The sequence below is a fragment of the Pogona vitticeps genome, chromosome 1, assembly GCF_051106095.1.
Source record: "Pogona vitticeps strain Pit_001003342236 chromosome 1, PviZW2.1, whole genome shotgun sequence".
Taxonomy (NCBI): domain Eukaryota; kingdom Metazoa; phylum Chordata; class Lepidosauria; order Squamata; family Agamidae; genus Pogona; species Pogona vitticeps.
Genome location: NC_135783.1, coordinates 288,564,143 through 288,691,835, shown reverse-complemented (window position 1 = coordinate 288,691,835; position 127,693 = coordinate 288,564,143). Strand labels below are relative to the sequence as shown.

The following is a 127,693-nucleotide window of genomic DNA, read 5'->3' as shown; positions in this document are numbered from 1 at the left end:
TAAGCTTTATCAGTCGTAAAACAGGCCACTGTACTGGTTCCCAGTCATTGCCCAGCCTAGAGATATCAGCTCCCCAATTGCATTTAAGGCCTAGCTGCTATACAGTATATACACTTCCATCATTCCTGTTCTAGCAAAGCGGTGCAGAGGTCAGGGCTTTGGGGTGTTCTGATAAAATGCACATTCTCAAACAGTCATACTGCCCTGTAATAGAATAAAGCCCATCATATCTGGCAGGTGAGAATGATGAGGGTGAGCTAAATGAATCCCACTTCCTGCTCAATATGTTGTTCATGCCACCATTGGTGACCATGCTGGCAGACTCATGGTTGGTAGCTGGGCCTTCAGTGCCCTAAGTGCATGCTAGCCATTCCTCCGCCAGTTACACTGTCAACCAGCATGCCTGTGGTAATCCGCCTTGTGAGCAAGCCTCCTGATCCAAACAAGTTTTCTGTGTAGTTTGTGAGCCCAGAGCCTCTCTTCTTTTGTAATTTCTTTTGGGGGGGGCTTCTGGGGTCCCCCAGGGACTGTGCAGACCACCAAAAATGCCTAGATCCAAAGGAAACTAAAGCAGAAGGCTACTTACAGTTTTTGAAAAATTTGTATTTTTTAATATTAGGTCAGGCAGTGGGCCCTAAAATCTACTGTATTTGAAAAGTAAATCACCACTCCTGGGGAATTCCAGGAGAGGAAACTCGCTTAGTTTTTTTAATTGGGGATTTTACTTTTGTTGGGAGTGTGGAGATGATGAGGGGTAACAAGGCCACAAAAATGGCCTCAGGGCATTTTGCATTGCCCATCACTGGCATGGAGGATCCTTTCTGTATAAATAAATCCCTTCTCAAGTATGCTGAACAGACATAGCTACAGGTAGGACTTGCCTACATGCTCCCCTCTTGTATTGACGGTCTATATATGGAGAGAGGTCAGTCACCTGAACTCTATGACTACCAAAGAAGACAAGGAAGGACAAAGGGAGGACCTGCAAGGGCAAAGAGAAGTACAAAATAAAAGCAATCCCCAGGGACCTTCGTGTTTGTTCTCTTACTTTCTTCAGCAGTTGGCCAAACTGGGATGCAAACAGTCCATGCACAGATGTTTAATTTTTCTACACCAAAGATTGAGAGTTATTTAATGCCCTGAGCCCATTAAGGTATGAAATTTCATAATGGAAGAACCATGTTTTATATGCTACTAACTTCTTTCTTTTTTGGTGGTAGTGGTTGTGGTGTTCTGTTAAAAAGAACATGTTTTCCTTTTCAAAGATGAGTGAACTAATCTTTCTTTTAATAACAGAGACCAATCATAGCTGCTGCACATATGAGAAAGTGGAACAGGCATCTCTTTTATGGCCATATGGAGACCATGTGTCAAGGTGTTGCATTTAATCCAAGACAAATAAGAGTTTGTTGGTTGTATCCTCTGGTCTCCACTTAAAGCTGGACCTATATCTTTAGACTGAAAGTTACTGATGAGACAGACACATGGTATATATCTCTGGCCTTTTTGCCCTCCCTCCCATGTTCTGCATCTCTAAGGCTTTTCTTTAGCTGAAGTGTGTGCATTTTTAAAGGAAAAATATAAGTTTCTACACATCTGGACCTTTCTGAACACAGTACATAAAAACAGAAGATTTAGTATTACGTACAAAAAATTGCCTAGAATTTAGATGTGTCCAGTGTGCCGTGCTTAGGTCAAATATTATTGGATGAGTTTCAATTGTTGAGACCCGGGGATGTGGACAGGGTGCTTGGATCTGTCTGTTCTACCACCACTCTGCTCAACCCTTGCCCACTCCAATTAACCCTTGGCTAATTGGAAGATCTGCCAGGGGGGTTCGCACTTGGGTCCAGGAGGCCGTGAATGCCTCTTTGAGAGAGGGAGTGGTCCCTACTGCCTTGAAAGAGGCAGTAATCCAACCACTCCTTAAAAAGCCTAACCTGGACCCAAGGCTGGTGGTTAACTACTGACCAGTGGCGAACCTCCCTTATTTGGGCAAAGTGTTGGAGCGGGTTGTGACTGGGCAACTCCAGGCGCTGCTGGATGAAACGGATTTTCTGGATCCATTTCAATCGGGTTTCAGGCTGGGTTTAGGTACAGAGACTGCCTTGGTCACCCTGTACGATGACCTTTGCCGGGAGAGAGACAGGGGGAGTGTGACCCTGTTGATACTCCTGGACCTCTCAGCGGCTTTCGACACCATCGACCATGGTGTCCTTCTGGATAGGCTGGCTGGATTGGGAATTGGGGGCACTGTTTTACAGTGGTTCTTCTCCTTCCTAGCTGACCGTGTCAAGAGGGTGCTGCTCGGGGACAGTTGCTCTGCCCCATGGCATTTATGTCATGGGGTTGCTCAGGGCTCAGTACTGTCCCCCATGCTGTTTAACATCTACATGAGACTGCTGGGAGAGGTCATCAGGAGGTTTGGGTTGAGGAGTCAGCAATATGCTGATGACACTTAGCTCTACCTCTCGTTTTCCACCAATCCAGGTGAGTCAGTTTCTGTGCTGAACTCGTGTCTGGACCTGATAATAGACTGGATGAGGGTTAATAAATTGAAACTCAATCCAGACAAGACGGAAGTGCTGTTAGTGGGTGTTTCGCCGGACAGGTTGGAGGGCCATTTCCCTGCCCTGAATGGGGTTACACTCCCCCTAAGGGACAGGGTCCGCAGCCTGGGGGTGCTCCTGGACCCCAGTCTAACTCTGGAAGCTCAGGTGGATTCAGTGGCCAGAGGCACCTTCCTTCAGCTGCGAAAATTATACCAGCTACGGCCCTACCTGTACCCTTTCCCATCTCAATATCCACATAAATAAACATGCATGCTCTCTAAGAAGGATTTGTAAGATATATTCTTTTTACAAGTTATGTTAAGATATTGGAGCTTTTTATTCAAGATCAAGTCACAGCAAGCCCATGCCTATCTCTAATGTATCCCCTACCTTATGAATGTCATTCTGTCTACTGAAAACTACAGAAGTTTCTCAAAGGGGTTAGGCAATGAAAGAGTTAAGCATTTCCTTCTTTCTCTAAGTAAACTGACAATCAAGGCAAATGAGAATAAAGTCAAGGACATTTGGAGAGGATTTATTGGAACCAACTCCGGAAAATGAAGCTGGCAAACTGGGGGCCTCTCTCTTTATTCAGTATCCCTTTCTCAGAAATCCTGCTGGAATTTTCTGCTGGGAATACCTATCAGGGCTGTGCTGTGTTTCCTCCAGTGGATTACACTTCAGCCACTGCCATCACTGCTCCATTTCAACTAATTGTCTCAGATGTTGCCATTCCTTATCCCCTTAATGAGAAACACAACTTTCCTTCACAGCCACCGCCACAAGAACCTGGCAGGCAGGGGAATCCTGAAGATCAGCAGATGCAGGATTGTAAAACAGCGGTTTGTTCTGAACTGAAATTACACAGAAAGGGCAAGTGATTCCAAACAGCTTCGAAACCTGAGGTAGGCTGAGAGGAAACTATACTCACAACAGTAATAAATACTGACAGGCCGGTGGCTTGGTACTGAGTTACCTAGTGCTTCAAGCAAACACTACAATCCATGAATGATAGTCGCCATCTTGGTTCTGATGTTTCCTGTAGTGTTCTCTCAAGACCATCTTCAAGAAGAACATAACTAGCCTACCTTCTGTTTTAAGTGTTATTAAAAACTATGACAAAGCGCTCCACAGCTTGTGTAGAAAGCAATAAATCAACATAGGGAAAAAGTGCACAGCCACATAGGAAATCCACAAATATGCCCATAGCATGTCTCCCCCCCCCCAAAAAAAACCTTTGATGTTATATAGGGGGAACAGACATTGAAGTTATATAGGGGGAACAGACATAATTTCAATATTACTGTGGGATACTCTGTTTTCTAAAAGGTATGATTTGTGGTTTTCTGCATCCATTCATTGCTTAACAACAACAACAATTTGTGGTTTTCTGCATTCGTTTATTGCTTAATTTAATCCTGCACAGTTTCCAACTAGAATATATTTGCATGAACGAAGAGATAAGCCTTCTATCCACTACATGCCATGTTGAAAATAAAAATTACATCCACCCCGCCATGTTCTTTTAATCAATTTATATACCAGAAACCTGAAGACATAGCTACACTGTGCCATAAGTGTAAGGTCCACTTGGCCCTCAATGTGTAGTGTTCTGTGTTAAAGAGATTCAGTGGTGCTGCACTGTCACTGGGTAAATGCAACGACTGTAGATAATTTTTCTTCACAAATATTTTCTTGGGATGCTCCTCTCTACCACCTCCCACATTTTGTGAAAATGTTAGCTGCTGTTGTTCAGAAATGTGTTGCTTTCTTTACCTGCTTGCTAGAGCCATTTAACTAATGCCCCCTAACCTAAATCCTTGGATACATTTGCACAATATTAGCTTCCATTTTCTTTTAATGAATAACATTTAAAGGAACACAAGTGCTATATTTGAAAGAGTTAAGCTATCAAGACCAGTATACACTTGCTTTAAAAAAACTAAGAAACATTTATGTGGTTTCTGTTTCCTCAGTGAACTGGCCAAGCTTTTTTTTTTTTTTTGAACCTTCTGACAAACTTAGATCTTTCAGCCCAATTCAGGTAAGCGGAGTATTCAGGTTCAGACTGATTTTGTCCTCAAAATTTCAGTAACTGTATGTACTGTTTGCTATAGAAGAAATTAAATCTGATTAAATTCAAGTGCTCTGTTTCGAGGTTCCTGCTCTTCTAATATTCATGTGTAATGACATTCCCTTCTGAAGGCAGATGGACAGGAGGTGGGGGCATCACCTTAGCAATACAGATTGAATTTCCATGTTTGGAAGTCCAGAGCTGCATATCTCGTGTGAGTACAGGACAGTGTTAAGACCAGGAACTATAAATCTCAGGTTCAAGTCTCAGCTCAGTCTGTGAACTTATGTGGTGGACATGGCCTCATGACAAGTAATCATCTCTCAAGTCTTGGCTCCCACCCTGCATTATAATGGGTTTTTTACCAGGCTGGTAAAAGGATTGCTGAGAAGGTCTGTGAGGTACCATGAGCTCTCCAAGGAAAAGTATTATTTAAACATCATCATCATTTAGGAGTAGTATTTTTAGAGTGCTGTTTTGTCAGTGTTCTGTTACAACAGCATTAACCTGAACATTATTGCAGCATTGATAACTGACACCAGTCTATTATTACACTTACAAGTTGCAGAGAGCATAATTTGCATAATGAGCAGGAAGAGGTAATTATTACTAGGTATCATTCCTTAGCTTCTCTCCCAGAGACAATATTAGAATTCTAGTATAGTAATGAAAGCAAGCCTACAAAAATAGTGTATGACATTACCTTTAATGTCAATTTAAATTTAAAAAATTATTAAGTAGTTTGCTTCTTGATGGTCAAGTAGAAAAGAAAAACAAAAGTGCCATTCCCTTTAGCCTCATAATAAATAATTAATACTTCCCTAATTCAATGTGGTAACAATGAGGAATATGAACTCATATAATATTCTGTAGTATTTACAAATGAAACATGTAAATATAATGTACTGTCCAAATATAGTATCAGGAAATTATGACACCAGGCCAATTGTACTACAGAGGTGTGGGCTACAGCTGGTCTAGCTGAACCATACCCTAGCAGATTGCTACTCATAGACATCACTTACCCACAGGAAAACTAAAGTATGTTTTTGTTGGACAAAACATCAAAAGGGATTTAAACAGATTTCTAAAATGTTTATGGAACATCTCCCAAAAATGCAGACACCTGTTTTTTTACAAACAGAGGAGGAATCTCTACTTGGAGTGGGGAACAGAAGACACAGACAGATTGAGAGCAGCCAGGAGATAGCCTTGGGGATACAGTAATGTAAAGGTAAAGGTTCCCCTTGACATTCTTAGTCTAGTCGTGTCCAATTCTAGGGGATGGTGCTCATCCCGTTTTCAAGTCATAGAGCCAGCACTGGTCCAAAGACAGTTTCCATTGTCATGTGGCCAGCATGACTAGGGAACGCCGTTTAACCTTCCCACCGTGGTGGCACCTATTTATCTACTCACATTTGCATGCTTTCGAACTGCTAGGTTGGCAAGTTGCTGGGACAAAGCGACGGGAGATCACTCCGTCACATGGATTCAATCTTATGACTACTGGTCTTCTGACCCTGCAGCACAGATGCTTCTGCGGTTTAGCCCACAGCACCACCATAATGTAGCTAAAGGTAAAAAAGGCCTGGCGAGATAACTATTTTTTTCTGTGTTAAGAACATGCTTAGAGCTAAGTAATGCCTTTGATATTGTATATTTTTACTTTTAAAAGTTTTTCATGTCTGTCACTGAAAACTATAAGGCTTTTTTCTTTTTTTATGATTTTATTCTTAAGAACTTTATAGAGATGTATTCTCTACCTTTATAGGTTCTTAGCTTCTGTTTTTTAAAATAATTTTGTCTTTTGATTTATACATGGCTTGAATTATGCCTATAACCTAAGTGCCAATAATTTTTTACAAGTTGCCAGAATATATTTTAAGTAAGCCTACAGTATTTTAAGCTTATTTTTTTACACGTCTACATGATTTTTGAATTTAAGCATATGTCCTTACAGTTTTTTTCCCTCATAACTGTAAGACTGACTTGCATAATTGTTGGATTTGCTACTTTGAAGTATTGAACCTAGAAATAATGTAAATAAATAGAACTTTTTTGGAATTGACAAGTTCTGGAGTGGCCTGGAATTAATGCAACAATGAAGACACTTATGAGATACCCAGAGAGGTTTTACAAACAGCTTGTTACTGATTGTTTGACGAACCATAGAATCTGTTCTCTTTGCCTGGGAGGTCTGTAAATCTTTGTAGGTCTCTTGGGGGAGTCAGTTATCCAAATTAGAATCTGACACCCCACCTTGAAGAGAATACACCCATCCTGCCAGTTTCCCATCAGAATAGAAATGGAAGTTGATTTATGAACCCCTAATCTCTACCAATAAATAGGAGAATAAATGGAAGGCAGAGCAGTGCTGAATTATTCCAATTGCACTTTGTTTCTGAGCCCAAACAATATGAAAATGTCATAGTAGAGTTCTCTCACTCACAAGACATTTTGAATTTTGTAAACATAGAATCATAGAAAAGTGAAGTTGGAAGGGACATATAAGGTCAAGTCCAACCCCTGCTTGATGCAGGAACTCAAATCAATGGATATCTGCCAGGTAGTTGTCCCGGTTTCTCTTGAATGCCTCTAGTGCTGGAGCACCCACCACCTCTCGAGGTAACTGGTTCCACTGTCATACTGCTCTAACATCTATTTAATCTCCTTCAAAGATCCCATTTTGACAAGATACAGACTGAATATTAGTGCCTTAAATTAGACTGGCAATTGGCAAGCCAACTATGCACCACTGTGCACACAAAAGCCTAGTGGGGTAACAAGGAAGGTAGTAACTGCTTCACAATGTCCTAGCCTGAAACATAGTGCCAGAGATCCTGTGTCCTCCTACGCAGACATTACAGAGGATGTCATAGCTAAGCATAAAGGTTCATTCTTGTTCATTCAGAATAAAAACAGATGCTTCTGAAAAGAGAATGTAACATTTAGAGATACTTACTCTGACACTTTTTTTGTTCAGAATAGTTTTCCTATTAAGACATCTTTGAAACACTGAAGATAGTAGTATCATAAATCAATAAAGCATGCTGATGCAACAATACTTTTTTTAAACAAATGTTTTATTTATAATAAAAATGAATTCCTAAACATACACATTGGTAAATGAGGTCCCTAGACAACTTCTATAGTATCCAATGATAAAAACCATTTAAAAACTTGTAGCATAAAAGTAGCTACAAAATGTTTTGGGGCAACTGATAGGGCAAATTTTATCATTTGAAAACATTCATTTTAAAATGGAACATTTATGGAAGGTTCACATCAGCAAAGAATGTGTTCACAATGTTTCTGAAGGTTTGGTTGGTATAAGGGGATATTTCGGATGACTTCTCATTATTTTCACATCACAGTGCAGCAAATTTGGGTTTAAGCAACTGCAATCAATTAAAGTTCCCTGACAAGAGTGAAAACATGGTTTATTGCATCCATATCCTATGCACTTGTTTGATGTACATTTAAAATATCATATATGTGTACTTAAAAAAAATTACATATAAAACAATGGTAAATCACCAGATTCAATTTGCTTACTAGAATTCCAATTACTGTAAATTTGATAGATCATCCACAAGTTCATAAATTACTGGCTGTAGAAACAATTATACACCCAGTCAAGCACACTTTGCCTTTAAGAAAGACAGCAGTGTGGTGAAGTCTAGGTGAATGGCAAACCAGGAGTAATAATTCTTCTGGAAACAAAGCACAAAACACACAAGAAACTTCTTCAGTTCAAGGCACATTATTCTGCACACCAAACACCTCCAAACTGTGTAGGATATCATCAATAACAATGTGCATCCCTGCTAATTCAGATGATAGTATTAATGGGGCAAACATGAAACAAACATAAAAGTGAACTATGGGAAAATTGTATAAAGTGTTATAATCTTGCACCACTGCTTTTCCTACAACTTCTGTTCTGTTCTGCTTTTCCTACAACTTACTCAGCACTTACTGCACAAAAAAGTGCTGAAAGCAGTTGCTTAGGTTAATATTAGAAAACAGAGCAAAACCAACAAGGAAGAACTCTAAAAGAAAAGCAAGAGCGTTTAGGGAAGATAAAGAAGGGATGAAACAACCAGGTATAATCTGTGGCTTAACAAGGATGCAAACTAATGCTGGAGGCAGGTAGCTGATAAAACCAGGATTTAAAGTAAGGGGCATCCCATGTTGAAGACTGTAGAACACTGTTGCATACAAGGGGAGACATGTTGTGGGAATAGGTGAGAAAGGACTGATAATGGAATGCAAAGGTTTATGAAATTATAAGTTAAGCATTGATCATCTACCATGTAAATTACACAAGAGTTGGATTGTTGAGCTAATTAAACAAAATAACATGTTCTACCAGAGTAACTGTGCCTACCCCTCTGAAAATATCCTTCCACTGCTGCTGTAATTCTAAACATTGGGGAAAAATGCAACTCTGAAGAAGCAGCCACAGAAAATGGGCTCAGGAAAAAAGGTCTATAGCAGAAGCAACTTAGCTGAAGAACTCTGAAGCACTGAAAAGAAACCTCTGCCTACTCATTTCTCAGAAGACATTAAGTGCAATATGTGTAAATCAACCGAGCTTCTAGTACAGACCTCTATAAAAGAGTACCTGATGTTATGTAATTAGGGAGCTTTCTGCATCATGCAGTGCCATTTTTCTAATCAAGAATGCAGCTGAGGAAGTAATCTGAGGAGAGTTTAGAAAAACAGTCAATTAAAAGCTTCACTAAAGAATGAGACAATCTACTTTATAAAGCATTTTCTGGGCATTTTAAATTGGAATTTCTCCTTAAAGCTGAGGTTCTATTAGTACGTCCGTAATATGCAGCAAGAACATTTTTGTACCATGATGCTCCAAATGGGAAAGAAGAATTTCTTTCCTCCAGCCTTATGTCAATGTGATCTTACCAGTTTATCTATTTCAAAGGGTAAGAAAGACTCCAGGGATGTACCATTTATAAAATCAGTGGAAAAAATAGTTGGGCAGAATACTGTAGATTGAATAACCTGTTTTTTGTGTGCGTGTGTTTTTTAAATCTGGTAGGGTCTCAGAAAGAAGTGCTAATTTCACATAATTAACCTAAATAAAATAAGATAATGCTGGTACATAGGGGAAACATCTACTCCTACAACTTGCAGCGACTTCCAGTCAGAAGGCACACTGGCCATGCTGGCTAAGGATTCCAGGAGTTGCAACACAAAATACTCTTTCCTAGCACTGAATACCTTTATTTACTACTTAAATGGCAGAGAAGTAACTCTGTATAACAAATGCCTGTTATTTCTGACGTTGGTATTAAACAATGACTGTCCTGGCTCAAGAAAGCAAACTAAATAAAGCTGTGTATTTTATTCCATCACAGTATGTCAGAATCTTGCATGTTCAGTCTTCTCATGCTATTGATCAGTTTAATTATTTTATGTATGCAGTTTTCAATTCATAGAATTTTTTTACAGTGGGAGACGAGGCTGTGAATTTCGAAACCCAAAGACATTAAACGTCCTAGCATATGGTCTTCAAAGTTTTCTGCTAATTCCACCATCATTTACTTCAGAGATTTCAAATATCTTGTGGCACTGAATTAATTATAAATATCAGCCTTCATCAGCTTCTAGAAGATATGGATGTAGACATTTGGTTTCTATTAACACCAATGTATTGTACATGTACACAAGGCAATTATGAAGTGCAACTCATTCCAGAAATGTTTTGGAATCTAAACTCAATGTGCTATTTTCTAAACTGAGGTTCAAAGTACAAAGTGTGCTTTTCAGATGCTTGGCAAGGAGTTTTCAAACAGTGCCAAACAGAAGGTATTATCTGGAAGTAGTTTCCCAAGTTCTACCTTTCTATGCTCTATTTTGTTGTTTCAGTAGCATTGAGAATGATGTCTACTTGCCCTTTGGGTCTTGTTTCTCCTCTTGGGCTTCAGCCTGTGCACCTGCTTCTTTTGCCATTTGGCTCTCGTCTTGAGAGGAGTCCCCCAGAGTCAGTCCCCCAAAATAGACAGCAAGGCTGCAGCTGGATGATGATGGAGAGACCAAGACCAGTCGCTGCTAAGCTGCTGACACACAATTTAGTGATGAGGACAGCAACAGATACTCTTAGGTGCTGATGTTCTAACCATGTACATCTGAACTGGGGGGGATCCATCATAGAAAAGGCAAAATGATCTCAAGATTTAAATATTCACCACATATACACAAAATGTGTATTGGTCTGTGGGTGTTCTGCCATGCAATTTTCTTTTCTGTGAATATGAGGGAAAACAAGTAGTATGTCTAATCACAAATAACCTGCTGATTAAGGTGGATAAGTGATGTCCTTTTCCTGTAAGAACAGGGAAATTCCAGTGAACTTCATGGCAACTTCTCTTTTAATTTTACTTAGCAAAAGTCATTAATTGTGGTGTAGCCAACACTAATCACAAATCTCAAAGGATGCCAATAAACTAGCCTTGTACAGAACAGAAAGGCAAGCTCATGGCAGCATAGGATGGAGTCCACAAGGGGGCTAGCAATGTGTTCCATAAGAGAGTCAAATTAAAATAGCCATAAAATGTTATGTCACAACTATTTTGTATTGTGTATGTTTCTCTGTGTCTGCATGTCATCATTATAGAATATGTGTCTGGCATTTCAGGGAGTCCATGTACATTTTGATAATTGCACGGACACTGTTGGTTCACTCTGCATTAAGAGTCTTGTGCTCTATAGACCCAGCTGCTTGATTTACACCAGGAGTAGAGCATTAATCTCTATAACCTTTCTTTGTAACATACTCTGGCACATTTCTCCAAAGCTGGATGCTTTCCTTAGCATCAATCATGGTTTATATATTTAATATTCAATGTCCCATTTGCTTTCTGGTTGTTCTTTACAGACTTCCAATGTTGGGAAAGCTCTTCAGTTTCTCAGGGAAATCATCTTTGTATAAGACTGGATCTGCCCGGTGTTCAACAACTTTCAGAGGCATAGTCCCAAAGACAGAAGCAAACTTGTTGATGCATTCAGATCTAGGGAAAGAAACAGTGACATTGCTCAGTAACAGAAATATCAGCCTGCATATTTAGGTAACTGTTATCTAATGCATAATAATTTGAACTTTTCTCAAAATGTTTGATCCACAACAAGCTCAGTAAATATGATGCAAATTCCAGAGGAGCAGTCATTTTAAAGAAAATGAAAGGATCTGTGTCACCTTAAAATCTTATGGTTTAAATGTTTGTGAGCTAGAACCTACTTAGTGAGATGTAGGAAACAGGAGGTGGAGTCTCACACTATGCAGGATTTAGCAAAGATGTGAAGCTCTTTGATTGATGAATTTAATCACAGCAAAGAAAAAGAAAAAGAGTTGCTGTCAGCTGGCCTGTGCACACAGAGGTCAACACTTCCCTCCTTCTCTCTCCACCAGAATTCCAGGCATTCTTAAAGCAGTGTACATGCTGTAAACTAGAGTGGATTAGCTGCCAACATATCTCTTAAAAGAGCCACTGTCAGATCAAATTTGGCTCACCACAAGACTTGCAAAAATAAGCATGCAGGAAACTAAAGGCATACAGAAGTAGTCCTTGAGTTTTTTATTCTGAAAAAAAAAATTCTGAAGAAAAGGTTCCCTCCCTCTTCATTAAACAACCAACCATTTCCTTTACATTATCTACAGTAGTGATTGTACTTGAAAGTTTAAAAAATAAAACTGTTCTTAATAACCAAAGCCTGAAACAGAATAGTTATGTTCACTGTCCAAACTGAGTAAAACAAAGTTATTTTTTAAAAAAAATCTACATTTAGCACAATGTACTTCAAAATGAATGTAACATGGGTCCAAAACTCTCAGGTAATTTACTCAACAGAGCCTATGTCATCTCTCTCCTTCTAAATTTTGTGTTTTAATAACTTACTAAAAAAAAAAACAAATATTTATCAAAGAAGCATATCAGCACCCTTTCCTTCATGGACTGATGCTTCAGACAGTTTCAAGATACAAATTTTACTTCACATTTCATGCACTCCTAACTCCCCCTATATGGGTGAAGGAGTCCATGGTTTCTCTAGCAATCAGCGCTAAATAGCTGAGGAAGTTTCATGATGGGGTATATCCAGGGAAAATAAAAACAAAGAAATAGAAAACAAAACACAAATCTTAAAGACTAACTGCCATATTTCAATAAGAGATTTCAGAAATCTGAAAAAAAAGCTCACACTGAAATATAATAGTCTTTAAGGTGCCACAACATCTTTGTCTTGTTTTTGTTTTTATTTCTTGTCTTGATACTTTCACACAAATTAACATGGCTACTTCATTGAAATGTTTTGTGATGGAAGACATCTTATGTGAGGAATGGGGTGCTGAAACAAATACAGTGGTGCCCCGCATAGCGACGTTAATCTGTTCCAGGATTAACGTCGCTATCTGGAAACATCGCTATACGGAACGTAAAACCCCATAGGAACGCATTAAACTCTGTTTAATGCGTTCCTATGGGGGGAAAACTCACCGGTAAGCGAAGATTCCCCATCCAACCGCCATTTTTGCCGCCTTGGTAAGCAAGGGCAGGGCACGAAAACGCTGCGGACGGCCATTTTCTGCACCTGGCGGCCATTTTGGAACCGCCGATCAGCTGTTTTCTAAACATCGCAATGCGAAGATCGGTAAGCGAAATGCTTACCGATCATCGCAATGCTATGTTTTGCCACCTAAAACATCACAATGTGATCACATTAGCGATCGCAAAAAACGTGTCGCTATGCGGATTCATCGTAAAACGGTGTGCTTGTTAAGCAAGGCAACACTGTAATGAATTTATAGTGGCTATGAATAAGTGGACCATGGGTTGAGGGAGAAAAAAAATTACCATGGAGATCACCTGAAGAGCTAAGCAAGACACAAGTGTTACATTGTCTAAGATTCTGGGGGGCATTTTCAGCTCTCATCTAGGTTATAAGAAATCAGTCTCTATATATGTTTGCAAAATTAACTCAGTAAATATAAAAAACTGCACACACACACACACACACACACACACACACACACACACACACACACACACACATACATGCAATTCCACACCTACAAAATTAACACAAAAACATGTACAGTGGTGCCTCGCTAGACAATGATAATCCATTCCACTGAAATAGCTGTCTAGCGAAAAGCATTTCCCCATTGGAATGCATTGAAACCTGTTTAATGCGTTCCAATGGGGAAGAATCGTCATTGTCTAGCAAAGATCGGCCATAGGAAAGCCGCTTTGCGAGCCGCTAATCAGCTGTTTAAATTGCTGTCTTGCGAGGCTTCGGTCCTGAAAACACCTGTTTTGTGAGTGCGGAGGAAGTTGTCAAAATCGTCATCTAGCAAAAATCGGTTGGCAAAGCAGGGACCAAACATTGTCCAGCAGAATTCCCCCCTAGGAATCACTGTTTTGCGAATTGCTATAGCAATCGCAAAAAGTCAATGTTTAGCGAAAAAACTGTCATGCGGGGTAATTGTCTAACAAGGCACCACTGTAGTACAAACACATCATAACATGCAGCAGTTCTTTAATATCCTGTGAGATGAACTTAAGCTTGATCCCTTCCTTAGCAAAGGCTGATATCTGCATAATAAAAGCTAGCTATATAAATGGTAATGTGCCCATCCCATAAACCAAAAGGACATTAAAGACAAATGCACTTCCTATCCCTAAGGCATAGCGCATCTGGATTAAAGATGACATTACTAGCACTACCAAAGACAGAATGTATGCATTCAAAGAAATCTGCCTCCTCCTTAGTACACACCAGATGACTCTAAAACTACTGTTCTTATGCCAACATGCTGGGAAAGTGGGGCTAACAAGGGATCTCAAGTAATAGGACTAGAATTTCGTATATTCCTAAGGATTTGAACATCCAGATATAAGACATAAATGATCAACAACTAAGAGGATTCCACAGAATGTTTGGATCGCTAAGTAACAATTTGTAAATGAAAACCAAGAACGTTCACAAAATAGTCCTTATCCTCATATCCCTGAATTTAAGGAGGTTTCATTTATGGCTGAAAGACAGGAGACTTTTTCGACATGTCCTGTCCCTCATGATTAAAACTAAGTTGCAGCCCCATTAGAATGTAGTTGTTGCTGTGTTAGGAGAGGGCAGCATTTTGTTCCTCTTGGCAGGTTCACAGTGATGGGACAGCTTGTTGTAGAAATAGGATAAGGTTCACTTCACTCTTAAAATCTTCAAATAATCCACCACTTCCCTTTGGAAACTATTCTATAACATAAGATGTCATGGTTAAGCAGTACTTCCTGACAGATTTCCTTAATTTAATACCTATATTTCACATTATATACTGTCATGCCACCCGAAATAGCTTATCACCATGCTTAGTGTTTAGACTCTTAAATACTTGAAGACTTATACCTATTTAGTAACTTCTTACCCAAGCTATATATATACTTTACTTAATCTCATCTCATAAATCAAGCTTTCCTAGAGCCTATGATAGCATCCGTTCCAGCAGTAATACTTAATTTCTCACTGAAACTCAGAGATGGAAAGTACACAAAGGGAACACAAATTTCTCTTTCTGCTGCTGTTAATATATCTGTGAAGAAAAGGAAAGAGCAAATATAGTATGATGTCTGGAATCCTACTTGGGTGCATCTTGGTTGCACAGTCTGGCACATGACTGAGACGCACCTTTACATCTTGTCAATTAGCCATGGCAAGTCACATAAACCTTATGTGAACACTAATAGGATTCTGGCCAATGCCCTTGAAATAGTCACTGATAAATCTTTCCTTTTGACTCAAAAATCCTTCTTCTCAAAGCTACTGGCCTCTGACATACACAGTACATAATTTATGTTTAATAACCTACAACCTTCCATGTATGGTACTGTCCTTTCTATCCATTTCTATTTTAAAATGCTCTTTATATTTTAATTCTTCCAGGATTGTACAGACTTCAAATTCAAGAGCTGCTACTGTTTAAACATAATGGCCTAAGCACCAGTGAATATTATTTTAGAAAGCAGGAAGACAAGCATTAACACCACATCAAAAAACATGAAAAGGAGACATTTAGAGGGATATGCAGAAAAGTGTGCATTATATCAAAATAACTATTGCCAATATTTGATTCCTAGACAGAAACTTGCATAATAAAATATGAATTCAATCTGTACCACTAAACTCAGTCATCAGGGCTTGGATAATTAGCACTCCATTTAATTTCAGAGCTTTCCTTTTAATCCTGAATTTCTTTCACTCCAATAAGATCATCTCTTTAATTTATTTGAACCAATGATTATAGGATCTATTTTCATAACATGCCTTTCTATTAAAAGTAATTTATTCCTAAACATATACAGAATACAGTGGTGCCTCGCATAGCGAGGTTAATCCGTTCCGGATTAACCGTCGCTATGCGAAAACATCGCTAAACGGGAATAAAAAAGCCATAGAAACGCATTGAACTTCGTTCAATGCGTTCCTATGGCTTTAAAACTCACCGTTAAGCGATGTTCTGCCATAGCGCCGCCATTTTCGCGCCCTCGAGGGCAGGGCGCGAAAATGCGGCGCGGACCTTCCGGCAGCCATTTTGGAACCGCCGATCAGCTGTTCTCCTGGCTTCGTTATGCGATATTCGCTAAGCGAAACGCTTAGCGAATATCGCAAAGCGAAAAATCCCCATAGGGGCCATCTCTGAGCGAATGCTCCAGCGATGGCCCAGAGCACCTCGTTAAGCAATTTCATCGCTCAGCGAGGCGCTCGTTAAGCGAGGCACCACTGTATATGTGTAGGTACTCATGTATGCATGAATACCACCACTTAAAAGGGGAAAATCCACTAAGCGTGGGAATGACGTTTCCAGAAGACATGGTTCACTTCACATTGACTATCTTGACAGATTATACTTGTGTAATAATATTTTGTAAGTACAAACAGTGAGCAATTTGGTCTTAATGCAAAGCAAGCTAAAGATTACATATTGGAAATGGCAAGAGGGCAAATGAGACACGCACCTTTCCACCATGTGTGTCTGGTCTAGTGATAGTCCATCAATGGCTGTGCATTCTGGACATTTGAATTTCTTCCTGGGTGTAACCTGTGCAAAGACAGCATGATAACAACACTGTTAATATATCTGTGAAGATTCTTAGTCATCCAGGTGGGCTTATATAGAAGTTGACTCATGGCAACTGGATTTCTTTCTTGTTAGGATGAAACATTTTGCTACTCATCCAAGTAGCTTCTTCAGTCGGAAGAGAACTGGTAGGAGATCCCTGATATATCCTCCACATTAGTTTCACTTTCCCCTCCTCTGAATAGGCTTGTTAGAAGGACAAAGGACTGGAGGTGAAGGATAATCCCACTTCTGCAGTCCTCCCCCACCCATTATCATGGGCCGGTTAAGGTTGTTAACAATGGTCTTTCTAGTGAGTGTGGTCTTAATCTTCCTGGGGACGGATGAAAGGGCAGCATGATACATAGAAAACCAATAGTATCTAAGTCCTCCACCCCTGTTGAGTGAGGGATTTTCTATACGCACATGTATGATCTCCCTGACCCCCCTTGCAAACCACTTATCTTCTCCTCCAAAATAAGTTCATCTTGGTCATCAAATGAGTGGCCTTTGTCCTTCAAAGGAAGGAACACTGCTGATTGTGGTCCTGAGTCATCGCCCCTCCTGTGCTGGGCCATTCTCCCATTTAGCGGCTGTTCGGTTTCTCCAATGTAAAGCTCTGAACACTCTTCTTTGCATATACTATATTGTTCCTGTTGTGTTTTGGTGCCAATTTTTGGGAGTGAATGAGTCTCTGCCTTAGTGTGTTTGTCGCTGTGAAGTACATGGGTATGTGGTATTTACCAAAAATCCTTTTGAGCTTTTCAGACACACCCACCACGTAAGGAATGACCACGTTCTTCCATCAGCTCTGGGTCTCAGACTGTTCCACTGTCCTCCTGGGTCAGGACATTGCCTTGTTAAAGACCCATTTTGGATATCCACAGGCCTTAATGGCTGTCCTCGGATGTTCATCTTCCTTCTTCTTGGCTTCTGCAGAGGTGGGGATGTTCCTTACTCTGTGATTTAGCATCCTAATGACCCCTAGTTTGTGCCGTAATGGGTGATGAGAGTGAAATCACAGGTATTGATCAGTGTGTGCATGCTTTCTGTAGATTTCTATTCCTAAGCTGCTGTTGGCTCCTATGATAACTGCACAGTCCAGGAAAGCCAGTTGGTTGTCTTTGGTGTCTTCCCTGGTGAACTTGATATTTGGGTCCACTGTGTTTATGTGGTCTATGAAGGCCTGTACTTCCTGAATCTTGATCTTCACCCAGGCATCGTCCACATACCTCAACCAATGGGTTGGAGTCATCTTGTTAGCACCGCTAATAGGGCAGTCATTAACCCCTTTATTAAAAAATGTATCACAGTGGCCGTGTGTACATCTGTCATGTGAGTCAACTCCTCATAGAAGAAGACAGAGGCAAAAAATGTGTGCCATTTGGTGTAGCTGACTGCAAAGCTTTCAGTGTCTCAATTAGCAAAAACACAAAAAAAGAGAAAGGTTTGGAGGGGTTTTGCCTTCAGTAAGTGGAAAGTAGTGGTGATGACAAGCTTCTTAATTCCTGTTTAATGACTGTTTTCTCACTGCCAAGGTCTCTGTACAAACGCCATTTGTTCTTCCAGCCATAAGAGTGATGAAATATAGCTTCCCATACTTCAGCGTAACCTTAATCCAACAGACACACTTTGCTCACTTAATAGTTGACTGGCAAACTCTGCAAGGCTCTTCCAACTGCATAGAGGTGCCAAATTACTCTGCATTACCTTTGCACAGTTTAGAAACTCTTACAGCAAACACATATCCTTTATCTTCTAAGGCTTTTCTAGGAAACATGACCACTGGTCTGGTAAATGATGATGGACAGGCAGGAAAGCAGACCTTGCTAATTGAAGTTATGCCTGGAGGCCTCTAAATCTCATTTTGAGTTGACACGCTTTGAAATGAGCAGACAAAGTGAACTTCCATGCCAAAAAAGTAGGCTGAAACATGTCAGGAAATTAATTCAGGGATAAAAGTTCATTTAAAAACTGATCTCACAAATAACATTCTTGCAATTAACATTTCTATAAATCAGCTGTTGCACTTGAGATAGACAGGGATGGACAGGAGTCAGATCTTCCTCTTTTTAGTTTTGTTCAGTAATTTTTTTAAAAAGTGTGTTTGAGGAGGTGGCTTTTGATCCATGAACACTCGACTGAAATATAGTCTTTAAGGTGCCACAACATTTTGCCCTTTGCTTTTGTTTGTTTCCCCACTAAATTTTGTCAATATAAAAAAAATCATACTCTCACACATTTTGTCCAGCCAGAATTATCACAGCCAAGAGAACACACACCCTCTACATGACCAAATTGACATGAATTTCAAGTGGTCAGGGTTTTTTTTACAGGTAAGTAAGATAACCCCAAAAGAGATGCACAGAAATGTAGTAAACTGTATTGGAACTACCAATCTACGGCACAGCAATTTTACGTAGTTCAGAGATATCTGGATCTAATCTTACCTTAATTACTGCTTTCCCAGTAACATTGGCTACTAGAAAATTCATGGCAATGTCTTCACAATTCATGTGAGCATCTACCCAGTTCTTGATGTCCCCAGGCATTTTGTATGTATACAAGTAGTTAAAATACTGCAGAATGGAAGGGAATGTAGAAAGGGAAAAATGAAACTGTATACAGATTAGTAGATAGGCACTTAAGAAAAACAAACCCTAAGCTACTTAGAAGTGGAATGAGAATAAGTAATAGACAAGTTCCACTGGGAGCTTGCACTTCTCCAGTGCGTGACTCTATTATATTGATGGAACTCTACACACAATTTATTTTGAAATATATACACCCAAGTATCAACAATTGTTTGCAGTGTGGTCTTCAAGAATTTAAACAGCAATGCTATTTAAGTCTCACAGAGGATTGGTGGGCTTCTTCCAACATAAATTAATATACAACTGCAGCCTAAAACAATCAATGTAGTAAAACAGCATGGTTATGTAATTTCAGTGTTTGCTACAGCCTGATTTTACTATGATTCTTACTGTGCCAATACATCGTAAGTGTTTGTAGATAATTGCTTGTTCGTAGTGTAACAATTATGCTTTTTTTATATATGCTGTTAGCTGCTCTGAGAATGTCAGTAGAAGTGCAGAATGGATACATACTAATGCTAATAATAAACAACACAGTAAAGGAACAATTAAAACAAAACAAAAATAAAATAAAACCCAAATGCAACTGATAGTTAAAATGCCTTACAGTTTTGTGTTTTTCTCAAGCCTGACACTGAAAAGGCAAAATTAGCACCAGGCAAATGTTTCTACAGAAAGCATCATACTGACGTTCACAATGAAAAAGCTCTCTCTGGTCAACAGTGAGAGATTTTATGTGTTCGTCTTTGGATTACAACTCCAAGAAACAACTGAAAGCAGAGGGTGATGTGCCTGGAAAGAGGCCTGTGAAGTTGAATGTAATACACATGCAGGTATGTGAGAGCAGACTGTTCTTTTGCAGTAAAATTTACAATCTAGGCACTTTATGCTATCCTCACTCTTTTTCACAAGGTCATCACTGGACATGCAACCAGTGTATCATGCTCAGCATTTATTCCCACCTCACTAGAAAACTATCTGCTCTCTTCAGTATCTTCAGACATACATTATCACACATGCTGTTTCAAAATGGGAGAAATAAAAGCTCTTCTTCAAGAAGTCACAATTTGAGGTTCCTGGGAAATAAATGCACTGGTAACACATATCTTCTCCATGCCACATATTACAAATATTACTAGAAAACTCTGAGCATTATAACTGCTCCAGTAGTCTAGAGCCAAGGAAATCACTAGCTGCTACTAGAAGCTACTAGCCTATGGAACGATTAGTCAAACATAGCCACCCTTAAACCATGTGACAACCTGTTTCTGAAACTACTGTGAAAACCATAACATTACTGTATCTTACATTGTTCTTACTTCTTCTCCAGAATATACTGAACACTCAATACCACTATATAAATGCTGCACACTGTAATTAGTTCAGAGGATAGCTTGTGAAGCCAATTTACAGATCAATCTGTAACTAAGATACCAAGATACCATGAAAGCAATGAAAGGAAAGTGGAAACAGCACTCCATGCCTGAGGATGCTCTACGGCCATTATTCTCAGGTATTTTACTGAAAGTGCATCACCAACAGAATTCCGTTTATGTCACAGCACTTGCATTGTCTCCTTCCCCTTCCCCTCAGTGTACAAAACTTTCTTTACTTAACCACATAACATGCAAAGACAAATCTTCCACACGCTGAGATCTTGGTCTTGAGATCATATAGTTTACCTTGTGGTAAAATGCTGCACCTGTAAGTACCATTGAAACTTCATTGGTCCACTCTGATTCATACTTCCACTTATTTGTTTCATGGTCCCACAAGTGCAGGCGACCGGGATAGCCAACTAGTCTATCAGGGAACTCTCTCCATACCTGCAGAATACAAGTGTTACAAATGGTGAGACTGGCTCTAAAATTGGTCAATTCAGTTTAACAGGACTGCGAATGTTAAAAAAAATATGAAAGAACACCACACCTTAGTTAAGAGACAAACATTTTATTACATGGCATAGATCAGTAAGATGGGATAAGAGTTCTGTGCTGCAGACAACAAAGGTACAACTCCAATTTTCCTGAAAATCTGTCTCACTCTGATTTGAAAGACATGTTCCATGATCTCATACAGAGATAAGATTGGTTAAGTGTGACTGAGCATGGCTTTGCGGCAAACCCAAGCTGGTTGCTAGAAAATGAGTGAAACAATTAACTGGTATGCAATATATGATTGTGTATTTATGCCCATGCTGTTTTGGGAGTCCTTAGAAAGACCGCCCTCTGTATGAGATCACTAAGCAACTACCTTCTAAGCACTCCAATTGCTTTCTTGAGTCATGTCAAGGAGCCAAGGGGCGTGTACTCATGCCCTCATCCAAGCAGTGACCTAAGTTCAGTGCCACCCTGGGACTGCGGTACCATTGCAACAGACCTTTCTTGTCCTTTTCCCCTCCTCTCCCACAGTCCTCACTCATAAACATGCTCTGGAAGGATTCCCACCCTGTTTTGGGTTGCAGAAGAGTGTAGTGGAGAGGGGAGATGGCCCTCTTTTGATACCATGGACAGATACACTTCTATCAGTAAATGTTCCCCACTGGATCCTGGCCAAAAAGATTTATTCATAAAATGGTCTTTCCTGACAATCTACTTCATCTTCTTCATTTTCTTTCAGCTACCATATGTTCTCATGAACAGCTTCAGACTTAACGTAACTGTTTTTCATTCATTCCGTGACAGATATCACATCTGCAGTGAGTGAAAAATATTCTAGTAATATAGCTATCTGACACAATAAATCTTCATGAAAAATGCACAGACACAAATACGTACTCATATGATGTTCACTGTCAAGAAAGAAAAAAAAGGTGGTCCATTGTTCTCTAACATGAAAATACATTGCAAACAATTCTGCTTTAATGTTTAGACTTTATGGGGCAATACAGTATTTAATCATAAGATGAACAGTTTCTACTTGATGACATATAATCAAGATACAGTAGTTCTGACATAAAACATGTTGCTGGCAGGTGTGGCATAGACTATAGAGCACATTTGGGTGTAAGTGAGAGTCTATGCAGACTTTCTCTGCCTGTCATTAAATAGGGACATACTTACTAACCAAGTGTTACATTGTATATGTTTTTTACTGGGTGCTTTGTGGAGCGGTTGCTACAGCTTCTTTCCCTTGCCCTGGTTCCTGGCACCTGGATGCAATCAGAATGCCATTCCTATCACTTCATTATTCTGCCAGTGACTACCAGATCAAAACACAGGTTGACAGAAACAGGGACAAATAATCATTAATGCACCCCAAGGTCTGCTGCATTACAGCAGACACATTTCTCAAGAGGCTGAAAATAACTGGGAAAGATTCAAATGTGCAAGAACTCAAATATTCTTGAGCTTGCACTTAAGATGGTTCTTCTTAAAGAATAAAGATCTTTTAGTTGGACAATATTGTTTTAACTGTTGTGTCACCTGTCACTTTACTTAGCATGGGCAGACAAAGGGCAATCCTGCAGTGACATCCTACAGGTGGAACAGTGTGGCATTGAAGAACTGGAGAAGGGCAACACTTCCACCCCACAGCCTCCACCCAGTGCACTTCCAAAATCTGGAGCTAGTTTTCAGAAGGTGTGAAGAACTGAAGCATGGAGGCTGCTGAAAACATCAGCACAATCCTGGCTGTAGCCCACTGACACACAGATACAAACAAAGATTTTTAAAGTACCAAACAGTATTTCAGAAAAGTTTGCCCTGGATCCCAGAAGGAGGTAGTTAATCATTAAAACCGTATATTTATTGCAAAGATTGACTTAACAGAAGTTTTAAAGAAGTGTGAACAACTTGACTACAGTATTCTTTGACTGGCCCCAGATCAGCTAAAGAAGATGTGAGCCAAAACTTTTCCAATATGTAATATTTCTATTATTTCAATCAATATACAGAAATACGTACATCTGATCTTATGTATAGTTTTAATAATCTGAGAAAACGAACTTAAGTACTAATAAAAATAACACTATCTTTATTGTCCAAATAGTATAGGATTGTGAATAGGTCCCTATTCACCCTTACCACTATCAGCCTATACCAATGACACTTTAGGCATGATGTGCCTAAAGTTATGTCAGCTATGTATGTACTACTGTTTATTACACTGAATACTGCAAAGCATGAAGAGAAGTTATGCATGTATAAGCACACAGGGGACATCCAGTTTCAGAGGCAGCATGCCATGGAATACCAGCTGCTGAGGAAGGACCACAGTTCAATCACAGAGCAGGTGCTTTACATGCATTAAGTCTCAGAATTAATCCCTGGCATCTTCAGTTAAAAGAATCAGGTAGCAGTGATAGCAAAGACCTCTGTCCCGATAGAAGAAAAGAAGGCCCTTGCTTTTGGGCCTCCGAGAGGTATCTGGCTGACCACTAAGAGAAACAGGATAATGAATTACAAGGTCTAACACAGCAGTTATTATCATGATGTATGGGTGTATAAATCACAGTAAACACGGTAAACACTAATATATCCACACCAAACATGACTAGTACACAGTGTAAACAAGTTTGACAAATCACAGGAAAAAAGGTTAGAAACAGCAACAAAGTAAATAATACATGGCCACTCTTTATTTGTCTAGTCCAGTGATGGTGAACTTATGGCACATGTGCCACAGCTGGCACACAACGCCCTCTCTGTGGGCACACGAGCCATAAGTCGCCATAGATATTTACTTACCTGTCCTCCAATCCCAGAGTTTGGCACTCCCCTCTGCTGGTGCAGTGGTCCAGCAGAGGGGTACAATGGCAGCCATTACCAGTCTAGCCCAAAGGGGGATTGGAGGACCAGAAAGTATTTCTCTGTTAATGCCGCCTTGGGGGGGGGGAGGAGCATTTAACACTTGTAGTGCAGGAGCAGTTTTGTTTTTTCTTAAGTAAAACCTCAGCATTTGGGTTTTAATTGCAGTACTGGCACTTTAAAATAAATAAGTTGATTCTGTGTTGCAGTTTGGGCACTCGGGCTCAAAAAGGTTCACCATCACTTGTCTAGTCTATCATTATGTATGTATAGTCTTTATTTGTCTAGTCTATCATTAAGCAAGGAGTATAGTGTCTAGATCAAAGGAAGTGATAGTACCACTCTATCCTGCTTTTGGTCAGACCTCACCTGGAGTATTGTGTCCAATTCTGGGCACCTCAATTCAAGAAGGATGTTGACAACCTGGAACGTGTCCAGAGGAGGGCGATCAAAATGGTCAAAGGTCTGGAAGTCATGTCCTATGAGGAGTGGCTTTGGGAGCTGGGAATGTTTAGCCTTACAAAAGGGGACATGATAGCCATGTTTAAATATTTAAAGGGATGTCATGTCAAGGAAGGGACAGGTTTGTTTTCCATGGCTCTAGACACTAGGACAAGGAGCAATGGTTTCAAAGTACAGGAAAAGAGATTCCACCTGAATCTCAGGAAGAACTTTCTGACAGTCAGAGCTGGTCAGCAGTGGAATATACTGCTTCGGAGTGTGGTGGAGTTTCCTTCTTTGAAGGTTTTTAAGCAGAAGCTGGATGGCCATTTGTCGGGAGTGCTTTGATGGAGTTCCTGCATGGCAAGGGATTGGACTTGATGGCCCCTGTGGTCTCTTCTAACTCTGTGATTCTATGATTCTAAGTATCTTCATATTAATACTTAAACCATTAAATCACCCTGGTTCTAAAACTGATGGATGTCTGGGAAATGAAACAAAGAAAGGGAGTATGCATGAGTTAAAAAATATATGTTCTATGATTTTTCATCACGATTAGTTTAGAAAATTTTAATGGCTGATAATAGCTTGATTAGGTTACTGTAATTTAGCTTATGTTAACACACACAAGCCTGTAGCACTGTTAATAAGTTGAGTTAATTATAACTGAACACTATCTGAGGTATTATAGTCCTTTACTTCCACCCCTCTTGAAGCATATACATACTTATATGTACTATATAATGAAGAAGGAATAAGGAGATCTTGAGAGATGTGGTAAATAAACAGCTTTTCTTTTCTAAAGAAGAAACTATATAAACTGTACGCAAATCATTCTGCAGAAACAGAAGCCTTAACTGTTCCTGCTCTGAAACAGAAAAAAAGGGGCTGCATTTAAACATGATATTCCTGGTCATCAAGCCACAATAGAAACAGCATCAGGATTAAGCCACAATGTGTGACGCAAGTAGTTTCAAATCTTTGCAATTTATTCCCACCACATAAACAGGTAAGCACATATTCATATGGAGAGAACTGTTCAATGGAAAGGCTGAAGTAATATGGAAAACAGCTGTGGTTCTTCATACAGGATGTGGTGCTTACTTTAATAATGTTGCAGAAGAATGGCCACCTTTAAATCCAGTGACTGAATGTTGACCATTAGAACTAGGCTGAGAAGATGACAGGAGAGTTAAAACAGTTTCCATACTCAGCTGGCATCGTACCTATGTCAAGCTTACTTTCTATGAATACATAGAAAGTGTGCCAGTCTAAACCTTATCCTGCAAGAAGAAGGGAAATCTTTCAGTCCAGTCTCTATAGGCACAGAGCAGGTATGGCCATTGTACAAGAGTGCTGAAGAATAAAAGAGTTTTTGCATAAGAAAACCCATGTTTCAGGAGAACAATCCTAGCTGGGAATGGTGGCAGGAACTATTGGATGAGCTACCACTTCTTGCGATTTGTGTTGACCAGAAAAGGACATGTATGTAGGGAGTTTCTCTTCATTCTGATCTTTTTTGTTGCTAATCCCACCATTCTAATTGACAAAGGGTCACTACACCAGCTTTAGATCCAGCGGATTCAAGGCTGCCTCTTTCTGACAATAAAAAGACACATTTTAGTGTGGTATTGCAAACAGCAGATCTGTGTCTACAGAGCATTCCACAGGTGGACATACTCATAATGCAGTGGTTAAATTGCTGTACCACAGCCAAAACTGTAACCACTTCTACATAATAAATCCTGGGAATTAAAATTGCTTTCTTATTGCTGCTTTTTTTAGCAACAAACAGTGAAAGTTTGCTTTTCTCTTAGCACAGAACACTAGAATTGTGACTCCAACATCGTGATTAGCAAATAGATACAAACCTGTAAACTAGAACTCTTATCAGAATTTTGACATAAAGGATCAGTATGAATGGCAGGAAAACTTTCAGAGATAGCACTTTCAACCCCAGAGTTTAAACAAGAGCACATAAAGATTAAAGAAAGGTAATGTGAAGCCAGACTGCAAAACCTTTCTTAGTCCACGCTTGGTCTGGCTTTTCTTCATTCTTAAAAAACTGTGATCAGCTCAGTACATGTTATAATTCCTTGCTCTTTTGCTTTTATCCTTCTTGTAAAAGGAACTGAAACAACGTAGGAATGGACAGAAATGTTGTGTAGTCCCATTTAAAAGTGCAGTACAGTATCTGTCAGTACTTCTGTCAACACAATGCTTGAAAAGCTGTTCTCTTACATCTCACAAAGCTACTACTTCAAATCACACAGAGCTGTAGATACACCTATGCCTCCTTAAATTAAACAACACATGGGGCTATAGTACTCTTGCTTCAGTAGTTCTGCACCATGCAATAAATCATTTGGAACCCTAATAGTTCAGTTTTAACAAGTAAAAATGTCTGACACTTTGAGTGTTACTTTAATTTTTATGGCTCAAAGTGTACAAAGATCAAAGCACCCACCTTTTGTCTTTTCTTTAATAACAGAGCCTAATCGATATAACCAGACAAGCCTATGCTGCTACAGAATTCCACCATATGTTTAAAAACAAGGTCTGGAGTATTAGGAGGGGAAGGACATTTCCAACATCACATTTCCAAATATTTCTCCTGACTGAAGCAATACACTGTTAAAACAAAACCCTTCTGGTAATATTATATGCTGCTACCGTTTCCTCAGAATACCCTTGCAAACCACTCAGAAATGCAATAGATACTTTCCTGGTGAAAAACAAACAGATAAATAAATTACCACAGGCTGAGGACAAGTTAAACATCTGGTAGCCAGCTCAGGCCTGTCAAGTGAGTCAAAGACACTCTGGCCCAGGGAAGATTGATCTGCAGCTGCTGATTTGTGGGTTGAAAGTAGGAGCTGCATTTATACACATTTCCTTGATGTTCTCTTACAGATGAAATGTTGCCAAACAAAAAAGAGCTGCCATGCTGTTATTTGAATCAGCTATTCTTTTTTTTTTAAAGGAGAACAAAACCAAAATATTGTTAATCGTCATTCAAATTAGAAGGATCTTGCCTCCATTTAGGAATGTTTTATTAGGTACAGTACATTAAAATCCTAATTGTATGGCACTGCTCTGAAATAATTACGGCAAAGATAATGATGATTTTTAAGAAACAGAGTTTGCACGTCTCAGATGTCTGTCCCAAAACAGAGGAAGCTCTATCCAAGTTGTATCAAAGTCACACGAAGATAATCTAAGCTGCTATTCAGGCAGTTCCATGATCCAAGCATCTGGCCAACACAAGTCAGACAAAATAGGTATCAGGAATGCAGAAGTTCAAGTGTGGGTTGGGAGCTGAAGATCCCTGATTGAGTTGCCGAATCCTTGAGAAAGCTGAGCCATATTAATATATCAACATGTATGAGATACTGTACTTATTTGACAATACTCATTTTAGTTGCAATTCCACTTTAGCTTTAAAATTAGACAATCAGCTAAAGTGATACATAAGCAGTGGTTCACTGACATGATCCTCAATGGTAAGAACAGATTTGTTCTTAAAGGAGCATATGCATATAGAAGCTTTTCATGAATTTTTGTAATTTTTCCCCTCTTGTTTCAAACCAGGCATTCCCCTGTGAACAGTCTGTTAACCAGAGCTACCATGTCCCCCCCCCCCGAAAACAAGACAGGGTGTTATATATTTTTGCTCCAAAAACACATTAGGGCTTATTTTCAGGGGATTTTTTTTATATGTGCTACAATCTACATTTATTCAAATACAGCCATGTCATCATCTTCTGGTAGAGGGTGGGGTTTCACAACTGGAGTTTATTTTTTGGGGTAGGGCTTATATTATGAGCATCCTGAAAAATCCTACTAGGGCTTATTTTCAGGTTAGGTCTTATTTTGGGGGAAACTGGGTAGTAACAGGGATAGTACCAGGGATACAGAATTTTCCTGTAGCAACAGGTCTGCTGATGTTCAATTTATTTCCTGGTGCAATTCAACTACTTTATGAGGAATAAAACCCAATAGATCTTAGGTCTAGGTGACTTGAAATATTCTATGCCCCCCCCCCGCCCCACCTGGGCTCTGAGATCTGAAGGGAGTGCCTTCTCTTGCTCCAGTGCCCTCAGATGAATGTTTGATTGCAACTAAGAAGCCTGCCAAAGGAAGGACAATATGCAAAGGGCCAGCCTAGGTTCTCCTGAAAGTGAGTTCTGCAGTTTGGAAGCAGCCACTGACAGCCTCTTTCCTGTAGTTCTTCAGCAGTGAATAGCTGCTCAGCACAGGGATTTTAATGGGTACGTGCTGTAGTTTTTAATTATTATTTTAATCAGCATGCTTTAAAAACTGTTTTAATTCACCTGTACAGTATAACTTCATAGCATATTTCATAGTGTTTTGAGATGACAATGTGCTTTTTAAATATATATCTTTATTTATACCTTTTCAAAATCAATCTCTGAACCATGTTACTTCCCACTTCTTGCAGAAAGGTAGGATATAGTAAACCTTTTTATTTCTTTATCCGCTGCCTGGAGTGCTTATTTGGAAACACAGAAAGGATAAAAATTACTCAAGTAAATAAACTAGAGAACTATAACTGTTTCCTCAGACTTCATATCATATAAGATGCTACAGGTAAGCTTGTTCAAATGTTTGGACAAGGAGCATAAACAGACTGCTCAGAAGCTGATCCAGAGGATGTCTTGTTGGAAAGTTACTCCTATATGATGATATTTTTGCTCATTCAAAGATTCCTCTCAAAGGAAGCTAATAGTAGCTCTACCCAACCTGGGTCCCTGCATATGCTGGTAATCGGCTTCTGTTAGTTCCTTCAGGCATTGCAAATGGGCTGGGATGATGGTTGTTGTAGTATAAAACATTGATATGGATCATGCTTTGACATGGGTAGCTTATATCCTTTTTTCAGGCATATTTGATTATAAGCAATTGTGTCTGGTGGCTGCCCGAAAATGAGCCTTTTCAATTGTGCATCCCATTGTTGTAATATCCTCTCAAACAGATGCACCTGATCCCACATTAGTCACATTCTGGTACCAAGCTAAACTCCTCCTCTTCCAACAGATATGCAGTTGTTGTTCTGGGTTTTTCGGGCTCTTTGGCCGTGTTCTGAAGGTTTGGCCATGTTCTCCAACCTTCAGAACATGGCCAAAGAGCCCGAAAAACCCAGAACAACCATTAAATCCCGGCCGTGAAAGCCTTCGCGAATAGATGTGCAGTCCTTTATTTTTATGTTCATTTCAAAAAGCTTTTTAAGAATGCTAACAGCATTCTAATATTTCAATTTTTTAACATAATTTTGGCAGATTATATTTTAATTGAGAAACACCCAAGAATAAGTATTGCTTATCCATACAAACACAGAACTTCTTTACATGAATTATAAGGTGATAGAAACCATCAGAACTATGTAGCTTCTCAGAAGAAAAATGTACGAATCACTAGTACAAACTGGGGCATTCCGAGACGTTCACCCTGTCTCATTCCCTTCTACCACCTGCCACACTCCTTTTTCTCTGTTACAATTTGTGACTGGCAGCACTTCAGCTCCCCATCTGGATATTCCCTCAGAAGAAGAAAATATAAGATTGGTTCTCCACATAACTGCTAATTCCCATGAGAGACTTTCCACATCTGGTATTATGAATCTCTTTTCTCCAGATATATTTAATTTTTCTTAAGTCAGCATGTCAATTAAGAAAGTTGCGTCATATAAATACAACTGAATCAAACTAACCTCTGGAAAAAAATGTCTGAAGACAACAGCACTTTTGACCACACAAGTAATAGTATGCTCATTTTGCTTTACTTTTTAAATTACTCATTACCTCTCTAATTTAGAATCCAGACCATCTCTTTTCCATATTTGAATTTCCACTGAAAACCGCCTTCCTAGCCATCTTGTAAATACCAGCCAGGATTGAGATTCTGGACATTTTCTGATCCAAACCTACCAAACATGATATTTCCATGTCCATAACTACAGTGGCACCCCTCAGGCCTGACCCCAGGACTAGGACAGACCACCAGTTTCCAGGAGTTTCACACAGCATGGTACCCAGGAGAAGCTTCTGGACAAACAAACAAGTGCCAATGTGCAAGCTATTTAAAAATCTCTACAGGCTGGGAAGGGAGATGGTCCTGGGAGGAGTTGTCTTGAGCTGGCAAAATGAGAAGTTTCAGGGAAGGTACAAAAAAGCAGTTGTAGTGGTGGTAGTAAAGCTGTGGTGCACCTTCCCCAGAAGGCTAATTTAGCACCTACTTTGCTATCTTTTGAGCAACAAAAGTTTTTCTATTTTCTCATTAATTTTTTTTGTTTAGCAAATGATGCAGATACAAATGTAATCTGTTGCACCATTCTCTGCTCTTGAGTATTACTGAACTTTTATTCTGTATCATATTGCATGCTTTTATTCTTCCTACTGTTGTTATTGAACTTTTGATTTGTCTTTATTTTAAGTTAAGGTCCATTGAGAACTTTCAGTGAAAAGATGTACAACAAAGAGAAAAAACAGTTTGTGGCACCTTTAAGCTTAGCAGCCCACCTTAATACAACTTACAGGAGACAAGCTCCCAGAGAAGACTCTTTGGCATTTTAAATGTTTTATTTATTCCTACCAGCAAATATTCTCGTTCAAATTCTCATCTGCATGTTGATGAGGTATCAAAAAAATATAGAAACATTTTACTCTTTCTTCCTAGGATGCTTCTACTCAAACATTCCATCTTTCAAACTCCAAAACATAAATTTCCATATGCTAACCTTGTTTAGGGAGACTTATGCTTATCAGTCTTCCATTTATGACTGTAGATGATAGTGATACAGCAACATAGAGGAAGGACAGTATTTTCTGAAGATTCACAGCATTTAGAGGCTAGTTCCTACAGTTTAATTCTGTTTCAGGACATTGCTTGGGAGACATGAACATGAACATTTGAACAAAGCATTTGTGCCCAGAAACATTTTGTTCCATCAACTTTTATCATGCATGAATCAGGAGCCATCTTACCTCATAACCAAACTGGAGCTCATCTGAGGTCAGCATAATTATGTCATCATCAATTGCCAACACTGCTTCTGTTTCAATCTCATCATAGGGGAAGAAACGGTTGCTTAATTTGTTTTCTGCAGTCCGTACAACTTTTAATGGAACTCGAACTTTGGGCCAAAGTGTTTCTGTGGAAAATCGTAACATCAGAAATATTTTAATTGTATTTATGCTATGTCCTGACCACAGTTAGTTTTCTGTTATCTCAATTTCCTGCATTTTATGCTTAGAGTAGACAGGGACTTAAAGTGGGGAAATTAAACAACATATTTGAAGTTTCAGTGAGTTCAAAGAAATTTTTGAAACAGATATCGTTTTAACTATTACCAACGTTTATACCAAGAGGTGAACCTCCTGTTCTAAAGAATTCCCATTGTCTAGTTGTAGGTAAGAGCACAGAGCTATCCACCCCCAATTTGGGGTTGCACTCAATGTGCATGCAATTAGACAAGTGGAAGCAATAAAGTATTAAAGTAGAGTCTCTAGTTAGCTACAATCTGCTACTATCAGTGATGTATAATGATTTTTTTAAATAGGACAGGTAGAACAAGTTTTGAAGATAAGGATAAAAACTTCTACAAAGTAGAAAGTAGAAAGATTTCTTAAAACATACAATGTATATTTGAATAATATTAACCAGAAGATTCCTTACATATATCAGCATTATTTAAATCTAACATAAGACAACAAGGATATCTAGTAGGCAAGACTGAGACATTATGTTGTTGTAAATATAGACAATACCTCAATAAAATAATTGAAAAATAGGGTAATAACAGTATTGTGCGCAAAATAATTAAACATTAATGGAACATTTTCACTTTGTTTAGTATAAACAGTAGTGACAGAATGTAGACAGGGAAGAACAGATCCAGGGAAGAACACACCAGCATGAGCCAAAATAACTTCACCTTGGTGGCAGTATCAGTCCAACTCAGTCATTAAATTTGAAAGTGTGTTGGGTCATAATCATGGTGAGGGATGGAAACACACATTCAGCCCTACATATTTCAAGGCTTAATACCTGAATAGACCTATAATTCTACCTGCACTAGCATACGAGTGAATAAGAAAAAATGAGTATGTGAAATCTGCACACATCTATATGTAAATTTGCCACCACTAACAGCTACCTCTCTCTGTGTATGTTTGTGTGTGTGAGAGAGAGGGGGGGGAGAGGGAGGGAGGGGGATATGGGTGGTCATGAAAGACAGATTGACAGAAACAATATGACTGAAGGCCCATATTCATTTCAGGAAGAGTCTGATTTTTATTGTTTACACAGCATATTCCTAAAGAGCATTTAAACTTCTGCATGGTTCAGATGATGCCATCCAAACATAATACCTGAGACAGCTTCCTTAGGAAAACTGGATCCTTTTCCAAACCACACTAAATAACTGTGAAAAGGAAGTTTACTTTGGTGGGATTTTTAAAAAAGCAGATGTGGTCTCTAGATGTCTAAAAGAAATGAGGAATACTAAGCGAGGAGGTCCACTCAACGGCAGGGAACATGTTTTGCCTTATTAAACTAGTAAATGTATCCAGCTTAAACAGGGATAGAAACCCATGAATTACACTGATCCTCAGTGCTCACCTGCCACCCCAATGTTTTATTTCCATGCTGATCTCCCCACCCGCCCCCTCAATACTGTACTTAGCCTAGTGTGACTTCCATTCATGTTGATATGGAGCTCCTACGCCTTACAAAGGCACTTAGAGAGGTACAGGTAACAAAGCCAGGAGTGCCTTTGACCAGCTCTAAACGAAGAAGACAGACTTGTCTCTAATTGTTCACACACTAGTTATTTCCACATAACCAGTACTGTACTGTGCTCTCGAAAATGCTTGTTCTCCCCCCCCCCCAGTAACAGTGTGATTACTGTAAGATTACACTGATTCTGCTTTTAGGATCTTCATTCTGCAGCTGTCTGATGTTTAAGACTGTATTCAGGAACAGGCATAGAGGAATTCATGTCTTGGGGAAATTCAACAACTAACACATTTTCATGTTCTTGACATTGTCTCCTACTGAGAAAAGAATTCAGCTGCCTGGTACCCTATGGCAGCTAACCCATATAATACCAACTCTGTAATGGCTACACTTTTTGCTCATATTTCCAGATTATCATTAAAGCCATAAATTGGTCGGAACCAAGTTATTTGGAGGATTATATACATGTAACATGAATCTTATCTAGCCTTGAGATTGATTGCAAATACACTGCTTATATGTGCATCATTAAAATCTATTAGATTGCTGGATACAAAAGGCAATGTTATTAAAGTTGTTTGCCTATTTGTTTAGTGTCATTTATAGGATATCTACAATTAAAAAGCAATTTAACTACAGTATTATAATAATAAAAAATACATTACATGATTTAAAAACATTAAAATCAAACTTACTTAGCTAAATACAAGCATGCAGAAGTATTAAAAGTCTGTCTGAAAAGGTGGGTTTGTTTACAGCTATTGGCAGAAAGACAGAGGAGAGGAGGTCAACCTAATCTTCCAAGAGAGAGCATTCCACAATCTGGAAGCTGCTGCAGAGAAGGCCCTGTGGCAGCTCCCAGATCCTTGATGTCTCCATCAAGTGTACCTGCAATGGCAACAGGACCCCAAGCTTGAATCCACTCCACATAATTTATTGAAATGTTAAATGTTAACAAAGAATATGGGGGGAAATGGCAGAGTTGCAGCAATATTTCAGCTCCCACAAATATTTATAGAAACTGACATTTAGACCACAACATTTGTTTTACTAAATGCAGACTAAGCGAAAGAGATCAGTTTCTCTTATAGCATTTTCCAAAGCTTATATTTAAACTATTTAAAAATAATAATAAAAGTGTGCTGCTACTACCCATCCATCCATCCATCCATCCATCCATCCATCCATCCATCCATCCATCCATCCATCCATCCATCCATCCATCCATCCATCCATCCATCCATCCATCCATCCATCCATCCATCCATCCATCCATCCATCCATCCATCCATCCATCCATCCATCCATCCATCCATCCATCCATCCATCCATCCATCCATCCATCCATCCATCCATCCATCCATCCCACATCTTTCTCCTTAAAAAGGACCTACAACAATATTTGAAGCTAGAAACAATAAGTATGCAACTATGAAAAAGTAACAAACAAAACCACTCTGAGAAATGGTAAGCAAAAGCAATACTAAAAGCACATTCAAAGCAGTAAGGCACAACAATCCATTTAAAAATCCCACTCGGGCAGCCAGCCACTGAGATTAAGCCTGAGAGAGAAAGGTTTTTTCATGCTTGTGGAAAGACAGAGAAGACAGGTCAGTCTGGTCTCCTATGGGAGGGAGTTCCAAAGTCTGGGAGCAGTAACAGTGACGGCTCCTGTTGTCCCTATCAGACACACCTGTGAAGATGGTGGGACCAAAAGAAAGGCTTCTCCTGATGATCTTAACATCTGAGCAGGCTCATAATGGGAGGAACGGTCTCTGAGATAATTTTATGCACTCATTGGTATTATATCTAACTTGGCAATTCCACTTGCACATGTAATGATATGTGTTACAGCACACTAACTGTATTGTTAACGACTGCAAACCTCTCCTTTACAATGCATGCAAAGTTATAAGGTGTTTGTGAAGGTTAAACTATTGAATATTTCAGAGTGTTTATAAATGTTCATACCAGGAATCAGGAACAGAATATAACACTGAAAATCATTTCCCAACATGCAGATCTAATACTGGATTCCTTTGTGCATTATGTGCCATCAAGTCACATCTGAACTGTGGCAATTTTTATGGGGTTTTCAAGGTATCTCGAATATTTAAGGAGTAGCTTCACCAGTCCATCACATGCCCTTCCCCATGAATTTAAACACAGATCTCCTGAGTCTTAGCCTGTCACTCTGTCCATTGCAACATCACACTAGGTCTCAGGTTGTTGCCAGTCTGCTAAACTAAGTGCAAGTATGCACTCATTTCTTCTCTGCTACATACAGGAATATATTAAGAAATTAAATGGAGCACTCACAAGTAAGTGGGATCTTTGAATGCTTTAAAGCAGGATCAAGATGGACACAGGCTTGCATGCTACCTACTGTGAGCCCACTACGCAAAGCTGTGTTTGCTAGCATCTAATATACTACTACCTCCTGCCTCAGGCTCACCCTTAAGTCACCAACAGGTAAGCCAGGAGAATTGATGGCTTTAGAACCTTTGCTCACTGGTGCAGCATCTTTTACGTTGCAGCATCTCTGGGTACAGGGTTTCCCTAAGGAATAATAAAAAAAAACAACAGAATTCTTTGCTTTTCCACTGTCCAAAAGCAAATTAATGAGAAGTATAAACGAGCACTAATCAAAGGCAAATACACTGAATATTTCTTTTGAATGTGAATAAAGCCCTGGATATTTGGTAGCAAACCTATAAAAGCACACACACCCTAAATTACACATGTAATGCAAACTAAAACTGGTTGTCTTAAAGTTGCCCTGTAAGCTTGGCCAATAATTCACTTCATAACAATCCTTTTTAAAACTAATATAAGTCGTGTCACAGTCAATGAAATATGAAGCCATGGTTAATATCAAAAAGGAAAAGGAAAATCACTCTCGAAAAGGATGGGTAAAGAATATGGTTTCAAAGTGGTTTGTAATATTTTATGGTTTTCAGTTTTAGTGTGAGATGCCTTGAATACATCTGGGTAGAGAAAGCGGAGTGATAAACTTGTTTCAAACAAACACTTTAAAAGGCAGCTTCCAATTTGCAACTTAGTAGTGCCAAAAGGGACGTCTAGGCACTGCGGGTTAAACCGCAGAAGCCTCTGTGCTGCAAGGTCGTAAGACTAGCAGTCGTAAGATCGAATTCACACAATGGAGTGAGCTAGCAGTTCGAAACCTAGCAGTTCAAAAGCACGCAAATGTGAGTAGATAAATAGGTACCACCACATTGGGAAGATAATGGCGTTCCATGTCTAGTCGCGCTGGCCACATACCATGGAAATTGTCTTCGGACAAACACTGGCTCTATGGCTTGGAAACAGGGATGAGCACCACCCCCTAGAGTCAGACACGACCGGACATTTGTCAAGGGGAACCTTTACCTTTACCTATTGCCAAAAGTCATATTAGATGCATGCTAGGCCGGTGGGAATACTCAATATGGTACTGTGGGTAGAATGATGGACTGGTCTCAGAGGACCTAGGTTCAAATATTTATTTGCCCATGGAAACTCACTGGAGGCAGAGGTGGAAGTCCTTAAATATCTCACTTACCTTAAAAGCCATATTAGGTTTCCTATAAGTTGGTTCCAACTTAATGGCACACGATAACAACAACATTGAGGAAAGGGTTGGACTTGATAGCCTTATAGGCCCCTCCCTATTTCACTATTCTATGAACAATAACAATAATAGGCCAGTACCTCATGCCAGCTATAAAAAAATGTCTGTTAAGAGAACATACTGGAATCATACCTATTTGACATTCCTGTATACATGCAAATATGCAGATGAAGAAAAAATAGCAAAAAAGCATTCCAAGAATGGCAATACTGAAGAAGCATCAACTTTTCCAAAACAAATGACATAACTTTAGCATGCCCCCCGCCTTCCTCTCTCCCAGGTAAAAATCTCAGTTTCTTTCTCTTCACTGGTTATACCCTAGTGGGAGATTTTAGTGTCTATCAAATGCATTACCTTTCTAAATACTAGTGGGGGGGGGGGAAAAAGAAACAATGCAAAACAAGAGAAATGTGGCATATTTTTCCTTGCCTGTGTGCAATATTTTTTAGAACTTTAGCCCAAAATATACACAGACACAATGAGATCCCTAGTTTTCTTACTATTAAGCAGTAGTATATACCTTCAAAAACCAGTCCCACAATTTGTTCCTTTAAATGTTAATGGCTACAGTAACAGGAGACTGATTCATACAGTATTTCATGCATGGGACAGTTTCAAATTGTGCCAGCTAGGACTTTTTACTACTTTTAAAAATATATTTTACTATCTTGTTACTGATTTGTAATATTATCTTATTTTAAAATAAACAGCAGGGGCAAACCTCATAAATTGTCAAGAGGGTTTAAAATTTGTCTCGATATGTTTTAGCAAACACTGCTATTAATTCACTTTGTTTTCCTTACGTTTTTTTTAATAAGCCTACATATGTTCATTATACACCTGAGCTACAAATTGAACAGCAATAATACATAAAAACAGAGTCCCAAACAGAGTTATTAGTGAGCCAACAACAGAGAAGCAAGGTATGTATAGATACATTCAGTGCCTTCTAGTTTTCACTGTCATAGCTAAATATCAATAGCCACACTTAAATCTCAAGATAACAGTGAGCTAAAATGAGATCTTTAGGTTCTCTTCCTAGTTCTCATGTGTGCATTTCAAAAATACAACTGGTTCATACAAAAGAAGCTGTACCCAATCTCACTGAAATCGACAAATGTGTTCCTCATGCACCAATGGCCAGGATATCCTGCATTTGATACTCAACCAGGTTAATGGTCACAGCTTTACTATAACCAATTAAAAGAGAATAGCCATAAAAGTGCAGATACTACCGTAGTATAATAAACTAGACCTTATCATTGACAGCAGTGTGCATTACTAACTTCAAACTCATTCCTTGTCCTAATCCATCAGAAACTTCCTGGCTTTAATAGGCTATAAATGGCAGAAGCTTTGAAGTCCAAGGATTAGGAGCTGTAATAGACAGACTGAATGAAAGACTTAGTGAAGTCAAGTTCTGCTGTCCTACCAAAGAGCTAGGTGGAACGAATTGTATGCATCTGAATTAAAACAAATTAAATTAAACCCCTCAACAGCAGACCCGGAGATTCCATAAGCTATCCAAGTGTTAAAAATACATAGATGAAGGGGGTAGCTGGCGGTCACATAAGAAAGTTATTAAAATGCATACCTATTAGAAGGCAAAGCTAGATAACTGTGTCAGTTAGACAACAAACCTATGACCTTCAGGGCCAATTATTTTTCATGTGGAAGATTTAAGATGTTTTCAACAGTATATAAAAAAGGAAAGAGTTACATACTATGAATTATTATAATGAATACAATGTTAAGCTTGAAAACTGCTGTGTTTGACAAGAATTGTACTTAGCAATAGTAATTCTACTGTTTCATCCAAACCTCAGGCTTAAATAAATGGATACGGTAAGGGAAATAGGGTAAAAGACCCTTAAGCTAAAGAAGCATACAGATTGTCTCATATAGTTTTCTCCTTCATTTTTGCAACAATGCTTCAGTTACAGGTTTTCTAAATATTCACATACCTTGCATGTAATAAATTTACAAATAATGTTTTCCTTTTTATCAACCCTTCCTCAACAAGGGTATAACTATATTACATTTCAAGTGCAAGGTGCTAAGGGATAAGTCTATTATTACTTTTGTGATGTAACTTCAACAGATTGTTACTTGTCGTTATTTTTAATAACTTTACTTGTCGTTATTTATAATGACTGTTTTAGGTGTTCTCATTACTGTACTTCACTAAATAGTATAGAAGCAGGAATATCACATGGTTTGTGACAGTGGTCACTGTGCTTTGTGCTCACTGTCTCACACTCTGTTGGCAAAGAGCAAAGCAAGAAGGTGAACTGGAATAGATAATGTGGTGGCACTTTAGAGACTAACTTTTATATATTTTTTAATATGAGCTTTTGTGGACAAGTCCACGTCTGATTAAGTGGACTTGTCCGCAAAAGCTCACATTTCAAAATATAAAAGTTAGTCTTTAAGGTGCCACCATGTTTTTTTGCCTTTTTTACTTTTTATTTTGTTTTCACCTATAATGCTTGCACAGATTAACATGGCTATCCCTTCTACAACTACTACTACGGAAGAGAGAAAACACTAAAAAATAAAGAGAGAGAGAGGGAAAGACTGGAGATCTTCATACCACAGAAATGATGGAAAAAGACTGGGGAAAGGGGAGACTCCTTACTGTATAATAGAAAAGGATTTAAAACATGATCTATATATCCCTCCATTTCAGCCTCTCAATAGGTTTTCCTAACCATGAACTGAACTCAGTTTTGAAAAGATATCAAGGAAAAAATAAGAGGAATGCTTGGTGCGCATATAGAGTAGATATCCAACTAAAAATAATCCTTCCTTGGCTACCAATTTCATCTTTAACAGCTCAATATCTCTGGTACAGATAGCTCAGGAAACAGCGCAAATAGTGTAAAGAATTATAGAAGGCTTTATTTTTACTGAAGGCTTTAAAAATTGTTAAATAAAGTGGACAATTTCTCTTATTCTAAGCAGCGTTACTCCAAAAGATGCGAGTTTGCAGTCTGGGAGTACTCTTGGATTCCCCAGCTTCAGTGCTAGAGTCCCCTTCCAAAATTAAAGCCAGTCCACTTGCTGCACTGATTCCTCATGTCTGTTTGATCTGAATATTTAACAGAAGTCTTAGTTACATCCTGTTTTGATTAATGTAACACACTTTCCTAGTGTTGCTTTTGAGGATTGTTCAGAACCTATAATCGCCACCAACACCATTATCACTATGTGTCACCAAGTTGATTCTGACTTACAGCAACCCTTTCCAGGATTTTTCTAGGTAGAGAATACTCAGAAGTGGTTTGCCATTCCCGTCTTCTGTGGGTGCCCTGGGATCGGGCATCTTGCCTATTCCAGAACAAGCTGGCTCTTATCCCAGGAGGCACAGTGGGGAATTGAACTCCTAACCTCTGGCTTTGCAGCCAGATAGCTAAACCAATGAGCTCTCGGAACCTTTACTTGGTTCTAATTACTGAGGCCAGACTGTGGATTAAGGACTACTTGCAGGGAGTATGTAACTCTGCTATTACTGCAAGTTCACTTGTTATTAATCCAGTTTCAGACACAATTCCCAGTGGTGGTTATGGAAAGTCCTAAATGAATTTTAAATAATGAGCTACCTGAAAAAATAGCCTCCCATATAAGTCTGCCTTGGAGATGATAGCAGCAAACTTCACTTGTATTTCATTTTCCATACAAGTCATCTGGCTGCCCACAGAAATTTGTGACCTAACCAGGATGAAACCAAACTTACATGCATTTATTTACACAGCCCTTCCCTCTTGCTCAGTTTTCATATTGCTGTTCCTATGTGTTTGTCTTTTCCAAAACTATTGATTAGTTTTTTAAAACACTTGAAATTGTTTTGTACTTTTTAACTCTTATGTACTTTTCAATATTTTAGTAAGTGATATGTAAATACAGTACTCACTTTAATTAAGTAAATACATAAAGGATTCATATAATCTGTCCCATTAAAGACTGCCTGGAGCTGTCCAGCACCAAACTTCCACACATCCACTTCCCTCTAAAAGAGGGTTATCATAAATGGTGAATAATCCTTCCAATACTAGGAGCTCAGAGAAGCTAGAAGTAGCTTCACAGATGCTTCTTCTGAGAGAAAGCTAAGTGGGACCACTACAAACATTAACCATATCCTGGACACAGCCAATCATTCTGTTCCACATAATGAGCCAAGAGATAAAATCACACAAGAGGTAGGTCAGACTTTAACATGTACTTTGTCTACAACTTCATGCTATTAAATGAAAGCAGTTCCACAAAATTAACCAGAACGTGACACATAATTTGCATAATCAAGTCTAAAGCACAGTAGATGGCTTTGCCCCTTAAAAGCTTAGCAAACACATCACAGTGAACTTTCTTTGTGTCACTGCTATGGGGACCAAGCTATGGAGGATTTCAGGGGGCATACCTGTGTTTGGCAATCCATCTTTATTTGGTTCCATTAACTACCAATAGAGGTTAATTCTTGTCCCTCCTTATTTATTCATTTAACATATTTTTATGCTGTCCCACTTAGTGAAAATCCACCACTTTGGGCGGTCATATACAAAACCAGAAACAACCAACAGACACACTTCCCACTTAAATTCGGCTGGCACCCTCGCTGGGTGTGTTCAAAACCCAACTAAAAACATGGTTATTCAGACAGGCCTTCCCCCCAGTCACCTAAGTTCTTTTCCCCCTTTTTTCTGGTTCTTAATGTTGCCATCTTGGATAATATTAATTATAATAATTGCATTATGTTAGTTATTGTTCTACATTGTTTTAATGTGTTTTAATTTTTGTAAGCCGCCCCGAGTAGACGTTGTCTAGGGGGGCGGGGTAAAAATTGAATAAATAAATAAAATAAAAAATAAATAAAACAAACAGCAAACCTTCACAATCTGCCACAAATAAAAAGATATGGACATATAACAAACTCAAACAATAACCCAGATAACTAAATAACTGAATAAATAATAAATAGTGGTGACACCGCTTTGTAATACAACTAAAAACCATGTGTCAAACTGCTACCGGTGGAGATAAATTTGATCTCTTTCCCGAAGCAAGGAGGTAAAATTCACTTTGTTCATTGGTAGATCAACAGGCAGTTTGAGATTTTTAAAAACATTATGTGGTATAAGTATTAATTTCATGAACTACATGAAATCTTTTGTTATTTAAATTTCATTAAAAGGTTAGAAGATTTTTGAGAAAACTATAAATAAGTAGAGTCTGCTCTTGTTGCAAGAACAATAGTATAATGAAGTATATACTGAAATTACATGAACAGGTTAGAAAAGCAGTAAGCCCCAGTCCATGAGCTGCTCATGAGATGGAGACTAGCTGCTTAAATAACTAGTCAATATTTCATACCAGCAAGGAAGAAAAACTCCCACTGGCAAATATATATCACTTTTATGCACTTTAATTGTTTGTTTCGATTATTGTTAACTCTTTAGTTTAATATTTTTTGTTACATATGCCTAGTTCAAATTGTATTAATCTGGTGTTTTTTGGAGTTTTTCTTTTTTTTTTCTTTTTCTTCTTTTTTCCTTTCTTTTGCTGCCTGCTATGTAGTGGAAGGCCTGCCTTCCCAGCAAGGGGCCAATGAACATCCAGGTGATTACAGGTAGAGGGAGATATGGTGCTGGCAGGGTCCCTACTCGTGTTAGAAAAACAGTGAACATATGTTTGGAAGCTGTACACCGTTCTGGGACTTTGACCAACTGCCAGCATTGAGGTAGCCAGAACTGTCAACCCTCTACTCTAAAATTGGTGCTGTTGAATGCCAGGTCTGTATCCAATAAATTCCAGATTATTTATGATCTTATTCTGGAAGAGGATGCAAACTTGGCATGCATAACTGAAACATGGATTAGTGGGGAAGGGGGTCCAGCCCTGGCCCTTGTTTGTCCTCCCAGTTATGCTGTCCAGCACCAAGGTAGACTGGAGGGATGGGGGGGAGTAGCTATTGTATATAAAAACACTGCTGAGGTTACTAGGTGCTCTGCAGTGGTGAAGCCAGGTTTGGAGGCCCTCCATGTATTGATAGGAGCCAGGGATGGTATTGGGATTTTGCTGGGTTACTGTGCTCCCCACGACCCAGCCATCTCCTTACCAGATCTGGTGGACTTTGTCTCCGCAGCTCTGTTGGAATCCCCGAGGCTTATTGGGGAATTTCAACGTTCATGCGGAGGCTGAGACCTCTGGTCCAGCTCTAAATAAAATAAATAAATAAATAGAGTTTTTGGAAACCATGGTTTCCTTGAACATGTCCCAACATGTTAACCTGTTTTTTTCCACCAACTGGAGTGAGCATGATCTGATGGTGACAGACCTTTTGTCAGTTCCCTTGTCATGATTGGATCACCACCTAATAAAAGTAACCTCTCAGTGGCCCTCCCACCTCACAGGGAGCATGGATCTATTTTAATGGTCCACCCTCGAAGGCTACTGGATTCTATAGGATTCCAGAACACCATGAGAGGGATTCTGGCAGATCTGGCTGGTGCTCCTGTCAAGGCTCTGGTTGATGGCTGGTTTACAGCCGTCACTAGCACTGTTGACATGATCGCTCCTAAACGCCCTCTCCAATGCAGAACTCGGCCTGCATCCTGGTTTAACCAGGAACTACAAGCGATGAAGCAAACCAGAAGGCTAAAGTGCAAGTGGAGAAGGAAACCGACGGATTATAATAGGGAGGCTGTCAAGGTCGTGACTAACCTTTACCTTGCCAAGGTAAGGGTTGCTAGTCGAGCTCACCTCGCTGACCGGATAAGCGAGGTCTCAAATCAGCAGGCGGAACTCTTCCGTATAGTTTGCGACCTATCCAGAATTGATCTAAGTGATGGGCCTCCTCCTAGTATTTCATCTGACCAATTTGCAGCATTTTTAAAATCAAAAGTGGAGGCCATCCGCCAGGAGCTTTCTGCTTTTTTGGATACAGTGGATCAAGCAGAGATGTCCAGTGCTCCACCTTGCCCAGTGACTCTCAATGTCTTTCAGCCTGTGACGCCTGACATTGTGGACAAAGCACTAGACCACTGTCGGGCCACCACCTCTTCTCTTGACTCTTGCCTGGCCTGACTAATCAAAGCAGCCAGGCCTATAACAACTGAATGGGCCACAGCGATAATTAATGGGTCTTACCTTGAGGGCAGGGTTTCCCCCGCCCTCAAGGAGACACTCATTAGTCCCATTAGAAATAAACCTAATTTGGCAACGGACGATATTGGCAATTATAAGCCCGTTGCCAATGTTCGTTTCATCAGCAAAGCAATCAAGAGGGTGGTGGCCAATCAGCTTCAGGTGCCCTGGATATGTTCCATTCAGGCTTCAGGCCGTGCCATGGTGCAGAAAAGCCATTGGTCGTCCTGTTAGATGACCTATTGAGGGAGGCCGACAGAGGACTTGGCCCCGTGGTGCCTCAATTCTGGAGTTCCACAGCACTCGACCCTCTCCCTAATGCTGTTTAATATCTATATGAGGCAGCTGAGTGGGGTCATCAGGGGGTGTGGACCATCATGCCATCAGTATGCTGATGACACCCAGCTCTGCATCTCCTTTTTTCCAACTGCAGGTGATGCCATCCTGTCCCTTCGGTGCTGCTTGGAGTCTGTACTGTAATGGATGCAGGAAAATGGGCTGAGGCTGAACCTGGACAAGACAGAGGTCCTGAGGGTGGGTGGTCCCTCCATCAGCAGTTTGGGAAACTTCCTCTCTTTGTGTGGGTGACTCTCACTGCGAAGAGTGAGGTTCGCAGCTTGGGGATACACGTGGACCCAGCGCTTACCATGGAAACTCAGGTGATGTCAGTGGTCCATTCTGCATATTTCCATCTTTGGCGGATTGCCCAGCTGCGTCCCTATCTTGATGCTGGGGTGCTCACCACTCTGATCCACGTGCTTGTAATCTCGAGATTAGACCACTGCAATGCGCTCTACGTGGGGCTACCTCTGAGACTGATGTGGAATCTCCAAATGGTACAGAATGCGGCGGCCAGACTCCTTACTGGAGTGAGGAAAAACCAACACATCACTCCCACCCCGGCCGCCTTGCATTGGTTGCCCGTACACTTCCACATTGATTTCAAAGTTTTAATGATTACATATAATGCTCTAAACGGTTTAGGACCTCGACACTTGGCAGAGTGCCTCCTCCTGCCTAGATCTACCACCTGATCTAGCCAGGAGGGGTGATTGAGGAGCCTAATGCCGAGGGAGGCCCGGAAAGAAAAAACGACACCGGGCCTTCTCGGCAGTGGCTCCTTCTCTCTGGAACAAACTCCCCTCCGAGATTGCCTTGGCCCCCTCGCTGGGTATTTTCAGAAACCAACTTAAGACCTGGTTATTCAGACAGTCCTTCCCTCCAGGCACTACTTAACTTCTCTTATCATCCCATCTAGAACTATTGTTGTTCTGTATATTGAAAAACTGTTAATATATATTTTGAATTGTTTTTATCTTGTATGTTGTGAGCCGCCCAGAGTAGACTATGTCTAGATGGGCAGCATATAAGTGCAATCAATCAATCAATCAATCAATCAATCAATCAATCAATCAATCAATCAATCAATCAATCAATCAATCAATCAATCAATCAATCAAATATATGTGGTTATTTTTCAGTTAATGAAAGGAGCAGAACCTTTTAAGGTGCATACTGTACTTTCTTTTTATAGCAATATTTCATGACTTGCCAAATACATGCTCTAGTTCAGGATTACAAAAATTTCATCATAGAAGTTGTATAATGATACTAGGAAATATAAACATGGTTATGTTATAGGACCAAATATATCAATGACCCACAATGTATTCATTCTGTTCTGCTTTTTCCAAGGTGGTTGTATTCAAATTAAGTTAATAAATTTAGAAGTTACTGTTACCCCATTAGAAATTGGCCTACATCTGCTCAAATCCTCACCACAACTGATGGCGAATCACAAAAAAATACATCTCCATGTGTTCTTCCTGCTCAAAACTTGGTTTATCAGCAGTATAACAAAAATTGGTCTCGACAGCATATAGAATCCCAACTTGTAAACACCTTACCTTCTGGTGGAACTTTATTCTGGTTATTCCAGACTACTAACAACTTGGAAAGGCTTGGCACTTTTGAGACTTCAGTGATGACTCGAAAGAGACTCTCAATCCGGTCATATGTCAAGACAATAGCAGTGAAGCCTTGCGACTGAGGTGGGATCAGTGGGAGAAAGAGTGGATTGCTTACACTGCTCCATTTCTGTAAAATGAAAGACGTGGAATCAGACAAATGCCTCTTCAAGCTTTGAAAGAGCAATGCATGAACAGAAGTCATATTCCATATTTATAACCAAATCAGACTGTGGCCAAAAGTCAGTTGCTAATCAAAACCAGAATAGACCCTTTGAATCAGCATAATTTCCAGAAGCACTGACATACAATTCCACAACTGATTCGGTGGGCATCTATTTTAGTTTGAACAACAATTAGGTTTAATAGGGGTAGGGAAGTGCTATCACCGACACAGAACACGTCGAATTGTTTTATTGTATTGCTTAGTCATGAGCAAGTATAGGAGCAAGCGTATTCAGGTACATGGTAAATCATTCAGAAAGGCAAATTTGAAAAAGATGTCAGGCAAAAACAAAACAAAAATTAAAAAAAAAGACAAAAATGTTTTGGCACCTTGAAAACTAACTGCTATGTTTTAATGTGAGCTTTCATGGACAAGTTCCCTTCTTCAGACATGACAGTGGACTTGTCCAGAAAAGCTCATATTAAAATATAGCAGTTAGTCTTTAAAGTGCCACAAAATGTTTGTCTTTTTTGTTGTTTTTGCCTGACATGTGAGCACAGACTAACACAGCTACCTCTTTTAAAACTACAACTTTGAAAAAGATGTTAGTTCAGTGTTTGGTGGTTCAGCTATTCTTTGCTTCTAATATATCTTCTAAAATGGAAACTCCATGTTGCCAAGTCAATTCTCACGTATGCTGATCTTTTCCAGGGTTTCCTTGGCACAGGTTAAGTGGTTTACCCTGCCCTTGTTTTGTGGTGCTCTGAGACTACACAGCTTGCTCAAGGCTACATAGGTTGTCCATTCTCCCACATGGCACACAGAACTCTCAATTTCTGGCTCTGCTTCCAGGTACCCATGTCTAGCTTTCTATTAATTCACAGGGCAACAAAGAGAAAACCAGGCCAGTACCACCGTTTCTGGGGGAAATGAAATGGAGAGACAGATTTATAAACCTAACACAAAGTAGATACAAATAAAAAGGAAAATCATTATTGATTAAATGCAGAAGGACAGAAAAGTATTTTCAACAAAAATTGCCTTGTTCTGTGGTTTTAAACAGTCTGCCATTTAAACATTAAAATAGCAAGAAAAGCAAAGATCAACTTCAAAGTTATTATTTTACTTCAGTTTTGACAAGAATATTTCTTTAACATTTTAAAGGACTTGTTTTTTCTAACTCCACCAACATAAGGAAGTCACATATGTGGCCACAGCTACACACACAGTAAAAAAGGTAAAGGTTCCCCTTGACAATTTTTGTCCAGTCGTGTCCGACTTTAGGGGGCGGTGCTCATCCCGCTCTTCAAGCCATAGAGCCAGCGTTTGTCCGAAGACAATCTTTCCGTGGTCACATGGCCAGTGTGATTTAGACACGGAACACTGTTTACCTTCCCACCGAAGTGGTCCCTATTTATCTACTCGCATTTGCATGCTTTCGAACCACTAGGTTGGCGGGAGCTGGGACAAGCGACGGGTGCTCATTCCGTTGTGTGGATTCGATCTTACGACTGCCGGATCTTCTGACCCTGCAGCACAGGGTCAGAATACACACAATACGCTCTTTATGGAGACAGCCTATGTGAGAATTTCTTCTCCCATGCATCCCTGTGAACTGCAATGGTGCAGCTTGGTGCTTTACACAGGGTGCAAGGAAGCAATCTAGGAATGGCATGTGTAAAAGGCTGCTCTGCTTCCTGCTCTTTGACCATTCCCAGTCCCAGAATTCAGCCTGGGGGGTTCCTGAGAAATCATGAGACTGGGAGTTTATTTTGGGCTGCAGCCTTGCCACAGGAATAGTGTCATGATGTATGGTCAGCCTTCCTTCTGAGTATACTTCCTTCTGAGTGGTATGATATACCAGATGGGCGGGATATAAATAAATAAATAAATAAATAAATAAATAAATAAATAAATAAATAAATAAATAAATAAATACATACATACATACATACATACATACATACATACATACATACATACATACATACATACATACATACATACATACATACATACATACATACATACATACATACATACATACATACATACATACCGGCAGGCTGGATCAGAAAGAGTATCTAAAAGCATTACCTTCTCAGGTTGACAATACATTAGTTGCAAAAACACTTGCAATACAGTTTGTGTGAGCCGACAAAGAAGGAAGACCTACTGAAATCAGTGCAATTTGCTTCTAGGTATGTGTGGTATCGTGGCCTAGATCTCCCATTAATCTTGTATGTGTGTGTGTTCTGTGCTGTCAAGCTGGAACCAATTTGCAGCAACCCTAACAGGGCTTTCAAGGTATGTGAGATATTTAAGGTTTTACCAGTCCTACTCTCCCACTGAGTTTCCATGGCCAAGTGCAGATTCAAACCTTATTCTCCAGAGCCCTAATCCATCACTCTATCCACTACCCCATACGGAGATCTAATAATCTTACCTGTTGTAAATCTGGGTGCGTTATGTATTGTTAAACTTCTGTTTTTAAAAGTCAGTACATTCAATCTTTCAAAAGTCCTCTGATTTATGAAAGTGGGATATTGCTTCTGCATCAATGATACTAAACACAAGGATATGACCTGACACCAAGACGGTCTACATGTTCTCCTCTTGTGTTCACTACCATTCACAAAGAGACATCAAGCAATAAATACTGAGATAATTTGTCAAAAAACTTCCCTGACAATTGCTTTCAGTTTGGGTGAGATGTGGTTAACTGATGAAAAATGGGATCAGGTTCTGGAATTTTTTTCTTGCTTGGTGTCTGTGAATGCTAGAGAGCACAAGACAGATTCCACAGACCATCACTACCATGGACATCAGTGTAATCAACATTCAGCCTGACGTTACTATGTTAAACTTGCCATCCTTTTTTCCTGTTGGCAACATGGGCATGACAATGCAAGGTAATGTCAACCTATTTCCTGGCATTTTATAGCGCTAATAGTAAAAGCATTATCCCACATTCATAAACCTGAGGTACTTATCACCCCAGTTTAGCTTCACTTCACAGCTGTTGAATGTACAGTCAGTTCCCTGGCCCTATTAGTACTAAGGCCAATATATTGACCTCTGAAGTGAACATTATCATGAAGGCCACATTTTATTTCTTGGTGGTATACATGTGGTAGAAGCCCATGTCCGTATATTTAACATTTTCCCTTGATCACATTTCTAAATAATGAACCTTGAATATCTGGATAATAAGATTTAAGGTTTAGAAAGCAATGCCATTTCATCAAATGAAAACTGCTGGGTGAGATATGTTCCACAAAGGAGGAAAGAACATCTATGATGTCTTTTTTTATATCTAGCAGCTATGTTAATGTCTTATTGCTGCTAGTAACAAATGTCCGAGTTGGGTGAAAGAATATGTTCTGCTGCCCTGACATCTGACAGTGAACCTGAAAAAATCAAGTTCCCTCACTTGAGAGTTACATTTCAAAAGGGCATTTAGGAATTGCTGAAGCACCATTAAGAGCCAACCCCCTGCTGCCTGCCTGAAAAGTGTGTCTACAGTCTGGGACCTCTTGACCTCACTTTCGGCAGGAAATTGGGCAAATTCAAACCTCCATGATTTACTTGTCTCTTTCAGACTTCTGTTGGAGAAAGGCAAACAATGCAGATAATTAACTCAACAGAAGCCTAATTAAATCCCTATTATGGAAGCAGGGCATGAAATTGATAGTGACATAAAGAAAGTTCTTCCCAACAATCAAAAATGAAACAACAAATATTTGTTTCAGATTCATCTGGTCCTTGTTGGGAGGCCCAAGTAAATGCTCCTTCTCAACTTCTCACCAAAGAAACTGATATAGAAGGTTATATCATCCATCACTTTCTTTGACAAACTGCTGACATTCAGCCAGAACTAAGACAACTCTACTCAATTCTACTTTCTCTGCCCTCAAACAGCTAATATTCATTACAGGAGCCACAGTAATTAACTCAAGACTGATACGCTAGCTATTGTGAATCAGTTTTATGTACAAACCATATCAAGTTGCAAGTGTCAGCTTTGCAACAGTGATCTCACGTTATTTGGTCTGGCATTCCTGGCTGTTTGACAGTGGTTTCTCTTCTGCACTCAACAGGAGCCAAAGTACTGGAATCTAGAACCCGAGTGAGAGGCTGAGAAACTGCCCTAACTTTGCCTGAGATCTTCATTTTGAAAGAAACATTTCCTCAAGAAGCAGCTTATTTGTGTTAGTGCTGGGCGGGTGGAACTTTAAACAAATTTTCATTTGGTTCCAGATAATTTATTTTCTCTGCTTCAGATTAAATGAAAAATTCTTTTTCTCGTGTGGTCACATTCAACATAAATCTATTTAATAAAGGAACTTGAACAGTGTCAAAGGAACTTGTGGAATTCCTTCCTCCAAAGACATTTAGTATAACTGACCCTAGGGATAGGAGAAACACTACCAGTAGAAAAAAAAAAAAACCCTTATCTGCTGAGAACCAATCTGAAGTATAATGTGGTAGATTTCCCAATAATTATTTATAAATAAACTTTTTTAAAAAGCAAAGCTTCTGAATCATCTCTCCAATACAAATAGCCCACTAGCAAGGTTTGCAGCAATCACAATTAAAAGAGATCTTTTTTAAAAAAAGACGACAACAATTGGACACCCAGGATTCTAGCAGGGACCACAGAAAGAGACAAAGATATGGGAAAAGGAAGAAAAATCAGAAACTAGAAGAGACCTGCAGGAGAGAATACAGAGAATAAGGCAAAGACAGCTAGAAATGCTGAAAGTGGCTCTCTGAACACTAATTTGCCCACTCATTCATCTACAGCCAATGTTTAGGACCCAATTCATATATAGATTTTCACAATCTTGCAGGCATCTCACTAATAATCTATATGTTTTTTCAAGATGTCATGACTATCAGAAGAATGGAATTAAATGATCATAAGAGGTTTCATTATCACATATCTCAATATTACACAGTTATATACAAATCTCACCTATCCAAATTGTAAGTTGAGACATAGCATTGGTTAGTTACTTCATCAACTTCACAATTCTGATAGATTTTAAATCAACTGGATAAAAACTGAACCAGCTACAGAAAGTTACTGGCCATGATGGTTGGGGGGTTATGGGAGTTGCAGTCTAAAAAGTTAACTTCTCCAAGCTCTGGTGAAGACCTTACTGTACACAAATACAAGGGCTTTAAATCATCCCCATCACCACCACAAGGATGCCTAGAGTGCAAGATTTTTAGGCCTCACACAAAAGATATTTTGTGAGGAAATTTTGAACGAGTGTGGAAGAACTGAGAGAGAGAGATCAAGACAAGGAAGAACAAAGGGAGGCTGAAATAATAAAACCACCAAACACTGGACACACAATGTTCACTCGAGAACATCTTTCTTTTAAGACCAGAGAGTGACAGTCTGAGACTTACTTCTACCTAGCCCGGCTGTGGCGTTTTTATGAGCTATGGCTTTAATTTTTAAAAAAGCAACCCACTCGTTCCATAGATTTTTTTTTTAATTCTCTTATCTGTTAATTAAAGAGCTTGAATATAACTGCTCTTTTTCTGGTATTTGTGCAAGGGGATGTTCACTATTCCTTTGTACATACAATAGCCCCATGACTTTCAATGAATCTATCTCTAGCTCAGGCAACTGCCAGAGGCTGTACGGAGCACTATGCTTACATAGTGTCACATTCCACTCTCTTGGCAAGATAATGGCCTTGTGAATGATCTACTTAGAAGGGACCATAAAGAGCTTAGTTTGATCCCTCCCCTTCTCTTCCACACAAATGATCTTTGGGATGCTAAAGTTTGCTTATTTTTTAATATTAAAATATGTATAATCCAAGGAAAAATTAGCATATTTTAATATTTCAGTGTACAAAATACAGGTTAAAGAAAATGTTTGTCCTACTCAGAGCAGATTCACTGAAATTAATTGAACTGAAGTTCATTGTGGATAACAACTCAATGGGCTTTCTCTAAGTAGGATTAACAATTTACCCTGCATCAGTCCAATTTCAATCAACTTGTCAAAATTTAAAACAAGCTTTCCACCCTTGATGTGATAAAAATTAAGTTACAGCATAGTGTTCTTTAATGTATCATTTTAAAAGTCCAGATATTTGAAAACCAGATATTTCTAAATAAGCAATTTGTGCATTTGGTTTCAAACACTCTTGAGACTTGGCTGCAACTGAATAAATTGCCACTATTTGTCCAACAATACTGTAAAAGGCAGTAAATTAGGTCTGGCTAGAATATGGAGGGTGAAAAATATGTGCCCTCCCCACTGTCCAGACATTTTTGGAGGAGTCACTCAGGTTTCATGCAGCCTACCACGGCAGCAAAAACGTGTTTAAATACAAAGTGTTTTGCTGTTCCTGGAGACCTTCAAGAGCGATAGCTTGTTACCCACTCAGACATAACATAACATAACGTAAATTTCCAGGGGGATATCCTTTGATTTGTATTCCTGCATTGAGCAGGGGGTTAGACTTGATGGCTTTATAGACCCCTTTCAACTTGCCATGTTTCCTTGAAAATAAGACAGGGTCTTATATTGATTTTTGCTCAAAAATGCATTAGGGCTTATTTTCAGGGGATGTTTTATTTTTCTCATGTACAGCAGTCTAGATTTATTCACATACAGTCATCTTCTTCTGGTGGCTCCACAATGGTTGAGGGTGGGGTTTCACTTAACTGGGGCTTATTTTGGGGGTAGGACTTATATTACAAGCATCCTGAAAAATCATACTAGGGCTTATTTTCAAGTTAGGTCTTATTTTGGTGGAAACAGGGTAATTTTTCTATGATTCTATGATAACATATACCAAACTCAAAATTCAAAGCCAGAAGTGGATGGTCAAATCCAGTTTTACATTTCTGAGTCCCCACTATTTTTAAAAAGCATTTCTGGGCTCAAGGCAGTATGGAAGGTGGAAAAAATATTGACCCCTAATCCTCTCAAAGTTGCCCATAATTGTGGCAATTTATCAGCTGCTGGCAATAACAAGATTGTTGTTTAGTCGTTAAATCGTGTCCGACTCTTCGTGACCCCATGAATCAGACCATGCCATGCCTTCCTGTCTTCCACTGCCTTCCAGAGTCAAATTCATGTTGGTAGCTTCAATGACACTGTCCAACCATCTCATCCTCTGTCATCCCCTTTTCCTCTAGCCTTCACACTCTCCCAATATCAGGGTCTTTTCCAAGGAGTATTCTCTTCTCATGAGATGGCTAAAGTATTGAAGCCTCAGCTTCAGGATCTGTCCTTCCAGTGAGCACTCAGGGTTGATTTCCTTTAGAATGGATACGTTTGATCTCCTGGTAGTCCATTGGACTCTCAAGAATCTTCTCCAGCACCACAATTCAAAAGCATCCATTCTTCCTCAGTCAGCTTTCTTTATGGTCTAGCTCTCACTTCCATACATCGCTACTCGAAAAACCATAGCTTTGACTATGCAGACCTTTGTTGGCAAGGTGATGTCTCTGCTTTTTAAGATCCTGTCTAGGTTTGTCATCGCTGTCCTCTCAAGAACCAGGCATCTTTTAATTTCGTGGCTGCTTTCTCCATCTGCAATCATCATGGAGCCCAAGAAAGTCAAATCTGTCACTGCCTCCATATATTCCCCTTCTATTTGCCAAGAGGTGACGGGACAAGTGGCCATGATCTTGGTTTTTTTGATGTTGAGCTTCAGACCATTTTTTTGCGCTCTCCTCTTTCACCCTTATTAAGAGGTTTGTTAATTCCTCCTCACTTTCTGCCATCAGAGTGGTATCATCTGCATATCGGAGGTTGTTGATATTTCTTCCGGCAATCTTAATTCTGACTTGAGATTCATCCAGTCCAGCCTTTTGTATGATGTATTCTGCATATAACTTAAGGAGAGAGCAATATACAGCCTTGTCGTCCTCCTTTCCCAATTTTGAACCAATAAGTTGTTCCATATCCAGTTCTAACTGTTGCTTCCTGTCCCACATATAAATTTCTCAGGAAATAGATAAGGTGATCAGGCTCTCCCATTTCCTTAAGAACTTGCCATAGTTTGAGGTGGCCCACATAGTTAAAGGCTTTTGTGTAGTCAATGGAGCGGAAGTAGATGTTTTTCTGGAACTCTCTGGCTTTTTCCATACTCCAGTGCATATTAGCAATTTGGTTTCTAGTTCCTCTGCCCCTTTGAAATCCAGCTTTTCCTTCTGGGAGTTCTCAGCGCATATACTGCTGAAACCTGCCTTGGAGGATTTTGAGCATAACCTTGCTAGCGTGTGGAATGAGTGTAATTGTATGGTAGTTGGAGCATTCTTTGGCACTGCCCTTCTTTGGAATTGGGATGTAGACTGATCTTTTCAATCCTCTGGCCACTGCTGAGTTTTCCAAACATGCTGCCATATTGAGTATAGTACCTTAAGAGCATAATCTTTTAATATTTTAAATAGTTAAACACATGATTGCACCCCACTGTATAACACCAATGCAATTATTAAATTTGCAGATGATACGACAGTGGTGGGGCTCATAAATAAGAACAATGAGTCTGCTTATAGAAAGGAAGTACAAAGGTTGATACTTTGGTGTAAAGAAAATCATCTCACACTTAACATCAAAAAAACTAAAGAACTCATAATTGATTTTAGGAGGAAGAGAAATGTACATTTACCACTGTACATAAACGGTGAGGAAGTGGAGAGAGTTGGTAGTTTTAAATTTCTGGGTACTTACATCTCAGAGGACCTCTCATGGACTATAAATGCCAACATGCTAATGAAGAAGGCACAGAAGAGGCTGTATTTCCTGAGAATGCTCGGCAAGTTAATAATAATGTGTACAGTCCCCTCTTGTGTTGTTGGAAAAGAGTGTTTGTGATGACCAGCTTGTTCTCTTGACAAAACTCTATTAACCTTTGCCCTGCTTCGTTTTGAACTCCAAGGCAAATCTTGCGTGTTGTTCCTTTTATCTCTTGACTCCCTACTTTAGCATTCCCATCCCCTATAATGAGAAGAACATCTTTCTCTGGTGTCAGTTCTAGAAAGTGTTGTAAGCCTTCATTGAGTTGGTCAATTTCAGCCTCTTCAGCATGGGTGGTTGGTGCATAAACTTGGATTACTGTGATGGTGACTGGATTTGTATTGAAATTATTTTCTCATTTTTCAGATTGTATCCCAGTACAGCTTTTCCCACTCTTTTGTTGACTATGAGGGCTACTCCATTCCTTCTATGGGATTCTTGCCCACAGTAGTAGATATGGTGATTGTCTGAATTCAATTTGCCCATTCCCATACATTTTAGTTCACTGACGCCAAGGATATCTATGTTTATTCTTGGCATCTCCTGTTTGACCACATCCAGCTCACCAAGGTTCACAGATCTTACTTCCAGGTTCCTATGCAGTATTTTTCTTCACAGCATCAGACTTCCCTTTCACTTCCAGGCACATCCGCAGCTGAGCGTCCTTTCAGCTTTGGCCCATCCACTTAATTAGCTCTAGAGCACTGGTTCTTAACCTTGGGTTACTCAGGAGTTTTGGACTGCAACTCCCAGAAGCCTTCACCACCAGCTGTCCTGACAAGGGTTTCTGGAAGTTGCAGTTCAAAAGCATCCGAGTAACAAAGGTTAAGAACCACTGCTCTAGAGCTACTTGTACTTGTCCTCCACTGTTCCTCAGTAGCATGTTAGACACCTTCCAACCTGAGGGACTCATCTTCCAGTGTCGTATCTTTTAGCCTTTTGTTTCTGTCCATGGAGTTTTCTTGGCAGGGATACTAGATTGACTTCCCAGTTCCTTCTCCAGGTGGATCACATTTAGTCAGAACTCTCCACTATAACATGTACGTCTTGGGTGTCCCTGTACGGCATAGCCTATAGCTTCACTGAATTACTCATGCCCCTTTTCCACAACAAGGCAGTGATCCATGAAGGGGTAGAAAGGAGATACTTTTAATTAAATACACGTTCTTAGCATTCTTCTGTAAAGAATACACAAATAACGGTGCTAGGAATATATCTATAATTTTTAGAATTACTATGGATGCCATCATTTTTTTAAAAATCAGCCAAATGACTGATCTAATTATATTTAATCACTTCAACTGACACCTTTCAAAAGCTACTGCTTACACTTGCTTCAAAAATGCGCTGGAGTGTATAGGAACAGATGAATGCAATCTCTAGCATAACAGAAGATTTGGAAGATGATGGCTTCTACCTCAGCACCTTTGAAATAATGCTGATATGAATGGATGGATGTACCACTAAGGTTCCACCTACCATACTGCTGGCTAATTTCTTCACTGAGACTACTGACGGTGTTGACAGAAAGTAGCTGAAAATATATTCCTGGATGATCTGCATTTCAGAAGCAAGGCTTTAATGATTTCCAGTTGTTTAACAACAGCATAGCTAAATGGCTACCCAACCCTGCCTAATATTGATGCAATGAAGCAACCTTATATGGGGGAAGGTCTTGCAATCCCTAGATGTTGATAGAAGGTGGAGTTCAACAACAGTTTGAGGGCACTGGTTCTTTACGTCTTGATGAGGGTAATCAAGAATTGATTTTTATGTGGAAGGACACTGTCCTCCATTCAGTTCTGTCACTTGAAACAAATTCCTCAGAATTCTTTCATTTGCAAAGTAGATTGCACCTGGCTACAGTTGGTATATTCACCCCTAGCCTAAGGTGTACTTCTATTTCCAGTCCTCCATTGCCCTCGATTTCTGTTAAATACACTTTTTGGTTTGTTTCAGCTGTGATTTAAATAACCAAGATAGTAATAATCAGGAGGAAAGGGAATCAGAATATGGAATATTATTTCTGTTACTTTATAACAGTTTCAGATGTGATAATCAGAAATGACTGTGTTATGTGTCATCAAGTCATATCCAACTTACAGTGACTATAATATGGTTTTTCCAAGGCAAGTGAGATATTTAAGGAGTAGTTTTACCAGTGCCAACCATCCTGAAAAAGTTTCCATGGCCAAGCAGGGATTTAAACATAGGTCCCTAAAGTCAGAGTCCTTCGTTCTATACAATTTACCACACCAGGAACATAAACTATGCTACAGTGAATATATCACTTTTAGCAGCAGACCCAGTAACTGGCTGCCAGATACAAGGATCATATAATTGCCTTGTCACAACAACCTCACTGGCTATTTCTGGGCATAATTTTAAAGTGCTATTTATGACCTATAAAGCCCTAAATAACATATGTCCAGGTCATCTGAAGGACTGTATCTTTGCATATATTTCCTGGGTTTTCAGATCTTTGGAAAGGCCATTCTCATCCCATCATCTTCACAGGAATGTTTGGGGAGAACGTAAGAGAGGGCATTTTTTTCTGGTTGCTCCCAGGTTATGTAACTCCCTGCAATGGAGGTCAGCTTGGACACTTCTCATTGTCAGGCAAAAAACTTAATTTTTAAACAGGACTTTGGAAATGGAATGCCCTTGGGAGAAAGTTTTTTCAGCAGGGTATGAATGTGGTGAATCATAAATCCACTCATCAGGTGAAAAGCAGCCTACAAATGATGCTAAATAAATAGATTTTACTTTAAACTGTTTTTTTAATGAGTGGTTTTTAATACTGGCGTGTTTAACTGGATTTTAATAGTCCTATATATTGTGATTTTAATTCTTTCTATCTTTCAGTCATTTGTAAGCCATCTTGGGTTCCTTTTTGAGAGAAAAGCAGGATAAAAATAATTGAACAAATAAACCTAGCAATATTTTGCAAATTAAAACAATTCTGAAAGGTGTATTATTATGATTGCTAGTATTTGCAGTAATATACCATTTGATGGAAAAAGATCTCAAAATGTTATACAGCATAAAAACAACAGAAAAACTTTGAAATGACTTTTTATTGGTGTGGGGGGAATAAATCTGCTATGCCCTATGGCTTCATTACATTATTGCAAGATAACGAAAACTGGTTCTCTCTTCTAACCAATTTCATATTATTCAAAGAAAAAACAAAATACAGTGGTGCCTCACTTAGCGACGTTAATCCGTTCTGGAAAAAACGTCACTAAGTGATTTAATCGCTAAGCGATTTTTAAAAGCCCATAGAAGCCCATTTAATGCGTTCATATGGGCTTCAAAACTAACCTTAAGCGAAGATCCTCCATAGGGGCGGCCATTTTCCATGCCTCTTAAGCGAGGCAAAGCAGCAGGTGGCCATTTTGAAACCGCTGATCAGCTGTTCAAGAAAAGTTCCCCGACCCTTTTTAAACTGTTTGCATTGGAAAAGCGGGAAGAAACAATGTTCCCATCTGCTCTCCTTGTCGAGGGAGCCATTTCTCCTTCTCTCTCTTTTTTTCTTTCCCGTCCGCCTGCCTGAGCCCGCCACTGCTCTCCTCAACCGAGTGTGTAGTGTGTATGTTTGAGTGTGTGTGTGTGTGTGTGTGTGTGTGTATGTGTGTGTGAGTGCACGTTCCCCTTCCCCTCACCCCAACGGAGCCCAAGGCCGAACGGCTGGGATTGGCCACCGAGGGCCCCGAGCTCCGCCCGCTTGAGCCTGGCTTGGAAGAGAGCGAGAGAGCGAGAAGGAAGGGAAGGGAAAAAGAGAGAGAAGACAGGGGAGGCGAGGAGAGAAGAGCGGGGCCATGATCCCTGCGCTGCCTAGTCTGGAGTGGGAGCCTGGCAGCGGCGGAGCAGCAGCAGCAGGAGCAGCCGCCACCGGAGCTTGCTGGTCTGAGGAGGAGTCAGCCCTGTAGCCCTCTCTGCTCCTTGGGCGCAAGGCAAGGCAAGCGGGGGGGCTCGCCTCCACCAGTCCATGACCATGGGCGACAAGAAGAGCCTGACCAGGCCAAAAAGGCAAGCAAAGCCTGCAGCTGATGAAGCCGGCCAGCGAGGGAGTGTGTGTGTGTGTGTGGTAGGGGGTGGCGCTTCTTTCCCCGCCGCGGAGCAAAGCTGCCATTTGGAGGGCGGGGGAAGGAGGTGGCTGTATGGGGGGGTTGGGATGGACAGTCTTTGACCCCCCCCAGCTCGGAGGGGCAGGAGGTGTACCTGTGGGTGTCCTGACAGCCCAAGTTGCCGCAGAGGTGCCCCTTGCGAGGAGGGGGGGAGGACGGACTCCGGGCTAGAAGGCGAAAGGGGGAAGCCGGCGGAGGAGAGAGAGGCCGGTGGTGGTGGTGGGTCTCCTGGTGGAGGGTGGGCTTCCACGGGATCTTTTGGCTGGGATGAGAGGCTCCCCCTTAGCCTCCCACTGCTCTGCTCTCCTCCGGGTGGATCCTCCTACCTCCTCCCAGACGTGCAAGGGTCGCTTTGCCATGATCGCAAAGTGATTTATCCCCATAGGGGCCATCACTAACCGATCGCTCTGGCGATGGCCAAAACCCCATCGCTAAGCGATTTCATCGTTAAACAGAGCAATCGGTAAGCGAGGCACCACTGTATAAGTAGCAGCAGAAATAATTTTCTAACTAAGGGGTGGGAAAACCCATTTTGTTTTTGTTTCCTTCCAGAAATGTGCATTTGGATTCAGAAATATTTGGGATTCATTGAATAATGCCATTATTCACATAGGTCTGAATATATCCAAATCAAAATTTGATAGTTTTGTATATCTGCAATAATAATTTCTAATGCTTAAGCGTCTCATTTACTCATATAGATTAGAAAGCACAAGGCGACTTCCGGCTTGACTTCGCGACGAGACAGCAGCAGGAGGGCAGAGCTCTGTCCCCTGGGCTGAATTCTGATTCGTTTTGGGACACCGTAGGGTGTCGGAACCACCCTGGAGGGGTGGTGAACTGGGGGAGAAAGCCTGTTGATCATGGGGGGGCGGTGGCCACCCCGGTTCGATCCAGGAAACTCCCTAATCAGCCAATGGGCAGAAATAAGCAGCTTCCGCGAGCTTCCAAGTCGCTGGCAGCCGGCTGAGAGAAGCAAGGAACAGCACCTGGCATCGCTGTTTTTCCATCGGGTGAGAATCTTTTTACAACTAATTGCCTACGTACCCCTACATATGGAAAAAAAGAATTGCTATCTTATCTCAGTAACTTTTTAAAGCGGCAGAAAATCTGGTGAGAGGGATAGCTGAAGAAAGTAACTTTTTTAAATTATACTTTAAGAATGTTTACAACATGCCGTTATAAGCTTAAGAGACCTTCCTGCAAATTAAGTGCGGACATTGTTTTGACTTTCCAGAGGATTTGGAATGATTCCCAGATGTGACCTTGAATATACTGTTGTTGCTTAAGTCTGAAAAACTGTTTATTTCCTCATGAGGTTCTGGCTGGAATTAATCCTAAAGTGGACTTTTCAAAAACTGTTCCTTGGGTCGAATTTGGTTCAACTTTACATAGCCAAAGTGGAACTCTTGAAATGACTCTGGAAATTTGGAATATCTGTTTATAAGCATCTAGGCAGCAGAAACAGAATGGCACAACAAGGACAATTTTGGAATGAAATAAAATCTATGCTTCAAAAAATATTAACGACCGTGAGATCTCATTATCAAGAGGCAAAATTATCTAATCAACATCAGAAGGACTATAGTCCACAAGCAACAGGAAACAACAAGGAAGGAAATGGGAGTATCACAGATGATGTATGCCAAACCAAGCAGCAGCTTGAGTAAGTTAACCTAACAGAAACATCAGTCTTGGACCAGAGGAGAGTACCAGGGGAAGACAAAGGGGAAAAAACAGCAAAATTAACCAAAAAAAGCCTGGAAGACTCATTGAAGATAGACCAAGTACAAAAGGAGTCAGTGGACATAAATCAGAACTGCAAAATGGTTTCAGAGGACATGAAAGATGACAGAATGTTTAGAGATATAGCAGGGAATGAAAAAAGAGGAATCAGAGAGGGAATTACCTAGAAAGATGAAAAAAGGAAAACAAGGAAGGGCCCCTTAATATTGGAAACATGTTTATATTTATCATCTGGATCTGTAAAAGGGTATATTCTATATATTAAAAGGAGAACTAAATTGAAATAAGGGAGCCCGAATCAGGGTAAAGATATAATATGGTGATTTTTTATTTTAGGCAAACTAAACTAGATATAAAGCTGGGTCGTGGATCTGGAACCACTTTCAATAAGAATGTTATTAGAAGATCCTGAGAACTTTATATAATATGAGAGTAATATTATGACAGTAGTTATATTATATACTAAATCTGTATATGAATGGTTTGAAAGATGGTTGGAATTTGGGGGGATAATCGGGAAGACACTGAGATGTAAAAAAACAAATAATTGCAAGCAAGTATGTAACACGATGTTTGACAAGCACAAACAATGTAGATAGATTGGAAAATTAATAAAAAATGTTTTTTAAAAAAGAAAGCACAAGGCAAGGTTTTTGCTTGCTAGAGGAAGAGGTGAAAGCGCAATTTATTTCTCAGACATCCTTAAGTGATTTCTTAAGTGAAATTTAAGACACTATGTCACCTAGGATAGTGGGGATAGATAACTCAGTGCCTCCTAATTGAGATTGCTATGAATTTCCTAAGGGAGGGGGCTGGAGTGAGATCAAAATCTACAGTTTTAGAAAAGGTAATCATGTTAGCCATAAAGAAAGCAGACCGCCGAAGAATTGATGCCTTTGAATTGTGGTGCTGGAGGAGGCTCTTGAGAATCCCCTGGACTGCAAGGAGAACAAACCTATCAGTTCTAAAGGAAATCAACCCTGAATGCTCACTTGAAGGACAGATCCTGAAGCTGAGGCTCCAGTACTTTGGCCATCTCATGAGAAGAAAAGAGTCCTTGGAAAAAACCTTGATGTTAGGAAGGTGTGATGGCAAGAGGAGAAGGGGACGACCAAGGATGAGATGGCTGGACAGTGTCTGCGAAGCAACCAACATGAACCTGACACAACTCCGGGAGGCAGTAGAAGACAGGAGGGCCTGGCGTGCTCTGGTCCATGGGGTCACGAAGAGTCGGACACGACTAAACGACTAAACACAATCATGTTAGTCTGTGCAAAACCTGTAAATGATGTCTGTCTGCACCAATGAAATATTTTGTGACAGGAGCTGGACTCGATGATCCATAGGATCCTTCCAGTTCTGCTGTTCTGAGATTATTATTACTACAGAAAGAGTAAGAAAATGATCTTGTGGGATTTCTGGATCCAAACTGATAAGACACCTTGAACATAACACACCAGACATAGTAGGGAATGCCAGAGTTGAAAATAAAGAACTGGAAAAAGTAACAAAGAACAGAGACCTGGAAATCAAAACATTTTTCTTGTAGATGAAACACGCTTCAGTGGTCCCCATAGTCATTGGGGCTTTGGGAACAATATCAAGAAATTTCATACGGTATTATAAGCAGTTGCAGATCTCAGAAATAACATCATCGGAGCTACAAAAAACAGCGACATTAGGAACAGCATACATACTGCACCGATATTTGATAAATATTTAGGTTTTTGGTTAAAGCTTGTATCTATTACAGTATATAATACCAGTTAATGTTTTTATAATCTTGATTGAATGTGCTGGTGTTTTTGAAGGAGAAGGAGAAGGAGGAGAAGCAGCTAGGATTTGTCATACCAGAAGCTCAACACACTTATTGAAACACCTGTTTGTAATGGGCTAAAATGGATTTCCACAAATGGTAAAACTCAGGATGTAGTGTGTATATATTTAAAAAATAATTTATATATATAAGCAATAATTTAAAACTTTTAAGAGAAAAACAGAGTTTAAATTTAAGTTGTACTGCAAGCTAATTCATTTATATTTTCTTTTAGGAAAGCAGAACATATATCAAGTTAATTCAACTCAGTTGCTCATACTAAAGAACAAAATGTAAAACAACAACAGCAGCTCATTCTAAGATACTTTATTTTTAAGAGGCCCAGCATTCTAAATTTAAACAAAACACACTACTTACAATTACTGGGGGATCATTCCATTCTTCATAAGACGCAGCAGCATATGGGTAGATTCTATCATTTATAATCTTGAGGGTTGCCAAACCAATTGCTTTCATTGATTGAAAATAAGCTTCCCAGAACCATCTTGCCTGCAAAGAATAATGAATAATATTCTGACACCAAAATTTATGCCAGACTGCAAATATCAAACATCTGTATATGCCTGTTGTCTACATAAAACCCGACTATATTTTCAAAATCTGATACATGCCACCAACACTTAAAAACACACACAAAACAAAACCTTTCAATCCAGACTGGGCCTTTAAAGCTTAAAGTTCTTCAGTGATTCCACAATGATATAAGAAGTACAATAAACTGGCTACAATCAGAAACAAAGTTCAGAAACAGAGATCAGGAGAAAAAAGCACAGCCCATTTCTTTTCTGCCAAGCCCTTTCTCCCTTTCTTTCTAGTACCCTCTCCTCTCTCCCCATTTCTCCTTCCTTCTTACCACTGGCTACTACCAGGAAAAAGAGAAACCCCTTCCATTAGAGGTCTCTGAACTCACTGCTTACAGAAAGTTTTTGAAATTAGGCAAAGGGCCTAGATGGCAAAAGCAAAGGCACAACTGGTATACAACTGTTTAAGAAAGGGATCATTTGGTATTCAACTCCTATGGTAAATATAAGGCATTGCAATATCTAGCTTTGACAAAGTGATTTAACCCCTTCAGAGTGACACTCTGCGCAAACAAAAACTCTTGCATCCTATATTCAATTTCCTCCACCCATATACCACCTTCCTCTAATAACTGTTTTGCTTCTTACATAACCTAATCTATAATTTATTTATTTAACCTATTATATTTAAAATATAAACATACCACCTTTTGTTAGAATTGATTCCAGAGGTTATATCAAAGCAATAAAACTATACTGTACAATGAAACAAGCCATTAGAAATAATTCTGAAAAAAGGGGTATCACGAAGTTAGGCTTTTGCCTGGCAAATGAAAAACAGCAATATTTTCCCCAGGCAAGTCTCCTTGGGAACAGTATTCTATGAATGGCACACTATGACTGAAAAGTCACTGTTTATTGGTTATTATGCTTGCCTTCTGACCAGATGCCTTCTTGTTCTTTAGTGGCCATACATGAAATGGCAGTCAGGTATGATGTAGGCTGCAATCTGAACCACACCTACAGTGGGGTCTTGACTTGAGAACTTAATCCGTATTGGAAGGCGGTTCTCAAGTCAAAAAGTCTGTAAATCAAGTCTCCATTGACCTACAGTGCATTGAAAACCGATTAATCCCGTAACAGGCCGTTTTTGTTCCATTTTGTTTTTTTTTTCTGGTCTGTAAGTCAAATCTTAGTCTGCAAGTCAAACCTAAATTTTGCAGCCAGAGAAGCCTGTAACTCAAAAAGTCTGTAAGTCAAGCCGTTTGTAAGTCAAGGGTCCACTGTATATGGAAGCAAGTCTTGTTGAATTCAGTGGAGCTTACTTCTGAGTAAACACACAGAAAACACATTTAAAGCATAGGTGAAGCAATGCGACCTTCTGCATAACTATAGGATCGTACAGAACTAGCAACTCCCATTCTAGGCCTTAATAACCAATACAGAACTTGCATAGGTGCTCACATGATGAGAGAACCTGATCTGAAATCTGGTAACAGCTGTCAAAAAATGACAGCACCCAAATCCTGTTACAGAATTCAAAGCACAAAGATCTAAGCTGACAGCACATTCTTCCATTATATTTTAAGTCACCATTACCTATTCAAGATTAGTAATAAATATCATATTAAAATCAGTAATTTGTTGCTTGCTATAATATAGAACCAAAAGAGAACTTGGAATAAAACTGATTCGGAAAATTATACAACTCCAAGAAACATACGTGCGAATATACCTCAAGTAGTCTAGACTTACAGAAATTCTTTTTTTAGCTCAATTGTTTCTAAAACATGTAAGTGTCCAAAAGGCACTTAAATTTGAAGATATACCCAAGGTCTAGTATCAGCTGAGACGTAATAGTATGAGAGTTCATGTGTATGCACGTACATGCACATATGCATGTACACAGAACATCAGCAATCAAAGGTTCTTTTCTCTCTAATGCATTGGCTAGACAGGCATTAGTACCTGAAGAGCCAGAAAATGAAGAGGCAAAAGCAGACATACACAGTCATCTGGCAACTGGACTGCAGTCAGTATTTTTCTGTAAATCTTCCATAATTTACCTTTTTCAGTTTCCCTTCTGCATCCATCTCTTCTAAAATCAGCACCAAAAAGTATTATATTTCCACACCTGGACTGGCAAAACCATAGGAGATGAGGAAGAAGGAAATTTACATTCATTGGCTGGAATCCTGTTGCGCAACTTTTACACCATGCAGGTGTCATGATGTCATCATCTGTGGTCATTTTGGGGGGCTTAAACATTTCCTGCCCCCCTCCCCATGAAAGGGGACCCTAGGGGAAGCCTCGTGAGCCAGAATGAGAAGTCTTTAATGTCCAAAAGGGGAACAGGATTGGCAACAATGATGTTCAGGCATTAAAGAGTTTTCTCCCCCAGTCTGTGGCTCAGTACCTCCCCAGAACAAAAGAGATCCACAGGGAAGAGCAAGTAGTAAACTTTTAATTTAATCAGAATGGCTGCACCTGATGATGCCATCACAGCTGCATGGTGTAAAGTAGTACAACAGGATTTCGGCCATTATGTAATTATTTTTCTTCATTTAAGAACACAAGAGTTTTATAAACGGCTATCCTTTTTCCTATGCCATGATTTTTTTAAAGTTAAAATCCAAAGCTTTTCAAAGGCGCAGCAAGTCTCCAAACAGATGTTTTCAGGGTCAATGCTTCCTTCTCACCTTGTTTGCTTTTCCAGAAAATAAACTGATTAACATGACTAGTCAGCCATCCAGTACTACCCAACACAGAACATAACTGAGCACAGCAAGAAATTCTTCTACTTAAAAAGAGATGCACCTTTCCTATTTCATCAAAGGAAGCTTTGATTTCTCTTTTTTCTTTTCTCCAGTGCATGTAATTTAGAAGACCTAGACTAAAAGCAAACATGGGCACTTTCAGATGGCACAGTTTTATCTAGTTCACACAATTTTTTTAAAAGAGATGTTATTGTGACGGCCTTCCTCACGATTCACAAAGGGAGGTTGTCACGTCACTTTAAAACACTTTACTCCACTTTACTGCCACCAACCATTCCTTATAAAATAAATTATACAAAAGGCCAGTATAACTTTCAAAATAAAAACTTAGTTTATTGAGTACAAACATAAAGGAATGGTAAATCACTATTAAAGAAATAATCAATCAATCACTGTTTCTCAGGCACTAGCTATCACAGACTCTTTCTCACTGACTCTAAGAACACTTTAACCCTCAGCTCATTCTCTCATCTTAAGTTCCAGTCAGCAATGTCTCACCTCTGTCTTCTTTCTCTCACAGACCCCTTTATACACCAGCTCCTCCCCTTAAGTTCCACCCTCCGTCACACCATTGGTTGATGACTCACTGCCCCAGCTGTGACGGACAGGTGAGGTCAGGGCTGCCTGTTACAGATGTATTATGGATTCAGGTAGAAAATCTATTGCTGTTTGATAGCTGGGACCAGTTCCTTATTGATGCCAAACCAGAATGCAACACTCAAAGGATACTCTGAATACATTAAAGAAAATAAGTAAAATCTGTTGACCATTGACCTGAAAGCTGACAACTGTCAAAATGGCAGGGTTAAAAATAAACCACAAGAAAACAAAAATTATGACTAAAAACATCCAGAAACAGGAAATTGATGAACTACTACAAATTACAAACTTCCAGGAAGGAAGGAAAGTAAAATGCTTGGGCATATTTTTCACAAAGAAAACAAGTACTCTCCTGAAAGATAATTATTTGAAACTGATAGAGGAAATTAAGAAAGACTTCTCTAGCTGGACAAATCTATAATTGTCAACGATGGGCAGAATTGCTACAACCAAAATGAATATTCTACCAAAACTCATATTTATTTATTTATTCGATTTTTACCCCGCCCCTCTAGACAACGTCTACTCGGCGCGGCTTACATAGGTTAAAACACAACAAGATAAAATATATAAAATACTATTATCACAATTAATTTTAAATTTTTACACAATACATTTCCAAGATGGCAAGACTCAAAAAAGGAAGAAAAAAGAAAACACTTAATTGACTGGAGGGAAGGCCTGTTTAAATAACCAAGTTTTCAACTGTTTTTTGAAAACACCCAGTGAGGGTGCCAGCCGAATTTCAGTAGGGAGAGTGTTCCACAGTCGAGGGGCCACCGCCAAGAAGGCCCAGTTTCTTGTTTTTTCCTTCCGGGCCTCCCTCGGCGTCAGGCTCCTCAGCCGTCCCTGCTGGCTGTGTCGGGTGATTCGGGTAAATCTGGGTGGGAGAAGACAATCTGCCAAATATTGAGGTCCCAAACCGTTTAGGGCTTTATATGTAATCATTAACACTTTGAAGTCAACGCGGAAATGGAGGGGCAACCAGTGCAAAGCAGCCAGAGTGGGGGAGATGTGCTGGTATTTTCTCACCCCAGTAAGAAGCTTGGCTGCTGCATTCTGGACCACCTGAAGTTTCTTCATCAGCCTCAAAGGCAGCCCCACATAGAGTGCATTACAATGGTCTAATCTCAAGATTACGAGGCATGGACTAGAGTAGTGAGGGCCCCCCCCATCAAGATATGGTCGCAGCTGGGCAATCCGCCATAGATGAAAATAGGTGGAGCAGACCACGTATGCCACCTGAGTTTCCATAGTAAGCGCCGGGTCCAGATGTATCCCCAAGCTGCGAACCTCACTCTTTGCAGCAAAGGTCATCCCCCCAAAAGAGAGGGAGTTACCTATGCCGATAATGGAAGGACTGCCCACCCTCAAGATCTCTGTCTTGTCCGGGTTCAGCCTCAATCCATTCGACTGCATCCATTCCAGTACAGTCTTCGGGCAGCGCTGAAGGGTCAGGACGGCATCCACTGAGGTAGGTGAAAAGGAGATATAGAGCTGTGTGTCATCAGCATACTGATGACACAATGCCCCACACCCCCTAATGACCCCACCCAGCGGCCTCATGTAGATGTTAAACAGCACTGGGGAGATGATCGACCCCTGCGGAACCCCGCAATTGAGATTCCACGGGGCCGAGACATTTTCCCCAAGCTGTACTCTCTGGGGACAGTCCTCCAGGAAGGAATGGAGCCAGGTGTAGCGTTCAGCCCTGCCCTCACCTGTCCGTCACAGCTGAGCAGTGGAACAGCAGCCAATGAGGGGACGGAAGATGGTGCTAAAGGGGGAGGAGCTGGGATATAAATAAGGGTGTATGGTGTATGAGAGGCAAGATTTTGGAGTGATTTGAGATTTGTGTGTGATTAGGGAGTCTGTGGGCCTGTGAGCCAAAAAGTCAGTGAGAGAAAAGTCTGTGTGTGTCAGTGAGTGAGAGACCTTGATTAACAACTTGTGATTTACCCATTTTATTTTGTTATTCAAATAAACACGTTTTGGTTTTAAAACAACACTTGTCTTCTTAAATATTTGATACTATTGTGGCAGCAACTGAGTAGAAGAGTGAGCACATCCTGGAGGCCTGAGATATTAGAGGCTTCAGCATGCCCGCTACACCAGGTAAGCGCCAGGCCACCGATTCCCAACTCAGAGAGCCTCCCCAGGAGGATACCGTGGTCGACAGTATCAAAGGCGGCTGAGATATTGAGGAGGACCAACAAGGACATATTGCCCCCATCGGCCTCCCTCAACAGGTCATCCAACAGTGCGACCAGTGCCATCTCTGTACCATAGCGTGGCCTGTAACCAATTGTTTTCCAAACAATTCCTATTGTTGTAAAACAAACAATATTCAAGGAGCTTGAAAAATGCATTTCCAAATTTACCTGGCAGGGGAAAAAACCCAGAATTAAAATAAAGCACCTACAAGATCTAAAAATAAGAGGAGGAATGGTGCTCCCAAATTGGCTTCTCTACAATAGGGCATCTGCATTGGTATGGATTAAGGAGTGAATAACATTGGAAAATACGAGGCTCTTGAAATTAGAAGGATATAATTTGAAATGGGGCTGGCATGCATTCTTATGGTATAACAGGATGGAGGATTTTAAACAGTTTAACAACCATATATTAAGGAAGGCACTCCTATTGATGTGGAATAAAGTGAAAACCCAAATGTATATTAAAATACCACACTGGGTGACGGCAATTGAAGCATTTGCTCTACGATATCTGAGAGAAAATAAGAAAACAGTAAGATACAGTGAGGTTTTAAATATTGATAGTTCTATCAAAACACAACAAGAGTTAGTAGATCAAGGCATCGAAATGGATTGGTGGGTGTGATCACAATTATCATCAAGGTACGCTAAAGATAAGCAACAGGGCTTTTATCTAGAAAATACCCCTTTTGACAGAATTCTTCTAGAATCAGAGATAAAATGTATTATTATATAATTTTCTGTTAGATTTTGAAACACAAGATGAAGTGGTAAAGGCATGTGTGATCAAATGGGCACAGAATGTAGGACATAATATTGAACTGAATCAATGGGAACAAATTTGGAAAACAAATATAAAATTAACTAAATCTGTTGTATTTAAAGAGAATATACACAAAATGTTCTACAGATGGTACATGACCCCCCACAACTCTGGCTAAAATAAGTTCTCAAACGTATGCTGGAAATATAAACAGAAAGAAGGAACATTTTATCACATGTGGTGGATGTGCAAAGATGCTCAAAGATACTGGAGTAAAGTGAACCAGATACTACAAGAGAAATTAGAAACTTTAATATCGATGATACCAGAACTTTTTCTATTAAATATCTTGCCAGATATACTAGACTCTGAAAAATCATATCTAACTATCCACATAGCTAACAGTCAACCGGATACAAATTTATCATAATTTAAATAGACTTTATAGCCTATCTCACCACTGTGGGGAACACAATGACTGCTGGGAGTAGGGCTCATCTCATTATACAGGTGCTAACTGTTCGTAGCAATCTTCCAAGCCTCCTTTCTTCAAGCTCTTTGTCTTTAAACCAGACTCATACTAGATAACCCTTTAAACAAAATATACCTTGAAACAGACAACTACCACCTGTAACATAACACTGATTGCTACCCATGGTATCAGCAGGGTACTAAAAAACAACACTAGTTAGGAAAAATATTTTGTTACCATTAAAAAAGAGAAATCTCACTGAGAGGAATATTTGCAGAACTTGTATGATCATAAAAGAAAGACTTAAAACTAAATGTCACTGAATACAATGTGACCCAAACCAAAGATAGATGTCCAATTTAAAATAAATCAATGCAGAATGATATCCAAAAAAGGCAACATTAATGGAAAGAGATTAATCACACAGATGATACGTTTGATGGGAGAAAGCCTTTCCTTTCATCAATCACTAGGCCAAGCCTCTAGTTGGGAAGGAGAAAAGTCAGCATGAGAAAGGGAGAAGGACTTGGAAGAAAGCAATAAAAGTTAACTGCTTAATCTAGCAGTCAGGCGCCATAGTGTTGTAAGATTTTGCTCCACTGCAAGAGTCAAGTGTTCCCAAAGTGCCATACTTCACACAGTTTATGAGGTCCTGAAGTGCTACCATTTGCATGTTGAAGAACATTACTTTAATAGCTTTCCTTTTGGAAAAGGACTATAGAATATTCATAGATGTTTACTACAACTAGGTTAGCCAGATAGAGATAATTGTTACAACAGTGCTGCGAATCTCCCAAATATTATGTTGCCTTTTGTCTTTTATTCTAATTTAAATATTTGCAAACCAAATCCTTCTATCTAGAAGTCCTGTTTCAATTTATGACCATTAATCTTCATGAGTTTCAATATCCTATCAAAATTCCCCTGTCATTAACAGAATACTAATGCCCAACCTTAAGAACAATTTAAGTGTAAAATACTGGCTGCAAGCTCAGACTCTCTTACAGTAGTGACTGCCACTTTAAGATCAATTCATCTACATAGCATAATCATCCTTGCTCCCTTTTTGTGTCTGAGTTATTTGGGGAATTTCATGTTGGAAGAGGCATTTTAACCTCTCATTGAACACTGCTGATTGATTGATTGATTGATTGACTGACTGACTGACTGACTGACTGATTGATTGATTGATTGATTGATTGAATTATTTATTTATTTATTTATTTATTTATTTATTTATTTATTTCCCACTCATTTAGTGAGCATGCCACTACTCTGGGTGGCTTACAAAATACTATAAAACATACAGCTAAAAATATTTAAACCATATAAACCATATTAAAAGAAAACAAACAAAACCCTACCTCCCCCCACCTAAAATCACCAGTCTGTGACATAAGATGGCCGACAACAGGTCAGCATAGTTTTACAAAAGCATGGTGTTTCGGAAGGCCTGTGTAAAAAGCCAGGTTTTAATTTTCTTGCAGAAGTTCAGGAGGGTGGGGGCCAGTGGCACCCCCACAGGAAGAGAGTTCCAGAGCGAAGCGGCCACTACTGAAAAGGCCCAAAATTCTCAGGAGCATGAGCAAAGTCTACAACAGACGGAATTCTTCTCTTTTAAATGGGCTTTTCAAAGGCACTGATTTAACGCCCTGGTTCTCTTAAAATGCTACATTTTAAAGAACTGGGTGCTTATGAAGAATGTGTAGATATGCTTCTTGGGCACAAATACCCTGAAATATCTGAGAGTCATCTACAGAAATGGATAGGTGGAAAGCAAAAAATAAAATAAAATAAAGGAAGGTGATTTTCACACAACAGGAATAGAACTTTTAAAACATATTTGGCTGGCTTACCTATTTTCCAGAAATAAAATCTTTAGAAGATGCAAGCTTAGGGAGCACCTTCCTCACCCTCATATCAAGGAGAGAAAATGTTACCTACAATATACTATGTTTTCCATCTCACAATTTTCTCCCTAACCATATAAATAAAAATTACAATATTTGCAGGGACAGACTGGGGGGGGGGGGGGGAATGTCAAAATAACAACAATATAGTCCAGATTAAGTAGCCATCTCTAATGGGTGCTGAAAGTGAAAAGACATAGAAAGCAACAAGGGAACAGACCTTCTGCTTTGTGCAAGGGTGAGGAAACTTTAGCTGTTCTGACACTTGTTCCTTACCAAATGATAAGGTACTGGTCTGTTTCAATATAAAGCATCTGGGTGCTAATGCTCCACATCCCTGACTTGTGGGTCAATGTGGTAGCCAGCCACATATATTCCTTTTTTTAAAAATACACCAAAGAGAGAAAAGGAGACTGGTGTTGTCACCACTTTGCCCTCTTGTGGTATCTATTCTTGTCCGTGACAAAGAACATCAAGATCAATGGATGTGACCCTTGTATGACTGTTTTTACAACATTAGGTAAATTTGGCATGTTTTGTTGGTATTTAAAATGATAAATTGTAATCCACAACTTATAAGAATACCAAGTAGGAATGTCTGAGTGTTTTCCTGGGATTTTATATAAACTTGATCTGAAAACCAACTGAATATAGCAAAGAAAATCTACTGCCTTCACTTGTTTTGTAGTTTCAAGTTCACAAGTAACACCAAGGTCACAGGTTAAAATCCTAGTCTGACCCTCCAAGATATTGGTCATCTGGGAGATGCCTTCTATACTTCTCCATTTTACTGCTGCAAACTGCTCATATCATAGGAATGACTCCCAGTGGTAAGTTTGAAAAAAGAAAAGAAAGCGAGCTGTATTATCAAATTCACCTCACCAAAATTACTGATTCTTATTCTGCATTCAAATGTTAATACTTTTGAGAAACAACAGTTCAGAGAAGCCATTTATGCAAATGCACAGACACAAAAATGTTCCGATTCACTTTTTTGAGTGGATCTCATAATGTCACTTTGAAATTTAAAAAGCAATCCTATTGTACTTTTACATCAGCCTTGGCACAATGGAAAGCTTAGCCTCTCTCCCAAAAGTGTGAAAATATCTGCATGCACACTCATCTGTTAGCAAGGATTAGTTCACTAGCCAAATCTAACACTCCTGAAGGATTTAGCTAGGTAGAGGTGAGCATGAACACAGCAATAATTGTTAACATCTGTCTCTGTCTCACTAAACAGTCGTAAAACACATCAGCAATATTCATAAAGCACTTGTGTCAGGTTGGGGGTGGAGAAACCAGACCAGATAGAATGATGGCTAGTCTTTGTAATTCAAGGAACCTCTCTGGATCTTGGACACCCAACAACACAAATTCAGGTAACACAGAGATGTTCCATCACATGAGAAGACACCAGCAAGTGCTAGCTCTCTAAGACTGTCAACTTTACAGAGACAACTTTCAGCTGGATCTGAAAAAGGCACATAAAGAGAAGGGAAAGAATATAGTATAATTTCTCCTTTATCTTATTCTCATTGCAATTGCTCACTTGTCCCTATCTGAATATGCACAATTGGGGGGGGGGTTAGCACCTGCAGTGTTTCTTCAGAACTATACATATCTGCGGAATATAGTAATAGCAGCCTTGTGAGTATGTCTGCCCAACATTACTAGCACCTGAAACCACTAGAAAAAACTTACTCTTTTGGAGACAGGAAGAAGAGCTCTGTCACGTCTACTGTAGCACAAAGCATCTATATGCTGGGCTTAAGAGGATGGATGGGAATGCTAAGCCTCTTCCCTACCAGCCTATTCATTTGCCTGCATGAAAACCCATGCAGGAGCCTCCAATTACTTTCTTCTCACCAGTGGCCTATGAGATGCATTCTAAAATACTGTAAAAGGCTTCATTAAAGATAGTAAAGTTACTTTGAAGAAAGAAAAAAAGACAGATGATCAGAGCTTTCTGGGGGAAACCAAACTTGACACAATGGGAAACAATAGTGTCCAGAGCAATGTGAAAATCAAATCCGCAATACTGAATTTTCAGAGCAGAACAGGAACAGTCACAGATGCAAAGCTGTTTTCACAAGTCACTGAGCAACAATCGCTTTCCAGCCTTTTGTTTATACCCTTTCAGAGAGCGCCAATACAATCAATGGAGAAGGAGTATGGGAGTTGCTGTTCAGCAGCATCTGGAGAACCTCAGCTGCCCACAACTAGAACCATTGTTGTACCAATCCAAAATTCTGCTTGCCACCTTACAAACATAAAGTTATACAGATGTTTACATCTGTCATCTTGCTGCAAATGCAAGATGGGTTTAGTGAGGGATGGGAAGTAGAAAAATCTGTTACACATGACTATGTGGCACATTGTAATGCAACTGAAAAAAAAAAGACTGGAATGGTTCAGCTACATATTTTGACAAGTGACAGACAGCTCCTGAAACAGAAAGCAATAGGTTTCAAATCTCAAGGGTATTGCTTTCAAATATGTCAATGTTCTAAGGGTGGATCAGTTTTCCCTGCTGCAGGCATCCTGCCGAGAGGTGAAGTCCCAAGAAAAACAAAGGAATCCAACAGCAAGCCTTTGAGGTGGCAGGAACTGAAAGAGGTTCAAAGACAAGGCTGGTCAGTGGGTAGCACCTCCAAGCACCACTGAGGTTAGAGGTTAGTAAAGCAGGAGCCACTGTCCAATAAAACAGTGTTTAGAGAACGCACTTGGCAGATAAATTGAGGATCTGTTTACACCTTTCCCAGGTTTTGGAGCTACATACTGATGCTTCCCACTGTGATTTGGTACAATGTCCCCTAGCATCTCTCTTGGTCAGCAGCTGCCCTGGCTCTAGGTTTGACCAGCTTAAAGCATGGTTGGAAACTTTTAATCCATATTCAGCATCATAAATAAATAAATAAAAGCTGATCATTGTCACAAGATCAATCTTGCCAGATCTTGACAAGGACCTCTTATATTAAAGAGTAGCTTTTTATCCAAGGCCACACACAACATGTCTCCCATTTCACAAGGCTCTGAAGTCCACAACATTTCATAAAATAGTTTCAAATATATCCATGACAAATTTCTCAAATCTGACACCCGGCAGATGGGTTGAATTCCGGTCCCCATAATCCCACAGTCTACAATCTCATACCATAATTATTTGGGAGCTCGCCTCTCAACCATCTGGTGTAGACCATGGGGAAAATGTGACATATCAGAAAGAAACTGAAAGCTGTTTTTAACTGATAAAAAAATGAAGACAATAAAACATATGGCAAAGAGATCTGGTCTGTCTAAACGTCACATCCTTTCTTCTATAATAGGATGGCATTTCTCCCACATTCAGAGATGCTGTTTTGCATTTTCTAAAGCTGTTAGATGTCAATGAAATATAACTAAGGTTCAATCAGAAGGCTCCAATTAAGTCTCAGAGATGAGGTGTCTTAGTCGGTTACAGAAAAAAAATAATGGAAGGGATCTGTCACACCTTCACAAATGTTTGCCCATAAACAAACAATTTTGATAGGCCATATGTTGCTCAACCTAGCTTATGTAATTTATTTAATTGCTCAAAGTCATTTGCGGAATTGATTTTGCAGGTTATCCATTTGGGCTGTTAATAGTATGATAAAACAAGTTACTGAAATGATCAAGCACAGAAAAAGAACAGTCCACAGATGTGGAAGGAAATTGGCATATAGTCAATCACTGAAAAGATGAAAATAGGTTATGAATGAACAAATCTAAAACTGAATTGGAATTACTGTAGACTTGAAGTAAGGAGAGAAATATATTCCCTTATACCAATGGATCCCAGCCTTGGATCCCCAGATGTTCTTGGATTAAAACTCCCAGAAGCCTTCACTACTAGATGTGCTGGACAAGATATCTGGGAGTTGTAATCCAAGAACATCTGGGGACCCAAGACTGGACAGCACTGCCTTATACAGAAGCTAGAAAACTACAGTAAAGCAGTTCAAAATGTACATAGTGTTGGATCCATATTTCCTAGAAGCAGAATTGAAGAGGCAATGATTTTTGGCATTTCTTTGTCTGAATATATCTTTTAGAAAATTGGGGACTCTCTAGAACCTCCTAAGAGGTTGCATTAAAGAAGTATAGCGGAACGGAGTATCCACAAAATTCACCTCTCCCACTACTTCCTTCACTGGGAGCCTCCACAAGATTGGAATCTCTTCTACAAATGGAAGAAGCCCTTCCATTTGTAGAAGGGACATCTAGATCCAACATCTAGAGGATACACTCAGACATAACACAAAACCATGTCTTAGTGTGATGCCCACCCTTGTGCCCCTTTGCTTGACCTTCAAGCCTCAGAGCACACAAAGGCAAACACTCTCTTCTTTTACACTTGCTGCCACCAGGTGATCTCTAAATCATCATTACTTCAGAAAGATTCAGGTCCACACTTCAAGTTCTTTTAAATAAAACTTTGGTTTATTGATTACAGAGATTCATAAACATCTTCAATAGATAATCACACCTAAATTTCCCAAACTACAGTGGGGTCTTGACTTGAGAACTTAATCCGTATTGGAAGGCAGTTCTCAAGTCAAAAAGTCTGTAGGTCAAGTCTCCATTGACCTACAGTGCATTGAAAACCGCTTAATCCCGTAACAGGCCGTTTTTGTTCCATTTTGGTTTTTTCCTGGTCTATAAGTCAATTCTCAGGCTGCAAGTCAAACCTAAATTTTGCGGCCAGAAAAGTCTGTAACTCAAAAAGTCTGTAAGCCGTCTGTAAGTCAAGGGTCCACTGTACACACTCTATTACTCTGTCTGGATTTTCTCTCCTGCCTGACTCTTACATTTCTCTAACAGAGTCAATCTACTTAATCTCCCTTCTGACTCTCTGACCCTGCCTCTTATAACATCTCTCTTGACTCCGCCTCTCAGCAACATGAATATTCATAAACCATTACATAATACAACAAGAACCACAGATCTAATAAAAGGAGAGTGCTACACTTAGTAATAAGGAAATTAATCTAGTCTATATCCAAACTCAATTTCTCCTTTTCCACTACTTCAGATGAGAAGCTGTTTTGTATTATTTGAAGTTTATTTATTTATTTATTGGACTTATATACCACCCCATAGCGCTACAAGCACTCTATGTCATCCAAATTTAAATTGCAGTTAACCTTACTGATGATTTGTGAAAATAAGCTAGTTTGATGGACTACAATTTGAAGCTGGCTTATTTCAACTAATCATAGTTACGATTAATCACAGTTTGACTAGAGTTGGACAAGAGGCCAAACAGCGGTTAATCAAAAACAGAAGTGAATGGTTTGTAACTCCTTCTCATGGCCACAATGGGGAAAAAGTGAGGGTGAGTGAGTTAAGCATGTTAATGCTCAAACCAGAGCAGACTGCACCTCTTTTTCCCATTGTAGATACTTACATGTAGAGACTTAACAGCTCTGTTAAGACTTATAGCTGCTGAAAAGTTTACAGTCCAGAAAAGAACAAGAAAGGCAGTTACTATAGTATAGTAGTGAACTCTTTCACCATATAAAGTCTGATCAGCACTTTGGTAAGAGGCTGCCTTTCCTATCTGTTCAAGTTTAATGATCCAACACTAAGAAGGGGATAATTAATTTATGGGATAATATAATTTATATTATATTTTCCCATAAATTAATACAGAGTGCTACTCCTGTCCTCTGAAGATGCCGGCCACAGAGACTGGCGAAACGTTAGGAAGAACAACTTTCAGAACACGGCCAAAGAACCCAAAAAACCCACAACAGGTTTTTCATTCTTTAACATAAGAGTTCTTTGCTGCATAAGAGTTAAGAAGACTGTGCTCTCAAAGCCCAAAGTGTGGGAGAAAGACAGTAGTTTTGAAAAATTTGGTACCCAAATCTGGTACCTGGATTATACTGCAATCACTTTGGAAATGGAAAAAACCTCAGAGATCATCACAAGTTCTGCAGTACAGAATGCACATTCACTTCCTATTTAAATATCTCTAGCAAATAAGATTGCACTAACTATGAAGGCAGTCTGCTCACACTATTAAGTTTTCTCATAATACTCAGCTACAACCTGCTTCCATGCAGTTTCTACTTACAGTTTCTAAATCAGTTGTTTGCAATAATCAAGAGCAAGGCTGCTCCATCTCTTGCACATTTAAAGATGACTATTATGTTTGATATTGACCCATGGGGTCACGATATTGATCCATGGGGTCACGAAGAGTCGGACACGACTAAACGACTAAACACATTATGTTTGATATTGACCCACCCTTCTCCATGCCAAATATACCCAATTATTTCAATCTTTTCTCACTGGAATTGGAATTCAGAGACACCTCACCATATTGGCTGCCCTTCTCAGCATATACTCCCAATTTTCCAAAGTACATCCTAAAATGTAGGACTCCAAACTGGACAGAACTAGATAAGACCTGATTAGAACACTCTCTCTCTCTCTCTCTCTCTCTCTCTGTGTGTGTGTGTTTAGTAACACCATCTGTATTACTCAATTTACTAGTTTTGACAAGTACTCCAAGATATCTCCACACACCTACTACCCCCTTCCTTGCTGTGTGATTTGAAAATCTTTCTCAATGGGAAAGGAGGAGCTTTTTACTTAATATATCTGATAACATGGAAAAGTGTCCAAGCCTAATATTTATGAAGAAGAATTCTAGAGAGGCACTCTAAGAGGATTAAAGTAGACTTAGGCTCTGAAGTCACAAAGTCTACAACATTACAAAAAGCTGATGGAAAAAAGTTCTTTTCCATGTGATAATGATTCTAAAAGCCCTAAGACAGAAGCTGGTTTTCCTCAGGGGGAAGATGAATAGCTGGAAATCAAATATACGAAGTAAAAGCCTTTAAAATGCCTAAGATTTCCCATCCTTTTATAATACTCCTTTAACAGTATTATAAAATCATGTGCATTTACATTTTCGTCTAGTTATTAAAATATAGACTGTATGCTATTTGTTTGCTTAGTAAGGAGCTAGTATGCCACATCCCTAGGCAGCTTTCTCTCCAGCCTCCATCTCAACATTCTTCATAATACATTTAGCACACAGCTCCTCCCTCCTTCTTCCCATTAAAAATGAGAGGTTTCACATGCCTGCACACAATGCCTGGAACCAGTAATAGCTTATATAGCTGTCAGCAAACTGATAAGAGCCAAAATTACTCCACAGAGGACTCTTTAAAGAAGAACCCAGAGTAACACATTAAATTAAAAGGGGGAAGGGTCACAGAAACCAATCACTCACACACTTTTAATGTGGCATTAAAAACAAATAAATTATTTACTCCCATTAATATCTTATTTGACCTGGAGTCTGAAGCCCACTTAGAGGTCAAAGTTGAGGCACTTGAAATGAAAGTAAAACTGAAGGGGTCAAACAGCACAAATCCCACTTTTTTATTTGGCATTAATGGGAGACTGGCATCACAGAAAACTTTGGGACTGCAAACTGACTAAACCTAGAGATTCTCTTCTGGTTTTACAACATACCTTGTCGGGGACTCATGGAAGTTGAAGAGGGTTATGGTGGCAACTGGGAATAATTCACGAGGAAAATCTCCTGCAACAATCCATTAGGATGCAGAGGCCTGACTGCCATTTTCAACAGAGCTTGAACATCATCTCCAATTGCACACATTATTACCTTAGTTCCCAACAGCAAATGTATTAAATCCAACCTTCTGAAACAAAAGAATTTTGACTGCTAGTGCCAATGATATACAAAAGTTTTGTACTTGGTTTTTGCTAAGGCCAGCATCTTCCGGCCTAAAGATGCAACAGAAGGGCAACTGTGCAAGTACCCCTCCCCTCCAGCAGGATCCCTGACACATGCCTGTTCTCACACTGGTTATGCAAGACTAGTCAAACAACTACTGTAGTCATGTTGTGAGAAACCTGTGAGAGACCTCCTGCTCCATGGTTAGGCAAAAGGACAACAGCTTAAGAAACTAGCATAATTTAATATTTACTAGTCTATGAGAAGCAAGTAGCTATACATTAAAAAAAAGAGAAACCATAATTGTGATAGTTGAAAAACAGTATTATGTATTCTAAGCTTAAGTAACCTCAAAACTGTCAAATAAATACACAAAACAGACATTTGAGGGAAAAGATCTGTGAAAAGATTGCCAAGGCAAAACCCATTAAATACTAACTGTATTTCGTGAAACTTCTCTACGCTATAGCCACCAGATGTTTCTGCTTCTTTATCCTTCGCTTTGATAATCTTCATGAACATCTAAAAGTTGAAGGATGGCCAGACTGAGACAAGTTGACTACCCTTTTGCATATGAATTTATTTCTTGATTGACATATGTATTTCCAAACATGGCCAATTTCTGTGAAAAACAGAAAAGCCTACAAGCAAGAAAAGTCAGAGGGTGTGTGGTACTAAAGCCTTGACACTATGTTGCAGGTGACACATATTTGTGAGAATCCCAAACTGAATTCCTCAACCAAACAAAGGCTAGTAGTGATATATAGCCATCTTATCTTGACCATTTTTAATAACTGTGATCTAAATATTTCGGAGTCCCAATATACAACTAGACCAATAACAAACTGCTTCCATATCCATCCCTTTACCTATCATTTCTCCCACGCTGAATTCTAAATTGTGAGATCTGCAAGACACGTGTCTGTCTCCCTACAGCACCACAGGCACATCAACAATGCAACTGTTTTGTCCTAATTTAGAATTTTAGAGTTAAGAAATCTTCCTTAAATCTTTTTGTATAGATTTTATTCTGTGCTTTTATCCTTCATTCTTATGAAGCTCACAGGATAACCTTAAGTCTGAGCATCATCCCTGAACCCAAAATGATTTGTTCAGTTATTATCAGATTTAAAAGAAAGAATAGAGAATAGAGATGGACATGAACCATCAGTCTGATGGTTCATCCCAATTCATTTACCACTGCAGCAGCTGTTTGGCAGCTCAGCACCCATCCATTCCAGCAAGTGCCCCACCAAGAGGTGATGGGACAGGGAAGCCATGATGCTGCTTCCAGTGGGTGCCCAATGGAAGGGCCAGGGCACTAAAGCACAAAATGCCCGTTGTGGCAGTAAACAAATTGGGCCAAACTGCTGAACCAGCAGTAGGTGTCCATTTCTAATGGAGAGTTATGTACACTGCTCTAAGCTGCATGGAAGAAAAGATAAAAATCAAGTAATTGTCTCTGCTACTTAAACTTCTTATACACATTCATTGTCCTTTCCTACGAAATTCAATACTTTTGTAAGAATACTATGGTCTCTTGGGATGCAGAGACTGTGCAAGAAGATTAAGAACAAAGATGGACTGAAACTGACAGTATACTATATACATGGGCAGAGGTCTCTGTGAACGCACTATTCATAATAATTTCTTGCCTTCCATATGGATCTAATGCGAAGGAGGGTGCATTTGAGAATAATGCTTACTAAGTGGCTTTTTAAAAAATCAGGCTGGCAACAGAGCTGCTTAGCAGACATGGGGTGGTCTTGAAATCGATGTGTTCAGCCAGCTTGCTATTACCTTCTAAAATTCAATTGGCTCATGTCTTTTCCAAGTGGCAAGTCTGCTGGGGTTAGATAAAGCCAGAAGAAACCTCTGGTTTCTGTAAAACCAAAGGGAGGGGTTTATGGGGGATAGGGACATACACATTCTCCAAGCACACATGGCGACCATATTTTTATTCTTTTTTAAGGCATAAACTGCATAGGATTAAACATGAACACAAATCAGCTTGCAGGATTAGTAGTCAGCGATGTGTCAAATTTTCAGGTGGGTTTGGGACCTTGTGTAGCAAAATGTTTAGCCTACTTGATTATAAAAAGTCAAGCCTGCTGTACTTGCCCAAGGTCTTACTGTAAGTCAGAGAAAGCAAAGGAAAGAGGGAACAAAAACCAAGTCTCTCAATCCTTAGATTTTGATCAAACCACAAAATACCGCAGCTCCTCATCTCTGGTTTATATATCACATATTCTTCTGGCAGCTCTGCAAAATAAGGTCAGATTGAATAAAGTTTGCCTCCACAGTATCCAACTACTTTTCCTGAGGGCTAAAGTAACACATGCTCATATATTGAACACCCATCTTAACAGAGATAATTTAATTTCAATATAGTATGGAATGCATTCCCCCCACAAACACCAAAAAGTAAATCAAACCCTTTTTCTGTAAGCGTTTTCATACTGCAAATATATGTGTTTTCTTGTTCTAAGGGTTTCTCTTACATGACAAGATACAACAACTTGGGAACAACTTTAGTCAAAATAATCTAAAATGCTGAAAAACAAAATGATTTCAATCAAATTTTGATGCCCAGGAGTCAGAAAACTGTTTTAGACATTTCACTGGTCAGGAACTACGAAGAAAATATCAAAGTTGCAATAGCTTGCAGTGATATTAGCAATTTTTCCTTCTAATTCCAGAGTTTTGTTACTTTGTACAAAATACTGGAATTTAACTTAAGAACTCTACAGCAACGAATAAACAGCTGTTTTAACACTTTAGTACATTACTCTATATGATTATGTGTGCAGCACAGGTATTATAAAGGTGTTTGAACAAATATGTTTCCATATGCTTCCATATGTTTTGATAACCGGTCATGTATCAGCACAGGATACTTATTTATGAACATCAATCTTATTTTAATTGACATGACAAACTCAACTTTCTCAAAGACATATACAGTGGTGCCTTGCATAACTATGTTAATTGGTTCCATTAAAAACATCGTTATGTGAAAACATCGTTAAGCGAAACACCATTTCCCATAGGAATGCATTGAAAACCGGTTAATCTGTTCCAATAGGAGCCTATTCAATACATTTCAATTGTGAAAAAAAAATCACCACAAATTCAAAAAGACTCAGAACGAAGCCAAATTATTTTAACGAAGGTTTTATTAGGTGCACTAACGATTCCAAGCATTTTAAACATTTTAGAATATTTTTAAAATAGCGAAAACAGGGCTGTCAGTGAAGCAAGGTCCCAAACATCATTATGCAAAAAAACCCCATAGGAAACATTGTTAGGTGAGGCGGCAAAATTTCCAGCAAAGGCCATCGTTATGCAAATTCATCGTTGAGCGAGGCACCACTGTATTTAAAAAGGCATATCTCTTATCTTCTTCATTGTATCACTTTCTTAAACTAATTGTGGATCTATAAACTATTCATGAATAAATTATCCGTATTTCTTATACTGCATAGGTGTACTATATAGGGGTATCTTTGAAGCTCATCTGGATTTCGCATGCCCTGTTTGTCCAAGTATATTACACTGAAATTATAGTGTGTGCTGCTTATTACACCCATACAGACAATCTTATACCAACCTAGGATCAAAACTGTATAGATCTCTGACTGCAAAAATATAAAGCACAAAAGAATGATTCATCTTAAAGACCTGAGAAATGAAGCTACTTAAACACATGTTATTTAACAATGCTCTGGAATTTAGGATCCTCAGTCAAGAAGGAAAAGAAATAGGGTATACAGTGGTGCCTTGCAAAACGAATGCCTTGCAGGACGAAAAACCCGCAAGACTATTGGTTTTTGCGATCGCTATGGTGCCTCGCAAGACGGTTTCTTCTATAGACATGCTTCACAAGACTTTCTTTTTCCCGAGCCCGATGCCTCACAAGATGAATAAATTTCATTTGTCTTGTGAGGTTCCCATAGGGAACCTCGCAAGATGATTTTTTCGCAAGACAGCGATTCTTGCAGAACAAATTACATTCATCTTGAGAGGCACCACTGTACATAATAAAAGGCTCAAAAGCTATATTATGAAAACAGTCATGGTAATTCATGAAACCATAACCTGCAAAAGATGCATTGATTTCATGAGATGAATGGGCACAGAAGTAGACACATGACTGTGATACACCGCTAGCCCCTGCTTCTCACTCTGACATAGAACTCTGCTTTCTTGTAACTTAAGCATTCCAATACCTTTTTGAAAAGTTACAATAATTGCTATGTGCTAACAAGTTGATTCCAACTTATGGCAACTTTTCCCAGGGTTTCTTATGTCAGAGGTTCCCAAGGTAACTCAGATGTTCTTGGACAGCAATTCCCAGAAACCCCAGCCAACACAGCTGCTGGTGATGGTTTCTGGGAATTGCAGTTCAAGAACACCTGTCCTAGGTAATAAGCCAAACAGGAATGCTTTATCACTCCCTTCTACAGGAAACTTTAGTTGGTCCAAAATACTATGGCCAGATTTCTGACTGGGAAAAGTGCAAGCAGCATACAATTGCTTTGTTACAACTGCTCCCTGGCTGCTGGCTGGTTTCTGAGCACAATTCAATGTGAGGTTTGTTTCTAGGTCCTATTACTCTCAGTCACATGTTTGCTGAGGACACAGGATAGCACCTTTTCAGTGGCTGCTCTTTAGGAACTTTCTTTCCAAGAGAAAGGAAGGGGGGCCCCTACCAATTTTCCATCTGCCAGGAGCCAAATATTTTTCTATTCAAGAATACTTCACCATTCTTGCTGATAAGAACAGGACTTCTGGTAGTCACGATGCACTTAATTTCTAATTATTAGTATTTTGAGATTTTTAAAAACTGTTTTAACTCAAATATGTTCCATTACTCTAACTTATTTCATGATTTTTCTAATATTGTTACTAAGCTTTTACTTGTATTTTTAAATGATGTTGTACATTGTATTCAGCCCTAGTTTGTTTATTTAAAATATTTTTGCCTTCCCTTTCTCTTTAAAGAGGACCCAAGGTGGCTAAAAATAGTAAATATACAAATATTAAAAAGAATTAAATACTATATTAAAAATGGTAAATAAAATCAATAAAATCAAAAACTATTTTTTAAAAAAAATGCTTTCTGATACCCAGTCACTAAGGGAAAGCCTGCCTAAAGAGAAAGGTCTTTGTCTACTAGTTTTTGAAAAAAGGTGGGATAAAAATTGAAATATACTAAATGCCTATACATTTTGCCTCCAGCTTCTTCATGTATTTCTGAAACAACATATCTCTCTTTGGAATATATGTTATAAGAATGAAGCAATATATCTGTGAAGATTCTCAGTCATTCAGGTGAAGTTATCTGGAAGTCGAGTCATGGCACCTGGACTTCTTTCTTATTAGGAAACGTTTCGCTACTCATCCTAGTAGCTTCGTCAGTCAAATAGACTGAAGTTTACCATGATTCAACTTCCAGATATGAACATGAAGATAAATGATATTAGTCAAGAAACTATAGAAATAACCTTATGAAGCCTAGTATATTCTGATAATATCAGATTAAATTCAGCAAGGTACATGGTGCACCTGGCTGCAGAGCAAGAGGCTGCAAGTCTTGAATCCCCATAATGACTCTTGGGAAAGGCCTGGCTCAAGATTCTCTGAAGCATGCATAGTTCATGGGGTTATGTGCCCTGCTATCTGGGCAGCCCTGGCCCACCTGCATTGTCCCAGAAGACCAGCAGAAGGAAAGACTGCTAAACTTCTTCTGGGGACTTTATATCTAGAATATCCTGGGATGGTTGCCATAAAGTGGAAATGACTTAACAGCACATGCATTATTGTTATTATTGTTATTTTCATTTTTATATCATCCACCTAGCTGAATCACCATTCTGATTTATTTACAATAAGTATAATAAACAAGCTTAAAATACAATTTAGAAAATAAGAAATAAAAATAATAAAATGCAAATAACCAATACTATTAAAATATATCAATACATTTACATAGAACATTCATAACATTCATCAATTAAAACATTCAAAATGGTGGGCTGGATCAAGCTGGCAAACTAAGCTCAGCTGAGTCCTCAGGTATAAGGTTTTGGAATGTCTGCCTAAATAGCCAGATTTGTAGTATTTTTTTATATATCACCAGTGAAAGGGCTAAACAAATTGCAAGGGAGAATTCATTCCACAGCCAAGGAGCAACTGCCAAGAAGACCCAGTTTCTCAACTTCTTCCTCTGGGACTCTCTTGGGGTTAGCATCCTCAGTCGGGCTGCTTGGGATGTTCTTGCAGGACTGGCAAACCATTCAAGGCTTTATAGGTTAGAACCATCACCATGAAGCTAGCATGGAAATGGACAGGTAATCAGAGTAAGGTGGCCAGAATTGGGGTGATATGATATTTATTCATTCCACTCAATAATCTAGCCATTGTGGTTCTGGACCTACTGAAGCTTCTGTAACAGCCCTAAGGTCAGTCACATGTAGAGAGCATGGTAGTAGTCTAATCTTGAAATTGCCAGTGCACAGACCAACATGGTGAGAGACTAATGTCAAGGCAGAGATGCAGCTGGGCAATCTGCCTGAGATGGAAATAGGCAGACCGGACCACCAATGCTATCTGAGTGTCCACAGACAGCATTAGGTCCAGCAGGATACCCAAGTTACAAACCTCATTCTTTGCAGAGAGAGCAGCAGGGTGGGTTGGGAAGGAACAGGAAAAGGAAAAGGAAACTGCACAAACTGCACCTGTACTTAAAAAAAAAACCTCACTCTAAAATAATCCTGAAAGAAGCCAAAGAAAAGTGGATACAAGCATGCATTATAAAAGATCAAGAGTGAATAAATAATCACGAGTTAAAGACCTCCAGAACAACAGTTTTCCTCAATTCAATCCCATCTTCCATCATGGAAAAAAAAGAAACTTGTGCATTATCACTTTGGCTCTATCACTCCCACACTAATGTAATAGACTCAACTTGGAAATCTGTTGAATATTTTACTGAAACAACCCCTGCAGCTTTCATATAATGATGGTTTTATTTAAGCAGAGATACCTGCACATTACAACAGAACTACTTCTCTTTGTCAACTCTGCAAGAATGAAAGAAAATTTGCAAAAATTTGCAAATCGTAGTACTCCTTTCTCACTCTCACTCCAGTCCCTTCATGTTAGAGAGAAAACAAGTATGTTTTTAACCTTTGTGTCAAGGGCCATCTTTAACCCATCACTTCATTGTGGAATAGCTGCATGGCAGAAAGGAAAAGGGAACAGCTGCTGAGCAGGTGGTGGACTTCTTCACCCGAACTAAGAATGTTGATCCATGGACTACATTGCTTTTTAGCATATGTGCTGGAGACCATTTTCTGAATATGTATTTCACACAAATATTACACAACCATGCATTGCTGGAAAGATTCCAGAGATACTTCAAAGTGAAAACTTGCTAATAAAGCTGACAACAGATGAAATGTGTGTATTCATGATATACAGAAGTAACAACAGAATTTAGGAAAACCACTGGCAAAATTTGATGAATATCATATTATGGGGTTTGTTTCTTAATACAAGAACAACAATACTATAGTCAAGCAGAAAAATCCTACGCACCCGCTTCATAAGGCACCCAAAATCTGATGTCAGTTGTGTCAATTAGGAATCTAGAATGGATTCCCAGCTCTGGTTAACTCTCCCATGCTGCTTAGGCTAAAACAGACTTAAAAGAGGCACCAAAACATAAGCTATTTCTTCATGAGTTGGACTAACCCATCTCCTATACAATAAATGACTCAGCAAATAAAATAATAATAGTAGCTTGTTGCTAGGTGGCGTTTCCGTGCCCTCCCTATGTCTAACATTAAAACACTGAATAAGCCCCCAGTTAAAGAGAGAGGGAGAGTAAATGTTACAGATCCTTGTTACTGGAAATTTAAATGATAAGTGAAAACTCAACATGATGTAGCTGTTACAGTAATAAGACACAGAGGTACTCATTAATGAGATTTTTAAATTCCGTTCCTCTAACAGAATATGATCAGATAAAAAGTGTAAAACTGGGAGTTCTTAACAGAGCATGGGTTGCTTTTTTGCATCATTGTTACCAGTAATTTAAACAACACTCAAACCAATTACATATATTTTTCATATGAACACTGAACTTAGTCATATCCATAAATCTTCTAGAAAAAAATAATGATAGCATTAGGTCTAACAACACATATATCTTGCCACAGCATACTTGGCTCCAGAGGGCTCCAAGCACTTTGAGCAGGTTTTCAGAAGGCACAAATTAATGAAAATAAGTAGATGTAGTCCCACTTGCACAAATACGTCTGAAATTATTACAGGTGCAAATACATTTTAAAAATTAAATTGATTAATCCTCTACCCTTTTCCTTAACTAATAAAACAATACATCTTAGTTAAGTTTCCAATGTATCAAAATACAATGGTGCCTCGCTTAACGAGCGCACCGTATAACGACGAAATCACATAGCGATCCGTTTTTTTCGGATCACTAATGCGATCGCTCAATGTTTTTCCAATAGGGGAAAATTCGCTTTGCGAAGACCGGTAAGCGTTTCGCTTACCGATCTTCGCAAAACGGACCCCGACATCAGCTGTTCGGCGGCCAAAATGGCCGCCGGAAGCCTGGAAATGGCCCAAAATGGCCACACGCAGCGTTTTCGCGCCCTCGTTAAGCGAGGCGAGGGCGCAAAAATGGCTGCCGGCCATCCTGAAGCATCGCTGAACGGTGAGTATTTGGCCCATTTGGAACACATTAAACCATGTTTAATGCGTTCCAATGGAAATCCCTGCCCCGTTCAACGATGCTTCAGCAGAGCGAAGGTTAATCCGGAACGGATTAACCTCGCTATGCGAGGCACCACTGTACTATCTTCTAGAAATAGGGAAGAACGCGTAAGAAAACAGAAAAAACACCAAAGCCGCCTCTAATTTTTAGATTTTTTTTTTTTTTTTTAGAATTATAGGAATTTAAAATTCATTTTGGATTTGATCAAGCATTAATACAATGGAATCTCTGGGAGGGGAATAATTTAGAAGGAGTTCCACCTATTAAAGATGCTGTTCTCAATAAAATACAGTTCATTGATAAATGAAAGGCTTGGTGAACGGTCTAAGCATTAGTGCTCACAGCAATAAAATACTGTGGTAAAAGTCATATTGACATAGGGTGCAAGCCTAAGTAGCGGTACAGCAGAGGCGGTGGCAAACATGACACAAAGCTAACTAAGGTTGTGCTCAATCCAAAACTTTCCTAGCCTAGGAGCTGTTGAAAACTACTTAGGAATGCCCTGACCATAGCCTATCTTCGTGCCACCACAGTGGCAATAAATCAAAGATAAGGGGATTGAATCTACTATAACATAGCTCCTCCCATGTTCGTCTCCTTTTCTTCCTTTTTCTACCTGCTCATCCTAGCCAGTACAAGAGTTGTGCTGGCAGATCCAGTTTCATTGGCTGATCTGACAGCTATGCTGGCACAAGATGCTTCTGTCCATTCAAAACCCACTACAGCCTGCATATTTGTGAATTTGGATTGCATTGACTGGCTGATGCAGAAGCAGGTCAAGAACAAAGCAAAAATGTATGTAAAATGTGGAACTGCATTAATTTTTTTAATGGCACTACATGTCTAGGAGAGTCTCCGCTTGATTTTGTAGGAGGAAGGTTGATTAGAAGAGTCAATGGTTCCTTTCTAATTTTATAATTCTGTGATTCCAGAACACTGACAGATATTGTTCTGATTTTACTCCTACATCTTTTGCCAGATGTCCACTACCCCATTAAACTGAAGCGGGAAAAGAAGCAGCACCTATGAACACGATGACAAATATGTATGTGTTGCAGTTCTGTGTACTGCTATGGCATGAATCACATTCTAGTTCAGACAACAGTAGAATCCACAAGCCACAGGGCTAAAATTACCAGGTCTCCTGAGAGGTAGTTTTATAATCTGGAGGACTCTTTAATGAATAGATAACAAACATGCTTATAAACTTCCTTCCAGCAAAGTCATGTTCCAGTTGCTACTCTAAATGTTTAATCAAAAGGTAGCAGTGATCATTGATCCCTTTTGTTTCCAAGCAGAATGTTGAAAGAAAACCCTAAGAAAATCATATCAGGCAAAATCCAAAGAAACAAAACAAAACAAAAAGAGACACCTTAAAGACTAACTATTATTTTAATGTAAGCTTTTGTGGACATGTCCTGCAAGGGAAGAGAGACCTCTTCTGGCTGTTTGTCATATTGGTAATGTCTCTTAGCACAAGAACTTCAGCAGAATCACATGCACTAAAATAAGCAAAAAATCTAATTACCATACATGTGATCCAAGTGCATACTAGAATTTCCATTGATTGGAAAGGAAATTCCCACTCCATAATCTGGTCTTTGTGTTATGAATATTCCCTGATATTTGACCTTGATAATTTCATATACCTCAACATCACCCCTGTGGTCCTAATTATATTCAACAAGTATATGATTTACCAGAATCTCAGAATGGATTAGGTTGGGAGAGATATTTTGCACCAAAAATGTATCTTGCAACCATTTTCATTCTTCATAATTATGAAGAAATGTTGGAAGTTATTATTATTATTATTTATTTAATTTATATCCCGCCTATCTAGTCGTGGTGGACTACTCTAGGCGGCCAACAACAGAGATAAAATACAATAACATAAAACAGCCTAATTACAACAACAATTAAAAATAGGGGAACAATAAAGGAGAGAAGAAAATCAAAAGTAATCTGGAGAGAAGGCCTGCCGAAACATCCAAGTCTTTAATAGGTTCTTAAAGGTGCCCAGCGAGGGAGCTCCGCGAATGCCAGGAGGTAAGTTATTCCAAAAGGTTATTCCAAAAGTTCAACCAATATATGCTCAGAATACAGAGACTTTCAAACTGGTATCTCACTGTTGTTTTCCTCATGTCTAAAAGTTCTCACATTCTTCATGACTAAATTTTTAATGTCAATATTTGTTCATATTTTGTATCTGTTACTCACTTATCTAATGCACCAATTCATTAGTATACTGTATTTACTTAACAGTGTAATTGGAGGGTTAGTGCAAACAACCAATTTTCTTTAAAGCACTTATTATACAAGAATGTGTGTTTGATGATTCACAGCTTCATTAATCAGGAGGACTAAATACTTTGAAAAGAAACACTCCAAAAGCATTGCTTGCTTCTGCTTTTTAAGGGACACTACTGATCAATATTTTCTTCCTTCCTGAATATATTTAGAGTGTACATTAATACTAGTCATGTGATGACCTATTTAGGTCTTAGGTTACCATCCTATTCATACTCCTCAGGAAGTAAGTATTTTTTGATGGAATGGGGTTTACATAAGAGTAGACACATACAGAAATGCTCTGTCGATCAATTATTATTACACTGGCACACTATCAAATTACAGATTTATTTACATGAAATGAAAAGATATATGTATATATTCTCTACTAAAACAAAACTAAAATCTGTGACCTGCATGTCTCCTTACTTTAATTCTGAAAACTAAGTAACATGACATTCACCCACTTATTTGACATAGTTCATCCTGCTTCTGCTGATCATGATTTAGGCTAAGAGCAATCACAGACATTATATTCCCACTCTGCTTCATCCTTAGAAATTTCATGCCAGTACAGATTCTAATATTTCAACAGGCCCTGCACACAGACTCTTTCAAGATCTTTATGACTTTAAAGGCAAAGATGTAAGAGAAAAATCCTCAAAGCCAAGACTTCCAGTAAAGTCTGTACCTGCATGAAGTCAGAAAACATACTATAGAGAAAATCAAAAGTTTTCTAGGCTATGCAGGTCCTCCTCTTTTTCCCCTTCACTTCTTCTTCCTTTTCATCTTCCCCTTCCTCTTTCTGGGTCCTATGATGCAGATTGTTAAGACTGAGGGTAGGGACTGCCTTTTTTAAAATCTATTTTTAACTGATCTAGAATGTTCAGGAATCCATTTTAGCTGAAGCAGGAGACAAAATACTTTAGATGAATAAATAATACATATTCACACAAAGTTCTGCACACTGTTAATTTAATAATTTAATGAAATTTTAGAAAAAGTTGGTTATGAGACATGTTTGCCATTTTCCTGATTGTTTTTGTTTTCGTGTGTATTCTATTTTGTAATGACCCTGTGAAGTCCAAATGATTCCTCTGGATTTCAGAGCTAAATAAGAATGCAGTGACCAAATCCTATCAAATAAATAATGTTTCTTTGCTTCTCCTCTGCTTCCCTGCTTGACATGATTCTGTTTTCCAGCAATTAACAAAGACATCTTGATTGTACAGTTGTTTGGAGAATGCAGTTATTTGGAAGATGCAGATCATAACTTCCTCGTACAAGATAAGCAATGCTGATCCAGTATTTCTGTTGTACCTGCTTTGCACTTTCAGCATCTCCTCAGGACAAATTAAGCCACAAAATATGAAAGTGGGCCGTTCACTACTCTAAACACTCCAGTCATGTGTATTTAGGGCTTTGCTCCCAGAATCTGTCCTACCTGTCTCTGCATCTCTTCAATCTGTCGCTGGGGTATGCTTTGAAGAATGTTGTACATCTCGGACATCTTTTCTTCAGGTATCACCACAGAAGCTCTAATTGCAACATGTGAAAAAGAAAACAAGAATTTTAGATAACATAATAAAACATTGTAGCAATCAAATGACAGATCATTTCCCCCTCCCATCACCACAATACACCCATAACAAAAAACACCCTGATCACTATAATCACCCAATCTCCTGAAAAGGACAAAAAGTTGATCCCATAGATACAAATACTCAACTATCCCACACATTACACCAGAATACAGACAGAGTTCTAAGTCCTGTCCTCTGAAGATGCCAGCCACAGAGACTGGTGAAACATTAGGAAGAAAAATCTTCGGAATATGGCCAAACAGCCCAAAAAACCTACACGAACCAATTTACTCTTATTTAAAAAGCTCTCCTCGCTCCCATCTGACAACAAGGTATTTCAGGGAAGGGGACTTTGCCTCTCATGATAAAGAGTGCTTTTACCTACAGAAATCTTGCAAGATGGGGATGATTTGTGCAGATGCTTTTTGAGGATTCCCACAGCCACAGTTAAAGGAATCACCAGAACAGCATACAAGATGTTATTGAGGGATGCCGGGGGAGGAGGGATCGGCAAAACTGCCCCTCCTATCTCATCAGAGCATTCTGAAAGGTATACCACCCAGGCAGTCCTCACACTAACACAAACTCTGGATCCAGCTTAGCCTTTTTTTAACACAATAGCTGGTTAATTAATTGAAAGTTAAAATACTTTTTTTCTGGAAGTCACAGAGATAAGCCAAAGGAGAAGAGAAACTACAAGTAAACTAACATAAAGGAAATGGTTGGTCAGGAAAAACACCAAATCCCCCTCTTCAAAATATACCATATAAACATACTTTGCACATACCTTGCATGAACACCAATGGGGTTTATAAATCTATTAAATTTACTTTAAACTAATAAATTACTACAGTGGAGTCTTGACTTATGGTCGGCTTCACTTACGTACTTTTCGACCTACCGAATTCTCCGACCGCAAAGTTTTACTTTGACTTGTGGCCGAAGAATCAACCTACGGACCAGAAGGGGGAGGCGGGGAAAGGCTTTCACCGCCTCCCCCTTCCAGTCTGTAGGCTGTAGGTCGTGCCATGGAAAGCATCTCAGAGGCCCCACCACCACCGATAGTGCTTTGGAGCCACTATCGGCGGGGGGGGGGGACCTCCGGATGCCTTCCAGAGAAGCCTTGGAAGGCATCCGGAGGTTCCCTGCTGTCACCGCCGCTGCTGGGAGCCGAACCGCGCCAGAAGATCCCAGCCATGCTCGGACTCCCAGGAGTCCGAGCATGGCTGGGATTGCCCAGCGTGGCGCAGCTCCCAGGAGCAGCAGCAGCGACGGGGAAATTCAAATTTCCCGCCCTTTCTCCCTGCCTTTTTGCTTTCGGAGGTCTCAAACGGCTTCCTCCGAAGGCTCCCAGCAGTGGCGTCGGCGGCGGGGGACCGCCAGATGCCTTCCCTGCTGCCCTGGGAGGCCTCTTGGAAGTCCCCGCTGCTGCCGATCCGGCAGTGAGGGACCTCCAAGAGGCCTCCCATGGTGGCGGGGAAGGCCTCCGGAGGTTCCCCCCCGCCGCCGACGCAGATTTTCCCAGATTGGACGGGCCTACAAGGGGAGGGCTTCCCCCGGTAGGCCCTGTCTACTGCCCGGGAAAGCTTGGTAGACCGGTCTACCAAGCTTTCCCAGGCAGTAGACAGGGCCTACCGGGGGGAAGCCCTCCCCTGGTAGGCCCGTCCACCCTGGGAAAGCCTGTGTTGGCGGGGGGGGGGGAGAGCTCCTAGAGGCTTCCGGCAGCTGCACCAAATCCCTCAGAGTCCTCCAGCAGTGGCGATGGCGGCGACGGGGGACCCCTGGAAGACGTCAGAAAGGTAAGTTTTTATTTTTAAATTTTATTTTAATTTTGTATGTGCGTGGGGGGGGGTGTTTGGGCGGGTTACAGATTAAATGGTTTTCAATGCATTCCTATGGGGAAAGCATTTTCGACCTCCGTACTTTTCGACCTACGGACTCCGTTCTCATACGGATTAATTCCGTAGGTCGAGACCCCACTGTAATTCATTGCTAGATGTAAATGGTTTGAAAGTAAACTGCAACTACTTAGCACACAATCAAACTACAAAAAGTATACCTCTTCCAGTCCAGAACTTCAGAGAAAGGCAGAATGTAAGAATCTGCTACAACAACAGGGATGCAACCAGCCTGAAGTACATCACTCAGTACAGCTTGTCCCAAGCGGGCTCCTCGCAGAACCACACAGAATGTGGCTTCCTTTAGCCAAATTGTATCAAAAATACACATGATGAGACACTATCCTCCTTTTTATCAACACAGAAAAACTTATTTACATTATTCACAACTCAGCTAACTCATATACAGTGGTGCCTCGCATAACGTTTTTAATTGGTTCCAAAAAAAAAACCTTATGCGAAAAAAACTTTATGCGAAACACCATTTCCCATAGAGATGCATTGGAAACCGGTTAATCCGTTCCAATAGGCACGGATTGCCGTCCTTAAGCGAAAAAACCCATAGGAAACATCGTTAAACGATACAATGTATCCTCCATTGGAATGTATTGTAGCTGACTCAATATGTTTCAATGGCTTTGCGAAGTCAATTTTTGCAAAATTAAGTGTGTCATAAAAGGGTCAAAAATGGTTTTAAATGCTTGGATTAGCTTCTGCACCCTCTAAAACGGATGCAAAAGTTAATTTGGCTTTGATCTGACTTTTCGTTAATTAATGGTGAATTTTTTTCCCCCAACTTTTGACAGCTGTCAAAATCTGACAGCTCCATTATTTCCTATGGGGGAAGAAAAAATTCACAAAAAATTAATGAAGACTCAGCAACTGTTCTAAATTCTTGGGTTCGTTAGAGGACCCCCTAAGTTGTGTGCAAACCTGATTTGGCTTTGATCTGAACTTTCGTTAATTTTTTGTAAATTGTTTTCTCCCCCATAGGAAAGCATGGAGCTGTCAGATTTTGACAGGTCCATTGGTTCCTATGGGCCAAAAAACAAAAATTCACAAAAAATTAACGAAAAGTCAGATCAAAGCCAAATCAGGTTTGCACATGTCTTAAGGGGTCCTCTAACGAATCCAAGCATTTAGAACCGTTTTTGACCCTTCTAAGACACTTTTTTAATTGAAAAAAAAATCGTTAAGTGAAGAGGGGACCTAAAACAAAAAACGTTAAGCGAAGCATGGTCCCAAAAACGCTATGCGAAAATCGCCCATAGGGAAAAACGTTATACGAAGCACAATCTGACTCTGAAAAAATAAACGTTAAGCGAAAAAAAGTTAAATGAAGCAAACGTTATGCGAGGCACCACTGTATTAATTTATCTTCAATACAAACTATACTTGTTATACCTCCGATTTACTGTCGCCATCACCACCACTACAATATTATATACCTTGTACAATGTTTTGTCTTGCGTGTTGAGTTTAAGGGTTAAAATTTTTATTATTATTATATTTCTGCCATTCCTCTTCTCCACTGGATGACATCTCACAACTTTATTCTCACAATAACCCTGTAGGTTGGATCAACATCAAGAGAGAGTGACTGGCCTGTGTTTTAGCACAGACCAGAATCTGGATTTCCTAAGACCTAGTCCAATATCCTAACCAATCTCATACTTGAATGTTATTTCCTTTTGGTCTTTATTTCTTTTGTGTTCTTTCTTTTCAGAAAAAAAAATCCATATTCTGTGAGCATGACAAAGACTGTACTTTTGATGAGAAACCTGAAGTGATTCATGAAGTAATATATATGAACTGTACTTGGGGCCATTTTCGCTTTGGCCATGACAAGTACAGGGAAAGTTTGAGACAATGGAGCAGAAAAATGAACTGAATTTGGTTTTGAGGCGATCAATTGGATTAACAGCAAAAAGTCACCCAGAGAGAGAAAAATAAATCAGCTGATAATTATGTGGTCCCAACACAAGGAAGACCAGCAGTAGAAGACCACATGTTATATTTTGTAAAAGAAGCAAGGAAACAGAGCTAGCAATAATTACTGCTAATGATTTGATTAGGGAAGATGGGCATTCTTTATAGAAAATCCAGCCATTTTCTAAAGAATGAACTCCAGTTTTCAGCTTTCAGTTTGGCTTAAGCACTTCGTTTGTTTAAAGGGTCAAAGCACAAAGAAAGCTCAAGAGCATCCTGCACTGACAATACCAAAGCAAATCTAATTCTGACATGTGGAATAAATCACACAACGCAATGCATGTGCCTTAACTGCTAAACATCTGTGGTTAGATTACAACTGGCTTCCAGCATAGTGTACACTATGGTTGTATTTTGTCCAACATAAGTGAATGGGAGACACTCACTCCTGTGAGAGGGTGTTAGGGACAACAGTGCGGAGTACAAGTAAGGCAGAGGGAAATCCACTCCCTCTGACATGCTCACACTCAGTTTCAAAGTACGGGTACAGTTATGGCCTCCAGTTACTTGACTTGTTTTAAAAAAAATCAGTACCAACTACCGTGTTTCCCTGAAAATAAGACAAGGTCTAATATTAATTTTTGCTCCAAAAAACACATTAGGGCTTATTTTCAGGGTTTTTTTATGTACAGCGATCTAAACGACTAGATGGGCGGGATAGAAATGTAATAAATAAATAAATAAATAAATAAATAAATAAATAAATAAATAAATAAATAAAGTCATGTCATCGTCTAGTTGCTGCACAATGGTGGAGGGCGGGGGTTCACTTAACTGTGGCTTATTTCTTTGGAGTAGGGCTTATATTATGAGCATCCTGAAAAATCGTACTAGGTCTTATTTTCAAGTTAGGGCTTATTTTCAAGAAAAGAGAGCATCAGCCACAAAACTGAGTTCCAAACAATAAACAGTGAAATACAATGCAAAAACATTCCATAAATAGAAGGAACCCAACCTTCCTTCAATAAAGCATTTTATTTTTTATTCAAAAAAATTTTGAACAGTGTCCTCAAAATTATATTATTCTACAAGGGCATCAAGTCAATAGTTAGCAGTATGGGTATCTGGTGGCCCAGTTTCTACTACCAAAGATCACACAAGGCTCAACAGGCATAGCACCTCTGCCCACTATGTGTACCATCATCAAAATCACAGTATCATATACCACTACTGTGTTTTCCTGAAAATAAGACAAGGTCTTATATTAATTTTTGCTCCAAAAATGCATTAGGGCTTATTTTCAGTGGATGTTTTGTTTTTTTCATGTACAACAATCTACATTTATTTAAATACAGTTGTGTCATCATCTTCTGGTTGCAGCACAATGGTGGAGGGTGAGGTTTCACTAAACTGGGGCTTCTTTTGGGGATAGGGCTTATATTATGAGCATCCTGAAAAATCATACGAGGGCTTATTTTCAGGTTAGGTCTTATTTTCAGGGAAGCAGGGTAGCATATATTTGTAAGACACTAAGTGTAACATATGTAAGAAGCACAAATTATATTAGAATACCAAGATGAGCAGGGAGAAAAATCTAATTGTTTTAATAGGGGTAAGGGAAGAAAAAGAGATTTAAGAAGAGAAAAAATACCCAAATGTGGATACACATGTTCAGCCACCCAACCGTCATTTTTCCTGTCTAGACAAAAGCTACTATAAATACATCTTCTCACATCATCACTGCTATCAACCAGACAGACATTCCAAAGGAATATGAAGAGTTCTGGTGAGTATTTTAACTATCTGTACAAAACAGCTATAAGGTTTTTCTCTTATTTCTTCTCTCTTTTTTACTACACACAGACAAAATTCTCCTCAGCCACTATTCTAGGATAAGTCAGACTGCCTTTGGTGAAATAAAAAAGACAGGACTTAGGAAAAATCAGTATTTTATTGGTCACTGAGGAATTTCTGATATTCTTCAAAAACAAGTTAAAACATTTGCCTAATGGCAACCTTTGCTTCAGAACACTGGTGGCTTGATCTCTTTTGATTGTTTAACAATATGGAATACCAGATTAGAGCAGATCTTCTTTGTTTTTATACTAAAATACCTCTAAGTCAGGGGTAGGCAACTTTAGCATGTGTAGGATCCAATTTGATTTCCCCATTCACTATCACTACATTACGAAAATTCAGCAAAAAGTCTGTCAAAACAAGCAGGAAATTTGTGTTGAAGGAGCATTCCCAGTTTGCTACAAATTTCAACAGTAAAGTGAAAAAATCCATGATAAGTAATCCTTAAAACTAGGAAACTATGTTGAGTTTCCTAGTTTTACTTTACAATAAAGTACAATATTAAGAAGCAATTAAACAGATAACACATTAAACATAAAACAAATACAACAATTTAAAACCATATAAAGCATATTAAAAATTAATGAAGGGATGTTTTATGAATGAAGCATCCCCTCATCAAATGTTAACTACTGCAAGAGCATTCACACTTATACACAAAATAAAAGCATTTTCCTCCTCAGCAACAGCATTAGAAAGAAAAGCTGGGTTTTGCACAGGAACCTTGTATTTTGTACAAAAATGTGTGTTTTGTGTAAAAAGCTGGTATTTTCTGCACTTCCCTATGCATTATACTCAATACCTCACCCAACTGGGGAAAACTTTATAAAATGTTTCCGTATTTCCTGCAAGAACAAGACAAGAGAAAAACTACTTTCCTACCATTTTCTGTCCAAACTAAAATTGATCAATGTGTAATACATTACCTGAAGCACCTGAGGATAATCAAAGATCTGATTCTTGTGACAACGCTTCTGAATCAAAGGTATTCCTTCTGAAAGGTTGGTACATTTGTCCAGGATAAGCGCAGACTCTGCATTCTCAGCTTGAAGAGCCTCCAGTTCAGAACGGTATTCTGGATGAACAGCCATTTGAGAGGAAAGGAGGAAGTACCTGCGGGGACTAAAGAGCAGAAGAATGGGAATCTATCAAGTATTCTCAATAGACAGTAAGACTACACTTTTTAAATGTTGGTATAGAGTTAGGTTTTAGTCAAGGATTCAGAACAGTGTGAAATTAGGCATGTAGTATTCTGTAAATTAAACTACATGACTGTTATCAGAAATCAAGAGTACCGTACTTTCTACAATCAGGATTTAATTCTTAGTTTTAATGTTCTATTATCAGATTAATGTTTCATTATCAAAACCTTGCTCACATATTTATTACTGGTACTCTGGCTTTATAATTTCATAGATTAGTTACAGCAATTAAAGTGAGCTCCCTGAAGAGTTTCCAAATAAGTAAGTTAAAACCTGTAACAGTACAGCTTCCAGTAAGCCTTAAAAATGCCAGCAGTCAGAACTGAACAGCATATGATTGAGCCCATGAGAATTATAACACACAACTGCAAACAGGACACAATTTTAAATGGTTTTTGTCTCATGCATAATGCAACTTCCAAGATAAAATTCGCATTAAATAACACTGTAGCCCCTGTTGAACCACTGGCATGAAATGAAGTGAATCTAAAACACACAGACATACAATGGCTCATATCCTGATTTACACATGTAGAAGGCAAGCAACCCAACATTCACTTGCTTTTAGCCTGCAATTATCACATGGCCATTGGGATTTTCAAATATGTAAGAAGCTAGTTTACACACGTGCCCTCAAAAATTGAAGCAGCATTTTTAAATTGTTGATTAAAAGTGAGCTAACGTTATTGCATTTGCCATCTGAATGCATAAAAAGGCAACAGTAATTCTTATGTGGACTTTCTCAAACTAACAAGAACAAGCCAAGCCATCAGATGGCAGTCTGCATCTGTAACACCTAACCTACTGCTTGCTCTCTATCAGGCCTGCTTAGTGGGTGATGAAGGCAGTTGAATCTAGAGTCCTATGAGACAGTTCTTCAGAAACAGTCGATGCAAGAATCACTCTGTAATGGAGCACATAAAGTTCTAACTATTAAAGTTTGGATTTTCTATTGCATTTATAAAAGAATCTATTAACAGCTAATATTCAGTGATATTTCATCTTCCCAGCATTGGGTCACTGAAAGAGCAATGACATGGACATATCCAACATGGCATGCTTTTTGTCCTGTGGATGAAATTTCTAAGAAGCTCTTTCTATGTCATTGGCCAGAATGTCGTTGCCTATTTATGCTTGCATAAAGGAAATAATGTAAGCCTTGCTAGCAAATTGCCACCAGCATCCTGTTAGTGAGCTGCAATTTCTCTTATGCAAGTGTGAATTGGCAATAAGATTGTGGACAGTGTTAATAAAAACAGTTATATTGCACCATTCTACTCATATTCATCTTACCCTGGTCCTTTATCTGGCAATTGTACCTCCGTAGACAATGGGCTATAAACAGGAATGCTGACATCATATCCTTGCCGATAGGTCCATGTAGAAAAACCTCCCCCTGCCAACAGAGCTCTGAAGGTACAAAAGATTGGTTACAACCACTTTTTTTTCAAGCCACTTATTCAAAATATCTAGCCAATTGGGGTGGGGGCAGGGTACTGATAATTAGAAATATGTTAGTTCAAAGACAATACACAAAAGAGATTCAAGTCTCTAATCTCTTAACTGCGAATTTCAGGTATTTTTTCATATAAACATATTCTACTCACATTTAAGCACTCTGAGCAATTCTGAAATGGTATAATGGATATACCGTATTTTTCGCACCATAAGACGCACTTTTTCCCCACAAAACAGGGGGGTGGAAAGTCTGTGCGTCTTATGGAGCGAAGAAAACAGATTATATTTTCCTGTTTTCTTCTCCTAAAAAATTGGTGCGTCTTATGGAAAGGTGCGTCTTATGGAGTGAAAAATACGGTAAATATGTATAATTAATAAATGAATACTTACTATAAGAAGCAAAAAATCTTCCACTTTCCATGACTCTCATCCTACCCTTTCTAACTATTCTGAACTCAGTGTATACACTCAAGCATTTGCAGAGAGATCTCAGGCAGTGACAAACTAGGTTAACTGAGTGTGTCATTCTTTTTCCATAATAGAGTAATGTTTGCATGAACAGAACCAAAGAAACAGATTGTAAGGCAAAGACTTCACTTAAGGTAACAACTTCACTTTTTTGTTTTTAAATTGCAATTGGTTTAACTTCATTGCTTTATCTTCATATCCCAGCTTTTGAAAAGAAAGACTTTTTCTCATTATACATAGCTACATCACCTCTTATAATTCTGATAAAGGTTTATGATAAGTTACATCACCTCCTACAACTCTAATAAAGGTCTGTAAGTCTCTGGTATTCTTCTAAAAAGCACTCAACACAGAACTTATACCTTGAGCTACTACTGGCAGCTACATTTGGGAGAAAGGATATTTTGGGGAAGCCCAGTGTCTCAGCAGCTTTTCAGCTGGATTATAAAAATATCCTAGCTCTGTATTGTGTGTGTCATGAAGAAAATGTGTATCTGAGGAGATGGAAGATGTGCACATATTCCACTGCCTTGCTCTAGAAAAAGACTGGACAATATATGCCTCCACTCTCAACAAAATAGGCACTTTCAGTCAAATAAGTAAAGTACCCAGAACATAAATCCTTTGTTCTTAAGGTAGAAATACATTAATCTATTATTTATTTTATTCATTACATTTATACCCTGCCCATCTATTGCTATTAAAAAGTGCATATTCTTTTAAAAGTACTTGCTTCTATGACTGCAGAAACAAATAGGAAAACAAAGGTCCCAGTCCTCATGAGAGGATGGATTCCCTATTAGTTTCTTGTTTCTCTATTAGTTTCTGCGATCATAGAAGCAAGTTTCATTTGCCTGATTTATTTTGAGTCCAGAAATTTAGAAGCAGCTACTAAACTCTGGAATTTGGGAATGATTAATATGTAGACCTCAAAATGCTTTAGGAAAGGTGCTACAGCAATTTAATATTTTAAATCTCTGATGTTAGAAATAGAGAAGCAAAGCCAAATATATCAGCCTAGGATGGACGTAAGGTTTTATGTGCAGCAAGATCAACAATGTAAGTTGCTTGGATATTGGATTATGGAAGTGTTGAATAAACGTTCAGTCCTAACACCAGAAGCGATTATTTTGCACAGTTTTCCATACATTTCTTTGACATACAATGTATCACTGCAGAACGTTTCTGTCACACCTCAAACCTCATATTTCAAATTTTCCAAAAATCCAGACATATGGAACAAGAAAAAAATAATTTGCCTCATTATTATTTCTCCTGCACTTTTAAACTTGTTTCCTGATTTTAAAAAAATAGTAACCAGACTGTTTAAATTTAGGCATCATAAGCAACATAACAACACCTCATAAACCTGGGGGAAACAGGTGTGCATCTACCAAAATAGACCCACAGGGAACCAACACAATGTTCAGGACCCCAGCTTCAATTTTCACTCTTCAAAAATAGAACTAACAAGTTGATTCTTAGATTTCTGTAACCAAACAAATATCTCAATGACAGTTTTTAAAAAAGACTTATTACTAGTTCCTCACTTCCTTTTTAGTCAACCCTAAAGTTTCTCAATTCATGTGCTGTGCTTGTTCTTGAAAGAATGTCATACAATCTCACCTCTCAAGCTAGCCTCCCTCAACCTGGTACCTTCTAAATGTCAGTGCTCACACTTCACGTAACAATAGAAGATGAGTAAGTATCTGTTCAGGAAGTACTTCTAGGAAAGCCAGTACTTCATAGACACCCGACAAAACTCTACCAAGACAGATCAGAGGTAGTCAACATCTTTACATTATTTCATTTCTAATAAATGGTCTGTACACTTGACAAATATAATCATAAGCTTATATGATACAATACCCCTGTTTTCTTAAAGATTGACTTTTCTTTCTTTTCAAAAGCTTGTAACAGGCTAGATAAGCACCCAAGGCTATTGCTTCTCACTCTTTTCTTTCTCTCTCACACATGCAAACCTACACCATTTAAAACAAATGGCAACTGCTTTACACCTGGGTCTCTATTACTCATCTTTATAATCAATCATACATCTATTCAATCAGTGTTAAGACAGAAGTTCACATTAGTAACACTCCACAGAGTAACAGTTTATTTCCTCTGCAATGAAAACTGAAGAACTAATACATTTATTTTAGTTCAGAACAATGCTGTCATCCTTGCTGACTGAGTGAAGACTTAAAATTGTCTCAGGAACTGGTTGACAATTGATTCAATAACTTTTCAAGTTAAATGCTACTAGCACATTTTTAAAAATTATCTAATTGCTGTTATTACTAATTCATCACCAATGCTTCTGTCAAATGTCATTTCAATCAATTTAACAAACATAATTTAATGGAGATTTACAAAACTGCAGAGCCCATGAAGGTGAGCACATAATTATCTCAAGTAAAAATACTAGACCTCAATATAATCCACTGAAATTGATTAGCAATAAGGTCATGATTAAAACAGGAAGGACTTCAGAGAACATGTGCTTAATTCATGGAAGTTATCATCCCAAAATCTGAAAATAGCAATGAATTTTAATAGAGAGGGGTTTTAAATGGACTGTTGTACTCTGTTGTTTTAAATGTGTATTAATACTGATCTTAGTTACCATTTTAATATAATACTTGTTTAATTCTGTTTTAATGTTTGTATACTTACTGGTATTAAATTTTAAGTATTGTTTTAAATATGTAAGCCACCTTGGATCCTTTTGGGGAGAAACGCGGGACAGATATATTTTAAATAAATATATACATATTAAAAAACCAGAGAATACATAACTCCCTCATGAACCTGCTCATCAACTTTCTAGTAAAAATTTATTGCCTTTGTTGAAGACAAATGAATAGAATGACTGATCAAGCACTTCAATTATGTTGACAATTTCTAGGACTTTTTAAGAGAAAAATTTAAAATATTAAGATAGCAAAATAATGTTTGACTGCCCTCTATGGGCCAGCCACATCCCAGATGTACACAGACTCAGGGAGTTTCCATGATAGAAAAAATATTATAGAGTTTATACAGTGGTGCCTTCCTAGACGATGATAATCCGTTCCACTGATATCACTGTTTAGCAAAATCATTGTCTAGCAAAAGCATTTCCCCATTGGAATGCATGGAAATCTGTTTAATGCGTTCCAATGGGGAAGAATTGTCGTTGTCTAGCGAAGATCGGCCATAGGAAAGCTGCTTTGTGAACCGCTAATCAGCTGTTTAAATGGCTGTCTTGAGAAGCTTAGATCCCGAAAACACCTGTTTGCGAGCACAGAGGGAGCTGTCAAAATTGTCATTTAGCGGAAATTGGTTTGCAAAGCAGGGACCAAACATTGTCCAGTGAAATTCCCCCATAGGAATCACTGTTTTGCGAATCACTATAGCGATAGCAAAAAGCCAATGTCTAGCGAAAAAACTATCATGCGGGGTAACAGTCTAGCGAGGCACCATTGTATTTACAACCAAAGACTAAAGAAGACACAAGTTCTACTACTTTTACATTTTCATTTTACAACTAAATCCATTATCCAAACTGAAACAAATGCAATCTTCTTTCCCCAAAAATCTGGGTGAAACAAATGTATTCCTTGACTGTTTCAATTTTACAGAGAAGTACAGAATTCAACAGAATCTTTGGGCATACGTATTAGAATCTTAGTACAGTATAGGATCCAGTGAGATTACTGACAAAATGTCTACAGATTTTAACGAAAAAGAGCTGTATCTTCTGTTTTTCTACATAATCATAATCAGGTACTGAATTAAAAAGCCACAAACCATGTACATGTCTCAGCCTGTTGGCAAAAAAAATAAAGATTAAAAAAAGTGGGGAGACAGGCAAAATACTATGGCACTAGAAAGACTAACAAATTTATTTCAGTATGAGCTTTCACAGATCAAATTCCACTTCTTCAGACATGTCACTTTTTGTGTAGCTGCGTAACAGGATTTTGGCCTTTTCATTTAACATAATCCATATCTGCCTTCTCTTAAAAGTCATTAAATGTCACAAATAGAGTAAGTGTTCTCATGTATTGGATGATTTACATTCTGCCATTTACATTTACATTGATACAGCTCTAAATCTGATTTGTTTACGGGTATATTTTAGGAAGTCTGAAAGCAGAAGCAGCAAACTACCTACCTGTCTCTTGGAACATCCAGTGCTGTATTGTAGTCAGGTGGTCCTCCAGGTAACATGTTGAACAAGAGGTGATTTGTTCCTCGATCCCAGCTAAGACAAAAATATAGAAGAAGTATCTCAAAACAATGAACGACTAGGAACCACAGCTTCAGAGTAGGCACCTATCCAAAGTCGCTATAAAGGAAAACATTTTGAGCAAAAATAGAGAAACTAAACAGTCAAAAGGTGGCCACAAGCATCATCATTACCCTTTTACTGTACTGATTTTTTTAAATCTTTTGGCCACCATGGTTACTTCCATCTTGAAAATAACAATAATAATTAACTAAGCTTTCTCACCTGCATGGCAATTATTTCAACTTAATCATTATTAAGCTGTTGCAACTAGAGGGTGGACAATATTTGTCTGAAACCTACTGCTCCACTACACTAAAAGCAACAGTGAACATTTATTCTCATACTATCTGGTTTTTCCCTTATTCCTCAACCCTGGATTTCCTACTCTAGGTTTAGCATTCAAAGTGAAGCTTCTGAAGGTACCGGGACAGCTGAGCCAAAGCCTGAGCCGTTTCCTTGATGCGGAGAGTGTTTTGGTTCAGCACATCAATAGATGGTACAAAGAGACAGGCACGGTTGACATCATCTGTATAAAAGTCACTGTCGGATATAGCAGTCAGCAGTTCATTGTATTCCCTGGAAATGGTATGACTGACAGGCATGCCATATTCATCCACATATTTCTTTAGAGAGTAAATATAGACTTTGATCTTATTCTTGGGGTTGAAGCCACAGCGGTAAACATCAAAACATGTGTGCATCCTGCAGCTGAGGTCTCCACGTTCTGGGATGGCACTCTCTGCAGGAATCTTCACAACAGGTACATCATGAATACTGCGCTTTTCAACTGTCCAGTCATTTGAGGATTCTATGGAATGTGGCCAGAACTGAAACATGCCTGTGGCAATGAGTCCCAGAAGTACAACAGAAAAGAGTGCAATATAGTAGATACGGTGTTTGGTCTTCATCCTTGGAATTAGGGCTGGACCCCGGGTGTTATATTTGACTGACGCACACATAATGAAATGAGCCAACTTTCCCACCAGCTTCTGGATAACAAAACATACAGAGAGGAAAAATCCTATTACTGAAATAATAATTTACTGTTGTCAGAGCAATAAAATACATTTAAATTTAATAAATTAAAAAAACTATGCATCATATATAGATTTTAAATTCCCACCTAACTGTTGTTTTTCAACCAAAATATGTATTCCCAAATTACTTCAACATTTCTGGAAGTCTTGCCTGTCTAGATCCAGTAGACTGCATTCCCAAGACACTAGTATGTAACTTACACAGAAATCCTTATTTTCCAATGGATCAAACAAAGTACAGTGGTGCCCCGTATAGCGAGGTTAATCCGTTCCGGATTAACCTTCGCTATACGAAAACATCGCTGTGCGGGTAAGGAAAGCCTATTGGAACGCATTAAACTTAGTTTAATGCGTTCCAATAAGCGTCCAAACTTACCCCTCCAGCGATGTTTTTGCATCCAGCAGCCATTTTGGAGCCGCCGATCAGCTGTTCGGCAGCTCCAAAATGGCCGCCGGACGCCCCAATCGTCGCAAAGCGAGTGCGGCGATTGGGGCAGATCCGTATAGCAATCCCCAAAAAGGGATCGCTATACGGATTCTTCGTTAAACGGTGCGCTCGTTAAGCGAGGCACCACTGTATATCACTCTTTGGTACAGGTACTGTTTGACATATACCAGTGTGGATGTATGAGAATATATTTCCAAACTGTTGTTGTTCTATTCTACCTCTTCTATATTACTACGATTTAGTATCTTGTACCAACAATATGATGGATGCTATATAAAAGTCAGCCTCCTGTCTTGGTTGGGCAATGTTACTTACTTATTTCTTTATTACATTTATGTTTTATCTTTTATCCCATGAGCTCTAGCTAGCAAACATGGATTTCTTTCACTCTACCATATCCTCACAATAGTCCTACAAATCAAATCAAGGTGGAAATCTGTACATGACCCAAGTCCACCCAGTAACTTTGAAGGCTGAGTGAGGATTTCATCACAAGTCCCTTGAACCCAAGCCTAACACTCCAGCTACCATGTTTCCCCAAAAATAATACAGGGTCTTATATAAATTTTTGCTCCAAAAATGCATTAGGACTTACTGCATTTTCAAGGGATGTTTTGTGTTGTTTCTATATTTATTTAAATACAGTCATGTCATCTTCTGCTTGCTCCACAATGCTGCACAGTGATGGAGGGCGGAGTGTCACTAAACTGGGGCTTATTCTTGGGGTAGGGCTTATATTATGAGCATCCTGAAAAATCATACTAGGACTTATTTTCAGGTTAGGTATTATTTTCAGGGAAACACGGTAGTATGCTACATTTCATTCATTCATTCATTCATTCATTCATTCATTCATTCATTCATTCATTCATTCAATGTTTATACTGCCCATCTGACAGCCAAGACCACTATAGGCAGTTTACAACACTAAATGACAACAACAATGGCAACATCCATAAAATATGAAAGGTACAAAGCAAATTACAATCTTGGTCTGCAAAACACTTGTAATGACCATCTTTCCATAAAAACAGGGAAACTCAATTTTCAGTAGTATATTTATACGATCCCAAGATTGTTCCAAGTAATTTGTATATGTTGTCTCAAAAACCCTCACAACATTCCTGTAAAGCAGAGTACAGTGGTGCCTCGCAAGACGAATTTAATTCGTTCTGCGGTTAATGTTGTCTTGTGAAAAAATTGTCTTGCGAAATGCGTTTTCCCATAGGAATGCATTGAAATCTAATTAATGTGTTCCTATGGGCAAAAAAAGTTAGAACAAAGTCAAATTTGGTTTACAACGGGTTTATTAAGTGCTCTTTAAAGCCATACATATTGTGCAGATGATTTCAAAAATTTCAATCAAAAAACTTTTTAAACATCATAGAAAAACATTTAAAAATCATCAAACATGAGGCAGGAACAAAAACCGGAAAAAATTCCATAGGAACATTCACCTTGCGAGTCATCAACACCATTGCCAAAACCATTCTGTCTTGCAAGTTTTTTGTCCTGCGAGGCATTTGTCTTGCGAGGCACCACTATAATATTATTGTTAGCACGCTGCACTTAAGAGTTCATCTTTGGTGTCCACAGCAGACTCAAGGTTTGAATCAGGGACCTCTCCCTTCACAAAGACGAGTCACTTAGCTACTAAATCTTAATCCTCAATTCTACAGTTATTTCATATTCATATAAACTGTTCATGTTAGATTAAAACAAAGATAATATATCATAAATGGCTAAGAATTATAAATTACATCATCTGAAAACAACACTTAGGATCCAAAAAAGCCACACTCCTACATGCACTTGAGTTTTGCTGACCCCCATTGGTCTGGCAAAACATGTCCTGCGCCTATCGGCCTCTTGAGAATCACACGCACTGTGGTACAAAACAACACACTTGGGTGGAAGAAACTGGCACCTCCTATGCATGTAAAAAGAGCATTCACCGGATTTCTGAGCCACAGCTACTGAACACCAGGTTGTCAATCAGTATTTCATAGTCAGATGAGCAAAGGTAGAAGACCACTTGACTTTTGCTGTAGTTATGTGTCATCAAGTCACTTCCGATTTATGGCAACTCTATGAATGAGCAATCTTAACTGAGGGATGTTTTAGCAGCATTCACCTCCCTTTATATAAGATTTTGAAGGCTGCTCTCTACTCAAGTGTTTCGTCAAAATAACCCAGGACAAAATGTGCTGCACTAGATATGAAGAGCACAACATGCATAAATATATCCCAACTTAAGAGTGACCATTTCTTACTTGAATCTTGGGGGGGGGGGGGTGGAAGAGTTATTTATATTCCTGTAAATTTTCTACATAAGAAACAAAAACAATTTGTACTTAAATGACCAGCACCAGATGAAAGTACAAAATGTCATAAACAAAATGTTCTTCAGATGCAAAAAATAGAAAGGGGAAAGAACGGGGCAGGAAGACCCTCTGAGCAATTCTAGAAGCACTACGTTGCAGCAAAAACAACAACAAAGAGTTTGGAGGCACATTAAAGACCAACACATTTTGCAGAACATATTAATAGAAAGGTGTGTGGAACAAAATATGTTTTCTGTAATTATATACCATATTTTTCTGTGCATAAGACTATACTTTTGTCTTTGGGTTGTCTTATACATGGAAGTAAGCTGAGGAGAGTACAAAAACAAGTTGGGGGAAACCAGGGATCAAATTGTTCCTGCAGGACTTTGATCCCTGCTTTCCCCTCCACTTGCTAATCCTTAGCAAAAGGAAAGCAGGGATAAAAGCGCTGCAGGATCTCTTAGATCCCTGCTTTCCCCTCTGCTTTCTAAGTTCCATGGGGCTTAACAAAAGGAGGGGGGAAAGAATCAAAGCAACCCCGTGGCTGTATAAGGGGGAAAGGGATCAAAACAATCATGCAGTTGCAGGAGTGTTTGATCCCTTTCCCCCTCCTTTTGCTAAGCCCCACGGGGCTAAGCACAAAGGGAGAAAGCAGGGATCAAAGCGATCCTGCAGTGCTTTGATCCCTTTCCCCCTACACTTGCTAAGACCCACTTCAATTTCTTAATTTTGGGTTAGAAAAGTGGGGGGTATCTTATACATGGAGGCATCTTATACACAAAAAATATGGTACATGTATAAGAACTAATTCCAAAGATGATGTCACAGATAACATTAGGTTTCTTAGTAACCTTCCTTCTTCTTATGTAATAAGAGATTTCAATCAATGTCTGTGGTGGAAAACCGTTCAGTTTTATCTACACAATTAATGTCTTGCAGAATTATGCTTTTAAAAGGAGAAAATGGTGATGCTTTCAGGTCTTCAGTCCTTTGAGCCAAAAAGTACATTTTAAATCTTCCATGAGTCTTATGGACACTCTCATAAAATCTGTTGCAGTGGTGTGACTATTCACAAAGCCTCCAGGAGTCAAACTGAGAAGGCAAGAATTGAAGGTAATCTGCCAAATAACAAGAACAGAACAGGCAGGGCTGGGCTCCAAAATATTAAGCTCTTACCTTAAATTCATAATCTTCTGCTCTAGCAATCATTTTAGAGGAGGCAAACTCAGGAGGCTTGGAGACATGCAATATACTTAAAAAACTGGGTGCCAAGAGAGAAGTCGGTCTGGGCCTCAAAAACCAAATTACACTTTCTACCAAAGTACAATGAAAAGTTATCTTACACACAGCAAGCTTTTAAGAGAAACACATATAGGCAGAACACTCACCTCAATAAAACACACCATCTTGCATCCTGTTTCTACCAAGGCACTACTGACCAGAATTTAATAAGCAATTTACGCTGAGATTAAAAAAAACTTGTTAAGAAACAGTGGCAAATTGCTGCTAATTAACAAAGTACTGGTTGTGTTCCTGGTCACATACCATTGCTCAACTGGGTACTTGCCCAGGAAAGCAATGATAATTTTGTTAATTAGTGGCATTTGCCACTGATTTACATGACTTCACTGGCAAATCTCACACAATGTGTAATTCTTACATGAAGTGTAAATCACAAATTGGATTCTGGTCAACAACTTGATCTTACAAACAAGAGAACAGGAAGCAGGCAGGGATTCTAGAAGCAAGAATGACAATTGGTATACGTGTTCTCAAACATTTCAAATACCATCTTTTTCCGTGTATAAGACGGCCCATGTATAAAACACCCCAAATTATCTAGATCAAAATTTCTTTCTTTGCAAGAAAGTGGAGGGGGCATTTTATACATGGGGCATCTTATACACAGAAAAAAACAGTATTTGAAATTTTCATTGCAAAAAGCAGCTTTCCCCTTCCATGTTTCGCAAAGAAAATGCAGGGGCGGAATGATTTCTGCTTTCCCTCTATATTTTCGTTGGAAACATTTTACAATGAAAATGTAGGGGGAAAGTAGGAATCGCTTTCCCCCTGCATTTTCTTTGCAAAACCTGGAGGAAAAGCTGCTTTTTGCCACAAAAATGTAGGGGGGAAGCAGAAATCGCTTTCCTCCTGCATTTTCTTTGCAAAACGTGGTTGGGGAAAACAGGGATCAAAACACTTTGATTCCTCCCCCTCCTTACTTCCATGTATAAAACAACCCTCAATTTTTCCTATAATTATTTTAGGGAAAAGTGTTGTTTCATACACATAAAAATGTGGTAGATTGTTTCGGTAATGCAGATCTGGCAAAGAAAACTAAGAACACAATAGGTGGGACCTATGACGGCTTTCTTTAGTCTGATGACACTCTATTCACATTTCCCAAAGCTGCTCCTACCGGATTATTACAGATTCCAGTCTTCTCCTGTACCATAGCCCAGCCCATTCGCAATGCTCTGTGTCGTATTTTGGAGGAGTTGGAGGGGCTGCTGTGGGAGCAAAGGTACAAGGGATTCTGCTTCTCCCAGCCAAACTAGGAGAATTTGGAGTGCGGCATTTTTCTTTTTAAAATATTTGTATGCTTACTATTTTTAGCTTTTAAATATTGTCTTTTAATGAAGCCATCCATCCACCTTGCATCCTTTTGAAGGAGAAAGGTGGGGTTAAACAAACAAGCAAACAAACTGTATACAATGTATTCTCAAAGGCTTTCACCGCCGGGATCCGATTCCGATAGTTGTTGTAGGTTTTTAGGGCTGTCTGGCTGTGTTCTTGAGGTTTTTCTTCCTAACGTTTTGCCAGTCTCTGTGGCTGGCATCTTCAGAGGACAGGAGTCAGAACTCCTCAGCACAGATGAAGTTCTGACTCCTGTCCTCTGAAGATGCCAGCCACAGAGACTGGTGAAACATTAGGAAGAAAAACCTCAAGAACACGGCCAGACAGCCTGAAAAACCTACAAAAGCCAAACTGTATACAGTTCAATCTGTGTCTAATTCCAATATCAGGGGGCTGGTATGTATGTATGTATGTATGTATGTATGTATGTATGTATGTATGTATGTATGTATGTATGTATGTATTTATTTATTTATTTATTTATTTATTTATTTATTTATTTATTTATTTAATGTCCCGCCTACTGGTCGGTTAAGACCACTCTGGTAAGCAGTAATAATACACAATAGGAATTTCCCATTTCCATTCATGGAGTTACTCATTCATTTTTTAAAAGGAAGATTATTATTCTTATTCTGAATCATTTAAAAGCAGCAGATAGGAAGGACAAATGTAATGAGTATTTCTCCTCTAGACCAGTTTGGCTGCTGTTTACTGGAGAGTGGCTCCTGACACTTTTGTTAGAAGCAAAACAGGGACTCTCAATCCTTGGCTTTAAAATAAATTTATGTAGAGCAAGGAAAAAAGAAAGGAAACACCTCATTGTGCTCACGACCTGGGGTTCAAATCCCAGGTAGCCGGCTCAAGGTTGACTCAGCCTTCCATCCTTCCGAGGTCGGTAAAATGAGTACCCAGCTTGCTGGGGGGGCGATGTGTAGCCTGTATAATTAAATATTGTAAACCGCCCGGAGAGTGCTTGTAGCGCTATGGGGCGGTATATAAGTCCAATAAATAAATAAATAAATAAATTGTCTTTCTTCTGCTGGTTGACGTAGCTTAAGAAGCTACTTTTTTTTAAGGGCTCACACATACACACTCAACGGAACATCCTGATGCATCACTGAGATAGACAGCTATGACAAACCCACGAGCTAAGAAACCTATTCCCCTTTCAGACTCAGTTATTCCATGGTGTTACTCACTCGTTTTTTAAAATGTATATTTGCTGATAAACCCATTAAAATCAAGCACAAATGTAACAAGGCATTTTTAACAGCTTCCTGTTTAATTTTTTAAAACCATTTATGTAGGATTATAGACATAGCCCACTTAGCATCAATGGATTTTCTCTGCAATCAGAAACAAACAACCCAGGAATATTTAGTCATCTAAAATTAAGATTCAAATTTCAAGTAAATTAGACTTCTAAATTGGCTCTGCCTCTGAAATATCCAGCAATTTCCCCAAAACTCCACAAAAATGACAAAAAAATGGACTGACACAAATGTAATAATAAAACTGAGACCTCCTGCAGTGTTGTTCACTAACTAATTTGAATGTATGTGATGTTTGTTAGAAATGTACTAACCAGATTTGAAGTAAAGTTGTGAAGAAAACATGTTAAAAACTCATTATTTCATTTCAGTTTATTTGAATTCTGGAATATTCAGCATGTATACATTACTGAAACAGCAACGTCTCCGTTGGCTTGGGCACGTCATGAGAATGGCTGATGGTCGGATTCCAAAGGATCTCCTGTATGGAGAATTAGTGCAAGGAAATCGCCCCAGAGGGAGACCACAGCTGCGATACAAGGATATCTGCAAGCAGGATCTGAAGGCCTTAGGAATAGACCTCAACAGATGGGAAACCCTGACATCTGACCGTTCAGCCTGGAGGCAGGCAATGCATCACGGCCTCTTCCAATTTGAAGAGACCCATGTCCAGCAGGCCGAGGCAAAGAGGAAGTCACAAAAGCATGCTAGTTTCAAATTCAGATCCGAACTCACAGCAAATATCTTGTATCAAATACCTCATATCAGCTTGGTTCACACCAAAGAAGGGGCAAGAATACACAAGGAAACAAAACTGGATACCCCAAAAATAAAGGTTATATTGCTTCAATGTAAGAATCAAATATATAACTAGCACCACTAACTGCACTGATAACACCGACCAGAAGGTAGCCAAGCAAGTATTTATCTATATGGATGTACAAGTTCCTCCTGCAGCAGACTTTGACTATATTGTACATCTGAGGAGCATAAAGCGTCGAAACAACACAGAAAGGGATTGTCACTCTCGAATTGGTCTTCTCAGCCAAACTAGACACTGTTCCTAGTCCTCCATACAGAGCACGAGACTGAAGGATGCCTAACAACAACCTAACAACAGAAGATCTGGTGAAATGGGTAGACTTTTCTACAGAAGGACAGTAAGAACCATAAAGTTTTGGTACTCAAAACTTCTTTCTTCTAAAGATGTGAGTCGTAGTTCAGAAAAGCTTACACCAAATAAAACTTAGTACTGTACTGTAGTCTTTAAGATATTGCAAGACACCTTCCGTGTTTTTGCTGCACAAGCTTCCGTAGCCCCCACCTGAAAATGTAGGCTTCAAATGTACATCCCTTGTGTCAGACTCCAACTTGTGCAACCTGAGGCTTTATTAGAACCAAGCTACACCGTGCAAGCCTATTCATCTCTGTTCTAGCAGGTCTAGGTATCGATAGGGGTGAAAATCTCTCCCACATCCATGGCATTTAGGTGCAATGAAAAAAAGGGGGGGCCTGGAGGGAGAGACAAACACGCACAAAATATGTGAAGGTCCGTCAACCAAACAGGACCCCTTTGAATCCCTCAGAGGGTTCATCATCCTCCGAGACGACTACCTTCGCTGTGCAAGAAGGCAAAAGCCCTCCTGGAGAGTGAGCTGTCATCTCAAGGCGACTCCACTCCGGGACAAGAAACCCTCTGGCTGCACCACCGCCGACGAACGAACGAACGAACACGAACAAACACACACACACACACACACACACACACACGGAGAGCGCGCCCCCCCCTTGGGCCGCCCCCTTGACCCCCCTCTGCCAGCCCGGCTCACCTCCCCAGGGAGGAACCCGCCTCGCAATGAAGGGGGCCACTTACCCGGTCGCCCGAGAGGGAAGCCCCCGGCGGGAGCTGACTCGGCAGCACTCCCCGCTTCCCCCTGCAGGCGCCACACCGGCTAGACTTCGGGACAGGCTCGGGTCGTCATCGCGAGCCGACGAGCACCGCACGCTTCCCCGAGCGTCCCCTCAGCCGGCGGGACCCGATGACGCTTCCGGCTTCCGTGTGGCGCTGACGTCATTTCCCTCCCGCGCCTCGAGAGCCGCTAGGAGGCGTGAGGGGGGCGGCGCCAGGTCTGGGGAAATCTTTGTTTGGAGGGGGGGGCGCGATAGCGGGTGGAGCGCCGCGGGCAGTGACCGCAGTGGGAAAGCGTTTGCTGCACGCCAAAAGGGTGGCCTGACCTACACGCGTGGATACCGTGATCATTTTTCGCAGCAGCATTTTTTGTTTGTGTGTCTGTCAGGTGTTTTCGTGATAAATTCGTGTATGATATGGGCTTGTTCAGATGCCTCACCCCAGAAATTATGCAGCTTGGGGTAACCAGGCATGGCTTTTGCGTGGAAGGACTGTGAGGTCCGTTGAGTTCGTTCGCAAAAAAAAAATAAAAATAAAAAAAAATTACTGGAGTTCATTTTAGGGTATAGTTCCCCCCCCCCCGCCCAGGCTGTGATGGATGGATGCTGGACTTCTTAAACAAGAGGCAGCTGCTGTGTTTGATGGTTCGTCTGTTCAGTTCTAAAAGGAGGTTTCCTATCCCAGAAGTACTATGCAAATAGTTTGGGGATGCTTAGATCCATCACTGTCACTGGAATTTCAGGTGTTGCCAGTGGCACAGAATGTCTTTTAGTATTTCAGTTCCTAAAATATTAAAATACAGACTGTATCTTCCCCTAGCCTAAGTTCAATTCCCCGAGCTGAGGTAGTTCTCAGAATTATTACAACACACTGTATTATCCTGTTTTAATGTCTAGATAGAAGCTTTGGTTAGCTCAGCTTGCATCAGTAGATGATGCTTCCAAAAGTACTGGTTGCAACAAGTATGTCACCTAAAACTCACTAGGAAGATTCTGGCAGTTTATACCTTTAGTGTCTTGAGTTCTCATTACCACTTCTCCTGAGCTGTGACTGACAAAATGCATTGAACTGTATCCTTGTAAATGGTGTTGAATACTGTATAATGAAGTGTTCATAGTAACCTGAGCTGAATGATTCCTGGAGCTATTTCAGTAAATATTGCATTGAACTTTTATACAAAATTGGGTTTTGCCCTGAATTACACTGCTGAACTCAAGATCTTGAGTAACAAGTGGTTAATGTTTATTGTGGAAGAAATGTTAGTATCAAACTGGATTGTAGTGTCACAGGAATAAGTGGGAAGTGACAGCACATAATGATAGAAAAGTAAAGTCAACCCTGCAAGCCTGTCTTTCATCCATCCTGTCCTAAGGAATAAGTGACAGTAAGGAGGGTAGTGAAACTCAAGATGGACCCTCATGGATAGTCTTGCACTACCACTAGCACAGATACACAGAGTACACACGTCAACATGGTTCTCCTTGTGGGGATACAGTGTTTATATTATAGGCAGGTGGCCATATCTTACATGCAAATATACCCCTCTGCTTTCCAGAGACCTTAGTGCAAAGCTTTCAGGATAGCAATTAGAGGATTCATATACATTTCAAAATGTGTTTCACATGATGTTTAAGCTGTATTGAAGCAATGTTGAAGCAGGCCTAAACCCTCTGCCTTTCACCAATATGTACTGTAGGTACCTATGTAGCAAGCATTTATGCTTCTCTAATACTGTACAGCTGTCTTCAGGGTAGTTATTCTGTACTGTGCAACGTCCTGTGTTTCTGGCTCTTGTTTTCCATTTGGGAGCAGCCCACTGACCTTTGGACATAGCAGTACTGTCAGGAAAATAGGCCTGTCTTCATGTTTCGCCCTGTTGTGAAGATTGGTGTGCAGGCAGGCTGCTGCAGTTTAAAATATCCTCACAGATCCTATCAATCTGCCAAACTTCCTGTTAGCTCTACAAGTTAGTTGAGAGTGATCAGTTTGGAAACTTGCCTTTGTTGAATCAGATAGGAAGTGTAAAAAACAACAGTAGGGCTTGTAAAGCAAAAACAAAGTGTGCTGCTTATATACCACCCCATAGGGCTTAAAGCGCTCTCAAATGGTTTACAGTTTAATTATGCAAGCTACATATTGCCCCTTCCCACAAGCTAGGTACTCCATCTATCAGCATTGGAAGGATGGAAGGCTGCATGAACCTGAGCTGGCTACTTGGAATTGAGCCTGGGTTGTGAGCAGAGTTTTGGCTGCAGTACTGTAGTTTTAACCACTGTGCCACCTGATTGTTCAATCAAATCATTTCTTCTTGAGAAACACAAGTTCAAAATTTGCTGCTCCAACTTGCCATGAGTAGTTGTTGCTGAAGGTGCTAGAGTGTGACACTTCATTTGTAGCTGTGAAATTAGCAGAACTGGAAGTTGCAGACATATGGAAAAGGACAGAAATAGCAAAGGCCAAAATCCCTTGCCTGTTCCTCTGCAGTAACTGGTTATTTAATACTTAGTTGTTCCACAACCTCAGCACCAAGCTAGTGGTCTAATATACCTGTTGTCCTCAGCATAGATTTCCTCCCACAGGCAGATCCTCTGTAGTTTCTAATGGCCAAATACAGATGCCCTAGATAACTAGCATGGTACAGTGATGCCTCACTTAACGGCGATAATCCATTCCAGGAAAATCACCGTTAAGCAAAAACATCGTAAAGCGAAAATAAAAAGCCTGTTGAAACACATTGAAAACCTTACAATGCATTCCAATGGGCTTAAAACTCACTGTCCAGTGAAGATCCTCCATACGGCAGCCATTTTCACTGCCTGTATAGCGGGGAATCCGTCCCTAAACACAGCAGGAAGCCATTTTAGTTACCCTGCAGCCATTTTGAAACTACCGATCAGCTGTTTAAAAATCGTCGTTTTGCAAAGAATCGGTTCCCGAAGCAGGGAACCAATTATCGCAAAGCAAAATTCCCCCATTTAGACCATTGTTTTGCGATCGCAATTGCGATCACAAAAAGATCGTCATATAGCAGATTCGTTGTAATGCGGGGCAATCATAAAGCGAGGCACCACTGTACTGTGCTTAACAGTGTTGGGTTAGGACTCAGAAAACCTGAGTCTAAATCTCTCAGCCTGATTTAGCTGACATAATTTTTGTGGAGATAAAGTAAAGAGGAGCAGAGCCATGTAAACTGCCTTGGGCTTGCTGGAGGAAAGGTGGAATGTAAATTTATTACATTGTAGTAAAGGCAGGATATAAATTAATGGCAATGTCTTGTTCCATAGCAATTAACTTTTCACTGATTTAAAAAAGGCCTCTTGCGAGGCACCACTGTACAGTATATATAAAAGGAGAATATATATAAGGTAAAAGTTCCCCTTGACAATTTTTGTCCAGTCATGTTCAATTCTAGGGGGCAGTGCTCATCCCCGTTTCCAAGCCATAACGCCAGCGTTTGTCCGGAGACAATCTTCCATGGTCATATGGCCAGTGCAACTTAGACACAAAACGCTGTTATCTTCCCACTGTAAATCAGCCATGCCCATGTGGAGCCTTTGCTTCTGGAGGTGACTTCGTGCTTCGTTTTGAGCAAGCGAGTGAGAGGAAACGGGAGAAAGTCGAGAGAGAGCCGTGGCTGGACAAGGGCAGGGTGTTTTTTTCATAAGGGAGAAAAAAAGTTTGTTTGCCCAGAGGTATTAGAGCGAGCAGCAAGAATCGAGAAAGGAGAGATGGCGGTGGCTAGAAAAGATTGAGGATGGCTGGCGGAGAAGAAGTGAAGCTGCAGGGAAGGGGAGCCAGAGCAAGAGCAGGGCTCCGTGCCAGGCACCTGCCAGAGAAAGAGGGAGAGGGAGAAGAGGTGGCAGACGCCACCGCAGCAAAACAAGGTGGGAAAGCAAAGGGAACCTCTGGCAGAGCTCGCCTCGGCACAAGTGAAGGAGCAACAACAGCAGGCGCCGGGATATGTACAGTGGTGCATATCCATAATCCGTTCCGGATTAACCCTCGCTATGTGAAAACATCGCTGAACGGATCAAGAAAACCCATTGGAACGCATTAAACATCATTTAATCCGTTCCAAATGGGCCGAAAACTCACAGTTCAGCGATGTTTTCCTATGGCCTGCAGCCATTTTCACGACCTCCCCTCGCTTACCGAGGGCGTGAAAACGCTGCGCACGGCCATTTTGGGGCTTCCAGTGGCCATTTTGGAGCCACCGAACAGCTGATCCCCGGGTCGCAAAGCGAAGGTCGGTAAGCGAAACGCTTACCGACCTTCGCTATGCGAGTTTTGGCCATAGAGGCCGTCGCTTTGCGATCGCAGTTGCGATCGAAAAAACCCCCTCGCTATGCAGATTCGTTGTTATATGGTGCGCTTGTTAAACGAGGCACCACTGTATTCTCTACTTGGAAAACCCTGAAAAGGGTCGTCATAAGTCAGAATTGAATTATTTATTTATTTATTTATTTATTTTATATCCCACCTATCTAGTCTGTTAAGACCACTCTAGGCGTGAGCGGTCCTCGCTTGACCAGATAGGTGGGATATAAATTAAATAAATAAATAAATAAATAAATAAATAAATATATTATTATTATTATTATTATTATTATTATTATTATTATTATTATTATTATTATTATTATTATTATTATTATTATTATTATTATTATTGGTCATTATTGTTATGTATTTATTTAAATAAATGTGATACAGTGGTGCCTTGGAAGATGATTTTAATTCATTCCAAAAAAAATGTCATCTTGTGAAAAAAATTGGCTTGTGAGGTTCCCTATCCATCGGTCTCAAAAAAAAGTCTTGCGAAGCATCGGTCTAAAAAAAAGGTTTGCGAAGCACGGTCATAGAAAAAAAGTCTTCTGAGACACCATAGTTATCACAAAAAACAATCATCTTGCGGGTTTTTCGTCCCATGAGGCAATCGTCTAGCAACCACCCCTTCAGATATAGAGATGAACGCAGAGCTAAGTTGACTTGAGAGATGACACTCTGAAAACCTTCCTTTACCTTTTGTCTTTCTAAGGCTCCAAGGACTTTGACACTAGAGGGCAGTGCTGCCCTTTAAATCCATCTGCCGGTTAGCAGAAAAGTCTGCAAGTGGATGATATTTTTATTAGGAAACCGATCAAAATACTATGAAAGCGGATAGCTTTTTGAGTTCTCCAGAACTCTTCAGTAGGCTGTAAGGCACAAAAAGCAGGTGATGGGGGAAGGAACATAAAAACCCAAAAATAAGCAGATTTTTTTAACCTAATATTGGTATTCTTCCATTGTGAACTTGTCTTTCTTCCACCTCATGGACCAATGGAAGTATTTTTGTTTTTAAATCTGGTTACAGAAGGTACAGATGGCAGGATAGCTCAGCCAATTGCATATCTGGCCACAGAGCCAGAGGCTGGGAACTCCATTCCCTACTGTGCCTTCTGGGATATAACTACATTTATTCCAGAAATGTTATCATTGTAAATTGTGCATAGCCTTATGGAGGAGTCTTGAGAGGTCAGGCCTCTGCCACCTAAAGTCTGCCAGCATCCTAAATATGGAGTGTGGGAAGAGGCCCAGATAAGGGCTATTATACACTCCTCCACCCACCCATTACCATTTGTCTGATAAAAAAGACCCAGCCTTGAAGCTGTGATTTGCCTCAACAAGGAAGTTGTGGAGGGAGATCACTGGGTTGCCAGCTTAGCTAATGTCCTATTCCATGAGGTTTCAGGGTCAAAGGGATTGAGAGACAGGTCCTTGTGATGTCACAGTTGCAAGGCAGGTGAGGATTTGGAGGGAAGCAAGCAGAACACATTAAACACCTTTGCACTGAGCCAGTGAGCCCTGGTACCAACTGGCAATAAGTGGAAATGAGAGCCCAGGCTTTAAATAAACATCTCACACAGGAGGTAGCTGGGTTAGATTGTTTCAGCAAAAGAAACAAAAGGATTGTGGCACTTCGAATACTTAACACATTTATTACAGTGTGACACATTTGTTTTGGTGTGATCCACATGTATTTCAGTATGAAATTCAGTTACAATCCACTTCTTCAGACACACAAATAAGTAGTGTCTGATGAAGATTATACCTCTTGTTAGCTCACATGGAATTGAATTTGGTAGTCTGCAAGGTGCTGCCATATTTTTGCTTTGTTTGTTCATTTTGCAGATACATTAAACATTATCGTACTCTCACACACCTTATCTTGACATTTATCTCCCTGCCTGGAGACCCTAAGAAGCACAGCCGACTTCAAGGGCATCCTGAGACCTGGCAACTCTATAGATTATGGCTGTCCGTACCTGTGAGGTTCTTTTTAATAGGCTAAGTGTCATAATATATAGTGTAGCTCTACACAGATCTGTTTAGTCCTACTGGGTTCAAAAGGGCTGATTCCTAGGTATGTGTTAATAGGATTAGAGCCTCAAAGTGACATTCATTTGGCCCACTGGAACAAAGGTTTCTTCTAATATGATGCCAATTTTTAATATATGATTTAATTCATAAATTGTGTGTATTATCTGAAAATAATTTGTGTATTTCTTTGGGGAAAAAAACTAAATCGGAAAATACTTTCCCTTTGAAAATATTATTTATTTACATAGTAATGTATCTGGATGTGATTCATGTATATAATGAATAAATCAAGAGGGTTTTTTTAGAATGTGATTGTGTTTTGTTGCTTTAAATGTGTTTTAGTACTATTTTAACCTACTTTTTGTTTATACTGTTTGTTTAATTCTTTTATATATATATATTGTAAGAATTATTATGGTTGTTGTTCCATTTATATTAATGATGATGTGCCAGCAAGTCAATTCTGACTTATGACAACTTTCAGGGTAGAGAATACTCAGAAGTGGTTTGCCATTCCCTTTTTCCGTTGAGCCCTGGGACTGTACAGCTTGCCTAAGGCCACATAGGTTGGTTTTGCTAACAGGAAACGGTGGGGAATCAAACTCCCAACCTCTGGCTCTGCAGCCAGATACCTAAATCGGCTTTTTAGTACTGTAAGCTTATGCTGTGAGCAAAATGTCAGCCAACAAATGAACTTACTCTGCTTAATAATAGGCTTTATAAGATAGGAAAAAGTATGAATGAAGCAGATTTTCTTCTCCTTTAAATAAAAAAATATTAACACTGCTTGAATTCTGTACAAAACTCTCAAATGCAAAATGAAGCAAAATAATATGCTGCCTAGAATAACTCATGCAATTTATACTTCGAACCAAGAGTTTTTGTTTTGTTTTGTACTTATTTAAAGATTTGGCCCCTCTCTAGGTAAACTTTTTGCAGGTGACAAAAGACAAGAGGATTTGATACAAACTGGGACTGATGACCTTTAGGAGCATGTACAGAAAAGATAACACATCAGAACAATTTACTTTGGCTAAGACCAAATACAGGGCCTTTGTGGAAAGTTGCCAAGAAGTCCACGATCAGCATGAACAGTAGTATAGGACAGGATTTTCTTGTTTAATTTTTCAGCACACATGCGAAGAACAAGCTTGTGACAACTTGATTTTGTGGAGTGTGACACACATAGACCCATTGCACTCGAAATTACACAGTATTGGACTTCAGTTTCTCCATAATCACACAAGACAGTGACACTCTCTGAAAAAGCTGTAACTTATTCATATTTGTGTTCAGTTTTCTATTTTGCTAGTGGAGGTAATTTAATAAATGTTCTCCTATAAGCTTACCTTGTGGGACTGACTTCCAAGTGAACATACATAAGATTGTGCTCCACAGATTGCTTTTCTTGGATAGCTTACTGATTTCTCCAAACTAGGTTAAAGAACACTCAAGTTCTTCTTGAGCCTTTTCCTGGGAATGTGCACGTTCACACAGCCATTACAACTAGCAATGCTCATCTTAACCTTGTATCATGCTATTTTAGGGAGTATGTTCTCACTGCCTGCCTGGATTTCAGTTATGAAGTTATTGCATAGCTAAGACGTGTAGCGGTTCCACATTTATACAACCTCACATCATCTCTGGAATTAGATGGTTGTGATTAAGAGGCCAAAACAAAATGTCTGTCGGATATAGATCACCAAATTGGCAGAATTTCTCTGTCTGTGAAATGTAGACAATCTTATGCATTGCCTCCATGTTAGTAAGCTGATCCATTCCATGTGCTGAGTCCCCAAGGCTACGTGATGAAGTAGCAAGAGACGTCCCTAGTGTACACATCCCAGATATCAAGTAACTGGTACTCAAATTATCCTAGTGGTAATGTCTGTTGCTAAATGGGACAATGTAAGGACACAAGCAAGAAGAGTTGAGACAGCCTCCCACAAAGAAATGAGATGTGTTTCAAATTTTCTCCTTTGATTTTGAATTAGAAATTTAATTAATAGGATATAACTATTTTTCTTTTAGACTGAGCCACTGTGGTATTGCAGATAGAATGGTTGATTAGGCACGAGGAGACCTGGATTCAAATCCCCATTTGGCCATGGAAACTCATGGGGGGAAGGAATGGTAAAACCACTCCTTAATCATCTCAATTTTCTTGAAAACCCTAATATTAAGGTTGCCATAAATTGAATGCAGCTTGACAGCACATACACAACTATTGTTTTGGGGCCCAAATGCTCAAACATAGGGTTGGAGCCAGATTTAACTCATGGTTAGAGTAGATCAGCTGAAACTAATTTTAGTAGTTGTACTGTAACCATGGTAAGTATAGATCCAACCCATTGATTTGTGTTGTGCACACAAAGTTAAATTTTAAATTTAAATTAAAAAAAAAAAAAAAGCAGAGACATCACCTTGCCGACAAAGGTCCGCATAGTCAAAGCTATGTTTTTTTCCAGTAGCTATGTATGGAAGTGAGAGCTGGACCATAAAGAAGGCTGACCGCCGAAGAATTGATGCTTTTGACTACCGAAGAATTGATGCTTTTGAATTGTGGTGCTGGAGGAGACTCTTGAGAGTCGCCTAGACTGCAAGGAGAACAAACCTATTCATTCTAAAGGAAATCAACCCTGAGTGCTCACTGGAAGGGCAGATCCTGAAGCTGAGGCTCCAATACTTTGGCCATCTCATGAGAAGAGAAGACTCCCTGGAAAAGACCCTGATGTTGGGAAAGTGTGAGGGCAAGAGCAGAAGGGGATTAAAGAGGACAAGATGGTTGGACAGTTTCACTGAAGCTAGCAACAGGAATTTGACCAAACTCCAGGAGGCAATGGAAGACAGGTGGGCCTGGCGTGCTCTGGTCCATGGGATCACGAAGAGTCAGATATGACTAGAGATGGGGACAAATATAAAAATGGATCACTTTTTCCAACAAATATAGCTGATTTGTTAAATATTCATTGATCCGTATTTGTGGGTTCCAGAGACCCCCACGAATACAAAGTGATGAATATTTACCCATTTTGATTCATCCTTCGTATTAAAACAAAAAACAAAAAAAATACAAGTTTGTCTACCAGCCGCCAATCAACTAACCAGTGGCAGAGAGGCAGCCAGCCCCCCCCCCCACAGCCACCCAATACTACAGCCTACCCCCACCCTTTCCCTACCTTAGGCCCCACCCCACCCTCACTGACACCCTCTTACCCTAATTGCTGCTGCCGAGGTCTTCTGGCCTCGGAGCCACGTATGTAAAAATGTAGACTGGCTGCCCTTTGCAAAGATGGCGGCTGCAGCTTCATTTAGAGTAGGGAAGCTGGAGCTGCCCTTTGCAAAGATGGCAGCTGCAGCTTCCCTACCCTTAATGAAGCCACATGAAGTCTCCCTTCTTACATGCTGTGTCTGCAAAAGCCTGATGGAGACCTCAGCAGCAGCTAATAAGGTAAGGGGGCGTCGGTGGGAATGGGGTGGGGGCTAAGGTAGGGAAAGGAAGGGGTGGCTGGCTGTGGGCTTCTGATCAGCTGATCTGCAGCCAGTAGGTAGAATGGGCTTCTGTGCCGTGTGGTAAACTCTCCTGTGGGGACCCAATTTGTAGGTGAATAACTTGGATGTCTGATATCCAACCTTCACCAAAGTTGGCAGGCATGTTGGAGAAAGACATAGAAAGCTTTGTTGTGATTCTGGAGTCTCTGTCTGGGGGAGCTTTCCTGGGGGGGTCCTCTTTGTGACTATAAAACACAGGGGTTCGTGATCCAATGTTCAGACTTTCAGGAGTTGTAGAAAAGCATCTGAGGAAGCTTCTCTGCAAATTTGGTGTCTCTAGGTGGTTGGGGGCAGTGTTATAGCGATTTAAAGTGTAGACGAATTGACAGCTCGATTTGTCGATTCATCGAAGAATATTTGTATATTCATATTTGTAGATCCATTAACCTTGACAAATAACAGATCAAAACAAATTGCCATTTTTTAATTTGTCCCCATCTCTAGACACGACTTAATGACTAATTCATGGGCGGGATATAAATTAAATTAAATAAATAAATAAATAAACAAGAACAAAGGTAAATACAGGAAATACATTGCAGTTGAGAATAATTACATCTTGCATCTAAGAATTCTGTTCTGTTGTGAATCCAAATCCTCTGATAGTTTCTTTCCCTTCCTTCCCTATCAGAGTCATCTAAAAACCAGCTCCTAAGCATTCCCAACTATGCTGATCAGCTTTGGAGGTGCATGTGGGGAGGGGGAGCTCTCAGAACATGGCAACATTTCTCTCGTGCCTTCTTTTTTTGGAGTTCAAGGGTGGTGGAGTCCAAGTGCTGCTGTGAGGCTACATTTGCATCTGGGGTGGGGGTGGGGCTGCAGGTGGCTCAGCCCTGCTGCGAAGACTGCTTTCTGAAACACTGATTCTTCAATCACATGTCTCCAACACTAACCTGCTTTTGTGGATTTCCTATAATTTTGGTTTCCCTCAGTGAATGTGCCTATAGCAGTAAATGATCAGAGGGCACTCCTTTCTATCTCTGCATGTAACATCAGTTCTTGGCCCATTCTTCAGGACATTTTCCAAGTTAAGAGTTCCACTTCTGGGCATGGTCAATTCCACAAGTTAGTTGCTAACTTGCCTTCTTTTACCTTCTGTTAGTACATCACTAAAGGGCAGCTTTAGTGCATGATTATTTATGTCTATGCCACATAAAGCTTCCCTTGCTGGTTTCTGGAGATAAAAATGGTGTAAACAGGTGCATGTCATTTCCCCAGGAGGGGGTAGGAATGCATGCATTCTGAACACTACTCAAAGGTGGACCCACTAACCCAGTAGTAGTATACAGGCAGATGTGTTTGTGAGTCTCTCAACTTGGCCTGCCACCTGCCCTACAAAAGCGGCCACAGTTGCTGAATGCCAATTATTTTTCCTGTCTTCCTTCCCACAGCATGTGTAGTTGGCAGGATCTGTGTGCAGGAATGGGCTTCCACATGCTATTCTCCCATGTATTGGTCTGTTGTTGTCAAGTTGCTTCTGATTCATGGTGACCCTATGAATTAACGGACTTTGGAAGGGCCAACAATTAATAGCACTGCTCAGATCTTGCAAACTGAAGATGATGTCTTCCCTGACTGAGTAAATGCTCATCATGAGAGGGCTTCCTCTTTTCCCACTGTCCTTAACTCATTCTTTTCTTTTATAGTGAGTCTTATGATAGCTTCATATGGGTTGTCACTGTAACTTTCTAGTGAGGGTTAAGCCTCCATTTGATCTAGAACCCACTTGTCTTTCTGGAGGTTTGTGGTATCCATAAAACTCTCCTCATACAATTAATTGGGTCTCTGTAGCTTGAGATCAATATTGGTTGATGCTGCTTTATTAATACCAAAGAGCAATTAGTGTATTAGGAAGCAAGAGCTGTCTTTTTATGAACAAGGAAGTGCTCATCTGTGAGAATGGTATAGATGAGTCCTGGAGCCAGAGACCAGCCCTGCAGCTGCTGAGAAGAGGAAGCAAGGGTTATGGACATGTCACACTGATGCTCAATTCAGTGTCCACAGATGTCATTTCTCTTAATATCACTGTTTTCGCAGAAATAAACATACAGCTGAACATACATAATCGATGCATCAAATGATCTGCATAAGCGGCATCTAAGGACGAAGATTCAACCGTGTAAAGGAGAAAAGGAAATTTTCCATTCGGGGGGGGGGGCTCATATGCCCAATCAGCAAAAAGTGTAAATTGTGTAACAATTCCTTTTCATTTTGCTTAACTTTAGAGAATATATCTTTGTGCAAGGATTGTCTTTGCTGTGCAGGAAAAAAATAGTAAGATATCTCGTTTGTATTCCAGTGGAATAGCTACGGCAGACCGGTCTGCAGCAAACGGATCTATTTTTAGACTGGCTTGCCATTTATATCCTGCCAAATTATTCATCAGCTTCAGGGTGACAAGCTATTAATTTGTACAAATACGTCAGAGCAGGGTTCCCCCTCCCCTTGTGCGTTCATGTGCAGCACGAAGAAGGTGTAGGATCAGTTTCAGATCACAAAGAGGCTGCAGCTCACAGCCAGTTAATTCTTCTGCTTCCCATTCATATTCTGCATGCAACAGACTACCCACTCACATCTCTTCCATATTGATTATCATATAGAGCAAGAGCTGCAGGGGAAGACAAAACAGCCACAGGGCTTAGCTGGGATTCCTGAGCTGGTTATCTTTAGTGGTGCTGGATT

At 39.6% G+C, this 127,693-nt stretch overlaps 1 protein-coding gene across 1 annotated transcript; it reads right to left on the bottom strand.

Moving 5' to 3' along the window:
• Window positions 1–8,011: 8,011 nt before the first annotated feature.
• EXT2 (exostosin glycosyltransferase 2) lies at window positions 8,012–115,205 on the bottom strand. The gene is made up of 14 exons (XM_020798313.3): window positions 115,064–115,205; window positions 105,891–106,456; window positions 105,351–105,440; window positions 100,559–100,675; window positions 98,990–99,185; window positions 94,439–94,578; window positions 92,241–92,334; window positions 63,056–63,187; window positions 45,978–46,167; window positions 31,547–31,713; window positions 21,036–21,179; window positions 19,210–19,338; window positions 16,659–16,741; window positions 8,012–11,660 (listed from the first exon to the last, which is right to left on the bottom strand). Exons 2-14 carry the CDS (start codon window positions 106,424–106,426, stop codon window positions 11,522–11,524), a joined length of 2,157 nt encoding a protein of 718 aa, XP_020653972.2. The 5' UTR covers window positions 106,427–106,456; window positions 115,064–115,205; the 3' UTR covers window positions 8,012–11,521.
• Window positions 115,206–127,693: the final 12,488 nt, after the last annotated feature.

Bases quoted from the DNA above. Each gene is read 5' to 3' on its own strand.
- EXT2 (XM_020798313.3), bottom strand. From the start codon at position 106,426: ATGTGTGCGTCAGTCAAATATAACACCCGGGGTCCAGCCCTAATTCCA. The intron at 46,168-63,055 runs GTAAGTAGTGTG...TTCATTTTACAG, and splicing joins GGAATGATCCCCCAGTAATT to AAATGGAGCAGTGTAAGCAA. The intron at 11,661-16,658 runs GTGCGTGTCTCA...TTCTTTCCCTAG, and splicing joins CAGACACACATGGTGGAAAG to ATCTGAATGCATCAACAAGT.